Genomic DNA, 144,179 nt, shown 5'->3' with positions numbered 1-144,179 from the left:
AAAAATATCTAGGATGAGATAATTTTATTGGTAAATTCTATCAAATGTTAAAGGACATAATACCAATGTCAGAAAAAAGTCTTTCAGGAAATAAGAAGGAAAGTAAACACTTTTTCATAAGCAGTCAGATAATAACAATTGTACACTAGAAGTTGCCAGGATGTTTGACACAGTTCCATAGATATTCTGAGAATAAAATAATCATAAATCAAGTCAAATATACTATTATGTATAAAAATGCACAAGTAATACCACACTGAAATCCGTTTTCCACATATTCAGTCCCATAGAACGGAAATGAACTAGACAAGTTAGGTGATAAATAGCATGGGAAATAAATTTCTCTGTTGAGAAATAAATTCTAAATTTGTAAATGGATATAGAAGCATATAGTTATGCACTAAATAGAGGTAATGTAGAAAGTCCTGTTGTTCACTGAAAGTTGGCAGAAAGGTGAGAAATACCCTTATAAAATTTTCTCCACAAGATAGAGAAGTGAGATAAAAACTAACCAGGATTCTTTAAAAATAATTTTTTACTGGTTGAGATTCTGTGGTCTACAATATTTTTAAAACAATAGTTTTGCATGGACAAAATTCCAACATCATGCCCATCACCAGTGTACTCACATCCCTCTCCACAAAGACCGCAATTCTTTCCTTTTTAAAACACCCCGCCTCAGGATTCTTATATCCTTTCATCCTAGGAAGAATTACAGGCAGATCAGTTAAACCCCACTTTCCTGGCCTATGTAGATATGCAGGTTTGTCAGGATACAACAGAGAAAACATTCTGGCCTATGTAGATATGCATGTTTGTCAAGATACAACAGAGAAAACATTCCCCTATATTTTACAACTTTATTATTATGCTATTAACATTATGGCATCAGAACCAAAAGAAATTCCAACAGAAAAAATTACACATATAAGTTCCTTATAAAATACATGAAGAGAGAAATACTAAGACTTCTCTGAGGGAAACCAATAAATTTCCAATAGGCACATGAAAAATGCTCATTATTACATTTCATTGGGGAAATCCAAATCATGACGACAATGAGATAACATCTCACACCAGTGAAGATGGCACATATAAAAATAGTAGGAACAATCTGTGTTGGTATAGTTGTGGTGAAAATGGAACTCTCATCTACTGTTGGTGGAAGGTTGTATGGTCGTATGGTCTAAACCCTAAGGGTTCTTAGTAAACTCAGAATTGAGATGTTATATGACACAGCAATTCTACTTTTGGGTATTTGTCTCCAGGATAAAAAAAACATTCATTCAAAAGGACATGTACACATTCATTGCATTCATTGCAGTACTTAGTATAATATCATCTAAGATTTGGAATCAACCTAGATGTCTAACAACAGATGATTGGATCATGAAGATGTAAATTACCACATAGCTATACGGAATGATGCAATGATTCAATTTACTGTTACATGGATGGAACTGGAAAATACCATGTTACGGATTATACGACTAATATAGGTATTCAGAAGAAATGCATGCAGTAATACAATGGCTTAAAGGGGCATGCCTAAATTGCTCTTGGTCCTATAATATTGATGAAGGAAAGAAATTAATTTGAGGGGGCAGGGAGAAAGACAGATGTGAAGTAATAGGGGGCCAAGGTCAAGGGGACTCAGGCATATCAATTGTGTTCATGAATGACAAAACTAAATATCCAAACCACAGAGTCAACACTGAAATTATAAGACCCAGGCTGTGGCAACCAAGCTCAAAATGGTGCCTGTTGTTTGAGGTTTCAGAGATGATGGGGGAGGTATTGGAGGGAACCGGGGACACTGGTAGAGGGAAGTTGACACTGTGTTGCTGGAACATTGTATGTCTTAAACTCAACTAGGGATAACTTTGTAAATCACTGTGCTTTAATTTTATAAATACTTGGGAAAACCCTTAACATAGAGGAGCTAAGTGAATCCATCCAGGAAAAGAAAAGCTAATTTATCACTAACTATTGTGATAGTGATATTCTACTGGTAAAGGTCGAAGTGTAGGCATAGTGTAGGCAAGATTTATATATATATATATATATATATATATATATATATATATATATATATATATAATTTAAACACCTTGATTACATACATGATTATGTTTGGGTTTCAGCAATGTAAAGAACACCACCCATTACCAGTGCAACATTGCCATCTCCAGTGTCCAAATATCCCTCCTCCCCACACTATCCCCACCTGTACTTTAGACAGGCTTTCTATTTTCCTCATACATTCTCATTGTTTGGATAGTTTACAATGCAGTTATTTCTCTAACTAAACTCATCCCTGTTTGTGGTGAGCTTCATGAGGTGAGCTTTAACTTCCAGCCCTCCTCTCTTTTGTCTCTGAAAATTATTATTGCAAGAACGTCTTTCATTTTTCTTAAAAACCATAGATGAGTGAGACCATTCTGTGTCTCTCTCCCTCTGACTTATTTCACTCAGCATGATAGATTCCATGTACATCCATGTATAGGAAAATTTCATGACTTCATCTCCCCTGACAGCTACATAATATTCCATTGTGTATATGTACCACAGTTTCTTTAGCCATTCATCTGTTGAAGGGTATCTTGGTTGTTTCCAGAGTCTTGCTATGGTAAATAGTGCTGCAATGAATATAGGTGTAAGAAAGGGATTTTATATTGTATTTTTGTGTTCCTAGGGTATATCCCTAGGAGTGGTATAGCTGGATCGTATGGGAGCTTGATTTCCAGTTTTTGGAGGAATCTCCATATCACTTTCCATAAAGGTTGAACTAGACGGCATTTCCACCAGCAGTGGATAAGAGTTCCTTTCTCTCCACATCCCTGCCAACACTGCTTGTTCTCATTCTTTGTGATGTGAGGCAAGATTTTTAATAGTTCAGAAATGAAATTAAAATTTTTGGATTAGAGGGCCAGAGAGGTGGCGCGAGCTGTAGGGCATCTGCCTCGAACATACAAACCTCAAAGAGACTGCAGTTCGATTCCCTAGCGACCCATATGGTCCCCAAGCCAAGAGTGATTTCTGAGTGCATAGCCAAGAGTAACCCCTGAGTGTCACCGGGGTGGCCCAAAGATCAAAAACCAAAAGAACATTTTTTGAGGAATAGAGCTAAAGCAATACTTTTAATATATCTTAATGACTAAATACTCTTATTGAAATGTAAACATTTTCTATTAAAAAGTTTGAGATTTCTACATAAAAACCTAGGAAAAAAACCTAAACCAAAATTTACCACATGTTGCAATAAAGATTGTTACATTGATGAAAAGATAAATTAATGGGATCAAAGTTAATTAATAGAAGCATGGGGCCAGAGAGATAGCACAGTGTTAGGGCATTTGCCTTGCACATGGCTGACCCACGATGGACCAGAGTTCAATTCCCAGCACCCTATATGGTCCCCCGAGTCTGCCAGGACTGATTGCTGAGCACAGAGCCAGGAGTAACCCCTGAGCGCTGCTGGGAGTGGCCCCAAAACAATAATAAATAAATAAAAAATAAAGGACTAAATAATAAATGCATACTAGTATGGTCAATTAAATTTTGATCAAGTTGCAAAACCTTTGCTCTGCCTGTCTGTATTTCATGAATACCTAAAGCTCTCCTCAGAGGCCTAGGGAGTGCACCCCAAAAAAACTGCATTCTGAAGCTGCCCAGCGACTGAGTGAGTAAAGTCAGGCTGGGGGCTGCCAGGCAAAAGCTGAGCCCTCTGGCCTGCGGAGGCTCCGCCCTGCTGCCTTTGAGGACTCTGAGGACCTCAAGGGAAACTTTTGCTCTGCCAGTCTGTCTTTCATGAATACCTGACTCTACTCAGAAGCCTAAGGAAGGCACCCCCCAAAAAAACTGTCACCTAGAGGCCACAGAAGTGCTTCGCAGCCATGCACTCTTTGTAACCAATGAGCCTTACTAAAACACGCAGAAAAACTCACACTACAAGCGTGACAATGGGGAAACCTTGCAGGCAAACACCATGCACAGAGAATGAAGACAATAGTTCAGATGACCTAAAAAATTACAACTATCTGATTAACCTCACGGATAAGGAATTTAGAATAAAAATATGGAAGGTGTTTGTAGAACTCAAAGCATAGATCGATCTAAACAGAACACAAAGATAGAAATCAGAAAACTCCAAACTGAAATAACAGATCTGAAAAACACGGTAGGTGAACTGAAAACCACAGTGGATGGCCTCTCCAGCAGAATATCAGCAGCTGAGGACAGAATTAGCGTGCTGAAAGATGAGATGCAGAAAAACTCAACACAGCAGAAGAAATTGGAAAAGAACCTTAAGACAAACGATCAGGCAATGGAAAAAGTACTCAAGGAATGTGAACAGATGAAAATAGAAATCTTTGATAAACTCAACAGAAACAACATAAGAATGATTTGAGTTCCAGAGGCCCAGGTAGAAGATACCCAGGAAGAATCAACCGTCAAAGACATCATCAAAGAGATACTCCCAGAGTTAAAAACTACATGCAATCAAATCCTGCATGCCCAAAGAATACCAGCTAAAAGAGACCCGAAGAAAAACATCCCAAGACACATCCTCATTACGATGACAAATCCCACAGATAGAGATAGAATACTAAAAGCAGCAAGATCAAAAAGGGAAATTACATTCAAAGGAGTATCCTTAAGACATGTCACAAGAAACTCTCAAGGCCAGAAGACAGTGGTGGGATATTGTCACAAGACTGAATGAAATGAATGCCTCACCGAGAATACTGCACCCAGCCCGACTCACGTTCAGGTTTGAAGGAAGGATACATAGCTTCATGGATAAACAATAGCTCAGAAACTTCACAGATGAAAAACCAGCCTAAAAGGAAAAACTGAAAGGTCTACTTTAAGACAAGAGAGACCAAAAATCACAGCAAAATTATCTACAAAGATGACATTAAATCCTATGACAATCATCTCCCTCAATGTCAATGGACTAAATTCACCAATTAAAAGACACAGAGTGGCAAAATGGGTCAAAAAGATGAATCCAACCTTCTGTTGCCTACAAGAAACACATCTGAATAGTCAGAACAAACATAGACTCAAAATCAAAGGCTGGAGGAAAAACATCCAAGCAAACAACACCCTCAAAACAGCTGGGGTAGCCATACTAATATCTGATGACACCAACTTTATACACAGAAAAGTTGTAAGGGACAAAGATGGAAACTATCTACTAATCAAGAGATATGTGCAATAGGAAGAATCAACTATTAAACATATATGCACCCAATGAGAGACCATCAAATTATCTAATACAAGAACTGAAAAATATGAAAGAAGACATCAATAATAACACAATAATTGTGGGAGACCTCAACACGGCCCTGTCAACACTTTATGGTCAACCAGAATGAAACCCAACAAAAACATACTAGTCCTGAAAAGAGGAATGGACGAAAGAGGACTAGTAGATATATATAGGACACTACATCCTCCAAAACCTGGATACACATTCTTCTCCAATGTACATGGGTCATTCTCCAGGATAGACTACATGCTGACATATAAAACATACCTTCATAAAATCAAGAGGATAGAAAACTTGCAGGCTACCTTTGCTGACCACAAGGCTCTGAAATTAGATGTGAACTAAAAAGGCACACAGAAGAAAAACTTTAACAATTGGAAATTAAACAGCTTACTACTGAACAACCAGTGGGTCTGAGATGAAATCAAAGAGGAAATCAAGACATTCCTGGAAACAAATGATAATGAAGACACAAACTGCCAGAATCTATGGGATACAGCAAAAGTGGTCCTGAGAGGAAAATTTATAGATTTACAAGTAAACATCAGGAAGGAAGAAGGGGCACACCTGGATAACTTAATGAAGCAGCTCATAAAATTAGAAAATGACCAACAAAAGAAACCAAAAATAGGGAGACAGAAGGAAATAACAAAGCTGAAAGCAGAACTCAATGAAGTGGAAAACCAAAAAACAATCTGAAAGATCAACGAAAGCAGAAGTTGGTTCTTTGAAAAAATAAACAAGATTGATAGATCACTGGCAAAACTCACAAAGAAAGAGAGAGAAACCTGATAACCGTATTAGAAACGAAAAGGGGAGATCATGACAGATATCACAGAGATCCAAATGGTAATCAGAGACTACTTTGAGAAACTTTATGCTACTAAACATGAGAACCTAGAAGAAATAGAAAAATTCTTGGACACATAACCTTCCACAGTTAAGTAGGGAGGATGCAGCATATCTAAGCACCCCCGTTACTATTGAGGAAACTGAAACAAACTGTAATCAAACATCTGCCCAAAAAAGAAAAGCCCAGGGCCAGATGGATTTACTAATGAATTCTTTCAAACCTTTCAAGAGATGGGAACACTCCCAAACAGCGTTTATGAAGCCAACATCACCTTGATACCAAAACCAGACAGAGATGCTGCCAAAAAAAATTACAGACCAATATCCCTGATGAATGCAGATGCAAAAAACTTCAACAAAATCCTAGCAAATAGGATCCAATGCATCATCAAGAAGATCATATACCATGACCAGGTAGGTTTTATCCCAGGAATGCAAGGATGGTTTAACATCCATAAATCTATCAAGATCATACACAGCATCAACAAGAAAAATAAAAATCACATGATCATATAAATAGATGCAGAGAAAGCATTTGATATGGTCCAACACCCATTCTTGATAAAACCTCTCAGCAAGATGGGAATGAAATGAACCTTTCTCAATCTAGTTAAAGCCATCTACCACAAGCCAATGGCAAATATTATCCTCAATGGAGAAAAACTAAAAGCCTTTCCTCTAAATTCTGGTACAAGACAAGGCTGTCTGCTCTCACCACTCCTCTTCAACACAGTACTGGACATGCTTGCTATAGCGATCAGGCAAGAAAAAGATATCAAGGGAATCCAGATAGGAAAGGAAGAAGTCAAGCTCTCACTGTTTGCAGATGACATGATAGTCTACTTAGAAAACCCTAAAGACTCTAAAAAAGCTTCTAGAAAAAATAGACTCATATAGCAAGGTAGCAGACTACAAAATTAACACAGAAATCAATGGCCTTTTATACACAAATGATGATAGGGAAGAGATGGATGGCAAGAAGGCAATCCCATTCACATTAGTGCCACACAAACTCAAATATCTTGGAGTCAACTTGACCAAAGATGTGAAGGACATACAAAGAAAACTATAAAGCCCTGCTCCAAGAAATAAGAGAGGACACATGGAAATGGAAACACATACCCTGCTCATGCATTGGCAGGATTAACATCATTAAAATGGCAATACTCCCCAAAGCATTATACAGATTTAATGCAATCCCTCTAAAGATACCCGTGACATTCTTCAAATAAGTGGATCAAACACTTATGAAGTTCATCTGGAACAATAAACACCCTTGAATAGCTAAAGCACTCCTAGGGAAAAGAAAAATGGGAAGCATTACTTTCCCCAACTTTAAACTGTACTACAAAGCAATAGTTATCAAAATAGCGTGGTAGAATAAAGACAAACCCTCAGATCAGTGGAATAGGCTTGAGTTCTCAGACAATGTTCCCCAGACATACAATCACCTAATTTTTGACAAAGGATCAAGAAATCCTAAGTGGAGAAGGGAAAACCTCTTCAACATTGGTGCTGGCAGAACTGGTTAGCCACTTGCAAAAAAGCAAACATAGACGCCCAGTTAACATCATGTACCAAGGTAAAATACAAATGGATTGGGCCCGGAGAGATAGCGCAGCGGCGTTTGCCTTGCAAGCAGCCGATCCAGGACCAAAGGTGGTTGGTTCGAATCCCGGTGTCCCATATGGTCCCCTGTGCCTGCCAGGAGCTTTTTCTGAGCAGACAGCCAGGAGTAAGCCCTGAGCACCGCTGAGTGTGGCCCCAAAACCAAAAAAAAAAATACAAATGGATTAAAGACCTTGATATCAGACCTGATACCATAAGGTATATAGAACAACACGTAGGTAAAACACTCCATGACATTGCGACTAAAGGCTTCTTCAAGGAGGAAACTGCACTTTCCAAACAAGTGAAAGCAGAGATCAATAGATGGAACTATATTAAGCTGAGAAGCTTCTGCCCCTCAAAAGAAATAGTGCCCAGGATACAAGAGCCACCCACTGTGTGGGAGAAACTATTCACCCAATACTCATCAGATAAAGGCCTAATATCCAAAATATACAGGGCACTGACAGAACTTTACAAGAAAAAACATCTAATCCCATCAAAAAATGGGGAGAAGAAATGAACAGACACTTTGATAAAAATGAAATACAAATGGCCAAAAGGCACATAAAATATGCTTCTCACCACTAATAATCAGGGAGATGGAAATCAAAACTATGAGATACCATCTCACACCACAAAGATTGGCCACACATCACAAAGAATGAGAACAATCAGTGCTGGCGGGGATTTGGAGAGAAAGGAACTCTTATCTACTGCTGGTGGGAATGCTGTCTAGTCCAACCTCTATGAAAAGCGATATGGAGATTCCTCCAAAAACTGGAAATTGAGCTCCTATTCAACCCAGCTATTTCAATCCTTAGGGATATAGCCTAAGAACACAAGAATACAATACAAAAACCCCTTCTTCACACCTATATTTATTGCAGCACTATTCACAATATCTAGGCTCTGGAAACAACCAAGATACCCTTCAACAGACAAATGGCTAAAGAAACTGTGGTACATATACACAATGGAATATTATGCAGCCTCAGGAGAGATGAAGTCATGATATTTTCCTATACATGGATGTATATGGAATCTATCATGCTGAGTGGAATAAGTCAGAGGGAGAGAGAGACGCAGAATTGTCTCACTCATCTATGGGTTTTAAAAAAAATAAAAGTCATTTTTTCAACATCCTCAGAGACAATGAGAGGAGGGCTGGAACTTCAAGCTCACTTCATGATGCTCACCACAAAGAGTGGTTGAGTGCAGTTATAGATATAACTACACTGAGAACTTCCATAATCATGTGCATGAATGAGAGAACTGGAAAGCCTGTCTAGAGTACAGGTGGGGGTGGGGTGGGATTGAGGGAGATTTGGGACATTGGTGGTGGGAATGTTGCACTGGTGAAGGGGGGTGTTCTTTACATGACTGAAACCTAATCACAATCATATTTGTAATCAAGATGTTTAAATAAAGAAAAAATATTAAAAAATTTTGATCAATCGTGCACGGAGAGATAGCAAGGCGGCATTTGCCTTGAAAACAGCCGATCCAGGACCAAAGGTGGTTGATTCGAATCCCGGTGTCCCATATGGTCCCCGTGCCTGCCAGGAGCTATTTCTGAGCAGACAGCCATGAGTAACCACTGAGCAACGCCGGGCGTGGCCCAAAAATCAAAAATCAAAAAAAAATTTTTTGATCAAGTTGCAAGGATAACTCAACAAAAGAAAGCTAGGGGGGCCAGAGAGATAGCATGGAGGTAATGCATTTGCCTTGCACGCGGAAGGATGGTGGTTTGAATCCCGACATCCCATAGGGTCCCCAAGCCTGCCAGGAGCTATTTCAGAGCATAGAGCTAGGAGTAACCACTGAGTACGGCTGGGTGTGACTCAAACACCAAAAAAAAAAAAAAAGGAAGAAAAAGTAAACTAGAGTTTGTGAGAAATTGTGCTGTAGCAAGTAGATATTCATAGTTGAAAAAATTCATCACAAGGATCTCCCTGTTGGTCTTTTATACCACATTCACTCCACACAACTACATAACTCTGATAAGCACCAATATATTTTTCATTTCTACAATTTTGTTATTTCAAGAAAATTATATAAAGGGAATCATGTATATATGAACATATTCAATCATAAATGAGATTGGCAGCCTTCACTCAGCATAATTCTCTAAAGGTTAATTCAGGTTGACACATGCATTGATGATTATTATTTCTTTTGCTGAATATTATCTCATGCTATGGAAATATCAGTTTATTTAACCATTCATTTGTTAAAGGACATCTGGGCCATTTCAAGTTTTGTCTATTATGAAGAAAGCTCTTATAACATTCATGCACAAGGTTTGTGTGGGCAGAAGTTTTTATTTCCTGGAATAAATATCAAGAGCATAATTGTGTGGTAGTTGCAGATATGCTTTTAAAAAAACTACTAAATTAATTTGCAGAATGTCTGTAGTACTTTCCATTCTCACCAATGCATGAGTCATCTGCTATCTATGCATCCTCTCCAGCACTTGTGTTGTCACGATTTTTTATTTCAACTATTTTGACAGATATGTAACAATATCTTGTCTTATTTTTCATTTGCATTTCCCATGAGTCAACCAGTTTGAAGTGCAAAAACCTTCTTTCTCTTTATTCCCAGTAGTCATTTCTCCCATTTGTAAATTCTTGAATATTTCCTCTAGACTCATTTTGGACCATATTATTGCTTTATGATTTTTGGACCATTATGATTGCTTTAACCATCACAAATACTTTAGAGCTCTCAAGAATATAAATATATAATATATATTTTTCTTTCTTTACTTTGTATTTTAGGACCAAAGAGATTATACAGTATGTAGGGCACTTTCTGTCCAAGACTCAACTTTATTTTATTTGATTATTCATTCATTGTTTTGGGAAAACAGCAGCAATACTCAGGGGTTACTCTGGTTCTGCACTAAGAAATTATTCTTGGCAGTACTTGGGGGAACCATATTGACTACCAGGGATCAAATCAGGGTTAGGCATGTGCAAGACTAATGGTTAGGGACCCACTGTATTATTGCACTAATCCCAACATGACCCAATATAAATTGGAGCAAATGAGCCTAGGGAGATAAGTCAAGGGGTTGGAGTATGTATGAAACTTCTTGTTTGAATGCTAGCACTGCAAGATTCACCAACTACTGCCAGAGTCTGGCCTTGTAAATACAGAACCTCTAGCTTCAAGCACTGAAGGGTCAGGCCCATACAGCTGGGTTGAGTATCACTGGAAGTAGTTCTGGGTTCCTGAGTACTGCTAAGGTGGTCCCCTTCAAGTTAAAAACTTTTCGTAGGAAATGGTCAAATAATTTAGAAACACAGTTCAGAAAAAGAAATCATCAAGTGAATAGTAAGACCATAAAAATATGCTCAACATTATTTGTCATGAGAAAAATGGAAATTAAGACACAAATCTCTCAGTTTCCTTTTATTAACAATGTCCTAATTTTACCTTCATTAGTGAAGGTTAGCAGCTTTCCCCCAGAATGTGAAAAATGTGGTGCAACTTGTATGTGGCCTCCAATATTTCTTATGAGAAATCTACTGCCATTCAAATTGTTTTCTTCCTTTGGTTCAAGTATCATTTATCTCACTGCTTGCTGGATATTTTGTACACAGAGTTCAGAATTTTAATAATTCTCCACCTTACCACAAATTTCTTTGCATTTTTGTTGTTCATGATTTGTGCAGTTTCACGGCAAGTTTATGCCATTTTTTCACAAATGTTTTTATAAACCTTTTTGAATTTTATAACTTTTGCAGTTTTATAAAATTTGGGAAAGTTTTCAGTCATTATTATTTTCTAGAATCTTTTTAGCCCATCCATGCTCCTGCCCTATCACTTATCTGACACAAATGTCATCTCTCCTGTTCTCAGCACATTGCTGAGATTCTATTAATGTATTTTTCTCTCTACTGTTGTGTCTGTTGCTCAAGTTCACCTTGTCCTTTTACTCTTCTCTGATTGAACCCATTCATTGAGCTCTTTTATTTGATCATTTTATTTTTCAATTTTATCCATAAATATAGTTCTTAATATTTTATAGTTGGTATTTTGATTATCCTTTCCATTTGGTTCAAGACTTCCTGATGATTGGCATGAAGAATGGTTTTGTATTGAACCTTGAATATTGTCAGCAGTATGTTATGATGACTCTTCTATGTTCTATGACTTATCCTGACACTATTGGAGTAGAAGAGATAAAATGCTACTTTTACTACTACATGATGGCAAAAGTTCAGTTTCCTTTGCAGTATTCGTTGATATCAAAGGACTTAAGGGTCTCTTCAGTACTGAGCAGTGGGTTGGCTCCCAGTAATACTTCCATGTCAGGACAGTGCCTTACTACTGCATCTTCATGACCTCCATTGATACCATAGATGGGGTTATGACTTTGTTACTACTTAAAGATGAGCAGTGTCCTGAATTATTACTAAGCCCCCTACACCACATGAGAAAGAGCTTGTTACTTATGTATATGAAAGTTCAAAATTCCCAGATAGTCTCCACTTGCATCCCAGGAGAAAGAGGTGTGTTGTTACTGGAGAAAATGAATAAAAAATTGATCTGAATCTCATTACAATTTGGCAAGTGTGGCAATATAGGTTCCCATTCAGCCTTTGATATGATGGGCATGGGTATCACCACAGTTATTTTCTGTGATATTTAACTGAAATAGAACAGTCATTGCCTAAAATTCTTCTCACTTTGCTAGGATACCCCTAGACTCTATTGTTTGGAATATTGATGTACTAGTAATCACACGTATCTATTCTATGTTAAAATCTACAGAACAATATACTAACATTACAATTTACAAGTAAAGCTTGATCAAATTAAGAGCTATCAATGTAAAATAGCTATTTGCTAATTATCAACATCCAATAATTGGTTGATTGTGCTCTTAGTGTTAGCATAGATCAACATGTCAATGAAAGGGAATAGAGTCAAGAAATAGTCTCGCTAGTTGAGTCGCAGTTTGTCACTGTATATTTGCTTCTTGTTCACATGAAATGTTTTACCATTTCAAAATCTGAGGCCGAAAGCAAATGGACATGCACAATCATCCTCCACTTGGATGTCATTTTATAGATTAACACTGTGTGCTTTTGTATGAAAAAATATATATAATAATAGCATAAGAAAAGAGTATATATTTATTTGCACTCATACATAGCAAACTTTATGTTTTTCAGTGATTCAAAAATGCATGTATTGCATGTAAAAGAAAAACCTTTCAATTAATGTGTATCACATCTTTCTCTTGGCCTATAAACTGTTGATTTGGGTTTGTGGGACTTCTCTTGTTCTTGATTAGTAGACTTCTGTATATCTGAAATTACTGAACTGTTTTTGTTAATGATGATTCTCAAGAAGTGAATCTTTTTCTCCTTGTCCCTTTCAGGAAAGTGCAGGAGATTCTGCTGGTCATAGGTATATATACTGCATTATGAAACCAGTTTGGAACAAAGTTTAGGATTTATTAAGTTATATGTATTGCTATATTTTTGTAGATATTTGAAATTCAATAAACTGTTAATCATCCTGTTTAAAAAAAAAGAAATAGTCTCACACATACTCAGTATATTAGTTTTCCATAGGGCATGTCAACGTTATTCAATTTCAAGGTAAAATAGACTTCTTAAAATTGGTGTGATCCGGATTGGGGGAGCCAGAGAGATAGCATGGAAGTAGGGCATTTGCCTTGCATGCAGAAGGATGGTGGTTCGAATCCCATATGGTCCCCCGAGCCTGCCAGGAGTGATGTCTGAGTATAGAGCCAGAAGTAACCCCTGCGCGCTGCAGGGTGTGACCCAAAAACCAATATATATATAAATGGTGTGATCCCAACTGAATATCCATAAGGTAAAATGGGTCTCTATATTTGTCACATATATAAAATTAATATGGATCATATATCTAAACAGAGAAGCTAAAAGAAAAAGTCAGAAGAAATATACTTGCATATTTGAGATAGACATTTCTTCAATAGGAAATAAAAAGGAACCATAGAAGAAAAAGTGGTACATTCAATCTCATAAAGGTTTGCATTTTGAGAAAATCACTGGGAAATATGAAGTGATAATTTTACAAACCATGTATATGCAAATGGACTTGTATTCAGAAGATGATTGTTATATTTACAATTTAATAACAAGAATGGCAATTCAATTTAAAAAGAGACAAACAGGGGGTTAGGTTGGGCGGTTTAAAAAATAAAAAAAGAAAAGAAAAGGGACAAACAGGGCTGGGGAGATAGTTCATGGGCTGGAGCTTACTCCTGATATGTGTAAGGCACTTTGTTTGATCCTGGCACTGTATGATCCACCAGTTACTGCCAGAGTCTGACACTGGTAATTCCAACACCTCCAGAACCAAGTATACATCTGGGTTGAATGTCACTGGGATTAGTCCTGAGCTCCCAGGTACTGCTAGAGAGGTTCTCAAAATAAAAAACTTTTTGTCAATGAAAAGGGTCAAACAATTTAAATATAAACAGTTCACAAAGACATAAAATGAATGGTAAGAACATGAAAATTTACTTGACACTATTTGACAACAGGGAGATAAAAATTAAAACACCAAGAAATATTAGTTTACACTCACTTGAATGGTAAAATTTTAAGAGGTAGACAATAACAGTGACAATCTCACAACAGTAAATAACCCCAATGCAACGCATTGCTGAATGGATACACACACTGCAATATAGCCACTACACAATACAGTATTGTATGATTATATACAATACTGGACAGAAAACAAACTAATACATGCCAAAACAAGAGTGAACTAAAGACCAAGATGTGAGAAAAGACTGGGATTTTAAAAAGCGCAACTTCTCCAATAATATACAACTCTACAAAAGACAAGACAGAAATATAGTGACAGAAAATGTAGTGGCAGAAAGCAGATTAGTGCTTTCCTGGGGCTCCTGTGAGAAGAGTGTGAATACAAAAATGCACTGGGGAGCTTTCTGAAGTAATGGAAAGGTTCTATATCAACAAGATGGATCAATCTTGCAAACAATAGGAGGAAACCATGCACAAAAGAATACATATTGCATGATTTCATTTATATTAAGTTCAAAAATGTTGCAAAGCTATAGTGTTAAGGGGTCTGTAGTTAAGTGGTAAAAATAAGAAGATAAGCAAGGAAGTGATTACTGGAAAAACCAGGATAGGAATTTCCTACAGTAGGATGTGGGGGTGTGGTGATGTGGAAGAGGCATGTGGGTGCTTGTAATGTTATCTTAAATTTTTATTTAGTTATGGTGAAATTCCAATGTTATTCATGATTGGGTTTCATGAATACAATGTTTCAACAGCAATCCTTTCAACAATGTCTCCCCAATCCCTCCACCGATGGCTCCCACTCCCATTTTTTGTCTTCTACCTACCTATCTGTTTCTACAAGAGGAACTTTGAAAACCTGTTCTTGTTTTGTTTCGGGGACATTCCATTGATGTTCAGGGTTTATTCCTTTCTCTGTGCTCAGGGATCATTCCACATGGGCTTGTGGGACTATATGGGGTGCTGGGGAATCAAAACTGGTTATACTTACATCAGAGCATATTTGTCAGGGACCAATTTTTAGAAAAGCATCAGACATGTAGACAAAAGACTTAGTTTACAAAACATCACCAATGTGACCTCTAACTACATGACCTTATAAGGGTAATTTCACATATCAATATTTGTTTAATGAGCAGAAGTATCTAGAATTTAAATAAGTGTGGAGAAATAGAACGATATAGCCCATTCTTATATACATCACAAAACTACAGGATCTAATAGGTATTGCATCAACCACTAGAAATGAAAGAATCCTCCAGAAGTTGTTTAGGGTGTTCTTAGACTTGATTTCAGGAATTATCTTGATTATCTTTCTTTTTTTCTTTTAAAAATAATAATTTTAATTGAATCTTCATGAGATACACAATTACAAAGTTGTTGATGGTTTAGTTCTAGTTATCCAATGTTTCAACACTCATCCCTTAAACAAGTGTATACTTCCTGCCACCAATATAACCAGTTTGCCCCTAGCCCCCCACCCCTGCCTGTTTCTGTAGCAGACATGATCTTTCTTTCTCTCAACTTCTAAATTTAAGGTAGTTTCATTTGCTTATCTTTGCTTTCACTTGCAGGTCATGGCATTTCATCTTTAAATATGCTTCTAGCTTCGGTATTCTGAAAGTTCTGCCTATATTTCCCTCTATGTATCTTACAATTTCAAGTCTGATCGAAATGTTTTTTTTTAGTTTTTATTGAGGCTAAAGAGAATTACAAATATTTCACATTAATACTTAAGGTACATAGTAACAATAAATAAGGGGCATTCCCACCACCAGTGATATACTCCCTCCACCTCTGTTCCCAGTATACATCCCATATCTCCTTCCTTTACCCTCCAGAATACTAGTGTAATTGGTCCCCACTTGTACAGCTTGCTGTGGATTAGGTATAGTTTCTGTTGTCATTGACTTTGGGTTTGATGTTCAAGTCTGATTATTTTTTTATTTCCCCTAAATGTTCATGAGTGTCTGGACCTGATACCATTCATTTTCCACCCTCAGTTTATGAGGCTGAACAAGATGATTCAATCAATGTGGTTCTGTTGGAGAAAAAGAAAAAGGAAACAAAGAAAGAAAAGAAAAAAGAAAGAAAACTAGAAGGGGTCCTTCTAGGTGTCATAGATATCAATTTAGAAGAGGGAAGGGGAAAAAGAAGAAAAGGGAAACAAAAAATAACAAACAAAAACAACAAAGCAATAAGAAAAATACAAAACAAACAAAAAACAAAATCAATAAATGAAAAGAACAAACAAAAAAACCAAAGTCAGCAACTACGAAAAAAGACCAAAAAAAAAAAAAAAAACCCAACCAGCAACTTCATAAAAAGGTTTGTGTTACTTTTTTTTGTTTTGCAAAGGCATAGTAAGTATTGAGGAAGTTAGAAAGGGAATTCCCTTGGCCTAAGAGATTTAGGATTTCTCTGCTCTTGAAGCATACTGTCATGAGAACCACTACAGGCTTTGTACATGCTCCTTTTCTCTTTCCAAGATCTTTTTATGGTGCCAGGCATCTTTCCACTCAGTTGTGGATGATATAAACAGGCCTCTCTAACTTGATATCTTGGTATTTACACAGGTCATAGGAAGAAGCCTAGAAATAGTCTTTCTTTATGGTTCTAAAAGTTCTGTTCCATTACTGTTGTAATCAGACTTTTATAATTGGTGGTCTCATTTTTTTTTTGCAGAAATCATATGAGAAAACCTGGAATGGAGTTTTTAAATTATGATTCCAGAAGTTCTATTCCGTTGCAGTTGTCACAGTCAGACCTCTGGGATTGAAGATCATGATTTTGTTCTGTTCCTAGGCTGAAATCTAGGGTAGGTTCTTTTTTATTGGTCCCAGGGTAAATACTGCCCAGTCTTGGCTGTCAATGTCAGTCTTCTGTAGTTGGTAATCCATGTCTTTGCATAGGTCAAAGAGCGACAGGCCTTCCAGTTTCATTTTACCATTAGGACGTTCTGCTCTTGGATCAAGTTATTTCCTCTTTGTCAGAGTTTCATCTCAAAACTGCATAAATTGGTGCTAGAGAGGCATTAGGAATTTCCCAGGGGGAGTTTGGTTCCTGGTGCTGTTGCAGGGAATGGTGTCGGTCTAGGTCTCAGGATTGGATGGTTGCTGCCAGGTCACATGGAGTCTAAATTGTGTCCAAATGACACATGTTCAAGGTGTGAAGGTATTTATCCCATTTTCATTTGACTTTTGCTCATGGCATTAGAAAGAGGTCTGAGTTCTTTTTTGAATATGGCCAACCAGATTTCCCAACCCCAATTGTGGAAGAGGCTTTCCTTGATCCACAGGCAGACATAGGGTGTGGGTGGGAAGGAAACTAGGGACACTGGTGGAAGGAAGTTGGGGAATTGGTTTTGGAACATTATACATCTGAAACTCAATCATGAAGAACTTTGTAACTGTAATTCACAGTGATTCAATCAATTCAATTTTTTAACAAGAAGAGTAAGTGCAGCAGTGTTTGAGCAGGCACAGTGAAGGCCTCTGCTGAAAGCAGCTAACCGGTCCCTGTGCATCTGTTCACCTCTGTGTTTACCGACCTCTGCATGTAAATGATCACAACAATGTGAAGGGCAGTGTGCCAACTATTCCAAACTGAATATCTGAAAAGGTGCCAACTACAAAGAGGGTGCCAGAAATGGGGGATTAGAGAGATTGGAAAGTCAAATGCTTTGAACCTCTGTTAATTTGATGGTCCACAGTCTGAAGATGTGCTCAGCATATGTCAGGTTTTGAGGTGGATGTTGAATGGTACTAGGTGAATGTCAAGACACAGAGATCATCAACCTCAAGTGGGCTCAGCCTCCAATCACTGCTAGGTCCCACATACTCTGCTGATTCTGAGTAGGGGAGATACTGTCTTGTGGAGGATGTTGGAAGTTTCTCAGTCTACAGATGCCTTAATAAGATCAATCAATATTCAATATTAGAACTTGGGAAAAGCTTCCTTCTACTAGGGAACACTGCTCGCTTCCCTTTGTTCATCTGGGACCCAGGCTCTGGGTTCCCCGCATTCAGTGATAGACAGGAACCATTTGCAAATTAAGATTCAAGATGAGGACTGACTGGCAATATAGAATGGTAACAATGGACCAGATGCTTTAGTCTCATCCATTTCAAAGGTTCATGAATAGCCAGCTGTACCATGGAAGGATCCAGATTTCTTTTTAATAACATGTCATGGTCCTGAACAGGACTCAAATGGCACTAGCACCTGTTTTCTTCTTGTCCTTCTTGTTTCTGTCTCTCTCTCTCTCTACACACACACACACACACACACACACACACACATATATATATATACATAATACATACTATAATTTTCAAGTAGATGCCGGAATCCACATTACATAGAATAGACTAGCAGCAACTATGTGCTGCTTCCTTCAACAGACATACACATGCAGATTTACATATGCACACCCTCACGGTGCATATACTCTCACATTTGTGGAAATCATCAAGCCATCATCATGACTTTTAAAAAATATCAGTCAATTATCCTCACCCCACCAGGGAGTTTTCTCTGTGTGCCTCTGTTGCAAAGAAAGTTGCAGGAGCACCGTGAAGTCCAACACTATCTGCCTTTGCAAAGTCCCCTGTTGTTTGTATTATTCTGACTGCTGCAGGGTTCTAAATGAGTCTATTAAGGGGCCTCATAATAATGCAATGGAATAGATATGCCATCATTTAATCAACTCCCCCTTATTTGTGGGCAATTCATTTGTCTTCAGTGTTCTATTTCTACAGTCTCCTAGAGAACATCTTCATGCATGTCTCTGCTGAATTCGCTAGAAATGTTTCCTGAAGGATAGAAACCCAAGAGACTTAGATAACGAGTAGGAATCAGCCCCCTGGCTGTGCTTCAGTAAGCTGGGGTGAAAGGGGGGCTTTCTGAAATGCACCCACCCTTACTGCTTGCCAGTGTTCTCCTGCAGCTCCCTCAAGCTGCCTCATTCATTCTTGGAGTCTTGGTTACTGCCTGTTGTGTGCAGATCAACTTTTATTTGCACTCTGTATGCCCTGTGCCATGGTTTCCAAACAATGCTATCTTGTTTGGGGAAACAGACCACTCCGTTGTGGAATATGCTGAGCCCTGACAGCTGAGAGGCCCCAGCAAGCATCTTTGGGAGATGCCAGGCTTGGGAAGGAAGGAGAAAAAAACCTGCGTGGTCGAGAACTTTCTTCCACACCCTTGTCAAATGAAGCATAATGCTGAGATACAGGGTGTCTCTCTGACTACAGGATTCTCTCAGGACCCACTTTGTGCCAGCTATGTCCTGTGGTCCTTGTCTTCAAAGAACTCCCACTTTCTATATATAAAACCATGGAGCAACTATGAGGGATGCAAAGTAGTGTCATGGTCAAGAGCTAGTGCTCTGCACATCCAGTGACCTAGGCCTGGATAACAACTTTGCTGTGTAGTCTGGACCAATTCATTTCTAGCTCTCTCTTCATTTGCTCTTTTTCATGTTGCCCCTCTTCTGCCACCTCTTCCTTCCCCCTAATCCTTCTTCAATCTTTCATCAGTAAAGCAGGGAGAATTGTAGTTTAAGCTTATTAGGTTAGGAGTAGGAGTTAATAAGTCAGCATACAAAATAAGATTCAACATAGCGCCTGGTATGTAGCAAAATATTCAATATATTTCAGCTATGATTAGTGGTGTCATATGACTTAAAACATGGTAGAAAGTGAAATCATTTCTTAAGAGTGATTTTGAGAGTAAAGAAAATCTAGTCTTGGGGTAGTAGAAAATTCTTTTCACCCAGCTCCTATCCCTGCAGTGAGAGTGGCAAGGGGACACCAACAGGCAAGAAGCTCTGGTCTCTCCCAGCATGGGGGCACTGAACTTAAGAGAAAATCCTTTGGCAAGAAGCTGCCCGTCTCTGTTGAAGTTATTTCTACTCAGAGAGGAGAGTAACGTGGCTCAGCTGACTAGTGTTTCCCGAGCACTGAGTTGGCCTGTTTGATTAGAAAACCACAGTCCTGAGCTGTTTGTCTTGCCAGCAATCAGTGCTAATGCAAGGCCCAGCTGAGGACTCCAGCAGGCCAGGCCCCACACCCAATGCCACGATGTCCAGGATATTGTCAAGGAAAAGGAAAGGGGGGATTTAATAGTAGAATTTTTTTCAGTTGACATTTACAAGTGCCAACAAGTCCTTGTGTGCCATGAAAAGAACGAGAGTGGAGCAGCTTGTCTTCTTGCCACCCCAGAGGACACCAGGTAAACTTATCCAGAGGCAAATCAGTTGAGAGTGGCCTTGGATGGACATGGTTAGAAACATTGGCAACAGAAGAACCCATCACACAACCTTGCACCGTATTCTTTCTTTTTTAAACATTTCTGTGCTGTAGTCACATGTATGGAATGTGTTTTATCACTAACCCACACCCCCAGCCTCTCTATTCATTTTTTTGGAATTAATCTGCTTCCATTAAAGAGAGTCATGGGACTCTATTATCTGCACTCATCTCATGGCTCCTTGGATCCAATTTACCCAATGCTTGTTACTCCTCCTCTATTTAGCTCCTAATGTTTGAGCATCTACTTTGGTAGATGCAGCCCTGAGAGAGGTTGCAACTTAGTCTTCAAGTCATATCACAGAAACTATCAGGACAATGTGGGTTTGGGCTAAGCATCCATGCTAGCATTGCTGAAAGCAAATTCCACGGATGGTGGTTTGGTGAGATTCTATTTGGTGTTCATCTTCAAAAGGCTCATATGGGGACAGGATTTTGAATAAAGTGAATGAAGGGAAGTGGACAACTTTTTGGATTACCAGACGTATCAGAGGCTGTGGTATGCCAAGGAACTTCCTGAGTCTCTAATCGAAGCTGGCAAGGCACCAATAAATTTACTCATAAAACATTTCAAAAGACAAGTGGTCATACAACACCAATGGAGAAAAACACCTATTTTTATTGTTTATTTAAGTGATTTACAAAGTTACTCAGAGCTGAGTTGTATACATATGTTTCATCATCACAACTATTTTTTTCATTTCTCATTAATTTTTTAAATAATTTTATTGTGATCAATGTAAATTACAAGTCTTTCACAGTTATATTTAAGGTACACAATGCCACACACTAATTCACTGTGACAGTGAATTAGAGCCATTTCCACCACCAGTGTTGTCCTCCCTCCACCCCTGTTCCCAGCATGCATCATATACCATCCCTTTTGCCACCAGGACTGCTAGTGTAAGAGGTCACCTTTGTGTATAGCTTGTTGTAGATTGGGTTATCTTGATTCTGTTGTCATTGACTTTGGTTTTGGTGTCTAGGTCTGATCATTTTTTTATTTCCTCTCAATGTTCATGCAACTGTTTGCTCCTGGTACCATCCACCTTATTTTCCCTCGATTTATGAGGCAGAACAGGATGATTCAAGTTCTGTGGTTCTGTTGGAAAAATAAAGCAAAAATCTTGGAGGAACCCATCTAGAAGTTATAAATATAAATTTAAAAGAAGAAAGAAAAAGAGAAAACCAAATCAAAACAAGCAATGCAAAAAACCCAACAACACAACAACTAAAACAACCAAAAAAACAATACCACCAAGAAAGAGAAGAAAAGGAAGGGGAGCTGGTGTGACAAGGTTTAATTTTTTTGTTTGTTTTATTGTTGTTGTTTTTTGCATAGGCAATGTAAGTATTGGGTAAATTGGCCTAAGATATACAAGATCTTTTTTTTTTTTTGGTTTTTGGGCCACACCCAGTAACGCTCAGGGGTTACTCCTGGCTATGTGCTCAGAAGTTGCTCCTGGCTTGGGGGACCATATGGGACACCGGGGGATCGAACCGCGGTCCATCCAAGGCTAGCACAGGCAAGGCAGGCACCTTACCTTTAGCGCCACTGCCCGGCCCCATACAAGATCTTTTTATGGTGCCAGGAAACGTTCTGCTATATGGTTGTCAAAATGAGTCCTCTGTAATTAGAGATCCGGGTATTTGCACAGGTCATATGATGAAATCTAGATAGACTTTATGTCTTTCTAGAATAAACTTTATAATCTTTCTTTATGGATCCAGAAGTTCTGCTCCATCATGGTTGTTTTTATTGATTGTAATTAAGAGTGATTTCTTGGGCCCGGAGAGATAGCACAGTGGCGTTTGCCTTGTAAGCAGCCGATCCAGGACCAAAGGTGGTTGGTTCGAATCCCAGTGTCCCATATGGTCCCTCGTGCCTGCCAGGAGCTATTTCTGAGCAGACAGCCAGGAATAACCCCTGAGCACCGCCGGGTGTGGCCCCCCTAAATAAAACACCCCCCCAAAAAAAGAGTGATTTCTCATACAAAGAATTCCAATGCTTTCAATCCCACCAACTTAATTGTGTAGATCAAGTCTCCCACTTATGGTCCCTTGCTGTTTACCTTGATGTGTAATTCCCACATATGAGAGAGATCATTCAGTATGACTTCACTCAACATGATCTCCTCTATTTACATCTATGTTTATGCAAGGAACATAAGTGTGTTCTTTGTTAGAGATTTTTAGTAGTCTATTTTGTATATATGTTACATCTTCTTGATTAATTGATCAGTATGTGGGTATTTGCTATTGACTAAGTGCAAGGATGGAAATATATCCCTTCAAATTAATATTATTAGAAACAAAACTATTCTAGCTTCTCTATTTTTAAACAATAAACAGAATTACACAGAAGAAAATACACTTATCTGAGCTCATCTAAAATAGGGTCCCCTCGGGTCGCTTACTTTTTCATAAAAAGGTTGGTTCTAAAATCCTCATTTTGTAATATAGGAGAACAAATAGCATGGGGGAGTGATTACTGTGGTTGAATACCACATTAAGGTAAATAACTCTAGATGAGAGAGGCAGTGAGGGTCTACTGAGAGTAATCCAGGTAACAAATGATAATCCAGATGAAAGCCATGATGAAAAGTTTTTGAGGAGATACATTCCATAAAGTATTGGAAAGTATAGTGGCAGGATGTGGTAGTCTGTTGGTTGAGGCATAAGGTAGAGATTCTGAGAGCCTGATAGATTAGTGCAGGTGATAAGATGCTTTGTCTTGTGTGCAACTGACTTCAGTTGAATCTCCAGCACTGCATATGGGGGAGAGAGTGCCCATAGGAGTGATCTGAGGGTGTAAAAATCACCCCCCACGTGCCTTATTTTCAAGCCCAGGTGAAAGAGTCTGAATCAGGGTGCACATGAAATAATCCAAACCAGGTTGAGGGTGAAACACGTGTATTCTGGCAGTCTTCTCCCTAGTAAGGAGCATCCCCCTGCCTTCCAGAACTACCATTTTTATTGAGTAGAGGGACCACCCCTGGGTGGGTCAGTAAACCCACCCAGGTTTGCAAGTAAGACAATCTCTGTTTGGGGGTAAATCCAAGTTATAAACAAGCATACAAAGAAACCAGGGATTATCTTTGTTTTGGGTAAAATAAGATAACCAAACATGTGAGCACAGAGACTAATAAATCCTGAGTACAGCCAGGTGTGGTCCCCAAGCCATTCATTCCAATAACAAAACAGGTGATTCTGAGGGATTTGCATGACTTCTTGGATAGATCTTGAGCTGATCAGGCTGGGTTAGGAAAGTTTGGAAGCCTCCCATTTCAGTTGCAATAGAACACTCAGTGTAGATATGCAAATAGCTCTTGGTTTTATGTATGTGAAGAGTTTCATGCTAGACACCAGCTGGAAGTTAAATAAAAATCATGGAAGAAATGGTTTAAGGAGAAGCTTTAGAGGTAGTAAAAGAAATGGGAGGTTCCATTTTGGTCTCCAAAGAGTTTACCACCTAAACAGATAAATTATTCCTTTTTGAGGGTCTCTTCAAACACCTTTTCTAGGTAAGGAATGCAGGGAAATGACGAGTATAAGGTGCTTAGTGAATAATTTTGTTCGTTTTGGGGCCACACCCAATGATTCTCAGGGGTTACTCCTGGCTATGTGCTCAGAAATCGCTCCAGGCTCGAGGGACCATATGGGATGCCAGGGATCGAATCGAGGTCCATCCTGGATCAGCCATGTGCAAGGCAAAAGCCCTAACACTGCACTATCGATCTGGCCCTGCTTAGTGAATTTAGGGAAGAAATAATTCATGAGGCTAGAGAGAGTTGATCTCTGGCACTATAACTAGTCCCCAAGCACCCCCAGGTGTGGCTCATGAGCACAGTTGATTGTGATAAAACTCTCCTTCAAAAGCACAGGTAATTTATATCTAATGGTCAAAGTTCAATGTCTTGTCATAGGACACTTGATTCTGAGGAGGTGGAAACACAGGAAGGAGAGACTTTTCCTAGATGCATGTATTTTTCCTTTCTTTCAAGAAGTATAGGTATGTGCACATGTTTTGTTTTGTTTTGTTTTGGGTTATACTTGGTGGGGTTCAGTGGTTACTCTTGACTCTGCACTCAGAAATTACTTCTGGAAATTCTCTTGGGACAATATGGGGTGACGCCAAAGATTGAACCACTCTGGTCTGCTGCATGAAAGACAAACTCCCAACAGTTCCCTGTACCATTGACTCAGCTCCTGTTTTTTTTAACTTTATTTATTGATTAATTTATTGGTTTGGGAGCCACACTCAGAGGCACTCAGGGGTTACTCCTGGCTCTGCACTCAGAAATCGTCCCTGGCAGGCTGGAATACCATATGGGAAGCCTTGAATCGAACCTGATCCCCATCCCAGGTCAGCCGCACACAAGGCAAATGCCTGACCGCTGTGCTATCTCTCCAGCCCCACTTTTTATTTCCTTATCAGTGTCCTTTTCCCTGAAGGGCAGAGGATACTAACTCCTTAAAAGTTCCATGAGTACCAAAGAACATTTGTATAGTATGAGCTTACTGAATGTCTTAATGACAGTGGAAATAGAGAAGATTAAAGAAACATTCTGAGCAAGTGGTCCAGGAAAGAAACTGCTGGAAAGGAAGAATGGTTCAGTGTGACCTGTATATGGTGCATTGGTATTGAAGGGACAGAAAACCAGAAAGACTAGAGAGATAAAATGGCATCAGGTGCTGTGTTATGAATACCACATTGGAGGAGTTGGAGACTTTTAGAGCAAAGGAAAGTTAACCAGATACTAGAGCTATATGGGTGCAAGCAAAATTGAATATCCTTTTGGAAATTCTCTCCGATTTTTTGTTTTGTTTTGTTTTGTTTTTTTTGGGGGGGTCACACCTAGTTTATTGTTCAGGGCTTATGTCTTGGCTTTGTGCTCAGAGATAACTGTTATTGGGGCTTAGGAAATGTTATTGGGGCTTAGTTTCAGGAACTGAGTTCTGGTTGGCCATAGCAAATCAAGCTCCTTATGATCTCTATCTAACTATAAATTTCTGCTATATACTTTTAGCAGTGCCCAATGAAATCAGTGTAAGAAAAAGTATTAATGGTACTGGAATAAATACAGACCCTCAGATCAGTGGAAAAGGCTTGAGTTCTCAGACAATGTTCCCCAGACATACAATCACCTAATTTTTGACAAAGGAGCAAGAATCCTAAGTGGAGCAGGGAAACCTCTTCAACAAGTGGTGCTGGCAGAACTGGTTAGCCACTTGCAAAAAAAGTGAACATAGATGCCCAGTTAACATCATATACGAAGGTAAAATACAAATGGATTAAATACCTTGATATCAGACCTAATACCATAAGATACATAGAACAACATGTAGGTAAAACACTCCATGACATTGAGACTAAAGGCATCTTCAAGGAGGAAACTGCACTTTCCAAACAAGTGGAAACAGAGATCAACAGATGGGAATACATTAAGCTGAGAAGCTTCTGCCCCTCAAAAGAAATAGTGCCCAGGATACAAGATCCACCCACCGTGTGGGAGAAACTATTCACCCAACACCCTTCAGATAAGGGGCTAATATCCAAAATATACAGGGCACTGACAGAACTTTAGAAGAAAAAAACATCTAATCCCATAAAAAATGGCGAGAAGAATTGAATAGACACTTTGATAAAAAAGAAATACAAATGGCCAAAAGGCACATGAAAAAATGCTCCTCATCACTGATCATCAGGGAGATGCAAATCAAAACAATGATGAGATACCATCTCACACCACAGAGATTGGTGCACATCACAAAGAATGAGAACAATCAGTGCTGGCAGGGATTTGGAGAGAAAGGAACACTTATCCACTGTTGGTGGGAATGCCGCCTAGTCCAACCTCTATGGAAAGCAATATGGAGATTCCTCCAAAATCTGGAAATTTAGCTCCTACTCCACTCCTAGGGATATACCCTAAGAACACAAGAATACAACACAAAAACCCCTTCCTCACACCTATATTTATTGCAGCACTATTCACAATAGCCAGGTTCTGGAAACAACCAAGATGCCCTTCAACAGATGAATGGCTAAAAAAAACTGTGGTATATATACATAATGGAATGTTATGCAGCCGTCAGGAGAGATGAAGTCATGAAATTTTCCTATACATGGAATCTATCATGCTGAGTGAAATAAGTCAGAGGGAGAGAGAGAGATTCAGAATAGTCTCACTCATCTATGGGTTTTAAGAAAAATAAGTCATTTTTTCAACAATCCTCAGAGACAATGAGAGGAGGGCTGGAACTTCCAGCTCACTTCATGAAGCTCACCACAAAGAGTGATGAGTGCAATTATAGAAATAACTACACTGAGAACTACCACAATCATGTGAATGAATGAGGGAACTGGAAAGCTTGTCTGGAGTACAGGTGGGGGTGTGGTGTGATGGAGGGAGATTTGGGACATTGGTGGTGGGAATGTTGCACTGGTGAAGGGGGTGTTCTTTACATGACTGAAACCTAATCACAATCATATATGTAATCAAGATGTTTAAATAAAGAAAAAATGGAAAAAAAGAAAAAGTATTAAGATTTGTGGAAGTCAGCCCACTATTCCCATGGTATAACCCATACATGTTAGAGGAGAAAAGGCACATCAAAGGTCTGAGATAACATGAAACCCCAGCCTTCTATGAGAAGGAACCACTGAGTCCAGTTCTGTTAGGTCATATACAAAGGTATGAATTTGTTAGCTGACCTTTTCCTTAGAGCTTCTAAACACTTGGACATAACTTGGATTCGCTGTCCACATTCATTTCCCCGTAGATGAACCCTCCACTGTATGTATCCAAATACTCTACAACCTTCAAGACTCAGTGATGACTCTTAGCAAAAACCTGTCTTGCAGGATACATTCAACTCAATAACTGTTTCCATAGAATATATTTTAGCAGCAGCCATATAAAAACATTATTGTCTAAATAATATTTATTTATAATAATAAATATTTTCTATCCTGACCCTCATTACATGCACACAAAAATGATAAAGTCCTATGTAGGGGAAGGACTATGGTGATAAAGTGTTGATATAACATTTATAGTAGTATTTGGCATGGATTTGGCACTCAACTATCATTCCTTCCTTGTCCTTGTTCTCAAGATTACTCATGGGAATCTAGCAATGAGCTTTTATTCAGCAATTCATTCACTAATAAAAACATTTCTGGGAAAATACATTTTGTACATTGGTGTAAAATTAAATATTTAGAAACAAATATCAAAAAGGTCTATCAAAATGGAAATTTATACATGTTTGTGAATAGCCAGAGTCAATACTATGAAGATATCCATGGACCAGAGTGGATAGAGCTGTGTTTGGCATGCATTTGGCCAACCTTGATTTGACCCCTAGAACCACATATGGTTCCTTGAGTCCATATAGGAGTGAATCTTAAGCACAGAGCTAGGAGTGAGCCCTGAGCACTAACATGTGTGACCCCAGAACAAAAAGGGAGATATACATAGACTCCACATTGATTTAGCATATTTAATGGTATATTCCAACTTGTGTGTACAAGTTTATAAAATGCTTCTAGAAATATATTTAAAAGGTCAAGAAGAATCAAGATAGTCTTGAAGAAAATTTTAAAAACTTTTTATATCAGTTATTAATTAATAGTTACTCTTAATCTATAGAAATTAAGACTGCATCTTAAGGATAAACAAAGATATCAGTGAAACAGAATATAAAACATAGAAACAGATACATTGCAAGAAACATACATTCACATTTGATTCATGAATGTACATCAAGACTCTTTTATGTGAACATTTTTAATAAGCAGGGAGACCTAATATTTATAATAGAAAAATAAGACCTTTATTTTATAAAACAAATAGAAAACAATAAAACCAGTTCCATGAGATAAAACTTTAGACAAATTCAAAGTGATGTAAATGATATAAAAGTACATGATAAATACTTAAAAGCCATTAAGGTCATCAAAATTAGGGAAAAAATTAAAACAGAGGCAAGTCTGCACCATGTAGGATAGTTATAAATGATGGAAAACTTCAGTTTTTCTAAACAGAAGGACCTGATTATAGAGTTCAGAACAGCTACAAAAGCCAAATAATAAACAGAAAACTGCTCCTAACTGAGAGACTCAGAGTCAACCTCTTTATGTGAAAGCTACGCCCAACTCTACTAACTTCAAGTCTTGTATGTATAGGACAGATTCCAAGTTTTTGTTTTCTTCTGACATTGTGTCTTTCCTAAACAACAAGCAATTCTTCAATTCTCCAACATGGCTTTTGTGTCCTACAATTCAATTCTGACACTAGCTAGAGTCAGCACCAGACTTCCCAAGTCTAAGGGCTCAAAAACCTGGGTCGCTTGACAGATTAGTCACAAAATGGGCATTCAGTTTACTCACTTCTGCCCAACTGACTATAAATTTGAAGTTTCTCTGATTCTCCCTTACATTTACTAGAAGAGTTCACAGAACTAAGGGACGTGATTTAATTACTAGTTTAAAAGAAAGGATTCAGCTCAAGAGCAGTCAAATGGAAGCAATGTCAAGGGCAAAACCGTGAAAGCGATATAGGGGCTAGGGTTAGGATTAGATAACACACTTCCTTGCTTTCTTCAAACAATACACTTTCAGGTCACAGTGATGGGTACCAGTCCAGGAGCTCTCTAAGTCTCGTTGTTCAAAAGGGTTTTTTTGTTTGTTTGTTTGTTTTATTTTTAACCCTATCCTTCAATTACACAAGACTGATTGACTCATTGGCAACTGGTGATTGCATTCACTCTCCAGGCTCCTTCAGCCTCCTTGGAGAATTGAAAGAGTCCCAACCCAACGATGACAAGTCAGGTCTTTCTAGTGATCAACCCCTATCCCAAAGTGTTTTCAGGGCTCTAACCTGAGTAGTATCATAAGCATAAATTTGGACATGATTGGAAGGGGCTCATCATGAAAAACAAACATTTATATCACTTAGGGAATCCAAAGAGTGATTGTAGTTTTTTACCAGGAACCAGGGGCAAAGACCAAAGGCTTATTTCAATTATATTACAGCTAGTTAAGACTGAAAGAGTGAGACTGTGACCTTAATGATTGTCCACCACAAAAGACAAAGCTTAGTTTGGAATCCAATCAAGATAATTGCCTACAAACGAAAATACAAACTGTATTCTTCACTCAAACAGAACAAAAGAACCAGGAAATTTCTAGATAAGACTTAAAAGATTCAACTGTTGGAATTAGAAAAGGTTTATAAAAGCAATGATTATATCTGTGCTGAAGGACAGAAAATAAAATCTTCTTCCAAGTAACAAATATACTGCTGAGAAATCAAAGTAGTGGGATCAAAGAGATTTCTCTATTGGATAAGTGTATACTTTGCATGCTGGAGCCTCAGGCTGAATCATTGGCAATGCATTGTCTGTCCCCTGATTACCACCAGGAGTAGCCCCAAGAACAAAGCCAGGGATAGGCTATGAACACCACCAGGTATAGTTCCTTCCCAAACTACCTTTAAATAAAGAAATAGAATAGTAGGAATAGTAGTGATAGTGCAGTGATTAGAGTATTTGTATGGAACCCGGCAAAATCATGTTTGTTCCTGAACAGCACAAATGGTTCTCCGAATCCCACCAGAAGTAATCCTTGAGTATCACCAGGTTTATGAGAAAAAAAAAGAAAGGTTATAATAAAGTGTCAACTATAAATTTTAGAACTGAAGAGCAGACAGTACAGGCAAAAAAATCTGTCTAATAGGATGAACAGCAGACTAAGATGACAAAAGTTAGAAAATAGAAAGAAAAAAATGTAAAATAAAAACCTTAACTCTCTCTGCAGAGACATCAAGTTGACCAAAAGTCCAGGTATGCCAGTATTTGGGCTGACATCACAAGGACACTTTTGGTGTGAGTGTGGGCACCCTTTCCACAACTCCCACCCAAACTTCTTGTACTTCTGGAAAGCCTGGCAGCTGAAAACCAAAAAGCAGCAGTTTCAGCCACGGTGCTTGGAGTGCCAGGACCAGGCCACTACATATATATCGATGTGACAACTACAAATTTTTAATATTGCCATTCCATCAGGAACACACCTATTTAAATACAAGTATATTTGAAGACACTCAATGTTCAGGAACAAAAGAATAACAGAATCCTTCTGAATATAGTTTAATATTCTTGTTGTGAGATAGTAAACTTCCACAAATTTGTTATTCTACGAGTTTTCTTTCTTTCTTCCTTCTTTCTTTCTTTCTTTCTTTCTTTCTTTCTTTCTTTCTTTCTTTCTTTCTTTCTTTCTTTCTTTCTTTCTTTCTTTCTTTCTTTCTTTCTTTCTTCCTCTCTCTCTCTCTTTCTTTCTTTCTTTCTTTCTTTCTTTCTTTCTTTCTTTCTTTCTTTCTTTCTTTCTTTCTTTCTTTCTTTCTTTCTTTCTTTCTTTCTTTCTTTCTTTCTTTCTTTCTTTCTTCTTTTTTTCTGTTTATTTTTGGGGGGGCCACACCCAGTGACACTCACGGGTTACTCCTGGCAATGTGCTCAGAAATCGCTCCTGGCTTGGGGGACCATATGGGATGCCAGGGGATTGAACCTAGGTCAGTCCTAGGTCAGCCTCATGCAAGGCAAATGTCCTACCACTGCACCACCGCTCAGGTGGCCCTTCCTTCCTTCCTTCCTTCCTTCCTTCCTTCCTTCCTTCCTTCCTTCCTTCCTTCCCTTCCTTCCTTCCTTCCTTCCCTCCTCCCCCCTCCCCCCTCCCTCCCTCCCTCCCTCCCTCCCTCTCTCCCTCCCTCCCTCCCTTCCTTCCTTCCTTCCTTCCTTCCTTCCTTCCTTCCTTCCTTCCTTCCTTCCTTCCCTCCTCCCTCCCTCCCCCTCCCTCCCTCCCTCTCTCCCTCCCTCCCTTCCTTCCTTCCTTCCTTCCTTCCTTCCTTCCTTCCTTCCTTCCTTCCTTCCTTCCTTCCTTCCTTCCTTCCTTCCCTCCTCCCTCCCTCCCCCCTCCCTCCCTCCCTCCCTCTCTCCCTCCCTCCCTCCCTCCTTCCCTCCCTCCCTCCCTTCCTTCCTTCCTTCCTTCCTTCCTTCCTTCCTTCCCTCCCTCCCTCCCTCCCTCCTCCCTCCCTCCCTCCCTTCCTTCCTTCCTTCCTTCCTTCCTTCCTTCCTTCCTTCCTTCCTTCCTTCCTTCCTTCCTTCCTTCCTTCTTTCCACTCTTCTTTCTTTTTATTTATATTTATTTAAGCACCATGATTACAAACATGTTTGCAGTTGGGTTTTAGTTATAAAAAAGAACACCCTTATCACCAGTACAACAGTCCCAGCAATGCCTTCCATCTTCCTCCTCCCCAGCCCATTGTCTGTATTCAAGACAGGCACTCTATTTCTCTCACTCACTACCATTGTCATAATAGCTGTTTTTTTTTCTTTCTTTTTTTTTTTTTTGGTTTTTGGGCCACACCCGGTAACGCTCAGGGGTTACTCGGGGCTATGCGCTCAGAAGTTGCTCCTGGCTTGGGGGACCATATGGGACACCGGGGGATCGAACCGCGGTCCGTCCAAGGCTAGCGCAGGCAAAGCAGGCACCTTACCTTTAGCGCCACCGCCCGGCCCCTTCATAATAGCTGTTAATGTAGTTATTTCTCTAACTGAACTCCCATTATTTGTGGTTTTATGCCATGAGCCGATCTTTTCAGCCTTCATCTCTGTTGTCTCTGGGTATTATTAAAATACTGTCTTTTATTTATTTTTTGTATTTGGGTCACACCTGGCAGTGATCAGGGGCCACTCCTGGCTCTGCATTCAGAAATCACTCCTGGCAGGCTCGTGCAACCATATGGGATGCCGGGAATTGAACCCAGGTCCATTCTCGGTCTGCTGCATGCAAGGCAAATGCCCTACCACTGTGCTATCTCTCCAGCCCCCTGTCTTTTATTTTTATTAAAGTCCATAAATGAGTGAGGCTATTCTGTGTCTCTCTCTCCCTTTGACTATTTCACTCAGGATAATAGTTTCCATGTCCATCTATGTATAGGAGAATTTCAAAGACCTTGATATCAGACCCAGAACATATGGTATATAAAAGAACACATAGTTAAAACACTCCATGACATTCAGAATAAAGGTATCGTCAAGGACAAAACAGCACTCTCCAAACAAGTAAAAGTGGGGATTAACAGATGGGATTATATTAAGATGAGAAGTTTGTATGCCTCAAAGGAAATAGTCATAAAGATATAAAGGCCAGCCACAGAATGGGAAACACTTTTTACCCAATACCCTTCAGATAAGGGGCTCATATCTAAGATATACAAAGTACTGACAGAATTTAACAAGGAAAAAAAACCTAACCCCATCAAAAAATGAGAAGAAATGAACAGACAGTTCCTCAAAGAATAAATACAAATGGCCAAAAGACACATGAAAAATTGCTCCACATCACTAATCAGGGAGATGCAAATCAAAACAACAGAGAGGTACCATGTCAGGCCACAGAGTCTGGCACACATCACAAAGAACAAGAACAATCAGTGCTGACGAGGATGTAGGGACAAAGGAACTCTCATTCACTGCTGGTGGGAATGCCATCTAGTCCAGCCTTTATGGAAAACAGTATGTAGATTCCTCAAAGAACTGGAAATTGAGCTCCCAAATGATTCAGCTATACCACTCCTAGGGATATACGCTAGGAACACAAAAACCTATATTCATTGCAATGCTATTTACAATGGCCATTATCTGGAAACAACCAGGATGCCTGACAACAGATAAGTGGCTAAATAAACTGTAGTTTATTTATTATTCTTTATTATTCTGTATTATTCCATACTAAATGGAATAATATGCACCCCTCAGAAGAGATGAAGTCATGAAATATTCCTACACATGAATGGACATGAAACTATTATGCTGAGTAAAATAGTCAGAAGGAGAGAGAGAGAGACAGAGAATAGTCTCACTCATCTATGGAATTTAAGAAAAATAAATAAAAGACATTATTATATTAATACACAGAGACAATTAATATGAGGGTTGGAAGGACCAGCCCACAGTCTGAAGCTTACCACAAAGAGTGGTGAGTTTAGTTAGAAAATAACTACACTGAAACAATAGATGCATATAGCAATGTGCAGGCTATAAAATTAACACACAGAAATAAATGACCTTTTTATACACCAATAATGATAGGGAAGAAATGGACATTAAGAAAACAACCCCGGGGCTGGCAAGGTGGTGCTAGAGGTAAGGTGTCTGCCTTGCAAGTGCTAGCCAAGGAAGGACCGTGGTTCAATCCCCGGCATCCCATATGGTTTCCCCAAGCCAGGGGCAATTTCTGAGCGCTTAGTCAGGAGTAACCCCTGAGCATCAAAGGGGTGCCCCCCCCCAAAAAAAAACAACCCCATTCACATTAGTATCACACAAACTCAAATACCATGGAGTCAACTTGGATATGTGAAGGACCTATACAAAGAAAACTATAAAACCCTTCTACAATAAATAAGAGAAGACACGCAGAAATGGAAATACATACCCTGCTCTTTGATTGGCAGGAGTAACATCATTAAAATAGCAATACTCCCCAAAGCATTATACAGATTTAATGTGATCCCTCTAAAGTTATCCATGACATATTTCAAAGAAGTGGATCAAACACTTCTGAAATTCATTTGGAACAATAAACACCCACGAATAGCTAAAGTGATACTTGGGAAAAGGAATATGGGAGGTATTATTTTCCCCAATTTTAAACTGTATTACAAAGAAATAGTTATCAAAACAGCATGGTATTAGAATAAAGACAGACCCTCAGATCAGTGGAATAGGCTTGAGTACTCAGAGAATGTTCCCCAGACATAGAGTCACCTAATTTTTGATAAAGGAGCAAGAAATCCTAAATGGAACAGGGAAGGCCTCTTCAGTAACTGGTGTTGGCACAACTGGCTAGCCACTTGTAAAAAAGTGAACTTAGACCTCCAGCTAAAACCATGTACAAAGGTAAAATCCAAATGGATTAAAGACCTAGGTGTCAGACCTAAAACCATAAAATATATAGAACAATGTGTAGGTGAAATGCTCCATGACATTGAGACTAAAGGCAACTTTAATGAGGAAACAGCACTCTCCAAGCAAGTAAAAGCAGAAATAAACAGATGAGACTATATTAAGCTGAAAAGCTTCTGCACCTCAAAGGAAATAGTGCCCAGAATACAAAAGCCACCCATTGAGTGGGAGAAACTATTCACCCAATACGCATCAGATAAGGGGCTAATATACAAAATATAAAAGGCATTGACAGAACTTTACAAGAAAAAATCATCTAACCCATCAAAAAATGGGTAGAAAAAATGAACAGACACATTGACAATAAAGAAATACAAATTGCTAAAAGGCACATGAGAAAATGCTCCACATCACTAACCATCAGGGAAATGCAAATCAAAACAACTATGAGGTACCACCTCACACCACAGAGATTGGCACACATCACAAAGAATGAGAACAAGCAGTGCTGGTGGGAGGGTGGAGAGAAAGGAACTCTTATTCACTGCTGGTGGGAATGCTGTCTTGTCCAGCCTATATGGAAAACAATATGAAGATTCCTCAAAAAACTAAATTGAGCTCCCATATGATCCAGCTATACCATTCCTAGGGATATACCCTAGGAACACAAAAATCCAATACAAAAATCCCTTCCTTACACCTATATTCATTGCAGTGCTGTTTACAATAGCCAGACTCTGAAAACAGCCTAGATGCCCCCTCAATAGATGAATGGCTAAAGAAACTATGGTACATGTATACAATGGAATATTATGCAGCCATCATAAGAGATGAAGTCATGAAATTTTCTTATACATGGATGTATATGAAATCTATTATGCTGAGTGAAATAAGTCAGAGGGAGAGAGATAAACACAGAATGGTCTCACTCATCTATGGGTTTTAAGAAAAATAAAAGACATTAATGAAATAATCACCAGAGATGAGGGCTGAAAAAACCAGCTCCAGATGTGAAGCTCACCACAAAGAGTGGTGAGTAAAGATAGAGAAATAATTACATTGAGAACTATCATAATGTCAGTGAGTGAGGGAAGTAGAAAGCCTGGCTTGAATCCAGGCGGGGGGTGGGGAAGGAGGGAGGTGGGGGCGTTGGTGAATGGGAAGGTTGCACTGGTGAAGAGGGGGGTGTTCTTTTTATGACTGAAACCCAACTACAATCATATTTGTAATCACGGTGTTTAAATAAAGATATTATAAAAAACAAAAAATAAAGATATTAATTATAAAAAAAAGAAAATTTTATGACTTAATTTTTTCTAACAGCTGCATAGTATTCCATTGTGTATATGTACCACAGTTTACCCACTCATCTGTTGTCAGGTATTCTTGTTTCCTGATTCTGGCCATTGTAAATAGCGCTGAAATGAATAGAGGTGTGTAGTAGGCATTTTTGTGTTGTGTTTTTGTGTTCCTAGGGTATATCCTGAGGAGTGATATAGCTGGATTATCTGCGAGCTCAATTTCCAGTTCTTTAAGAAATCTACATATTGTTTTCCATAAAGGCTGGACTAGATGACATTCTACCCACATTCTCCCCAGCATTGATTGTTCTTGTTCTTTGTGATGTGTGTCAGACTCTGTGGCCTGAGATGGTACCTGATTTTTGTTTTGATTTGCATCTCCCTGATGATTAGTGATAATGGAGCAATTTTTCATGTGCCTTTTGGCCATTTGTATTTCTTCTTTGAAAAATTGTCTTTTCATTTCTTCTCCCCATTTTATTATGTGGTTAGATGTGATGGAGTCTTTTACCTACATGTTGTTCTATATACCTTATATTAGATGGAGGTCCAAGTTTGCTCTTTTGCATGTGGCTGAACAATTGTTCCAGCATCACTTGTTGAAGAAGCTTTTCTTCCTCTATTTTGCATTTCTTGCTCCTATATCAAAGATTAATTGATTGTATATCTGGGGAACATTCTCTGAAAACTGAAATCTTTTCATTTGATTTGAGTGTTTGTCTTTATTACAGTACCATGCTGGTTTGTTTGGTTTTTTGTTTGTTTTTGTTTTTTTGTGTCATACCTGGCAGAGCTCAGGGGTTACTCCTGGCTCTATGGTCAGAAATCGCTCCTGGCAGGCTCAGGGGACCATATGGGATGCCGGGATTCGAACCATCGTCCTTCTGCATGCAAGACAAACACATTACCTCCAAGCTATCTCTTCAGCCCCAGTACCATGCTGTTTTAATGACTATTGCTTTGTAGTACAATTTAAAGTTTGGGAAAGTTGTGCCTTCCGTCTTCTTTTTCTGAATGGTTGCTTTAGCTATTCATGGGTGTTTATTGTTCCAAATGACTTTCAGGAGTGTTTGATCTACTTCTTTGAAGAGTGTCATGGGTATTCTTAGAGGAATTGCTATTAAGTGGTTTAAAGCTTTGGGGGGAATTGTCAGTTTAATTATGTTAATCCTCCCAAACCATAAACAGGGTATGTGTCTCCATTTCCTTGTGTCCTCTTTTATTTCTTGAAGCAGTGTTTTGTAATTTTCTTTGTATAGGTCCTTCACCTCTTTAAGTTGGATCCAAGCTATTTGAGTTTGTATGGCACTAATATGAATGTGTTTGTGTTTTTTGGGGGGATTGTTTTTTAATGTCTATTTCTTCTCTATCATTATTTGTATATAAGAAGTCCATTGATTTTTGCATGTTACTTTTGTAGCCTGCCACTTTGCTATATGAATTTATTGTTTCTAGAAGCTTTGGGGGGTATAGTCTTAGGATTTTCTAAATATAGCATCATATCATCTGCAAACAGTGAGAGCTGGATTTCTTCCTTTCCAATCTGGATGCCCTTGATACATTTTTCTTGCCTAACTGCTAAGGCAAGTACTTCCAATACTGTGTTGAATAGGAGTGGTGAGATGGGGTAGCCTTGTCTTGTACCAGATATTAGATAAGTGGCTTTTAGTTTATCTCCATTGAGAATAATATTTGTCATTGGCTTGTGGTAGATGACCTTGCCCACTTACCTGGAAATAAATATATTATGGTGATATTACAAATGTGTAATACATAATATTTAAATAAAGTGATATATATATAAACTTCTAAGCCTTAGGAGCCTGTAGAATATTATAAACATATATAGTACATATATATGCAAACCTATACAAAGTGGGAATCACACAAAGAAACAGAGATAAAGTACTAGAATGAAAGAAAAGAGAATGAATCAGAGCCAAATATTTTTATTCACTTAAATAATTTCCTAAAGTTTGTAAAATACATAAAACCATATTCAATAACTTTAGTTCAAATTCCAAGTAACATGAAAAACAAAAAGCTACATCTATTACATCATAACCAAACTGCTAGTATTCAAAAACTAAAATAAAATCTTAGAGCACTAGGACACAAATAGAGAAACCACAAGAATGATTGCCCAGGACACATGTAATACTGTCAATTCTTGGGAAGGGGATCAATATCTATATTTTTTAATTTCAACTAATGGAGATTTGCTAATCCAATGATGCCTTTTTTAACAAGAATGTCTTTGCATCAACAAAAATACCGTCTATAAAGAGAATGCATCACACAGTTGACATAGTTAAGCAAAATACATTTGTTTCCAAATAAGTGAAAGCATAGTTATTGAAAAAATGGAAATAAAAATAAAATAAAAAAGAAATGAAAAAAGAAAGTAAAAAAGGAAAAGTACAATAGCAAGCTCATTTATGAAAATTATTGTATCACCAATGAAGTCATTATTACTATGCCAGAAGGTTTAGTAAGTTCTTGTTTATGTTCAGTCTGCTAAATTGGGGTGTTCCTTTAGGAATGGCAGCACCATACAAATTAAGTTTCCCATAAATTCAAAACTACAATACTATGAATTTTACAGGCATATACTCAACTGCAGGACGTCCAGAAGAAATCCCAGTTCAAACATTGTGACTGTGTTTGTGGGCGTGGTTACAGCTGCCAAGCTTTCCCAGAAGAAGGAAGATATGGGACCGTGCACACACTCACTCCAAAAAAGCCTTGGTTATATCAGCCCAACAACTGGCATACCTGAAGTGTGGTTAGATTGGCATCCCTACAGGGAATCTTAGAGTGTCAGTGATGAAGCAGGGCCATCAGGTGATTCTGGGTGACGGAAGTAACAAGCACGGCTTCAGCAGGGTGGGGGCTTGGCCCACCCTCAACTCCTGAGATGGCCAGCTTTGTGCTTGGCGGGATGATATAGCCATAATCTTTCATGGCTCTGTTTACATCTAGTATGAGAAAAGAGTGAGTCTATGGAACTGGCCTGGTTTTGAACATGGTGACTGCTTTTGTGGGCAACTTTATGTCAGGTCTTTGACGAATGAAGCAAAGGCAGATTCAGGAGAGACTCACAATTTTGGTCTCTGGGTCCCCCATTCTGCAATTTATATATGAACTTTTGAATTTTAAAGAATTTTGGAGGGGGTATTTTATTATTCCTGTTATTATTTTCTTCCCAACTTCTCTTCAGTCCCCACCTCATGTCCTCAGGTAAATATTTATATTTTCACAGTCTACTAGTTTGCTATTTTATTTGGTTTTGTATGTTTATCCCAAGTGATTTCTTATAATGCACACATAGGTGAAATAATCTAATAGCATCTTCCTTCTGACTTTTTACTTCACAGAATTCCTTCACCATTTTATCTTTCTATAGCTAAATAGAATTTTATCATGTAAATGTACCACTTCTTTAGCCAATCATTGACTGATAGACACTGTTTGCCTTCATACTTTTTTATTTTGGAATCATACCTAGCCTTGCTCAAGGCTTACTACTCAAGGCTCTGTGCTCAGGGGTCACTCCTGGCAGATGACCATATGGGCTTTGGGGGATCAGACCTGGTTGGCTGCATGCAAGGCAAACTTGTACATACTATCTGGTACATACTCTCTGTACATACTCTACTTTCATATTTTAACTACTGTAATGTTGCAATAAGATAAAATATTCAAAGTACTGAAAAATGCCAAGTACTTTTAACCAATCAAATATTAGGAAGGAGGGGAAATAAACCATTTTAAAGACAAAAGAAGTCTAGTGAAGTTAATTACATAGTTTACATTAATTAAAAGAAATGCTAAAGGAAACTATTTTGCAGGACATACCCAGTTGTTTTTAGAGCGTATACTGGGCTGTTTTCTTGGGGATTACTCCTGGGAGTGCACAGGGGACCATATATGATGCTGGAGATTGAACCTGGGTCAGCTACATGCAAGGCAAGAAACTTATCCCTCTATATCTCTCCAGTCTCATGAAAGAAATTCTATAGCAGATGGAAACTTGGATCTATGAAAGAAATGAAGAACATTAGAAATCTTAAATACATGACTAAATAAAAAAGGTTGTTTTTGTCTTGATGGATTAAAATACACATGATTGGTTTGATTGTTTAATGTAAAATTATAATGTTTGGTGGATTAAATGTCAGTAAGGTATAAAAATATGACAATTGAAGCATAAAATTTGGGAAATAAAGAACATATAAAGTTGTCAATTTTTATAAAGTTTCCACTTCATATGAAGTGGTACAATATTTTATCTAAGTAGAATGTTAACACTTACGAAGTTTAATCAAAATGACTAAAAATACAACTTAGAGAGATGTAAAGAAAAGTATCTGAAAATTTAATAAAATGAATATCTACAATGCATTCAAATAATCCAAGAAAAGTCATAAAGGAAGAACACTGAACTAGCAAAAGTAGGAAGAGAAAAATTTCAGTTTAAAAAAAAATCTAAGTTGGGGCCAGAGAGATAGCACAGTGGTATGGTGTTTGCCTTGCAAGCGACGACCCAGGACCAACTGTGGTTCAAATCCCAGCATCCCATGTGGTCCCCTGTGCCTGCCAGCAGCGATTTCTGAGGAGAAAGCCAGGAATAACCCCTGAGTGCCATCGGGTGTGGCCCAAACCCACCCCCCAAAAGACCCAAGTTGAGGGGCCAAAGTGATGGTGCAGAGGTAGGGAGTTTGCCTTGCACGCAGCTGACCCAGGACAGACCACAGTTCGATTCCCTGGCGTCCCATATGGTCCCCCGAACCAGGAGCGATTTCTAAGTGCAGACCCAGAAGTAACCCCTGGGCGTCACTGGGTATGACTCCCCAAATAAAAAACAACAATAAAAACAAATAAAAAAGACCTAAGTTGATACTTGTCACTATGTATGATAAAGAGTATTGTAACGAGCTTCATTGTGTAGTCTAAGTCTCCAAACTCATATGATTTTGAACCATATACCAAATCTCTGGAATCTCAGAATATGTTTGGAAAAGAGGTCTTTGAAGAAATGATTAAAAGAACAATTGAGGGTGGAGAGATAGCACAGCTGTAGACATTTGCTTTGCATTCAGCTGACCCAGGACAGACCTCTGTTTGATTCTGGGCATCCCATATGGTCCCCTGAGCCTGCCAGGAGTGATTTCTGACCACAGACCCAGGAGTAAGCTTTGAGTGCCCCGGTGTGGCCCAAAACACCAAAAAACAAACAAACAAACAATTGACAGTTAGCAACATCAATTTTGGTCTAAGTAGAAGAGGAAAATTGGACTCAGAGAGCTACAGCTTTGTGCATGCAGAGTGAAGGTCCTGTAAAGATTCAGGGAGAAGACATTTGCCTGCAAGGTAAGGAGTTAAGAGATACCAGCCCTGCTCACTCTTTGATCTGAGGTTTTCAGCTTCTAGAACTGGGAGAATATAAATATATGTTGTTTCACCAATTTTGTTGGATTCTGGGAGTCCAAGGAAACCAGTAACACATGTTAATGGATTAAATGCTTTCATTAAAAGGAAGACTATCCAGTAGAGTAAAAGTGCAAGATATCACTACATGCTTTCTGGGAAAGACATTTTAACTATATAGATAGTGACTGAAAGAAAAAATATAGGTAAAATTGCCACCACACAAACAGCAATATAAGAAGGCTGGAGTGGCTATATTATTTTCAGGTAATGCTGAGTTCAAGTGGAAGAGCCCAAAAGAAGTTTTCATAAAAAATTATCTAAGAGATATTGATATTATTAGCTAAGTATAAGTCTTAAAGGACAATTTTAAGATCAAGAGAATAAGTATATAATTAAAGCAAAAACATAGCTGTAGATTTTAGTAACTTGATTCAGCAAGAGATGAAATGACCAAACAAAAATTATAGACAACTATTTCTTGAACATTATCAATCACCTTGACATAATTAGTATTTATAAAACATTATGCCTCCAAACATAGGTACAACACATGTTTTTCAAGTATAAATGGAATATCTACCATTGTATGCTGGGTCATAAACCATGTCTAAGTGAATTTGACAAAAAATAAAATCATACAATGGTTGTTTCCAGATTACAATGGAACTAAACAAGAAGTTGGTGACAATAAGTAAGAAAAGAACAATTCTGAAGTACATAGAAATTTAACAATACACTTCTAATTAGCATATCTCTCAAAAAGTAATCAGATGGGGAATTCAAATTTATTTTGAAGCAATTGACAATAAAGCACAATATATTCTGGGAAGCAAATGAAACAATGCTTAGAGAAGAGGTTATAATTTTACATATATTAGAAAAGTCAAGTGTCTTAAAGTTAATGACTAAGGACTCACATTAAGAATGTAGATAAAAAGTGAACAAAGTCAAGCCTAAAGTTATAAGCTAAAAAACAACAAACAAGCCCTGGTGACTAGATTACAAACTCTGAACACCAGATTCGGGGGGAGCAGATAGATGGGATGTGACTCAGGGCCATGGAGACTGTCTTGGACACGGGTATTGAGGGTGAGATGAAGTAACTGCGTACACTCAAATCATAAATGCTAAGTGCATAACTGTAATGTTTTGGGGCCACACTCAGTGATGCTGATGGGTTACTTCTGTCAGTGAACTCAGGAATTACCCATGGCAGTACTGGGGAAAGCATAGGAAATTGAACGCAGGTCAACAGCATGCAAGGCAGACATCCTATCCACTGTACTATCATTCCAGCCCCAGTAAATTTTTAAAGGAAGTTGTCAAAGGGCCAAGAAGAGAGCTTAAGTAGTAGAGCAAATGTGTAGCCTGTGAAAAGGCCACTCTTGTGTGTTTTCCCTCCCCAACCCTGTGGCTGTGAGCACTTCTGGAGGTGGCTGCCATTAAAACAAGTTTTATAGAAAACAGAAGTCAGTAACATAGAAAAATGGAGAAAGTCAACAGAAAAAAATGATCAGTAAAAATCGATATTTCTCTAAGTAGGATAATCAGAAAAAGGATACCAATTAGCAATGTCAAAATAAAGGAGATAATTTTATTATTACAGATACTATAACATAGAAATTAAAATGGTATTAATATGCCAACAGATATCAGATAAAATGATCTAAACCAAAATTTTGTTTGACCCTGCTGAGTGATTACTCCTGATACTGTAATCAGGAATTACTTGTAGAGGCTCAGGAGATCATATGGGGTGGTGTGGCTCAAACTCAGGTTGTTTGCATGCAAGACAAGTGCCTTACCTATTCTACATGGCTCTGGTACTTCAAAAGATTAATTATTTTAAATAATTTCTTGCCAGGGTCTGTAGAGATAACACAGTAGGTAGGACATTTGCCTTGCATATTGTCCCTCAAGCACCACCAACAGTTATTCCCGAGTGCAGTCAGGAGTAACCCCTGAGCATCACAGGTTGTGGACCCAAACAACAACAAAAACCCCCAAATTTAAAAAGTTGTAAAAACCCTGCTTACTGAAATGGATGCCAAGTGAAATAGGAAATTTGCATTTCAAGTCTGTTAAATTTTATTATATACCCACAAGAAAACTCCAGAGCAAGATAATTTTGTTGATATGTTTTATTAGACATGTAGGAAGAAATAACAATTTCACAGAGTATTTTCAAAAACTACAGGAGGAAGGGGGAGAGTTTATTTAACATTGTTTGCTGTAGCTCATGTAACCTTATTAACTATATGTTCTTCTGAAACAAAAATCTCTCATTAAAGTTTTGTGTAAGTTGTAGAGATGGGCCAAGAATAGCCTCATGATTTGTGGGAAAGCAAAGGTTTTTTTATAGACAGGGCACAATACATTATATCTAGATCTATATACAATCTAATCAAGATGAAAGACCTTTATTCAACTAGTGACTGTTTAGATCTATGCACATAAATTCCAAAATAATTCATATAGATATTCATATCTCCCTGTGTTGACACAACTCCCTACTCCTTGAGCTCAGAGTGACATGCTTCCAAAGAGGCAAGTATGAAAAAGGGGCTAGAAAGTGACTTCACAGCATTTATCAAGTTTTATTAAACTTGGTATGTTTCTACATAAACATGGCCGTAATGTATGACTAAGCTACTATGTTCTTAAGTTTTACTTGCAAGAAATGGAAATGGAGAGTTCACAAATATATATATGTATATAAATATATATACATATATATACATATATACATATATATACATATATATGTATATAAATATATATACATATATATAATACTGTCTATCTGGGCTTTTTTCACAAAATCCAATTTTTAACATCCTGATGTATATTAATAGAGAATGAATAAACAAATGATGGCAAATTCATACAATAGAATAAAACTCAGCAATTACAAAAACACATTACCAATACATGCAACAACACGACTGAATTTCAAAATCATTATGTTGAATGGAAGAAGGCATAAAAATGAGTGCATATGGATGAATTAATTTATGTGACATTCTAGAACAGGTTAATCTAATCTGTGAGGGAAAACTCAGAGCACTGTGTTTCTGTGAACTGTGGGGGTAGAGACTCAGACAGAATATAAAGGTGTTTCTGGGATAATGGTAATGTTCTAATTCTTGGTGGGGGCTTGTTTACATAAGGCTGTGTGTGTTTTTTCAAAGTCACCAAATAGGTTACATCTGATTTGTACATTTCATGATACCCAAATTTTCATATTGTAATAAAAGAACTGCAATAAGTATTAGGAGAACTTATTCTGAACGTGATTTTTCTGTATGTCTGGCAATTTTCATAACTAAATACTTAAAAATAAAAGTCAAACCACAACCTGAGAAAAGATATTAAAAGATCAAAGGAATAGTGCCTTAAAGTAGAGACTCCTACAAATGACTGAGTCAAAGAACAAACAAGTTTGTCAGAAAAGAGCAAAACGACTCCATAGACATGTTACAAAGGAGAATATGAGAATGGACTGTAGGCCTAGGATATGAGGTGGGAGAATGTCTGTCTGAAAGGACTATGCCTGCAGGTGATGGCAGTGCTCTATGTTCAGTCCACTAGGAGCTTTCCTGATAGTGCTACTGAGGAGTCCAGAGCAAGACTTTCTGCTTTCTCTCATCTTGTCCTCAACTAGATATAAGAGTTTTGGACAAGTCACTTCACTTCTATACACTCTTAGAGGAATAGGATCAGTCTTGGCCTACCTGCCTCCTCGAACTGTTGTTAAGATCTAGAGTGTGTTGCCAGCCATTACTGACCTGGAAATTGATATTTATTTGGTTTATGTGCTGCCAGAGTAAGCACAGAGTGGTATATACTAGGAAATTACCTTCCTGGAAGTCCTTTCTTAGTTTCTCCATTAATGATTCCAGAATGTCACATCCAAGGGACTTGAGATACATACAGCTCACATTCATATGAAGAAATCTCTATCAGTTACCACATGGGAAGTGGACTCCCCCAACTATGAAATCTAGTTATTTCAACAGGGTGGGGAAGAGAAGGCAGTACAGAAAGCTACTTCCATGTGTTGGTGACCCTTATGAACTCCCCCTAGTAGCAACATTTGGTGTAGCCATAGCATGGGACTTGGTGATAGTTCTCATTGAAGAAATATTTCACATTGAAGCAATACTTCACCTCAGGCCTCATCCATGTCTCAGCTTACTTCTATATATCAAATATGTAGTAATCAAGCCTCAGAAGTAAAGAAATGGAGACTTGGCAGGTGAATGGGGTTTCCCAAAGTCACAGGCCTGGTTGTGCCTGCTATTGGCTATGTGGAGCTAATACTTCTTCAGATGGGGCAGACTTCATGAATATATTCTGTGGTAAACCAAGAAAGATGATCTTGGCCTCACTATAAGTGCTTTTAAAGGAGCCTTGTGCTCCCCAGGCAGAAACCGAGTTCACCTGTAGGTGAAACTTGGAAGCAGTATTCCCTGCCCTTCCCAGTGTTGGCATAGGAGTATGGAAATGAAAATGACAATTACCTTGGATCTGCCCTAGGTGCCAGTATGTATTAAATACTTGGGTGGAAAAGCTGGGCAGGTCACCTGCCTGGCATGAGGGCTTTGGAGATGGTGCCTAGTCATACCATGAAGGACCCAATGTAGCAGCACTACAGGGGAGTCTTCTCTCTAATAAAACTCATTCCATATTTACAGAAGCTGTAGCCATGAGGGAAGCCATATTGATCAGGGATTGGCTAATAGAGAGAACACAGAAGGAACCTCTATAGGAGATCAATCATCTCAATGAAGACAGAGGAATCAGTGGGTCAAGTTTCATCCTTTATGTTTCTTGCTCTCCCTCTGGGATTGTTTCAAGATTCAGAGGAAAGGCAAGTCCAGAATTGCTAGGTTCAGAGAAGTTCCCTGACCATTTTTTGAGCTGGTAAACTCCCATCCTTCTCCCACCCTAGTTATTGAATCTGTAAAATAAAATTTCATGTGGTGTGATCTCAAAACGTGTTTCCTTTTTTTTTTTTTGGTTTTGGGTTTTTGGGTCACACCCGGCTGTGCTCCAAGGTTACTCCTGGCTCTGTATTCAAAAACCCCTCCTGGCAGGCAAGGGAGACCTTATGGGATGCTGGGATTCAAACCACCTTCTGTCCTGCTGAATCAGCTGTGTGCAAGGCAAATGCCTTACCTCTGTGCTATCTCTCCGGTCCCACACAATGTGTTTCTTAGGTGGACGGGTCTGATTAAGCAAGGTAGTCGTGGAGAAATAATACCAAGCCAATCAGGAAAGAATAAAAATGGAATCTGTAGCCTTTGCCTCATGCTCTCTCTGTTCCAGCAAACAGCCAGAACTTCTTTCTTTATTCAAACCAATTCCCAATACCAGGAGAGAGAAGGTTGAGTAATCAAGGTTGGCTTTTACATATCAAAGGAAGAGGTTTAGGGAAGGAGAAAGTTGGGGGAACCTTTGTTTAGGGTTGTTGCTAGTCTTATCTCACATTTCCACCCTATGTTTTGAAAAAAAAAATGAGAAAAATTGTAAGTTTTACTCTCCTTTTCTCCACCAGAGGCGGGAACCCCAGATAGGAACTCAAAGCATCAAAGTTTAAATTGTATGCATCATTCTCAAAACAATCAGCTTTTTCCATGTCTTTTCATACCTTATACAGATCACAAATTTTTTTCAGACTTCTCTGAACATAAACAGATAGACTTAATATGAAAATTCTTAAACATTCTTTTTTTTTTTTGTTTTTGGGCCACACTCGGTGACGCTCAGGGGTTACTCCTGGCTATGCACTCATAAGTTGCTCCTGGCTTGGGGGACCATATGGGACGCCGGGGGATCAAACTGTCCAAAGCTAGCGCAGGCAAGGCAGGCACTTTACCTCTAGCGCCACCACCTGGCCCCAAACATTCTTTTTTTTCTTAAACATTCTTACACTGAACACTGTAGTACAAGTGTATAACATCTGATTCCTTTTCATAAACTTCCTTAAACAAACTCACAAGAACATTTCTTCAGATATATAGTTTGAAAATAAGTTTTCTAAAGCATTCTTATAATGAGCACTGCAATATGAATATCCAAGTTCTTTTTCCATCGGCTTCTGAGGACAAAGACATTAGAACATTTTTGCAGACATAATTTGAGAATAAGTTACTACATAATATATACAATAAAACATCATAGCAATTGGGAAACATTCACTAGGATAGCTGAAACCTTTTAAAACTATAACAATGTCGGGGCCGGAGAAATAGCATGAAGGTAAGGCATTTGCCTTTCATGCAGTAGGTCATTGGTTCAAATCCCGGCATCCCATATGGTCCCCCGAGCCTGTCAGGAGCGATTTCTGAGCATAGAGCCAGGAGTAACCCCTGAGCACTGCCGGGTGTGACACAAAAACAAAAAACAAAAAAACACAAAAACAAAAACAAAAAAACTCTAACAATGTTAAACATTTCCCTGGAATTGTGCAAACTAATATTAAAAGCACTAAAGTTGGATAAAACTTTCTGTTTCCAGTAACAGTAGTTATTAAGATTCATTCAGATAAAACAGTTTAACCACAAAATAGTGACCGATGGAAATAGGGTCAAGAGATTAGCCTAGAAAAAGTTAATTTTTGGAATTAACCCAGATGCAGGAGGTTCTAGAAAATAGCTTCTTCTCAGTTGGGCCTTGGCTGGGCTTGGATCTTTCATCTTCTCCTGTGTTAGGCTGCTGAAGTCGTCTAGGATAGAAAGGCTTTCTGTTCCTGAGCTGGAATCTGGGATGAGAAGATCCGTTCATCTTCCTGCCATTAGTCCCCCTCCAGTGGAGCTTTCTCTTTGGCTTCTGTCCCATTAGTGACCTCGATAAGCTACAGCAGATTGGGAGGCCAAGGTCCTCTCACAAAGCATCTTTGGTAGAAGAAAGGCCATGGACCTTGGCCCCTGGGATGCTGCTCAGAGTCTTCAGCTCTCTCCCCTTCACTGCTGCGTTCTGTCCCGCTGGAAGTGGCCTCTGCCACATTCAGAACAGGCACCTTGTGCACTGATGTTCTGATGATGGGCTCTGTATTCAGTCCAGTTCAAGGAGGCCGTGATAATATACAGCCACCAGAGGGTCAAGGCACTCACCATCATTGGGGGGTCTTCTCGAGTCCCTTGGTCTTAGGTCCCTGTATGTTGTAAAATAAAATCCACATGTTCTCATCTCACCCCACACAACTTGTTTTTTACCCCTTAGGCCAAATGGGTCTGATGAAGCAGGGTAGTGGCGGGGAAATAATACCAAGCCAGTCAGGAAAGGATGAAAATGGCATGCATGGCCTTTGCCTCATGCTCTCTCTGCCCCAGCAAACAGCCAGAACTCCTTTATTCAAACCAATTCCCAATACCAGTGGGGGAAGGTAGAATAATTCAGGTTGGTTTTTACATATCAAAGGAAGAGGTTTAAGGAAAGAGAAAGTTGGGGGAACACCTTTGTTTAGGGTTCTTAGCTAGTCTCATCTCACAAAATAAGCATTAACTATAAACTGATCATCTTACTGGTCACTGAAAACAGGAGCTGGGCACAAAAGACTTCATCCCTGATGGTGCAGACATTTTATCTGAGGAAGAGAAAATAATAAACCACCAAATATATCCAAACTCCATAGGAAATAAAGAATTGAAGAGAAAGTACAGCAGGTAATGCAAGTTGCTTTGCATGTGGATGATCCAGGTTCTATCATCTGATCATCACCAGGTGTTGCTTTCCTAACAAGTTGCAGAAGACAGAATCCAAGGTTATGGGGACTATGACCATTGCAATGGAGGTGGCAATCTTTGTCAGGATGCTCCAGTCAGATGAAATGATGTCAATATGAGTTCATGTGACCAGCACATTGCTGACTACTAACAAGTTTCAATGATCTCTCTTCCTCATACACATGTACAATATGCACCTACACACATGGGCAAGTAGCATAATTTTGAAAGATTGGGGATGGGTAGTCATAAATTTTCTAATCTCATTGCATTAATCCTGCCAAAAATTTTTTTCTTTGGAAAACTCCCATTCTTGGTCTCAACCTTGATCTCCTGAGTTCTTGCCCTAGGAGGGACAAAAAGCCTTGCTTAGAGGTTGCTACTAGAAGCTGTTTCTTCATTGACATTTTAAGACACTCTCTATGAGTTCCTCTCTAAGACAAGCAGCTAGTGACAGAAGAGGACAGAGACTAGGGACAACCTCATCATTTGAGACCTGCAGAACTTTTTCCTAGTCCTCACCTGTGGCTGCCTGGCAAATGCTGTAAATGTGCGGTGACAGCAGCTCCCTATGGAATGAGCTCTCCAGCCAGGACAGAAAGGAAAGAGCCAGCTAGAAAGCAGAACATACCCATTTCAAGTCAGCATACTCTGCCCTGGATTGGGTCCTATGGTTAAGAAGCATTTTAATTCCTGCCCATGGGAGAAGGCAGGGAGGAGGAGATGGTGTATGCCTGTGTACATATCTTTATGTCTCTCTCTGTATGTGTGTGTGGTCTGTGAGAGTCTCTGTGGTCTGTGAAGGTCTTGGTGCCTGTGTAATCTGCCTGTGTGCCCATATCTTTTGTGAGTTTGTATGTCTCTGATTATGCAAGTAACTATGTGCATCTGTGTATGTGTTCATCTGTGTGTATCTGTGTGCCTCTCTCATTGTGCTTTCATTTATACACACTTAGAGCAGTCCACCTACCCAGTAACATGACACCAAATCAAGATGGGCATAGTCCCAGTGCTTTTAGAAGCAAGGGCTGGAGGGATTAACCTCTATTGGGGTCTGTACTCTTTATTCAAACAGACTTTTGCAAATGAATGAAATGGAAAACTAAGTTGAATGAGAAATTATTTAAAATTTCTGAGCTTTCTGTGTATCTATCCCCAGGACAGAAAAACATTCATTCAAAAGGACACATGTACACCATGATTCATGTAACACTCAATACAAAATTTAATATTTGGAAGCAACCTAGAGTCCAACAATAGATAAGTGAATCGTGAAGATATGTATACTGCATATTCTAAAACTACACAACTCTAAGGAATGGTGTAGTTGTGAAGTTTGCTGCACCATGAGTGTAACCAGAAGATATGTTAAATGAAGTAAGCCAGAAAAAAGATAAAAAGAGGATGATATCACTTATATGTGGTATTTATAATAACATATTATTATTTATATATATTATTATATATTTATACATTATAAATATATACTATATTACTTATAATAATGAGGTAATGCAATGGTTTAAAGGGGGTGCCTAGATCACCATGGCTCCAGAGTCTAGGAAGAAGAATGAAAGAAAAAGAAGGGAGGAGAAAAGGAGAAAGACATATGAGAAATAAATGAGGGCAGAGTTTAAGGAGATTCAGGTATATCAGCACTATTAAGAATGGACAAAACTAAATATCCAGACCACATTGTCAACAGTACTGAAATCATGAAACCCAAATTTTGACAAGTGAATTTAAAAAGGTGCCTGTCAAGATGGCAGGCTTAAGGGTCAGGCATTGGAGGGGAGCCTGGGAACATTGGTGGACAGAAGTTGACATTGACAGTTGGGTCAGTGCTGGAACATCGCATTTAAGAAACTCAATTGTGAATAACTATAAATAATAATGTTTTAATAAAGTTTCAAAAGTAGGAAAACAATAAATTAATATCAAAACCAGTCAAAAGTAGAGTAGAGCCCAGTGGAAAGAGAAACAGTACATGGAGCTAGAAGCCAGTACTTCCTGGGAAGCAGGTTCAACCATCAAGCTCTTCTGTGATCTCAGACACTGCTCCGTAGAACTGCTGGGGCCACTGATTATGTGATCTCTGTCATGGAGATGCCATTTGTGGGAATGTGAAAAAATTCTCACTTCTGCTCCACAATTATCCTTCTAGTGCTGTTTCTTTGTCCTCCTGAGCCTGAATCTTCAGCAGGCTACCTTGTAGCCCATTCCGTGACTGGCTAGATGTCCTAGCCAGCTCTGTACAAGCTCACAGGTGCACTTTAGAGATGGTATCAAGAAGCCAGCGAAGGGCTGAAGCAATAGTACAGCAGGTATGGTGCTTGTCTTGCATGTGGCTGACCCGGGTTCAATCACTGGAGTCCAATATGGCCACCTAGGCAGTGCCAGAAGTGATTCCTGAATACAGAATCAGAAGTAAACCCTAAGCACTGTTTGATGTGGCCCAAAACAATAAAAAGTACCCAAAAGAATTGCTTTATATGCCATCTGTTCCTGCTAGATAAATGGTCAGCCCAATGCCTGGAACATTAAAGAGCTAATTGATTAGGTGACCTCTGACCACAAGAGTGGTTTAAACAAGTTAAACCACTTTCTTAGTGGTTTAAGCAAGTTAGAGAAATATCTGGCTGTGTAAGGAGGCAACAAGTGAGATATGAGCATAAAAATGCCTCAAAAGGGAGAAGACCATGGCCAAAGACTAGATAGAGGCCTGCTTCCCTATAACAAGAAGTGACAACCTGAAGTAGGAACCAGGCAGGGAACATCTATGAACCTCACTCCTATTGACCTGGGGTGATCATCCCTCTGTTACATCCTCAGATGGTTCACAGAGTGGTCCAGTACCTCTAACTTTAGCAAAGCCATAGTCCTGAGCTAGGAGCCAGGAATGGGATACAGCACCCTCAAGTTATGTGCTGGATGTTTGGGCTGGAAGGAAAGATAACAGTTCCCCATTGAGGTCCGATAGTTCACTGATCCCAAGCCCTTTAGCCTGTCCCTATAGGCACCCCAGGAAATCCCATTCTGGCCACTATCTGCTTCCTCCCAACATCCGGACCCCTCTCCTCTGCCAGACCTGCCCCCAGCCCAACCCCCAGATGCCTCAGGCCCAGAGTCCCCAGAATTCTGGCTAAGAACCAATAATTCTTCCCACATTCCTTCCTAGAGTTCAGAGCAGCTGGCTAGGGTCATCACAATGCTGTTGTAGCTAATTCCTCCTTTCCATGGCCTGTATCCAGCCAGTTTCTCAGCTCTAAAGAGAAGGCTGGGGCAAAATAGGGACCATGGTGACTGGGGCCAGGACACCAATGCCTAATAGTGGCCCATTGGCTGTATGCAGGGTTTGCTTCCCTTGAGAAGGATTTCAGAGTCAATATACTGCCAAAGGGGGGTGCTCTGGAAAGGCCAACTTGCATTCCATGTCAGGGGATGTCTTTGATTAATTGATTGCTTTTTAGCATTGGGGTCTTAGTCAGGGATCCCTGGTTGGATGCACTCAGGAGGCATAGGGACCTTTAGATTATTTACAGCTGTAATGTGTGCAGAGTGTCTTTCTGAAGAGATCCCTTCATTTTCTTTGGCACCTCAAAGAAGTTGCAGGACCTACATAAAATAAAGAATCTGATCTACAGGGATCATCCTCAGAGAGTGCATCTATGAGGAACTCAATAAAGAAGTGACTCAAAGGTGAGAAGAGGACTCTGGCGGGGCCCATATCTCAGTAGAGCTGTCCTGGGCAAGCCTAACAACCTATGGTAGGGCAACAAATTCATTCTCTCTGCAGAGTAGTTTTCCTGAGGTGAGGACTGAGGAGAAGAGACATTCAAAGTTGGGGTCCTGGTTGAGCTGAGCCAGGTTAGCCCAGTCTCATTCAAACAGGTAATGGGAGATCGATTGAAGGTTACCTCCTATCCCTCAAGTTACCTTCACCTCAGGGCTTCTCTGAGACCAAGGCATGTCTCATGGTCCTCTATCTCAGAAGGGTGGCCACAAGCAGCTTCAGTAAGAGCCACAGGTAGTGAACTGAGACTACTTGGCAGAGAGGGAGCCAATCCAGGGAGAATAAAGGACATTCTAGATTGGAGAAAACTGTACTAGATTGGATGGAACATGACCTATCTCTCTAAACAGCACAGAAAATGAGGCCATAGGAGACAGGAAGGTTTTGGGGGTGGTCAGCCCTTCCCCTCTATTTGTCAGAACCCCCAGTTTCTCCCAGAGGTTCTTTCTTTCTTCCAGGCCCTCCTCCCCAACTTGCCACCTGCCCTGATTTATCTCCCCAATGAAACCCCACCCTAAATACCAAGCAGATACTGGCTGAATTCAGAATGATCTATGCCTAACTTAAGGGGAATTTTCACCAAACTATGATCACCCAATTGTTTGCCCTTATCCTTTCCCTATCTGCTTTCCCTATCTCCTTTCCCTCTGCTATGGCTATCTTTCACCTAGAAAAGTGCTTCCAAAGCCCCTCCCTCATGAAGGGCAGTGTGAAGGAAGGACTAAAAAAACTAAAAAAACCAACTACCTGGCTCCCCTAAGTCAATGTGATATCAATGGTCTGCAGACTGGAAGATTTTTGTCTGTTCAGCCAGCACAATCACAAGCCCAGACAGGACATCTTGCTGGTGGCTGGCACATGAAAATCACTGAGAGCTCATGGAGAGTCCCTCTTAAGCAAACTCTCTGTCCAGCTCTGGGGATAAAGAATCAGGATTATCTGGAGCTTCTGGGCAAGTGGGAAGGACACTCACCTGCAGAGGAGGTCCTGAGGATCAGACACTAAGACTAGAAAATGTGGGGGTCCAGGGATAACCTATGAAATCAGGGTCAGCAAACCTGGGAAACTGAGTTAGAACATACCATGGTCATGGTTAAGCAGGTCTACCACTGTTTTGCCTCCCACGATGAGCCCCCAGGTCCTGCTCCACAGGCTGTCTAAAAAGGGAACCTACCCTGTACCTGCCCTGAGAATCCTTGGCTTGAGGCAATCCATACCCCCATGGACACCAGTTCCTCCACTCTGAGGCCACACTGTGGGCTCTGCCTAAGGAGCCTAGCCCAGGAGCCTTGATCCAATACAACTCTGGTCAACAGAGGCGCCAAGCCCATGGATCCCTGAAATTAGTGAGCTTGCCCTTGGTGGTGTTCCTGTCATTCACTGAACTATGTTTTTTTTTAGCTTAGTCGGATAATTTTAGCCACACAACACTAAAACAAAAAAAAAATAAAAGACAGGAGAGTGTAAATTCAAAAAAAGTGTAAGGAGGAAAAGAAGAACAGGAAATGATTTAAGAATCAAATAAAGGTGTCTATTGGGCTGGAGAGATAGCACAGCTGTAGGGCGTTTGCCTTGCATACGCATGCGCCAACCCACGATGAACGGTGTTCAAATTCCGGCATTCCATATTGTCCCCCATGCCTGCCAGGAGCACTGTCTGAGCACAGAGCCATGAGTAACCGCTGTGTGCCGCCGGGTGTGACCCAAACGCCAAAATAGATAAATAAATAATAAATAAATAAATAAAATACAAGTGTCTATAGTCACTCAAGAGGGAGCCCTGAGCACTGCTGAGTGTGGTTCCCAAAGAATCTGACAATTGGTTGATATATGACAATTGGACTTGCACACACCCCTTGAATATCTCCACTGAATGACAGTTGAACCTGAACACACTCCTGGACACACCCCTTGTCATGCTTTGACCTTTGGGGAGGGCCCACGATAGTGATCAGAGCAGCACCAGAGCACTACCTCCACAGACCAGAGCTGGTCCACGGGAGGCCAGAGATAAAGTATCAGAGAGATGCTGCCTGCTTTGTATCTCTTTTTCTTTCTTGTTTATACCACCTCTGACTGATGAATTTCCATCTATCTCTCCCACTCTCTCACAGAAATCCTTGGTTTGAGGTGTCAGGCCTCAGACTCCAAGAGGAATAAAAAGTATACTTGGTTTCTACATTCTCTCTCTCTCTCTCTCTCTCTCTCTCTCTCTCTCTCTCTCTCTCTCTCTCTCTCTCTCTCTCTCTCTCAGTCCTGGGCGTGCAGTCACTACAAGTTGGCATCCCTGGGTGGGCATGAGGCCCCACAGACCACTGTGAGCCTGAGGCACTGGGCCCTTTACAGCCTTGGACCTTTGCAAACTTATCTTAATTCTCATGTTTTTCAATATAAAAATGAGTCCACGATCTTTCCTCTTCATGCACAATTAAAAAATAGCTTTCCCACACATTTTTCTCTCCTTCCCTCATTAAATAACCTTCACCAAACTCCTAGGCCATGCCAGGCAGCTAGAATACAGATCCTGACCTTAAGCTTTGTGGATTAGCAAAGGGTACGGTGTAAGGACCTAACTCATCAAGTGTAATGTGGTCACAGTGTCCCAGAAACAGCAGTGCACTAGGCTGATGCTCCCAGAAGAGACAGAAGATTTGCAGCTGAAAAGGAATGTAAGAGCCCCACCCCACTCCTGGCTGAGCATGGTGGTTAGGAAAGAGAGTGCAGCCTGCCTTGCATGAAGGACAGAAAATGGCCTAATTCCCAGATCCATAAGCAAAATGTGAAGCCAGCCAGTGCCGTGTCTTTATCCCCTTGGGTTTCTTTTTCAGTCTAAGCAGAGCCCTGTGGATATAACCAGGCTAAAAGAATATATCCTGTCCCCCAATGCTTGCCCCTCAAATCTTGGGGTTCAGGGCTCTTGGCTACCCATATGCTATTTCCCATCATGCAGCAGTTTAGAAATTGGATTTGAAGCTTGGGGACTGTGGAAAGGTGGCTATCCTAATCCAAATTGTTTTTTGTCTTTGACTTAAGACCCTCCACTGAAGCTACTTACTCCCCCATATGCCCCACATACAAGAGCAAGGCCAATAACAATAATGTCAAAATGTTTACCAAACAAACAATGCTCCTTCTCTTTCATCCTCCCTCCCTCCCCAGTACCACTATTGGCTGAAAAATACATCTGCAGGGAGGAAATAGCTGCAGCCAGATGAGAGGTAAATTAACCATAATGCAGAAGTCTGCTCAAGGGCCATTACGGCTGGCCACTCTTGGGGTTTCCTGGATACCGCTGGGGACCAAGGGTCCTCTTAAGCAGACTCAGCAGGCAGATGGTTCTACCACTTACAATGGTCTCTTAGCACTGGGCTGGAAGCACTGGGAAGAGAGGGCTATGGAAAGCAGAGAAACTGACTGTGGCTATTATCACTCTCCCGGACATTTGCATAGGCCCAATATTATCCATGTTCATTCCATACCATTTTGATTCTCAATGCCATTGAGAAGCAAAGGAGTATCCAGACACCTAAAGAGAACATGCTTTCTGTGTTTGTTCTTAGAAACCTCAGTCCACTTGCCACAAAGTGAGTGGCTGAAAACTTTTGAAATCAGTTGTCTCATCCAAGTGGCTCATAGTCTTCAAAATATCCAAAAATTTGGGAATAGAATTTACCATTTGACTGTCTACTGAGTTCTTCTAATTGCCAAGTGAGTCTTGGACAACCATTGGTTTGTTAACTGCTTTGAATTTTTGCTTCCATGTTTATCTGGACTTTTCTGGGTATTTTCTATTCTGACTTTTTCAGGACACTTGTCATTAGATATGGCCACTGTAAGTACAAGTTATTTCATCTTTTTTGGGGGGGCCACACCCTGTGGTGCTCAGGGGTACTCCTGGCTCTGTGCTCATAAATCGCTCCTGGCAGGCATGGTGGGATGCCAGATTTGAATCACCATAAGTCCTGGATCAACTGCATGCAAGGCAAGCTCACTGCCACTGTGCTATCTTTTCAGCCCTCTTGAGATTCTTAATGACTTTGGCAAAGACCCTTTGCTGAAAGAATTCATGCACAATGTGGAAATGGAGTCTATCTTTAAGGAAGACACTAGTTAATGTTGTGCATTCTTCCCTGCTTTGAGTTGTTATTTCCAAGAGCCAACTGGCAGCCAGGAGAGAGTCAGACTGGGCCAGCAGTGAGCTCATCACTTCTGCTGGATAAGCATATTCTGGAGGATTTAACACATAAGACCCCTTCCAAAATAGCAACACATGAACTCTGGAGTCAATAGCCCTTCATTTGAATCCCAACTCTGCCACCTGATTTCAAGGAGACCTCAGGCAGGTCACGTTGTGTTTCTGTGCCTCAGTTCCCTCATTTGTAAAACAGGAACAATAGCAGTGTGGAACTCAGGGGGAAAGAAAAAGAAAAAGTTAAGAGTTTTGTTATTCCCAGCATCTTGCTGTGAGTGCTACTGACGTGAGATTATCTCACCTCATCCAGGTCCTCAGAAGGGGAGTCAGAATTGTAATACCTCAGAATCAGTGGCCACTTTTGAGGGCATCAACTCCCCCAACAGCCTCAGTTAAGAGAAAAATGGAGGCCGCTCTGTATAACTGATGAGGCATTTACATGGAGGCTCTTTCCCATGGGTTGGCAGAAAAACGAGAAGGTTCTAAGGCAACGGAGGCAGAATGTTCACCATTAAGGGGATAACTTCTTTTCCAAGCATCACCATCTGGGTCTCTATATGGTTCCTCTTGTATGTTGGTGTTTAGACTCCAGAAGCTGGGTAGTAGGTATTGGAGACAATTTCTAAACTGCACCAAGCCTTCCCTGGATTGACCATCCCCCTTTGGAAATATTTCGGGGTTATTGAAAACAAAGTTACCCTCCAAAGATAAGCACTCTTCTATGAATGGCTAGTAGATCTCCCACAAGTTCCCAAATATGCTTGGAGCACCCAGACAAAGCCCCATGTGAATGGTTTCAGGATTGAACCTGCTGCTATTTTTCTGTCTTGCCAGATCCTTTAGTTCATTTGGTCCTCAGCAAAATTGTGGTTCCATGGTTTCCCCACCCTTACTGACAAGGCAACAGAGACTCAAGGAAGGTAAGTAGCTCTACCAAGGCTGCACCACTAGCCCCTGGTCAAGGGCAAACTGAGCTGAAACTTTCTGTGTCCAGATGTATTGATTTCTCTGCTGCTATAAGATAAACAACATTCTGGTTGTGTTCTGGGCATTTCTTTCATGCTGAAAATCATTTTTTGATGTCTACTGGGTCCTTTTTCTCAGTCTGAACTCGGAGAAAAAAGGACTTAACCTACTCTGAGCCTGGTGGTTGGCTCTGTAATCAACATCCTGGAGACCCCTCCATTAACAATAGTGCAAAATAGTATATAAATTAAAGAGAGAGAGACACACAGACAGACAGACAGACAGACAGCAAGAGAAGGAAAATGTTGTCTGCCCAGAAGCACGCAGTGGGTAGGGAGGAATTTGGGGACATTGGTGGAAGGAAATGTGCACATAAAGGGCATTGTACATCATATGACTGAAACTCAATATGAACAACTTTGTAACCACATTGTTTAAATAAAGTAATTAATTAAAAACCTGTTCCAAATACTCAGACTCTGGTACAAGCTTGTTTGAAGGGTCCTACTCTTTCCCCTCTGAGGTTCCCTCTGCCCAGCCATAACATGGGCATAAAAATAAGAGAAAGAGGGTTGGCTTCAAAGAAGTTTTGCAAAGCCATTTTTTTTCTGAGAACCAACATTGAAAGTTTTGCCAGGTGGCGGGGGGACTCAGGGGTACCTTAGAGTGGCCTCAATTAACAACAGCACTGGTGCAAGAAGGAGGTGGCACTCAGGGTCCTACCAGCCACAGCAATGGACCTGCATGAGTTGCAAGCAGAAGAGCTGTAGGGTAGCTGGCCACAGAGATGACCATGTGACTTTGAAGAAACACTGCAGAAACTCTCAGGATGGTTTCAAGAGATAGGGACAGAATGAGTGAGGGTGGAGGACAGAGGGAGCAGATGTGCAGGTTATTTGGGTATGCAAGGAGGCCTGACAGTCCACAGCAAGCTCCCTCCTCTATCCCAAGACATAGGTTCTGTTATGTGCAGGAAAATTTTCTTCCTAATAAATACCTGCCCAATCATTTATAAAAGCAAACGCATTCATTCCTACTAGCAACTGCTCCTGTGGCCTTTGGTGATTTTCCGTGCCAAGTAGCCAACCTCTATGGAAGAGACTGTGGCCCTGTTACTAAGCCTGGATGTGACTCTGGGATCTGTGTTTCTCCCCTCCCCACCCATTTCAGAATCCATTTCTAGTGCCTAGATCCTTTGAAAGAAGTATTTGCTTCCACAAGTCTGAGGGCCTTTGCCCATCATCTCTGCAGAAAACTGTCCCATCCCAGAGCGAGAATCTTCCCAGGCTTTCCTCCATGAGCCTTAGCTGCCCCTACAAAAATGCTTGAGCACTAGTTGAAGCTGTTTCTGCTTCTTTTATGAAATCCTTAAGGCATTTTCCCATTCCTGCTAATTTTTGAACTGTGCCTAAACTTGTCCACAAAGATAGATGAAAAAATGAGTTTTTTCTTCTTTCTTTCTTCTTTCTTTCTTTCTTTCTTTCTTTCTTTCTTTCTTTCTTTTCTCTTCTTTCTTCTCTTTCTTTATCTTTCTTTCTTTCTTTCTTTCTTCTTCTTTCTTTCTTTCTTTCTTCTTTCTTCTTTCTTTCTTTCTTTTCTTTCTTCTCTTTCTTTCTTTCTTTCTTTCTTTCTTTCTTTCTTTCTTTCTTTCTTTCTTTCTTTCTTTCTTTCTTTCTTTCTTTCTTTCTTTCTTTCTTTCTTTCTTTCTTTCTTTCTTTCTTTCTTTCTTTTTCTTTCCTTCTTTCTTTCTCTCTCTTCCTTCCTTCTCTCCTTCCTTCTTCCTTCTTCTTCCTTCCTTCCTTCCTTCCTTCCTTCCTTCCTTCCTTCCTTCCTTCCCTTCCTTCCTTCCTTCCTTCCTTCCTTCCTTCCTTCCTTCCTTTCTTTCTTTCCTTTCTTTTTCTTCTTTCTCCAGCTTTATATATGTCTGTCTATATCTATCTTTCTATTCTATCTGTCTAGCTGTATGTCTGTATATCTGATTATCTGTGTGGAGGCCTCCCATGAAGTGCTCATGAGTTCAGGAGTTCATTACCATGGAAACTTGACAAACAGATCTGGTCAACTCAATGTCTGGGCCTAGTGCTGTTGTAGGTCATAGGACAATACCTGCAAGTTCCCCCAGGGGACCTTGCCATGCTGGTGATCTATATTTGCGGCCTTAATCATGCCAGGCATACACTCCAGTCCTTTGAGCTATCTGTATGATCCCAGATTTTGGTCTTGACATAAAACACACACAGTAGTTCCCTTTTGGTGAGATTCAGGGTCCATGTGTGGTACTGGGGTTCAAACCTGGGTTGGTCATGTGCAAAGCAAGCTCCTTACACTATTTTCTCTAGCCTGAGTCCCAGGTTTTGAAAATCATAACTACCTTAAACATAAAGCCATGGACATTGACAGTTAACTGGGGGTAGGAGGAAACAGAGGGGAATACAATGGGCAAAGGGGGCAAGGGTAGAGAGGAATATTTTTGCTTTAACGTAGAAGGAAATAAAGGCATCATCCTGATCTTTTTGTGTGGGGAGGCTTGCTTGCTGGTCCCAGTTGAGAGTGAGATCAAGTCACACTGGCAGGGTGTCTATAATCTCCTAAAATCTTTCTTGACATGACTCCCCCCTCCCTCCACATCAAGTTCTGTTTTTTAGGAAAGCACCTATAATATCCAGAAATAAAGAAGAGACAAACTGGAGCATTGCTTGACTACTCGAGTGTTGCATTAAGCCTTTTGGATGGGCTTGGATGGAGGTGAATGGTGATGGAGGCCTTTTTCCTCCAGCTCAGGACCATGTGGCTGCACCTCCTTCCAACCAGCAGGTATCTGGATTCAGGAGAGCGGCGGGTAGAAAACTCACATGCAGTCAGGCTTCCAGAGAGATAACATCTTTATTTGCCCTGGCTAAAGTGTGTGGCCTATATCATAAACCTATTTAAGCACATGCCATTCTTAGCTTGCCCTGCATTTTAACTTCTTTCAGCCATCTCTTCTCCTGCTTCTATCTCCAACCTCATCCAGGCAAAATCTCTCTTTGCCCCTCAGGCAAAACCTTTTATAACCTTCCAAGACCCTTCCCAGAAATGGGAGGATATATTAGCAGGTAAGATTACACTGGAGGAAATGGGGGCTGTGGTTACACTTGAGGACCAGGAGTGAGGTGGTGGCTGACCATCACGTTCTGTGCAACAGGCCCACAGTATATTGTGGGGCTGACTGCATCCTCACCTTAGCTGAGCCATGCCTGCTTGTCTGTTCCTTTGAAAAGACTAGTCCATAGACTCAAAGGAGAGAGAGCTAAACCAAGAGGCTTTGACTAGAAAAGGTGAAAAACTATCAACAATGACTGGTCAAATGGATGGTCAGCAACCTTTAATATTATGACCAAGTGAAGAAGAAGAAGAAGAAAGAACCATAGAGAATTGGGTCTGCCGGTCTATTCCTCACTGAAATAGCTGCCCTACCTACTGGGATTTAGGGTGTTTCCACACAGGCCTATCCCCAGCATATTCTCCTCCCCTTTTATTGTGTTAATCCAGAACTGGTGATCAGTGGGGCCAAGAAACCTTATCATTCCTCTGAGCCTCATACCTCACCTCAAACTTGCTGGATCTTGAGTTCTGTTCTGAGCCTCAGTGCATCAAGATTGTCCTTTCCCTTTCTCTGGCTCTGTCACGACTCTCCACCTGGGTTGATGGACAGTCTCCCACCCTCCAGCAGCTGCTGGTGGACTTCAGCTGGGAGTATTTCAATGCCTGGCAAGTAACCACCAAACCCATATTGCCATGTTGTTCAGGGCTATGCCAAGCTCCAATAAGAGCCTGGACTGAAGATTCATGTTATTTGAACAACTTTCTCTGTCTCTATAATCACAGCTGTCTCATTGTCCATACTCATCTAGTTTACTAACTGCACAGTCCTGCCCTTGGTTATTCAAATACAGCATACCCCAAAGGATTGAAAACTGGCTTTCCAGGCATATAAAGGCTAAATATTTCATGGAAGCTCTGCCCACATCTCTCTACTGTTTCTGTTGCATTTAATCACTTCAGTCACTTTGGTTGAAAGCAACACTTCCTGGAAGAGACAACTCTTTTCCTTAATGTGAGGAGATTTGAATGATAACTGTCACTGCAGCTCTAAATGAATAAAAATATCCCCATAGAATAATCTCTTTCCACTGTTTCCAGTGACCATGGTCCACTTGGAACAACTTTTATCAGACCCAGGTATTGGGGCCAGCCACTGCATGGAGAAAGGGAGTCCGTTAGGACCTTCAGTATATAAGTTCCCTTGAATGAAGTCTATAGAAGCATATCTGCACTGTAGTGTGCTCTGTGGTGACAAATGCCATCAGGAGAGCAGAGATCCTCTATTATTTATCTTCTCTATGCCACACATTGTGCCTGGTTGGCTCTTCTATTTGCTTCTCACAAATATACCACATAAAGATGAAGGGAGTTATCAAAAGCTTCACAGCTTGAGGAAGGGAGAGGGTTATGACCCCTCAAATTCTAGACTCATGCCACATGGATTGCCAAGCCCCCATCTTTTGTTTGATTCCACATGCCCAAGTCTGAAGCTACAAAGCCATCTAGGTAAATGGAGTCCTTGATTATCCAGGGTTCTGAAAGATGGACAGGAGGCACCTCTCTTAGCTGGGCTTGGGAGAACATATGGTGGACCAGGGATTGAACCAGGGTCTGCTATGTGCAAGGTAAACCCTCTTCCCACTGTACTATGGCTGTGCCCTCTCTATTTTCACTCTTATATCTACTCCTTTGATAATTTCTCTAGGTACAAAACAGGAACCTGGCATCTTGGTGTCCAGCAACAATTTGAGTACAAATCACCTAGAAATAGGACTGTTAGCTGAGTTCATCCCATAGACAACCTATAGACTTTCCACTCATCAATATATTTAATATCAATACATTTAATATGTTTAATATTCTATGCTTATTCTGATAAGAATTTCTAGATTAACTATTCTGTAAAGTGGTTATTTTAAGCTTTCCCTGACCCAGGAAAAGTTCAAGGTGCTAAGTTGCTAAGAAACTCATACAAGGTCAAGTAGTAGAACTCAAATTTTAACCAAGTAATTCTTTTCAGAACCCAGTGTTCTTTTTACACTCAAATTCTTGTCTGTGAGAGGTACCAGAGAAAAAGTTTTGTGCTAAATAAAATGTAGTAATGTATTAAGTCCTCTCAGTGAAAACAAAGTATTTATGTGTTACCATATATCCTCTGCTTCCTAGAGACCAAACTCACAGTCACATGGGCCTCAATAGAAGTACTCCACGTTTTAGTAATGCCTCAGTCTGTTCCAATATCATTTAGGGATTAGAACTGGCTCTCCCCTCCGACTTTGTGAAAGAAAAGATTCACATACAAATAAAGTGGGGCACTTGTATTTGCATTTGAAGAGATGCAGCCAAATCAAATATGATGACCACATTAGCTAAACATTACAGGCATTTCCTTTTCTTTTTTCTTGCCTGTCACCCACTCAATCTGGTAGAGAATAGCCATGCAGGAATGTGATAAATATTTTTCCTTCCTCAACTGAGATTTAGCAAGATTTGAGAAGGATAGGAGCGAGAGAGTTAACTATTAAAGGCTTGATTTTGGGGGGCAAGGAGTTGGAGTCACTGAGGATGGAGCTGGTGTTGAGTTCATCTGAAACTTCTGAGGAGGCTTAAGGTAGTTTTAGTAGTAAGTTTAGGCCTGGAACACATACTTTCTTTGATGAGTTTCAAGTCATTCAGAAGCTGGTAAGAAGAGAGAAATTATGTGTGCTGAAAAAAGTTTCATTTAAGTGGCTGCAGGGCTACTTTACAAGCATGTTGTGTTAAGCTGGAATTTGTTTTTGAAGGACAGTGAATGAATTTGCTCTGAACTGGGGGAGGTTATAGTAAGCACTAGGCAGGCATGGGTTGGACCCATAGAAAATCTTCAATTGAGTTGGCAGGAGAATAGATGTGGGGTGTGTGAGAGAGAAACAGTGAGAGAAGGGACACAGATACAGATACATACAGAAACAGAGACAGAGAAAGACAGAGAGACAGAGACAGAATGAATTAATGGGGTGGAAATAGCTCCTGACAACTAAAATGGGAGATTTAAGGCAGACCCTGACTAAGCTCTAAGAGCCAGGACTTCCAGGGATTTCAGTGGGAAAACCTAAGGTAAACTTGGGAAGCATTTTCTGATGTGCTTTTTCAGAGACCCTAAGTAAGTTTATTGGAGAGAAAATATTCTCACTCAGCAAAGGATAAACCAAGGTTCAGAGAGCTTAAATTAATTCCTCACAGCCACACTATAAGCATGTGGTAAGTCTGTGGTAAATCCAGGCCTGCTCTGGCCTTCCTCATCCCATTACTTTTTTACTAGTAAACACCTAGGAGAGAATATGGCCCAGTGGATGGGAGGGTCACTTTAGAATCAGAGAACTGGATTCAAAGCTTAGTTGTATTATTTTCTTGAGTACTTATTGAGTACTTCTTAAGTCCTTCTTGAGAACTAACTGGATGCTTGCTTATATATGAGACAGAGGAGATGGCAGCATTTATCTAACAGATGCTTCAAACCCCTTCTTGACTCACAAAGTTAAAGCAGGATCATTTATAATGCCCCCCCCCATTTTTTTTGCTTTTATGGCCACATCCAGTGGGACTCAATGGCTACTCCTGGCTCTGCACTCAAATCACTCCTGGCCTGCTCAGGGGAGCATACAGGATGCCAGCGATTAAATCCATGTTGACTGCATGCAAGGCAAATGCCCTACCACTGTGATATTGCTCCAGCCCCACTCTTCATCACCGTTAGACACCCAGCATGGACAAGTTGGACTTGAGGTGATTTTCTGAGCTGGGGCATGTGAAAGGGGAGCTAGCTAGAGACAACAACCTTCTCCCACACACCACCACTTGGCCTTTCTGGATCTTCCATTCACTTTCCTATTCCACAGCTTATTTTCTCATTTCTATCCCCTCCATAAGTGAAATAAACCCTTTGTTACCTCAGTCTGGTACATTAAAGGAACAAAAAGACCCTTCCTCTGAACTCATAGGTGCAGAGGACGAACAGCCACTGACTTCCTGATTTCATTAATTTTGTTACCTCTCATCAGGTAAGTTTGATTCTAGCTCCAAATTTATACTCTTCCAAAATACAGAGATTGATACTCTCAATTTGACTGGATCAGAAACTTCTTCCAAGTTATATTCATTTGTGTTCCACAATCACAGTGATAAAATTATAATTCAAGTTGCTGGAAAAAGGACCTGAGGCTTATATAGAGATGTGATGAAGCCCGTGTTCCTTTGACTTATCAGGCTATGCGAGAAACAAGAAAGATAGAAAGAGGTTTATGGAGAACATGTCTCCTCTCAAAAAAGACAAGGGTCAGATTAGAGGTAACAAGGGGCCTAGGCATCTGAGCTAGGAAAATCTTTGACTGAACTAATAAAATAAAAGACATTGAACCACATGGCTTAGGGTTTTATTCCATGTCTACCTCAACTTAGAGGCCTTGCTAAACTAAAATAAAGTTTTATTGGTGGTAGTTCAGCCTTACCATAAACCGTATGATCAAATGAGTGTGAGACAGGGAGAAATTCCTGCTATGTGTTCCAGTAGCATTCTGGGCAAAAAAATCAACTCTTTTCTGGCCATTTTTATCCCTTAATCATAGTTATATACAAAGCTATGTCTCCTACAAGTAAATATGTTAAAATCTACTACCTTAGACTGTGGAGTTAAAATGAAGTCATTAAGCTGACCCCTAATCCAGTATGACTAGGGCTTACATGGGTATAAGATAATCACCTGTCATCCCAGGTTGGACCAGAGCTCAGTCCTGACAACCATCTCAAGGAACCAAGACTACTGGCATCTTGGCTTTGGACTTAACCAATTCTAGACCTGGGAGATAATATATTTCTTTGGTCTCACCAGCCAGTCTAGATAATGCTTTGGCTAGACTAGCAAATGTATACCAATTAAATGCCTGATGCTTGGGGGTGGTCACCAAGTGTAGTGTCAGGTGAACTTGCCTGATATGGGCCTGAAAGGACATTAACCATGTAAACAGACATCTCTCTTCCTCTCAGGACAGGTCTCATGGCTGGTCTTCTGGCTCCTTGTTCCCTTGATTTTCTTGATTTAAAGAGGACATTCTGGGGCCGGGCGGTGGCGCTAGAGGTAAGGTGCCTGCCTTGCCTGCGCTAGCCTTGGATGGACCGCGGTTCGATCCCCCGGCGTCCCATATGGTCCCCCAAGCCAGGAGCAACTTCTGAGCATATAGCCAGGAGTAACTCCTGAGCGTCACCGGGTGTGGCCCAAAAACAAAAAAATAAAACAAACAAAAAAAAACAATAAAGAGGACATTCTTACTTGGGAAAGAGGATATGAGTAATTCTAGTCACCTACTGACCAAAGGCTAGCACAGAGAAGATAGCCTATGCTCCTGGGGACTTCAAGTCACTCTGGAAAATACCAAGCACTTCTTCTCTTCACCAAGATAATGGAGGAGAGCTTTGAGATGCAGGTCCTGGTCTCAGTCCTCCCTGATCTTAGAGGAAATTAATTTCCCAAAATTGGAGAAGGCTTCCCAAATCTGGGTGTATAAGAGCTGCAGCATGATAGGAATGGACAATGAGAAAGATAAAGAACTTTCCAGACAACATGAATCATACAAAGAAGATATAGCAATATGTAGTTAAGGAGTATGCTCAGAGAACAGAAGAGAGTCTTGGATGGCTGAGGCATAGGGATGTGGGGAAGGGATTTCACATCTTGGAAAGTTAAGTAGAAATCAAAATATTCGAATAAGAATGGCCATAAATATCTAGTATACTAGTATAACTCATTCTGAAAACAGGGGAGACTTGGGTATTCTCAATAGGAGGCCTAATTTTGCAGAAAGAGAGACCTTCCATGTCAAGAGCAATATACAGAATAGCCTGGATCAGTCAGACAGTAAGAGAAGGCTTATTTTAGCATCCATGTGAGACATGAACCCCAAAAGATGAATGGGGAGTAACATCTCAAAAGAGTGAAGAGTTTCTAACAGTACAGCTGGAGATATGGTGGGCCTCCTGCTTGATATCTTACCATGTCTAACCATGGCCATGGGGTTCCTGTGTCAGAGGAATTACATTCTTTTCACAAGCTCTACTGCTATGGTCAATGCAAGGGCTGAGTGTAGGGGATATGCATCACAGAAAAGGCTTGTGGATCAAAAATTTTCAGTAGGATATTAAACTTCAGTTATTACAACATCATAAAGAGATTTTGTGCCCAATCCAAGATATGAAGAATGAGACGTAGGGGAGACACCATTGTGAAAAGCAGCCAATATTCCCATACTAAACCTCAGAATCACTCCTGGATGTCAGATCCTGAGAGCAGAGTTCAACAAGAGTGCTAGCTCTCTGTGACTTACATAGCCATGTAGTAGGGAGGAGATTTTATCTACAGTGAACCAGCTCCATCTAGCAGCATTAATTATCCATGGCTTTGCATCTCTTTTGGTCTAGAAATTGAGGAAGAAATAACATCCAATTTTATAGGGTCAAAGAAAATTCCGCTTTCAGTATTACCCCTTTCTTCTCTCCAACGTGCCCCAGGATGAATATAAATAATGTGCTAAAAAGCCTTCAAAGCATAAGACCATATCCCCTGGTAAGATTCCCAAAGATAAAAAGGTTGTGTCTATGAGTTCTTCTTGCTTCCCTAGTGCACAAGTTCTGACATATAAATGTTCATTCCACAAATGAGAGATCTGACCAGTAAGAGACCTCAGGAATTTGCTTAGCAGAGTAGGCACAATCTTCCAAGACAAAGATCTACAGAGTGGTTAACTTGGACAGGTTGGTGGTAGACCTGTGAGTATAAATCAGACTACTTGACTCCTGAGCTAAGATCACTTGAACTGTTCTTCAGGTTAAACCTACAATCTAAGCAGTTTGACCATCTTGACAGAATTATCTTAGTCAAGTTAGTGACTCACTTATTTTCTTAGCCAAGCACACCCATTGCTCAACATTGGCCATGAAACTAGGCTAAATGGACTAGTTGTACCATTAGGTTTTTGACTATGGTTGGGAATTGAGATATTTTCATTTGGAATTGAGGGTTTTATGTCACAGTCAAATTTTCCATAAAATAACAACAATTTAATAATAAGTATAAGTGAGGTCCCGCTATGTATGTAGATCAGCAGTAGAATGCTTGTCCTGGGTTTGGCTCTTTGCACTGTAAAAATAAAAGAATAAGAGCCAGAGCAATAGTACAGTGGTTGGGCATTTGCCTTGCACTTGGCCATCACAGGATAGACCCTGATTCAATTCCTGGCATCCCATATGGGCACCTGAGCCAGCCAGGAACAATTTTTGAGCACAGAGTCAGGAGTAATCCCTGAGCACTGCCAGGTGTAAACCAATTTTTTTCAAGTGATATAAAATATTATTCCACCATGAACGGGAAGTAAAAAGAACTCCATTTTTTTTGGATTTTGGGCCACACCTGGTGATGCTCAGGTGGTTACTCCTGACTATGCACTGAGAAATCATTCCTGGCTTGGAGGACCATATGAAATGCTGGGGGATCAAACTGCAGCCTGTTCTGTATCAGCCATGTGCCAGGCAAATGCCTTACCACTGCACCATCACTCTGGCCCAAGAACTCTTATTTTATGCTTGATTTTTTTGTGAAATTAAAACAGTTCTAAAGTATACCTTAATTCATGAAAGTGAAGGTAGAATATATATATATATATATAAAGTCTATATATCCAGGTATGGAAAGAAGTGGTACAGTACTGTAATGCATCTGTTCCTTCTTCATATATAAATGGCCTGGTAGACACAAATGCTGACCAGAAGTTTGTACTGACCTATGTCAATGAATAGAATTTGGGCTGGAAATAAATGCTTCAGAACCTCTATAAAGAGGCATCCTGTAGTGATGGTCTTTTGTGATATGCTAAACATTATCTAAACCAGTGGTTTTCAGCTGTTATTCTGCATAAATTTCCTGCCACTTTGCAAATGTGTTATTATTGGTGCTTAACGGACAGTGGTTTGATGCCAGTCCATGAACGGGTGCTCTTCTGCAAGTGTAAAAGGTTGAAAACTACTGGTTTAAATAAACAGCCCTGGAACCATATAAATATGGAGAACAGAAAACAAACTAAAAACTCCCAGGAGAGTTGGTATATATTTTGCATTTTCAAAACAATTTAAAATGTTCCTTTAGGAAGACCAGAGAAGGCTCAGTGAGAAAAGTATCTGCCTTGTAAGAGTGACAACATGAATTTCATACTGGTACCAGCCTACATGCACTTAGCATGGTCATGGCATCACTGGTATTTGGAATAACCTAGTGGCACACTTACTGTAAGCTATGGTATACCACAACCAAGTCTTTGACCTTCCAGAGAGCACCACAATCAAAGTGTGAAAGCAATGCTATCAAGCATGTGAGACACTGAGCAATCATAGCAATATTAAGAGCAAAGGTAAGGAACCAGGAATTCACGTCAACACTGAGATTTGCAGTTATGTTAGTAGTAGTGTTTCAATAATACAAAGTTCCAACACCACACCCACTACCTGAATGCCAGCCTCCCTCTCCCCCATTGTCAGGAAGGAAAATTATTTTAAATATAAAAAATGTTCCTCTTCCATCTAAAACAAATGAATCAATCCCTGTGTCTTTTCCTACTAAAGACAGAAGATGTAGGTAGATACGAAGAATGGAAATTCTTGAGGCTCTCACTGTTCTTATCCAGCCTAGTTTTTGATATATAGTGCTTAAGAGTTTAGGATCTGGAGGGAAAAAAAACAAGATAAGGCAATTAGAACAAAAACGACACAGTAGGCAAACACTACTGGGTTCATCTTATGTGCTTAATTGACAGGTGACATCGCACTCAGACAATATTCTACACAGAGTTCCAGGTCCTTCAATAGAAGTATCACTAGTGTTGACCTTTGAAAAATTAGATCCCTAAAGATGAGAAAACTTTCAGATAGTCTAAATGATCCCTCAGAAAAGTATTCTTTTCATAAGAGCTAAGACTTGATATTACACACCTGCTAATACTTACCAAATTAATACATAAATCCATTTCTATTTCAACAAAACTCTAATAATGTATTCATGTATTAAATTTCTATTATCAATAGTATAGAATTTCAGGAATCTAACTTCACCACCTCTCTCTCTAAATCTAGAATGCTACCTGTAATCCCATGATACAGCCTTTTATTTCATACCAATATTTTAAATATCAAATAAAATGAGACTATAAAATATAGATACATTTATCTTCTTTTATGAAAATACATATTAAAAAGATCATGTGAATTTCAAAGATAGCCACAGGAGAAGGGTTTGTTTTGTTTTGTTTTGTTTTTGGGTCACACCCGGCAGCACTCAAGGGTTACTCCTGGCTCTCTGCTCAGAAATTGCTCCTGGTAGGCATGGGGAGACCATATGGGATGCCGGGATTTGAAGCACCGTCCTTCTGTATGTAAGGCAAATGCCTTACCTCCATGCTATCTCTCCGGTCCCAGGAGAAGATACTGTTAACAGATATAAGTTGAAAATATTCACATTAACAATATCTTAGTACGCCCTCAGACTACAACATCAGAGACAGGTAAAAAGTCAAAGGCAAGTGAAAAAAAAGGAAAAAAAATGGTCAAAACCTTGAAGAGGTACTACATGAGAGTGAGACCATTAAATGTTTTAAAAAGCCACTACATCCCTAGTTATTAGGGTAATAACGGCTCAATAAATTAATACCTATATCACACCATGTATATGGAAAATTATCAAAGTCCAATTTCAGGTATTGTGTTTGATTTTTGGTTTTGGGCCACACTTGGGGTGCTCAGGGCTTACTCCTCACTCTGTGCTCAGGAATTCACACCTGATGGTACTCAGGAGAGCATATGGGATTCTAGGAATTGAGCCCCAGTTGGCAGCATGCAATGCATGAACCTTACCTGCTGTACTATGGGTCTGGCCCTTGGGGTTTTATGTTAATGAACTCAATTCACACCACTTCTAGAAGTTTAAGTGCTGTAACACTTCCGAATTTCAACTAGCAGACAAGTGCTTAAATAACTGTTTAAAGTGAAATCTTGGTTCTCTGTAGACTTTATTCTTTTCTAAGTCAAGTACTAAATCCTAAACCAAGAGTCCTCAAACTTTTTAAACAGGAGACCAGCTCACTGTCCCTCAGACCTTTGGAGGGCCAGACTATAGTTTAAAAAAAACTATGTGCATAAAGAAAGACAATAAAAGGGAATAGACAATATCAAACAATGGCAAACACATGGCTTTGAATTGTAAAACTTATTAACAAATAAAGAGAGTGGAGAGAAAGAAAATCACATTGAAGTTGGCATAGGAGCACTGTGGAGAATAATGGTTACATTGGTGATGGTGGAATACAATATTTTGAACATCAGTACCATAAATTTTAATACTATTGTAACAACCTAAAATATAATAATAAAATATTTTAAAATAAAAAAAACTATGAACAAGTTCCTTCGCACACCATACATATCTTACTTTAAAGTAAAAAAAATGGGGACAAATACAGTATTTAAAATGAAGAACAACTATAGTTAAATCAACAAACTTAACATTTCAATGGAAACTATGAACCTGCTTTTGGCAGGCCCATAATTTGCTGACCCCCTGCTTGAGACTGAGAGGAGGAGTCAAGAGACAGAGAGGAGGGGAGTAAGAGAGTGTGGTGCACATCCCACACATGTGCACTGTGGGTCTGAGACAAGTCAGTGGGTAAGCAGGATAGGCAGTGGAGGCAAAAACACCCGGCATACCAGATAAACGTCCTCATTAGGCTCTGGGCCATAGTTTGAGGACTCCTGTCTTAAAAATTTTTCTATATGTATTGTATTAGCTGGGGCTCCTAAGTTTTCTCACATTGTGTGCTGTGTTTTCTTGGTCATTTAGTTCTAAAACACTTTTGTGATTCTTTCCCCATGTAATTTTTGACTCTGAGAAATCACCTGACTATGGGTTTATCTATGTGCCCTTCTCTATGGCTGCAACCCCTGTTGCTACTTGGATCTAAAGTTGAAACAATTTTCATCCTGAAGATTTTTAACTGTTTTCTACTGTCCCTTCTTCCTGACACTCAAGTTGGGTACCTGTAGGTGGATTGTTTAATGATATCCACAGGTTTCTGAGGCTTTACTTTTATTGTTCTTATTGTTTCCCAAGTCCTGTCTCTCTGTACTTCATTTCAAATACTTCTTACTGCTAAAATAATCCAGTTTTATATATGGTTTTCAAATCTATTTGGCACATCCTGTATTATCATTCAATAAATTTTCTCTCATAAATGTTTCCCTTTTACCTATTTTACTTTAGTCTTTTTATCCTGTCTTATCAGGCTGTTTACATCACTTGTAGAATTCTACAGGACTTTGTAAATAAAAACTAATTTCATCATTTCTAGAATTTCCTTCATGAATTGGTATTTCTCCTGATTCTAAACCAGATTTTTCTGCTTCTCTATGGAAACTGAACATTGTATGCTTTCTATTGTTTGGCGCTAGATTTTGTGGTAGTCCTTTCTTATTGTTGGATTTTGTGGATAAAGTTACCTGGAACCTAGCAAAATTCTTTTTTTCTTTTCTTTTTCTTTTTTTTTTGTTTTTTCGGGCCACACCTGTTTGATGCTCAGGGGTTACTCCTGGCTAAGTGCTCAGAAATTGTCCCTAGCTTGGGGGGACCATATGGGATGCCGGGGGATCGAACTGCGTTCCTTCCTTGGCTAGCGCTTGCAAGGCAGACACCTTACCTCTAGTGCCACCTCGCCGGCCCCAAAATTCTTTTGTTTTATCTTTGGAACCAGCTCAGGCTGGAGAAAGAATGGGATACTTATAAATTGATTGAAAGAATGGCAGAGTAGGAACTGAAATTCCTGCTTGTTCACTTAGGTGAGGGCTCATGCTTTATATTCCTCATAGACTCTCATTTCTACAACATCTGCAAACATACTCTCAGGTGGTATGGTACATACTTTAGTGGGCATCTAGCTTTTAGAGCAGGAGTCAACAAACAGTTTCAGTAAAGGACCACAAAACGAATATTTGACTTTTCATAAGATAGGCCAGTTCTGTGTCAAATACTTTTTTGTTGTAGGTCAGAAGCAGTCACAAGCACTATTTATTAAAGACAAGGACATGGATATATGCCAGCAACACTTTACATGGACAGGCAGTGGATTATATTTGGTATGTTAGCAATAGCTTGCCAATACATCTTTGAGTATCTTTGAGTTTAATTAAAATAACAATATTGTGGAAATTTTACTTTGTGAAAAAGAAATAGCATTTGTTAGTTCCATGATACCCAAGGTTTATATAATGTACTATAGTGAGTAAAATACAAGAATATTTCCCCTGGTAGGTGATAGAGTTGAAGTGGTGGTGTTGATGACAAGATTGTCTAAATGAAGACATGGCAGCAATAATAGTAAATTATTGGCTTTGGTCCACTTGTGTCCTTTGTGGGATCAAGTAGAGTATGATTATGTTGAACAAAGAAGGTATCAAGTCCATTTATGAGAAGATCAATAGCTTCCCACTGACAGTCATATGCCTTTTGGCAAGGTAGGGGCATTATAGGAACATCCAGAGATACGATGGAACTTTCAGATTTCAAAGATGAATTAAACAGACTTAAAATAGTTGGACTTTATGCTCAACCAAAGAGTAGGGGAGCCAAGTATTTTGATCTGAAGTGGTTAGAAAAATGATGGAATAAAAAGAATAATTCTGTTAAGAGAGCATGATTTATTCTAATGCTGCTTAGCATCAACATAAAGCAGACATGAGCAAGCAGCCTGAAAACAAGAAAAAAAGTATTTTTATAGAAGCAGTGATTAATAGTTATTTCCAAGGAAAATGTTTCCTAATGGGACTCTTTTCATACAAAATATTTTTCTCCACTTACAATGGCTATTACATATTTTAAATATGTCTTGTGAAGAAAATAATCTTTAGAGACAAGGAAAATCCTCAGTAGTATTTCTTCTTATTATTTTTCTTATTTATTCACAATCCTTACCAACAAAGTCAAACTAACAAGAAAAGTACAAAATACATTGAGTGTGTGCTTCAAGAATTTTGAATACAGTTTATCGATGTGGGTCTTCATTATTCTCAGAAAAGATGCAAAAAAGCTGCTTAAATTCAAGAATCTGCTGGTCTTGTGGCTGGTCTGGGGTGCCCTTGGGATGGGGGCAGGCTAAGTGCCCACATACATCCCACAGTCACCACCATGCCAACGTCTCAACTTCACTTATTCACAGCTAATATATCTAAAGACACAAAACAGAAACAACTTCAGGCATATAGCTTTTTGGGTTGAAACTCTTGTGTCTTCTCAAAGTGGGGGCAGTCTGCCCTCCAGCCCCCATACTTCAGAAAGTCCCAGCAGCCACAGCCACATACCTTAGCTGCCACCATGTAAATTCACTGCCAAGACCCACAGATCCTAGACTTTCTGGAGCATGAGGTCTTGTGTGTATACAAATTTCTCAATCCTGACACTCCAGTAGGAGTACACCAAATTAGATGGGAAAGTAGCATAGATGCCTCCTAAGTTCAACAAAACAAAAACAATACAGAAAGCTTAACTAGAACCAAAGATCTTAGTAATCCTTCAGAGAATGACTTCCTGTCCCCACTGTGAGATATAAAAATTTGCACACATTTTCTTTTATTGAAGTTTTTCAGAAATCCCATTACCACATAGTTATGACAAGCAATATAAAAGATATTATTTTGTGTCTGCCAAGGGGACAGGTTTAGGAATAGGTGTAGAACAGGTTACAATGGTGGAGGGACTGTTACAATGAGTCAAACTGGTGTTGGAACATTAAATACTAGAAACCACTGTATTATGAACAACTTTGTAAACTATGATGTTTAAATAAAGTAATTTTTAAAAGCTTCCATGGGTCTGAGTCACTTACTGCTTCTCAGGTTAAGGCTTTCCTGTGGCAAAAGCATTACCTTCTCTACATGGCCATCACCTTCCATGGCACAACATTTTCTTTTCTCATCAATCCTAAAAATCTGTGGCTCTGTTGTTGGAGCAAAGTAGACTATAAATATGATCTGTTCAGGGATCAGTCAGGAAACCAACTATACTTATGAGTCTCATGGGCCACTTTACCATTCACAAGACTAATAAAGTGTCAGGGTAAGAGGAGGTAGAAAGGATCAAAATCAGTTAACAAAGCATTCCAATCTGAGAGAATTTCCCTTCTAATGGTTAGCAGCATTGACTGGGCCCTAATTACATTCCTTCTCAGATTGTGGTTCTGGAGTTGTATTTATAGCAGCTACCACAAGTGGTACAGGGATTGTGAGTTAGGTAGGGTTACACCTAGTGATTTAGCCTTGATGGCTTAATGTTTGATTTTGATGATGTACAGAGGCCAGTAGGATGATGCCCAGGGGGTATTGATAAGGGTCAGGAGCCTGTAGGAAAGCGAAGTACCAGAGGTCAAACCCACGGCTCTACATGTACTTAGGATGTGCTCTAATTCTTGAACCATCTCTCTGGCCCCCAAAGTCTAGCATTTTGATTTCCTGGCAAGGTAAGTTTAGATCCATTTAGAAGAAATAGGACAAAGAGTGCACAAGTCTTCTAGAATCTTGGTCTTTTTCTACTCTATCTGTTGTTCTTGATCTCGCCTGATGACTTCTATTGTGAAATGAGTGACAGTGACATCTCAAAAATAAAAGAAAGATCACCAGAAAGTAGAGTCATGAGAAAGAGTAGTCAGGTCAAGGCAGGGAAGAGAAGCACCTGTCAGTGAGTCTCTGAACTTTCAGTTCTTTGTCTATCACATGTATCTCTAATCACAGACCACGCCACCTAGATTGGAAAGTAACATCCTAGAATGTGTGGGAAGAGCCTGGAAATCTCTGTCAGAGAGTCTTTAGGAGTTTTCTCTGAGGTGTATGTGAAAAGGAATTCTGAATAATAGTTCCCAAACAGGACATCATCGCAGAGCTCTCTGGAATGAAAACTGTTAGAGATGCCTCAGAAAAATGTTATCACACTGCCACAGGACCATTAGGTTGGAGAAAAGGCTCTATGGGTTGAAGGTCAGTTTCCCCTGCTTAAAAGTGAGCCTCTTTGGGGTGAATGCCATGTGATTATTTGCTGGGGACTGTGGGAGAGGCAGCCACAGAGCCAACCAATTCTCAAGTGAGCTTTCTCAAATTTTCAGTTCACCCTGCAACAGATGTGGAGCTGCAGACCATTGCAGTCTCTGAATTCACCAAGGCGACTCGTTACCTCCCATTCTTTCCCCTTTCATCCACTCTCCTTTCGTCAAAAGAGTGTACTCGGGCAGCAGCTGCTGCTCCCCTGGCTGCCAGGGCTGGAACATTGAGGCTGCCTGACAATTTCCAAATCCTGATCCTAAACTGAGGACAGCACCATGGCAACCCTGGAGTAGCAGGGCTGAGTATCTGGGGTAAACACCTTCTCCCAAATTGGTTTCTGGGGCTTGTTCACCCATGTTGGATTTATTACCCTCTCTAGCAGCTGTGACCTAGGGGAATGAAGAGCCCTTTTATTTGTAGTGTAAAGCAAGTTAATTTAAGAAGGGAAATCTATTTCCCATCTATCAAATTATGCATTTCAAAATGAAATGTTTTGCAATGACTCCCCCCGTGCCTTGGCTTATCTCTGCAAATCATCCATATTTCTTTTCTTTCTGCCTTTAACGCAGCTTAAAGCTGGCGTCTGCATCACACCTTCATTCTGAGAAGTAGAGCAGAGATGATAAGAAAAGATAGGTTTATTAATAATTGTGAGTGAGAACTCTGAAAAACAAAGGATCATTTTTACTTCGATTCACTGCATCGAGCCAGAAAGATATGACAATGGGTAGCATGCCTGCCCAATATTGCTATGTGTGGCACAAAATAAAACAACAAAATTCCACTGTATTGAGACCAAGCTTCCTGTGAAGACTGGCACATGCTGGCATCATCTGTTTGATGGCATCTATACTCAGTGTCACTTGATGAAGTATGCACTAAGTACGTAGCAAAGATGAAAACAAAACACTATATTTCTATAAACCTAGAAGCCTGAGTAGTCATAGAAGATGCCAGTTTGCCATTTGAGTAATCAGAAAATAGGAAGCAGGGAATGTGAATTCTGAGTAGTTACTGTTTGCCAACCTCTATGCTAGATTCACGCTGATTTCTATCTATCCAATCTTATCTGTTACTATTTCTGTTTGCATGTGTTGGTCTTTCTGGCTATTATTTCTCCTCATAGTTCTAGAAATAAGATGTTATTAGCTTGCTTTAAAAGTAATTTAAATCTCAGAAGATGGTTCAATGGCTTAGGGTGCATCCAAGAACATGGTAGATGAATTCAACCTCCAGTACTGCTACATACACCAGGTAATCACGATAGTCCCGCAATTTGTAATAATCAACTAGAAGGAACTGAAAGACAGCTTTGTAAATTAACACAAGGCCCCAAGTTTAAACCCTGCATGATCACAACTTCAAATACTCACAGTCTGACATCTCTGCTATTCAGTGGTCTCTAGGGTGAATGGACTCAGAAGATGGTTCAGTGACTTAGAAAGCACCCAGCACAATCCTGAGATTCTGAGCTTAAACTATGCTGGTGATGTGCATGTCCTATCCCCAAGGTCCCTCATAAGAGAAGGATAATAAATATAATTGAACAAAAATAAGGAATAGTGAAGTGAGTATAGAGATGACATGTTTTTGTGGTCATACAGGCAATATGAGTTTGATTAGCATTCAATCCTTTTCTCTAATTCCAAGACTGAAATTTTCACCATATTGCATTAATATCTAATACCAGAATTTCCTATATTTGCATTGCCAATGATAAATCTCAGTATTTCATCCATAGAAGGTATGGAATCTATCAGTGAGCCACCTTCTCAGTACCCCAAATATGGTTCTTTAGAGCTGGGTCAAGAAAATACATGATGATTCTGGGCTATCCTATACCTAACACAATTATTTCAAAGACTGTTATAGTCACGTAAAAATGACTCAGTCACCAAGGTAAATAGCCTCCCACTGACTAAAGCCAGCCTAAAATGAACAAAAAGCAACGTATCTGGCACATCAAGTGTTTAAAGTCATGCATTCATTATTATGTACTTTGAAATATAATTAGTCATTGATCTCATTAACTGAAACTAGTGAACTTGCTCATTATTTTAAATAAGGTATTCATCTTGCCTTTTTGTAAAAGCTACCATTGCAGGTAACCATACACTAAATATGCAAAATATTACAACTAACACATAAACAAGAAATAAGAGACTATCATTTTTTAACCAGTTAATGAATGAATTAATCTATACTTGATAATCATGACTGCGAACAAAAAGATAAAAACCATCTGAAATCCTGTAACTCCTTTTTTTCCTTACCAGTTTTTATTTAGGTACCACAATTTAGAATACTGTTAATAATAGTTTCAGGCAGGCATGCAACATTTCAATTCAACACCCAGCACCACTATCAGTATAGCGATTTACATTACTGTTAATGGCAGGACATTATTCACAAAGAGTTCCAGCACCACAACCTCCACCAAAATATTTGTTACCCCTATTATGACTAACTTCAATCAGCTTGATCTTTTTCAGATCCATCCACTTAGCAGAAAATTGGCTAATTTAATTTTTGTTTATAGCCAGGTAGTGATCCATTGTGTGTAGGTGCCATAGTTTCATTATCTAGTCATCTGCTCTTGAGCATGGATTGTTTATAGATTTTAGCTATTGCAAATCAAGTTGCAATGAACATAGGAGCACAAAGTCTTTTCTGAATAAAGTTTTTAGGGAGTTGGGGTTAGATGCTCAGAAGTAGAATTGCTCGGTTATGTAGAATTTCAAATTCTCTGAGTTATTTGTAAGAAGCATTCATGTTGTTTTCCAAAATGGTAGGACAAGTTTACATTCCTACCAGAAATGAATTATTCCTTTCTCCTCCCACCCCCCATTTCACAATAACACTGACAACTGGTGACTTTTTCTTCCAGCAATGCTCAGGGCACTGCATTCAGGATATATCCCTGGGGGAGGGGGTTTGGGGAGACCATATGGGATGCCAGGGATTGAACCCCAGGTGGCCATGTGTGAGGCAAACATCCTTCACACTGTACTATCTTTCTGACTTTCAACTGGTGGCTCTTAATAAGAACGAGCTCAAAATTATGGATGAAATTGTCCGACCAATATCAAAACAAGAAGCAAAAACGATTAAACTGGAAATTTAATCCTGTAAAACCAACTACTAATTTAGAGCAAACACAGGTCCAAGGTAATTAGTGCATATACACATTAAACTTAACTGTGATACTATAATAATCAAAATCTTGAGTATGGAAAGTCTACAGGTAAATCAATCCATTTTCTTCTAGAAACAAATTGCAAGAATAAAAATAAGTGAGGTGGGACCTGTAGATTGAAGTAAACAAAGGTTGTAGCAATTACAGTGACAAGCCCTTATTTACAGCTTTATTGGAACAAACAAAATTACATTTATCTTCAGCATAAGATCATTGAAAATTGAACCACTACCTGGCCATTTGTTTATTTTACTGGTTTTGTCTATTTTGAGATGCTATTTGGATGGCATTTTTCTAGATTTTTAAAAATTACTTTATTTAAACATCATGGTTTACAAAATTGTTCATAATACAGATGTTTTTAGTTCAAAATTACAAAGTTGTTCAGATTGAGTTTTAGACATACGATGTCCAACATCATACACAAGTGCATATTTTCCATCACCAATGTCCCCAGTTTCCCTTTTGCCCTTTCCCCAGTCTGCCTCTGAGACAGACATTTTCTTCTCTCTCTTATTCTTTCTCTCTCTTTCTTTTTTCTTTTTAGATGCTGTGGTTTGCCAAATTGTTACTGAAGGAGTTTTATGTGTATCACTTTATCTCCTTTCAGCACCCAGTTATTGCCCAGACTATCATTTCCAACTAATGTCGTCATAGTGGTCCCTTCTCTAATCAAACTTTACTCCAGCACTATTTAAGTAAACCCAAATTCTTTATAAATTTATACAGTAGTTTACAGATGAAATTGTTCAATACTTGCAATTTGTCTCAAGATATTACATAATGCATATATAATGTAGATAAGACAACAGTGCTCATTTTAGTGATCACTTTTCATACTAAACAGATAAGCCCAAACCCAGTAAAGATGATTGCTGCAGAGAAGTAGGATACAAAGACTAGGAGAAAAATGAAATATCTCTAGAATATCTCTTGATATGTGATTTTGATTTTGCAACTATGTCCAGTTTTACATAAGTGAAAAGTAATTTTATAACTTTAAAAGGGGAAAATAAAAATAATTCCTAAAGCTGAGAAAAATAAAGCAAATGATTCACAGTGGGTATCATCTTGTTAACATGATCATAACTCAGAAAGAAAATACTTTAAGTGATTTTCAAATTCAATACTTTTACTGCCTCCCTGGTAGTACTCATTTTAAGGGCAAAAGAAAGCAGCAAAGAACTCTTATATCTGCATTGTGTAATCTTAGTGGTAGCTTTGAAATTGTTCCTTTGAAGCTGATATAGATAGAATATAGGGTCATGCAAGTAATTATGTTAATGCCATTAGAAAGCAAGGTGTTCAGAGTGAGAGAAATGAGATAAAGTTACAAAATCAAAAATGGTAAATAAAAAAGCCTGCTACTCTTCAATCCAACTTTGAAATATCAATAGGAAAGTCATAATTTTCTCTTTCTTAAAAACATGTGCTTTCTAGCTCTTTCACTGAAGAGAAACAACTGACAAGCAAGCGGCAGTGAGGAAGCTGAATAACATTTCCCATCAAGAAGATCTAGAGCTCCTTGGAAAATGCTTAAGTCCAGGTCCAGATTTGGAATTCTACAATATGAGCTTGAAACATCTCATCAAGCCAAAAATCAAGAAATCTATCATGACAAAAAGAAAAAGAAGCCAACTTCAAAGGACCCCCACTGGCCTAAGATGAGACAATTTTAGCAACAAAATGAATAATGACTACAATGGATCAAAACACATTAAATATATAAAAATCTATGTGTGCATAACAATACTTAAAAGATTTGATTGGTCACCATCAGAAGTTGCTAGGATACCAACTCATTCTGAAAATTGATGTTTTTAAAGGGAAGGTACCAAAGATTTATCGTGCCATTTTTGGTCTACACTGTGATTCAACGTAACTACACAATAAAATTATCCTTTAGAGAAAAGCCCTTATAATGAATGTAAAGAGAATAACATCATTAGAAAAGTACCATATTTACAATTATAAATGAGAGAGTGGAACTAAGCTGTAATTATCAATATATCATTGATTAAGAGAAAGGGTGATGGGGACTTTTATAATGAAGGGCTCAAAGTGACACTATCTGAACCCAGTCATCATCCTTAATAGCACTAAAAGTGGAGAAACCAGACATCATTTCCCCCATGTAGCAAAGTATTATAAAGTATAAACTAATGACTATAAAGTACTCTGACCACCCAATTTCAACATGAATCTAAGCATAGTTCTAGACATAACTATCAGTTTATAGGAAGTGCCTGAGATAGAGAAATAAATTAAAGAACAGCATGAAAGAAATTATCCAATAAATTGAGAATGTTCAACAAATAACATAGTTTATCCAACAACTCAATCATCTCAATAGTGATGAAATACTTTTGAGAAAAAATCAAATGTAATGTGCAAACCTTGCTGGGATTCTTTGTTAAAATAAATCAGCTAAAATGGCATCTTTGAAAAAATTAAGGAAATTGAAATCTGGATTGTGTATTAAGAGATATTAATTATTTTTTATCTCATTAGCAATAACAATTACTGAATAAAATATAAATATATATGTAATATAGTGACATATTTATGTATGTTTGTTTATACATGTGTTTATGAGTTCCAAAGTTTGAAAGCCCTTAACTGCTAATAAAAAGAAATATAAAGACTAGAGTTTCACTTTGGGGGGGAAATGTAACAATTTTTTTATTAAATATATTTTTATTTAAGTAACATGATCATATTTGGGTTACAGGCATAACCAGAACACCCCTCTTCACCAGTGCAACATTACCCCCTCCCCCGTTCCCATCCCCTGCCTGTATTCGAGACAGGCATTCTACTACAGTAATTTGTTTTTAAGTTCAGTAAGTTGTATTTTTTCCTTAAAGGATAAGAGTAAAAAAATATAGTAAAGGTGTGATAGTGGCAATCGCCAATGTTTGCATAGGTCCAGAAAAATGGAGAAAATGGAAAAAAAAATCCTTGACCTGATTACAAAAAGGCCTCACCCCAGAAGTTTATTGGCATAAGACAGACTCTGGGTTCCAGGCATACCAGTCTATCCAACTCCAGTCATTCTCAAGGTCCCAGTGAAATTTTTTCACTTTAGCTATAGTTGGTATCAGACTTTTATATTTAAAGACTCTGGATTCTGTGCATTTCTTTCATCGATGTCAGGCTGATGTGGAGCATCCTCTAGTTTCAGCATATCATTAAATGCAGAGCGATCTGCTCTGCATGCAGACTGTTGCTGAGTCACCTGGGTGTTGGGAGTACTCTTTGGAGTAAGTCAATGCCAAAGCAGTGGTAGGTCTTCTCTGGTAGAGGCTTGGATCCTGGGAATGTTAAAGACAATTGTGGTTGTTTCCATACTTCAGGTGTGTGTGGGCGATGCCCATTTTTCTGAGGCCTGAGCCAAATCATTATGCCAATGTTCAGGGTAAAAGGCCTAATTACATTACCAAATTTGTGTTCCCATCTCTATTAGATAGGGAAATGTAATAATTTTAATTTTTAACTATTTTAAATGCTTTGGTTCTGGACCATACTGGCTATGCTCAGGGCTTATTCCTGGCCCTGTGCTCAGGAATTACTCAGAGATCTATGCTCAGGGTAGCATATGAGATGCCAGGAATTGAATTTTGATCAGCCACATGCAAGGCTTTCTTTCTATATGATCAATCCAGGACAGATGAAAATTTTTAGACATGAAACTCAAATATAGGTCGTAGCAGGAGGGTGAAGAATCAGATGTGAGGTTTAAGAGCTGTAGTGATATTTGGATGTTGTTAAAATAGATCCATTTAACAGAAAAGCCAAGGGGCAGGGTGCAAACTGGAGAAAAGAAACAGTTATATGTTAGAGAAAATAGGACTTTGAATGGTGAACTTAATATACTATAGATAAATAATTGATTTTTTCACTGTTTAAGGAATTTTTATTAAAGCAAGAATTTTATAATCCAAATTACGTTTCCTTGCTCAGTATTCAAGTTTGTTTATAACAAAATTGACATTCTGAGCTATTCCACAGTAAAGAATTACAAAATTAAAGAAAGGAATGCTTTAAATTTTTGTACTTTGCTGAAAATTATTTTCTCCAGGGTCTATAAAACATTAATTTGTTTTTATATTTTACTATATTTGTGGGATTTTGGTTGTTTTTAAATCAGAAGTAATCTAGGCCTGGCGTTTGCAAGACTGGCATTTGCTCAATACATAAGGTTCAAAGTTTCCTTTTTTGTTTATTTTCTATTTTGCAATGTTTTTTTCATAATATTTAAGTTTTTCGATGTTTAGATATTTTTCTTCGGTGAAGCACGAGTTTCTGTTTGTGGTCCCTGATCAATTTAGACAGTTGGAACACCAGTGGCACTGTTCACTACTTTCTGGGCAGCCTCTTTCGCTTGGTGGGCTAGTAGTACAGCTACAGCTTCATCAACTTTAGAACGGAGAGACTCTGGAGACTCAAGCATATGAAGAAGTTCTGAATTGTCAATCTCCAATAACATGCCAGTGATTTTACCAGCAAGAGTAGGGTGCATGGCCTGAATGAGAGGAAAGAGCCTTTCACCCAACATTTGCTTTTGCTCTTGAGGAGGGCAGATGCCAACATGAAAGCAGTCAAAGGCTCCTGACCTTGTACACGGACAGCAGGCTGCTGCATGGTGACCTGCGGCTGCGCGTTGAGATGCTGCTGAGGGTTGTGCATGCCTGCAGCATGCTTATACTGAGGGACAGTGTTAACAGCAGGAGTGGCAGCGCGGCTGCGGCAGCAGGACATGGGCCCATGGTCTGTGTTGATGTGTTAGCAACACGTTGCGAGGACATGACTTGCGGAAACTGGGAAGAAGCTGGTTTCATTGTACTAAATGGTGGTCTAGGAGTGGCTGCGCGGATAGCACCGGGCATGTTCTGGAATGGATGAGGTCTGGCACCCTGAGCAGTCCAGCGTGGAATTGGTCTTAGTTGAGCAATTTGGCTAGGAGGATAGTACGCAGCTCGGCTCTAGGTCTGTGGGATAGCTGCCATGAAGTAACCTGAAGGAGGAGCTGGCTGGTACGGGTTCATGACGGGGTTGGGCACTGCTCGCACAGTTGCCATTCTCTGCATATACTGGTTAGTAAGGTGGGCCTGGCGCTCTTCTTTGCGCTGAGCTAAAGCTACATACAATGGCTTGGTGGCCACAATCCTACCATTCATTTCTGTGACTGCTTTAGTGGCTTCTTCTGGGGATGAGAAACATACAAAACCAAACCCTTTACTGTGACTACCCTCCATCATCACCTTTGCACTAGTGATTGTACCAAATGGAGAAAACTCTTTTCGAAGACGTTCATCATCAATGCCATCATCAAGATTTTTCACATAAAGGTATCTGGTACCTGGTATCTGGTGATCTGATCTTGCTTCATCTGTTCAAATTTGCACTTAAGTTCTGTCTGGCGCTCCACTTTTTTCTGAGCCCGACCAACATAAATCTGTTTGCCACTGAGCTCCTTTCCATTCATCTCATCCACAGCCTTCTGGGCATCTTCATGCCTTTCGAAGCTTACAAATCCAAAACCTTTGGATTTTCCATTTTCATCCGTCATTACTTTCACACTTAAGGCAGGTCCAAACTTGCCAAAGAGTTCCTTAAGGCGCTCATAATCCGTCTTCTCCAAAATTCTTGATGTAAACATTGGTGAATTCTTTTGCCCTTGCTCCAAGTTCTGCTTCTCGTTCCTTCTGAGACTTAAATCGTCCAACAAATACTTTGCGATCATTCAGCAGCATCCCATTCATTTTCTCAATAGCTCATTCTGCTGCTTCCTGTGTCTCGAAATGTACAAATCCATAACCCTTGGAGCCATTCTCATCACAAACCACCTTACATGAAAGGATGTTGCTGAAAGCAGAAAATGTGTCATACTGTGCTTTGTTATTAATGGATTTATTCAAATGTTTAATGAATATGTTGCCCACTCCACTTTTGCGAAGGGATGGATCCTGCTGCGACCACATGATGCGGACAGGCTTGCCCTTAATAACATCAAAATTCATGGTGTCCAAAGCACGCTCCGCGTTGGCTGGCTGCTGGAAGTTGACATAGGTGTAGCCAAGCGAGCAGCAGGTGATCATGTCCCTGCAGACGCGGATGGAGAGGATGGGCCCAGCCGGGCTGAGCTTCTCGTACAGCATGGCCTCCGTCACGTCGGGGTGCAGGTTGCCCACGTACAGCGAGGCCATCGGGTAGCTGGGCGCACTGGGGTTCATCAGCAGGCCGGGACCTTCCTTCCTTGGTATCGGGCGGGCCTGGGCAAGGGCAGGCGTGGGGCGAGCGCGAGACACAACACACCCGGCGCTGGGTGGGCTGCAGACAGCGGAGGGTCGGAGCGCGGCGGAATGGCGGTGCTGGGCTGGGCCGGGCGCGGGGCAGGCCTCGGCTCGGGCTTCCTGGCGTGGAGCGGGCTCCAGCTTCTGGGCGCTGCTGCATGCGGGCCAGCGGGTCGTTTGGTCTCGGCGGCTTCACCGGGCAGTTTGTAGAAAACAGAAAAAATGAAAATAAAAAAGGAATAAAAAGTCTCCGGCGGGGAGGAGACGCGGATTTTCTGTAAAAAGTTTTTTTAGGGTTTTTCGAAGCTTTTGAGATTTTTTTTTAAATAAGAAATGTGTGTACTGGGCCCGGAGCACACACTCCGCACTCTCCGCACAAACCACCGGGGAGAAGGGGAATAATTGATTTTTTAAGACTGCGTATCCAAAACTTATGTAATGCTAAAGTGGAATATGGCTTCAAGCACATTTTAAAATTTGCCCCAAATAATAAAAACTCATGATTCAACCTATTTCACTGGGAAAAGAAAAGACAAGGCCACGTCTAAACATCATATAGTATTTACATCATGATGTATGTTCATAGTGGAAATCAAAGAGGGGAAAGTGAGGAGACAAGAGGGCAAAAGACTAAACAATAAAATAAGGAACTAAGGAGTACAGTTTGTTCTCACGAAGGCAAAAAGGACAGAATTTTTACGAAAGGAGAGGTAGCAACATTCAATACTGGATCAAGACTGAGGAGGAAGAAGACTTAGCAAATAGAACTACCCCAGTCCTAGCATGGATGTGAATGAACTTCAAGTTGGCAATAGTCTTACGAGTAATAATATATCTAAGAAACACATTCATTTGTCTCCATATGTTGCTTTATTCATCCCTTCTCTCTCTCACCCACTCATTTAACCAACATTCACTGACACCCTTCTTCAAGGCACTTCTCCTGTCATGTTCTGCAGATTTTGAGATAAATACAATATTTGCCCTCAGAAGCTCACAGCATAATGAGGAACACAGACCAGGAACAATACAGCAAAGTGTTAACATTTCATTGGCAACTTTTTAAATGTACATTCTTAGGTACATTCTTAGGCACTACAGGAGGCAGCAGAAATACCAATATAAATAAAAAATAAATAGTCCCCATCCCTCTCTTTTTTTCTGTATCTCCCTCACACACAGAGACAGGCTAAGAATATAGTTTGGAAGGCTGACAAAACTGTAATACATTTCAACAGGTACTGGTGATGAAAACCATGCACAAATTATGTGAGATCACATGGGACTATCCATGTATCAATTTTTCAGATGGAAAAACTGAGGTACATGGAGAGGACCTAATTGCCCAAGGCCAGGCAAACATGAATAGCAGAACAAGAGCTCAAAAGCAAGTTGGTGCTACTCAAACTTAGATGCTTCTTCCAGGACTCTTTCTCTCCACTTCTTTCCCTCCAGAGTTGTACCTAGATGTCCAGAGCAGTTTTCATTGAGCATTTTTAATGCATGAATATAAAAGCCCTGCAAGTTCCCTCTAAAGTTAGAGAAAATGTTTGCTAGGTCCTCTAATGGTCACTCCATTAAGCCATCTAGCAGAGTGGCAGTGAGAACACAAAGACCCCCACATCCAGGTAAGGACCATTGCTACATGTACCACAGTCACCAACGATAAAGGGCAGAGCCAAGAAGCATGTGGGCATAACTAAAGATTTGCTGTCTTGGGGGAGCTCTGACAGCAGGGGTCAGGGGCTTAGTCCAGGGGTTGAAATGAAAAGTGACAGTGCCCTGGCAAAGTCTTAAACTGGAGGACTTGGGCCCAAAGGCAGGGACTTAGAAACCCAAATCTCATTGGCTCGAAGCTCTTGAGAGTCCTCTGAATATAGGGTGCTGTTGTGTATGTAAACATTTTTTTTTTGGTTTTTGGGTCACACCCGGCCGTGCTCAGGGATTATTCCTGGCTGTATGCTCAGAAATAGCTCCTGGCAGGCACGGGGTACCATATGGGACACCAGGATTTGAACCAACCACCTTTGGTCCTGGATGGCTGCTTGCAAGGCAAACACGGCTGTGCTATCTCTCCGGGCCCGTATGTAAACATTTTAATGGGATTATTATGTTACTGACCTACCCTGATGGTGATTGTGCCCTACCCTAGGGTGTGACCTGGCATTCTGCTCCCACCCTAGGGTGGTACCTGATTCTGCTCCCACCCTAGGGTGGTACCTGATTCTGCTCCCACCATTGGGTGGTACCTGATTCTGCTCCCACCATTGGGTGGTACCTGATTCTGGGGCATAAAAACAAGGGTCTGTGGAAGGCAAGAGGCTTTTTGTCCTGGACCTATTCTTAGGCCTTGTGGCTTCGGCCTCTTCATGGAATAAAGAGCTGTTTTCTTCGGAAGCCTGACTGCCAGTTGGCTTTCTTCCCGCCGCATTCACCTCAGAACCGCCAACTGAACAGGGTAACAGACGTGTGGTCCGAGCTGGAGGGTAAAGGCCTCATCCTCCATCCCTCCATCAGTCAACCTCTTCAGGGGCTGACTTGCAACAGGGTGCTAGATAGAGGGATAAAAAGTTGGGAGACAGAGGAAAGGAGAAGGAAAAATGGAAAAGGAGATGAACAGTGGAGATGTATTGGGCTGTGCATCCCTGATTGCTAGTTTTTGAAGTGGGCATTAGGTCGGATCTCTCCCCATTTGAAATAAATCACCCATGGCATGAAGTCACATCCTTAAAGTCTTAAAGGACTCAAATTGGAGCAGTCTGGTCTTCCATGTAAGCTCTAACCATTTTTTGCATCTCTAATCTTGCTGAGATGAGATAGGAGAGTTGGGGAAGGGGTTTTGTGCTCCTCTCCTGACCCTAGGGGAGGCCCGAGATCAAGGGCTAAGATCCTGACTGAGGGACTATAAGACACCAAGGGGCACAGCAGAGACCTGAGACTCTACTTCCAATTTTGATTTCTGGATAATAAGGTAGGTGCTGGGACAAAGAGAAACCATAACCTCCTGTGAACTCCTGTTGGTGCTGACCCCTCATCTGCAGCTTATGGGTCCCTCTCTACAGCTCAGATGCCTTTCATACAGGTTATGTGATTAACATGTCACTTTGGGGGAAAACAATAATAATAAAAGAGTTCTTTATCAGAGAAATTTCCCAGAGAACACTATTTTTCTCCACTGGTATTTCCCCAGATGTCCTCTTGGTCTTCCTGGAACTCCTATAAAGAATCTCAGCTATATCAACAATAATGCTCAAATAACACATTAAGAACAAACATATGGAGATCTCCTGGATCCAAATTCATTTCCCTTTCTACTCATGTGGGGTCAGTGCTTCCAAAGTAACAGGAGAAGACTAGACTCTACAGGAGATGAGTCATTTAGGGGAGTCTGCTCCAATAGGCCCCAGTTTAATTGTCCTATATTATTCAGATCCTCATAGTGAGAACCAGTGATCTTTCAACCTAGAAGTTCTGCCCAACGTGGTCTCTAGATTAGCCCATCCGTGTTACAGGGTTGATGTATGGTTCAACTTTGGAATTGGTTGTTCTCCCAGGAACATCTTACAAGGATTACAGCAGTACAAAATCAGAAGTTACCCAAGGCAAACCATTTCCTTGACCCAGTCTTAATAGATGACTTTTGGTGTATGAGCCTACTAACGGCTACTATATGAACACATCCTGAAATCATGAATAGGGCTTCAGTGGGCATTGGGGTGGGAATAGAGGAACACTAATGAGAGAGAAGGCATGAGAAAAAGCTGGCTAATGGCTCATGAACTCATTTGCTTAAACAGTTGGAATCTCTGGGTTGTAAATGGCTATGGCTGTTTTCTCAACATGAATGAGTATATTCATGGAACACACTTGTTATTAAAATGATGCAATGCCTTTTGCAAAAGACTCTGGAGTAGAGAGCAATGGACTCCCACAACTATGTTAGCACTCATTTATAAGATTTCAGAAGCTTGTAATAAACAGGAATCTGGTCTGTGTCAAGTTGCATTTTAATAGCTTGGAAAAAATTAAGAACCAGAGGAATTTCATATGCCTCTTTATTTCAATCAGCTTTTCTATCATTCTAATCTCCTTAGAAGCTATAAATTATAACTTACCCATACAAGACTGTAAGTAAAAGCCCATGAGCAAATGAAAAAGGTATTAATCAGATATTGTTGGTTTTATTAGATAACAAATGTTGCAACACTAGCCCTATGTCTGGTCAATAAAGCCACAGGAAAAGCAATTATTTTACAGACTATTGATGAGATACTATATGAAAATAAGAATTGTTTACTAGACTGTTAAGGCATATATATGCAAAAGTGTGTTTACATCTGTACTCTAAATGATGATGTTATATCTATGTCATTAACTGCTGAAGCACCCAAAGCTGACGACCAATTCAATTGTTTGAAATTCTCAAGGTTCATATAGGGTTCAAAAGAAATATTTTGGTGAGTTTCAATGTCCTGAAATATGGATAAGTTTTGGTATTTTCAGTTTTTATAAAAAGGTATCATTGACTAACTCTTATTAAAAATATATAAACTGGGGGCCAGAGAGATAGCATGGAGGAAAAGCATTTGCCTTGCATGCAGAAGGACGGTGGTTCGAATCCCAACATTCCATATGGTCCCTTGACCCTGCCAGGAGCGATTTCTGAGCATAGAGCCAGGAGTAAACCCTGAGCGCTGCCAGGTGTGAGCCCAAAACCAATACATATATATAAATATAAGAAATAAACATGTAAATTTAATCTCTCTCCAGAACCTAATTCTGGACAATGTCACAGAAAAAGCTTTTTTTCTCTCTTAAGAGGAATTTTATGTATCTTATGAGGCCTTATCAATAGTACCATTAAGGCACTTTATTCCTGACACCACATATGGTCCTCTGAGCTGTCCAGAAGTGATCCCTGAGCACAGTCAGGATTAATCCCTGAACACAGCCAAATATGGCCTCCGAACTGAAAAAAAATTATTTCACTTTTTGATTGAGTTTTTGTTATTTAAAATACTATTATTGGTGGTCTCTCATGCACATTATTCTAACACCACACCCATAACCATTGTACCCACCTCAAAAAAGTGTTCCCTTAACATGTGTTGCTTCTTATTTCTTATTGTCCCCAAAAGACGACTTTCTGCCCCTTTGCCACTGGGAGGCATATAAATGGAAACAAATGCCCAACAACTTGGGTGGAACTTAGGGCTGACTGATATGACCCCATGCATGTGGGTTGGTGGGCCTATGTGTCTGTTTTCCTGCCTGCACCCTTACACCAGCATCTTGTAAGTTAGGGGACTAAAACTGGGAAAGTCTTCTCTTGAAAGAAATTGGTGCCAAGGCTGAATTAGCATCTGTTAAATGCAGAGGTTTACCTCCCTGAAGGCACATCTTCCACATCAGAGCTGCTATAGAGCATCAGTCCAGGCTTGAAGGCTTGGTTTTTTTTCATAGTTACATACCCAAGGTAGTCAATAACCTGAGGAGGAAAGGAACTGACAAGAAAAGATAGCCAATGGGTATTTACCAGGAAGCACATGGGATTATTGAGAAAGCAGCAGAAACTGGGAGAGGGTTGACTTTCCAAAACCAAGTGAGTGCAAGAAGAAGGAAGAAGTGGGAGTAGTGGCCTTGTGAACTCTCAAAACATGTCAGTCAAGACTTCTACCTGGGACAGAACCACATGGGATTGACAAACTGGCGAAAATTAAATTGTAACTGATTAGGATTATTTCTTCTGTTTCTGTTATGACCACATAGACAGTTGACCCTAATATTCTTGTAAACAGGAACTATAAATTTTGGTAAAATAAAAAGAAACAATGATATGAAGAGACAGGAAAATGAATAGGAGTAGAAATATTGTAAACGGGAGTTGGCATGTTCCCCATGTCTAATGCTTTTAGACTGAGGACAAGTAAATCTGCCAAATGTCTAAGACACTAAGAGTGAAACATCCAATCCATCAAATCCTTTTGGTATTAAGAACCATAGGACAGAGCCCAGGAGAATTATAGCCACTGGTATATAATCAAGGCATTCTTGAAAGAAGAGAAAGATGGGGATCCTGTCTAGTCCAGCTTTTTTGGAAAACAATATGGAGATTCCTCAAAAGACTGGAAATTGAGCTTTCATATGATTCAGCTATACACCCCTAGGAATATATCTCAGGAAAAAAACAACACAAAAATGCCTTTCTCGCACCAATATTTATTGCAGTGCTATTTACAATGGCCAGACTCTGGAAACAACCAAGATGCCCTTAAACAGATGAATGGCTAAAGAAACTGTGGTACATATACACAATGGAATATTATGCAGCCATCAGGAGATAAAGTCATGAAATTTTCCTATACATGAATGGACATGAAACCTATTATGCTAAGTTAAATAAGTCAGAGGGAGAGAGATATATACAGAGTAGTTTCACTCATCTATGGGTTTTAAGAAAAACAAAAGACATTATTGTAATAATGCCCAGAGACAACAAAGATGAGGGCTGGAAGGACTGGCTCACTCCCATAAAGTGGTGAGTTTATTTAGAGAGATGACTACACTAACTATCATGACAATGTTAATGAGTGAGAGAAGTAGAATGCCTGTCTCACATATAGACAGGGAGGGGGGTCGGGAAGGAGGGATATGGGGACATTGGTATTGGGAAGGTTGTAATGGTGAAGGGGGGTGTTCTTTTTATGACTGAAACCCAACTACAATCATGTATGTAATCATGGTGCATAAATAAAGAAAAAAAGAAAGATGGGGCTCCAGTTTCTTCTGTAGACTCTCCAGATCTCTGAGGACTCCTGATCCACACATACATGTGACATACACACATATATTTCAGCTAAATATCAAGCCCTGAATTAAGATTTCAACTGCTACCCTAGAGTTTAAATATAACCTATGGATAACATTCAAAATAGCCAAGTTAGACTACAAATGTATTCAACTGAGCAAGAATTAAGAAATATTAATCCATTGGTAAGATGTAAACAATCAACAAAACAATTCTGAGATGCCCCGATGTTACATTTAACAAACAATTTTATTAAGAGAAGAATTTAACGACGCTCACAGAAGTAAAGGAAAATATAAATAAATGGATAAAAATCACAGGGGAGAAATGGGCATAATTTTTAAAAGAAATCAAATAAAATAAGCAGAATAAAATCTATAGTATCTGGATATTTCTTTTTAAAAACACATAGCAGTACTTCCTGATCCCCAGTGACAATCAAAGAACACAGCAAAATCAGCTCTCAAGCACCTAACTTCAGGTAGGAGTGCCTCCGCACAGAACAGTGGGGGTTAATTCCTGCCTGGCTTTGGACTACAGCAGACTTTTAAAAGCGACACCTGGGGTTACTTTCTGATCCCTGGTGACAATCAAAGAAGAACACAGCAAATAATAAATAAATAAATAAATAAATAAGACACTTTGCTTCACACTTCACAGCCACACTTCTTAGAGAACACAAACCACATCACATCACCGAGTAAGAATCACATGTTAAGTGTGGCAATGGGGAAACGACACAGGACAACTGCATGCACAGAGAATGAAGATGGCAGGTTTTGTTTTAATTATTTTTATTTTTATCACTTATCTTTTATTTTTTAAACGATATCTTTATTTAAGCACCTTGATTACAGACATAATTGTAGTTGGATTTCAGTCATATAAGGAACACCCCCCCCCTTCACCAGTGCAACAGTCCCATCACCGATGTCTCCCATATTCCCCCCCCCCTGAATTCGAGACAGGCATTCTACTTCTCTCACTCATTAACATTTTTTAAATTAATATCTTTATTTAAACACCTTGATTACAAATATGATTGTAGTTGGATCTCCCTTCACCAGTGCAACATTCCCACCACCAGTGTCCCAATTCTCCCTCCTCCCCACCCCACCCCCGCCTGTACTCTAGACACACTTTCCACTTCCCACACTCATTCACATTGTTATGATAGTTATAGTTGTCAGTATAGTTATTTCTCTAACTGCACTCACCACTCTTTGTGGTGAGCTTCATATTGTGAGCTGGATCTTCCAGCCCTCCTCTCTTTGTTTCTGAGGATTACTGCAAAAATGTCTTTCATTTTTCTTAAAACCCACAGATGAGTGTGACCATTTTATGTCTATCTCTCTCCCTCTGACATTTCACTCAGCATAATCGATTCCATGTACATCCACATATAGGAAAATTTCATGACTTCATCTCTCCTGATGGCTGCCTATTATTCCATTGTGTATATGTACCACAGTTTCTTTAGCCATTCATCTGTTTGAAGGGCATATTGGTTGTTTCCGGAGTCTGGCTATTGTAAATAGCATGGCAATAAATATAGATGTGAGGAAGGGATTTTTGTATTGTATTTTTGTATTCCTAGGTATATCCCAAGGTGTGGTAGAGCTGGATCATCTGGGAGCTCAATTTCCAGGCTTTGGAGGAATCTCCATATCGATTTCCATAGAGGATGGACTAGATAGCATTCCCACCAGCAATGAATAAGAGTTCCTTTCTCTCCACATCCCTGCCATCACTGCTTGTTCTCATTCTTTGTGATGTGCGCCAATCTCTCTTGCATGAGATGGTAAGTTCATAGTTGTTTTTATTTGCATCTCCCTGATTAGTGATGTGGAGCATTTTTTCCTGTGCTTTAGATCATTTGTATTTCTTCTTTATCAAAGTGTCTGTTCATTTCTTCTACCCATTTTTGATTTTTTTCTTGTGAAGTTCTGTCACTGCCTTGTATATTTTGGATATTAGCCCCTTATAGGATGGGTATTGGTTGAATAGTTTCTCCCACTTATAGGGTGACTCTTGTATCCTGGGCACTGTTACCTTTGAGGTGCAGAAGCTTCTCAGCTTAATATATTCCCTTCTGTTTATCTCTGCTTCCACTTGTTTTTCTCCCCATTTTTGTTGGTATTAGATTTTTTGTAAAGTTCTGTCAGTGCATTGTATATTTGGATATTAGGCCCTTATCAGATGGGTATTGGGTGAATAGTTTCTCCCACTCAGTGGGTGGTTCTTGTATCCTGAGCACTGTTTCCTTTGAGTTGCAGAAGCTTCTCAGCTTAATATATTCCTATCTGTTTATCTCTGCTTCCACTTGTTTGGAGAGTGCAGTTTCCTCCTTGAAGATGCCTTTAGTCTCAATGTCATGGAGTGTTTTACCTACGTGTTCTTCTATATACCTTATGGTTTCAGGTCTGATACAAGGTCTTTAATCCATTTGGAGTTTACCTTTGTACATGATGTTAGCTGGGAGTCTAAGTTCGCTTTTTTGCAAGTGACTAACCAGTGTGCCAACATCACTTGTTGAAGAGGCTTTCCCTGCTCCATTTAGGACTTCTTGCTCCTTTATCAAAAATTATGTGATTGTTTGTCAGGGGAACATTCTCTGAGTATTCAAGCCTATTTGACTGATCTGAGGATCTGTATTTATTCCAATACCATGCTGTTTTGATAACTATTGCTTTGTAATACAGTTTAAAGTTGGGGAAAGTAATGGAAGATGGCAGCTTTGATGACCAAAAAAATGCCAACCACCTAACTGACTTCTCAGATAAGGGATTTAGAATAGAAATATGAAGGATGTTCGTGGAACTCAAAGAAAGCATAGATTGATCTGAACAGACCACAAATATAGAAATCAGAAAACCCCAAACTGAAATAACAGGACTGAAAAATGCACTAGAGGAAATGAAAAACTCTACGGAAAGCCTCTCCAATAGAGTAACAGCAGCTGAGGACAGAATTAGTGAGCTGAAAATTGAGATGCATAATAACTCCATATGGCAGAAGAGATTGGAAAAAACCTTAAAGCAAATGATCAGACAATGGAAAAAATACTCAAAGAATTTGAACAGATGAAAATAGAAGTGTTCGGTAAATTCAACAGAAACAACATAAGAGTCATTGGAGTCCCAGAAACCCAGGAAGAAAATCTCCAGTAAGAATCAACAGTCAAGGGGGCCGGTGAGGTGGCACTAGAGGTAAGGTGTCTGCCTTGCAAGCACTAGCCAAGGAAGGACTGCAGTTTGATCCTCCAGCATCCCATATAGTCCCCCCAAGCCAGGGACAATTTCTGAGCACTTAGCCAGGAGTAAACCCTGAGCATCAAATGGGTGTGGCCTGAAAAACCAAATAAAAAAGAATCAACAGTCAAGAACATCATCATTACAGAGAAACTCCTAGAGATAAAGACTACATGCAATCAAATCCTGCATGCCAGAAGATTACCAGCTAAAAGAGACCCAAAGGAAAGCACCCAAGACACATCCTAGTCACAATGATGAATATCACAGATAGGGACAGAATACTGAAAGCAGCAAGATCAAAAAGGGAAATTACATTCAAAGGAGCATCCTTAAGATTTACAGAAGACATGTCACAAGAAACCCTCAAGATCAGAAGACAGTGGTGGGGTATAGTGACAAAAATCAATGAAATAAATGCTTCACCTAGAATACTATACCCAGCCTGATTCACTTTAATGTTTGAAAGAAGGATACATGGCTTCACAAATAAACAGCAACTCAAAAAATTTAGTCTCAAAACCAGCCCTCAAAGAAAAGCTGAAAGGTCTACCTTAAGGAAATAAAGATCAAGAGATACACCAAACGTCTACAGAAAGATGACACTAAATCCCATGACAATTATCTCTCTCAATGTCAATGCACTAAATGCACCTGTTAAGAGACACAGAGTAGCAAAAGGGATCAGAAAGCTGAATCCATTGTTTTGCTGCCTACAAGAAACACATCTGAATAATCAAAACAAATATAGACTCAAAATCAAAGGCTGGAGTAAAATCATCCAAGCAAAGAACAACCTTAAAAAAAACCAGAGTGGCCATATTAGTATTAGATGAAACAAACTTTTGACTCACAAATGTTATAAAGGACAAAGATGGTCATTTCGTAATAATCAAAAGACATATAAAACAAGAAGAAATCACACTCCTAAACATATATGCACTCAATGATGGACCTGCAAAATATTTAATACAACTCTTGACAAAATTGAAACAAAATATCAATACCAGCACAATAATACTGGGAGATCTCAACACTGCCCTGACATCCCTTGATAGATCAACAACGTTGAAACCCAAAAAGAATATATTAGTTCTGAAAAGAACTATATATATATATAAGAACTATATATAAAGAACTATATATGGCACTCCATCCCCAGAAACCTGGATACACATTCTTCTCCAATGCACATGGGTCATTCTCCAGGATAGACCATATGCTGGCCCATAAAACATATCTCCATAAAGTCAAGAGGATAGAAATTGTACAAACTAACTTCACTGACCACAGGGCACTGAAATTAGATGTGAACTACAAAGAAACACAGAAGAAAAACTTTAACAACTGGAAACTAAACAGTTCACTACTGAACAACCAGTGAATCGGAGATGAAATAAAAAAGGAAATCAAAACATTCCTGGAAACAAATGACAATGAAGACACAAATTGTCAGAATTTATGGGACACAACAGAAGAGGAAAATTTATAGTCTTGCAAGCACACATCAGAAAGGAAGAAGAGGCCTATGTAAAAAGCTTAATGACACAGCTTTTAGAACTAGAAAATGTCTAACAAAAAGAACCAAAAAAAGGTAGGTAGAAGAATAATAAAACTTAGAGCAGAAATCAATGAAATGGAAATCCAAAAAACAATTCAAAAGATCAAGGAAAGCAAAAGTTGGTTCTTTGAAGAAAATAAACAAGAACAATAAACCACTAGCAAAACTCACAAAGAAACACAGAGAGAGAAATCTAATACACCAAAATAGAAATGAAAAGGGGGAGATCACCACAGATACTGCAGAGATTCAAAGGGTAATCAGAGACTACTTTGAAAAACTCTATGCCACAAAATATGAAAACCTAAAGGAAATGGAAAAATTCTTGGACTCTTATAATCTTCATGGTTAAACTAGGATGACCGTGCATACCTAAACATACATATCACTACTGAAGAAATTAAAGTGGTCATCTAGACTCTTCCCAAAAACAAAATCCCAGGCTCAGATGGATTCACTAATAAATTCTTTTAAACCTTTCAAGAGGAACTTCTACCAATTCTCTTTAGGCTCTTTCATAACATTGAAGAATCAGGAACACTTCCAAATAGTTTCTATGAAGCTAACATCACCTTGATACCAAAATCAAACAGATGCTGCAAAAAAGAAAACTACAGACCAATATCCCTGATGAACACAGATGCAAAGATCAACAAAATTCTGGCAAACAGGATCCAATGACTCATCATGAAGGTCATTCACCATGACCAAGTCGATTTCATCCCAAGAATGCAAGGATGGTTAACATCCATAAATCAACCAGCATAATACACCATATCAACGAAAAGAAAAATAAAAACCATATGATCATATCAATAGATGCAGATAATTTATAAGCTCCAACACCCATTCTTGATTAAAAAAAACTCTCATCAAAATGGAAATAGAAGGAACTTTTCTCAATATAGTAGTGTCAATCTACAACAAGCCAATGGCAAATATTATTCTCAATGGAGATAAACTAAAAGCCTTTCCTCTAAAATCTGGTACAAGGATGCCCTCTCTCACCACTCCTATTCAACATAGTGCTGGAAGTTCTTGCCATAGCAATTAGGCAAGAAATATATATATATAAATATATATATAAATATAAATATATATATCTCAAGGGCATCCAGAGAGGAAAGAAGACAAGCTCTCATTGTTTGCAGATGAAATGATACTATATTCAGAAAATGCTAAGTTCTTTACCAAAAACCTTCTAGAAACAATAGACTCATATAGTAAAGTGGCAGGCTACAAAATTAACATGCAAAAATCAATTACCTTCTTATACACCAATAATGATATAGAAGAAATAGATATAAAAATCCCATTTACGTTAGTGCCATACAAACTCAAATAAATATATTGGAGTCAACTTAACTAAAGATGTGAAGGACTTATACAAAGAAAACTACAAAACCCTGCTTCAAAAAATAAAAGAGGATATGCGGAAATGGAGGCATATACCCTGCTCATGGATTGGGAGGATTAATACCATTAAAATGGCAACACTCCTCAAGGCATCATACAGATTTAATGCAATCCCTCTAAGGATACCCATAACGTTCTTCAAAGAAGTGGATCAAACACTCCTGATATTTATCTGGAATAATAAACATTGAAGAATAGCTAGAGAAACTCTTGGGAAAAGGAATATTGGAGGTGTCACTTTTCCCAACTTTAAATTGTATTACAAAGCAATATTCATTAAAATAGCATGGTATTGGATTAAAGACAGACCCTCGGATCAGTGGAACAGATGGGAGTATTCAGGGACTGCTCCCTAGATATACAATCAATTAATCTTTGATAAAGGGGCAAGAAATGGATCAAAGAAAGTCTCTTTAACAAATGGTGTTGGCACAATTGCTCAGCCACTTGCAAAAAAACGAATTCAGACCTCCAGCTAATACCATGCACCACGGTCAAATGTAAATGGATTAAAGACCTTGATATCAGACCTGAAACAATAAGGTATATAGAACAACATGTAGATAAAACACACCAAGACATTGAAACTAAAGGCATCTTCAAGGAAGAAACAGCACTCTCCTAACATGTCAAAGCAGAGATACACAAATGGGACTATATTAAGCTGAGAAGCTTCAGCACCTCAGAGAAAATAATGCCTAGGATACAAAGCCATCCACAGAATGGAAGAAGATATTCACCCAATACCCGTCAGATAAGGAGCTAATATCTAAGATATACAAGGTACTGACAGAACTTAACAAGAAATAATATATAACCCCATCAAAAATGGGGAGAAGAAATGAACAGATACTTTCTCAAAGAAGAAATACAAATGGCCAAAAGGCACATGAAAAATGCTCCACATCACAAAGCATCAGAGAGATTCAAATCAAAAGAACAATGAGGTACCATCTCACACCACAGAGACTGGCACACATCACAAAGAACCAGAACAACCAGTGCTGGTGGCGATGTGGGGAGAAAGGAATTCTCATTCATTGCTGTGGGAATGCCATCTAGTCTAGCCCTTATGGAAAACAATATGGAGATTCCTCAAAAAACTGGAAATTGAGCTCCCATTTGATCTGTCTATACCACTCCTAGAGATATGCCCTAGGAATACAAAAATCCAATGCAAAAATTCCTTCCTCACACCTATATTCATTGCAGCACTATTTGCAATAGCCAGACTCTAGAAACAACCAAGATGCCCTTCAACAGATGAATGGCTAAAGAAACAGTGGTACATATACACAATGGAATATTATGCAGCTGTCAGGAGAGATGAATTCATGAAACTTCCCTATACATGGATGTTCATAAAATCTATTATGCTGAGTGGAATTAGTCAGAGGGAAAGAAAGACACAGAATAGTCTCACTCATCTATGCGTTTTAAGAAAAATTAAAGACATTGAAATAATTCCTAGAGATGAGGGCCGGAAGGACCGGTTGAAGATATGAAGCTCACCACAAATAGTGGTGAGTGCAGTTAGAAAATTAACTATGCCGAGAAATATCATAACAATGTCAGTGAATGAGGGATGTAGAAAGCCTCTCTAGAATACAGGCGGGGGCTGGGTAGGGAAGAGATAGGGGCATTGGTGATGGGAAGGTTGCTCGGTGAAGGGGGGGTTTTCTTGTTATGACTGAAACCCAACTACAATTATGTTTATAATCATGGTGTTTAAATAAAGAAATCATAAAAAAAATAAAAACACATAACGTGCTTAACTAAAGAATGAGAGGAAAAACTTCAGTAGACTTAAGGAAAAATAAAAATATTCAGTGTGAAGACCAGAGAGAAATACTCAGCCAGATGTTTTCAGGACTTACTCCTGAGCTCAGGAATTACTCATGGTGGAGTTTATAAGACCATTTGTGTTGTGGAAGTCAAATCTATATCCACTGCATACAAGACAAGCTCCTTACCTACTGTACTATATCTATAGCCCCAATAAAGAATCATTTGTTAGGAATCAAAAACACAGAGACACAGAGACCTATAGTTCATCATTTATCAGTTGAACATAAACAAAATTGTGCTTCCAAAGAGAGAATTTGCAATGAAGTAGAAAAATCTTGTCTTAAAATTCCACACATTTAGATAAAAATCAAAATTCCAGAAGCACAGTAAATTCCCAGGAGCTAGAAGACAAATCTGTAAGTAGTTGAAACTTCTAAAAGCCAAATATAGTTAGAAGATTATGAAAACATCCACAGAAACACAATTCTTTCTATACAGAGGGTCAACAAAATTTCCAATATAGCTCATATGAGAGTCAATGAAGATCAAAAGAGAGAGAGACCAACCTTTTTTTAAATGATCAGGAAAATGTCAAAACTTAATTCTGTCTATCCTCAGAAAATTCATAGTTCAACAATGAAGGCAAATTAAAGATTATTTCAGATGAAATAAAAATTAAGTCATTCTTGACACTTAGACCTAAATGACAATTTTTCATTTATTTCCTGAATATCAGGTGGTCACAGAACTTTCCATCAACACCTAGAAGTCAGGGTAGAGTTGACTTCTTCTGGCAAAGCAATCTATGGTTTGTTCATGCCACCTGTCATCTGCCCCCTCTAGTTTAGTGTCATCCTGTCATCCTCTTGAAACTAGAGACCAGGGTCAGTAATTTAATGCTGACCTTGCTGTTGCTTAGTAATAAAGTGAGTGTATTTGTGCTTGTAGTCTCCTCACCCGCAGAACCTAAGTAAATGTGACAACACCCCAAGCTACTATAGTAGTGATTCTATGGGCCCCATTCACCACAGCACTGCTGCCTAGATACTCTTTAATCTCTTGATAAAAGAAGATTCCTTCTTTGGATTGAAGGAAAATAAATCCAGATGGAAATCAAATGTTCATTTAGAAAATAGAAGCAGAAGTGGTAACTAGCGACATATTATAAAAGATTTAAAGCTATAGCTATAACTAGTCAATATAAATATTTTCTTCTTATTAAAATGTATACTGTTTAAGGCAAAATGAGTATGCTATCTAGACTTTATATATCCAGGTAATACATCTGACAACTATGGCAAATGATTTCATTTTATATATGCTATAATATTAGCCTGTGAAAGTTATGGCATGTGTAGTAATCTGGTGGTCAGATGCTAAATTGAGAAATATCTCAAGATCCGGCAACATTTAAGACATCCAGAGAATGAAGAAAAATGCTTGCCCCAAGCCTCAAATAGGCTATTAAATCCATTAACCTATTCTTGTTAATAAGAGACCTACACATTTTTTAATTTGGGGGGGAGTCACACCTAGCTTTGCTCAAGAGTTACTCCTGTCTGTGTGTTCAGAAATTATTCCTGGCTAGATCGGGGACCAAATGGGATGATGGGGATTACATCTCGATTGGCTGCATGCAAGGCAAATGCCCTACTTGCTGTGCCCCAAGTCTTACACATTTTAAAGATAATAAGTTAATAAGATAAATAATAAAACTTACATGAACTCTTAATACTATAATGGTGTCAGCAATACCTTAATATAATATATAAATAAAAATAATTCAATAAAAATCCTAGATCTGTTGTTTTAAAGTTTTGTTTAAAATAAACTATAGACAAGTAGAATATCGAAGCATTTCATAGAGTACATTGGCTGCTTCCATAGTTTTCATCCAAAGTGGTAACATTTTAAAATATATGATTATAAGAAATTATAATTTCAGAATTCATTCACTTTTTAACAGAGATTCTAAGTGCTTACATGTGTGGGAGAGGCACATAATTTAATTACATATGCAATTTTATCACATATGATCAAAATTCAAGCATACCTAATCACAAACCAATTGTAGGAGCACTACATAGGCAATCCCTTCAATGCCTTTAGACACAGAACTTCTTATCCTATTTAAATACCTTGAAAACTATCAGCATGTTATTTATATATCTATAACTTGGCATTTCAAGAATGCTATAAAATTAAAATCATACCTAATGTCTTTTGACATTGGCTTTTTTATTTCCAGGAAGCATGAAGTAGTTTTTGTTTTGGGATTATATCTGGTGATACTCAGAGGTTATTCCTGGCTCTGCACTAAGGAATTTTGTGTGTTGTTGTTTAAGGAACTATATGGGATGCCAAGGATTAAACCCGGGGTTGGTGGTGCAAAACAAACACCTTTCCACCTGTTGCTCTGGCCTCAGCAACAAAATATTAACATTCATGCACTTTATCCTTTTTGCTGAGTAGTATTTCCTGGGATGAATAAGCCAGAGTTTATTACCAACTGAAAGTTGTATGTTTACAGTATGAGGGTTTTAGACATAAGGTACTTGGAACATTTGTCTATACATTTGTTAATGACCAAGATTTTTGATTTATCTGGAATAAATTTATACAAGTGCAATTAGTAGGATATCTGGAACCCGCAGATTTGGCTTTTTAAGAAATGGTCACAAGTTCTTCCATAGTGATTGACAGTACTATTTTCCAGTCTCATAATAAATGGGATATAGTTCTGGATTATTCACATCCTACCCAGCAATTGATATTATCACTGTTTTGGAATATTTTTCCATTTGAATAGGAATGTAGTGATATCTCCTTATGGATTTAATCTGCATTTATTAACATTAAAGGTGTTTAATTAATTTTACTGTACTTTATTTGTTATATATCTCCTCCAGATAAATGGCTCTTTATTAGTTTTGACTATTTTATATTCTTTTTAAATTAAATTTTAATATTTTCATATCATCTAGATACTAGTACATTGATATGCATGTTTTTTGAAATTATTGTCTCCTAGTCTACAGTTTGTCCATTGTTCTTTTAACATGGCCTTTCACGGGGTCGGAGCAATAGCATGGAGGTAGGGTGTTTGCTTTGCATGCAGAAGGACGTTGGTTCGAATCCCGGCATCCCATATGGTCCCCCGAGCCTGCCAGGAGCGATTTCTGAGCGTAGAGCTAGGAGTAACTCCTGAGCGCTCCTGGGTGTGACCCCAAAACCAAAAACCAAAAAAAAAGGCCTTTCACAACACAAATACAATTAGTCTTTTAAGTTTCATTTTGATGGATTTTAATTTCCACATACTTTCCTCCTACTATCATAATTTTGGTATAAAATCATGGACTTATTAGTAAGCTACAGGTTGTATATTTACTTATATTGTTCCTAACAGTTTTATATTAAATATTACATATTGGAACCCATGAACCATTTGATCAAGTTGCTATAAAATAAATTCTAAATAGAATGTTAAAAAGGAAGAATACACAAACCACTTCTTCATGTGAAGAAGCACAATGACTAAAAGAACTTCTGACCACCACATGGTAACCAACTGAAGTCATTAGCTGCTTGCTCTAAATTGAGAGTTAATTTTACTAATAATCTAGGAATGAAAATTGCAATAATAAATAAAATTATATTTAGCTCATTAAATTAGTAAAAATTTAAGCAAGGTAGAAGCCACCGTACTTAGATTTAGTAAAGACATGTGAGCACTGCAATTTGAAATATGACACACCCCTGAAATGAACAATCCAACTAAAATGTGGATGAGCATTAGAATGGTAACAACTTTCACAAAGGAAAGGATAAGAGAGGAGAAAGAAAAAATGTGTGCTTTATTATTATTCATTTATAATGATGCCAATAAATCAGGAGAAATTTTCTATTCAAAAGATAGATTGTTACTCATAACTTTCTTTCCCAGGAAAGGACATACCATGCCATGTAGGATCACACTAGGAAACATCGGGGTCAGTTGGGAAGCAAAGAGTGTGAGAGCCAAGCCTGGGCAAAAAAACCTTTATTGTGGTTTTCCAAGATTAGAAAGAAATGGGACAAGAAAGGTGAGCATGACTATGATCAACTCTTTTGAGATTTTAGGGCTAGTTCTGTGCTACAGGAATAGTCATTACTATCCAGTTTCTGGCCCTGGGTAGTAGAGAACTGTGTGATAGTGTGTTGGATCACAGAAACTTGATTAAAAAAAAAGGGTACAACTTGGGTTCCACGGGTCTCAAACTCGGGACCTGCAGGCCGCAAAGAGCCCTACAACATTTTGCGGCCCTGCCCTAGGGGAATCTTTTTTTGTTTTGTTTTGTTTTAGTTGTTTGGGTCACACCCCCCAATGTTCAAGGCTTAGTACTGACTTTGTACTCAAGGATTACCCCGACTTTGCCTCCTGCGGCCCGCAGGTAAATTGAGTTTGAGACCCCTGGTACTGACAACTTGTCTGTAGAATTCACTAATTCTGGAAAAGGCAATGCTTTCCTAAGGTCCCAGATGTCAGAGCATGAAAATATAAAATTAAAATAAAAATCAATATGAACTGATTGATACAAAAGGTAGTTTAGAGTTTTTATCGGAATGTTTAGTGTATGTCTTTGCAATTACTGGAACCTGAGGTTTTCCAAATGAAATAAATATAAAACTGAACCTCTCCCTATACCCATATCATAGTGGGAGTTCATTTGCACGATCAGCTGGTACCCAAATACTAAAAGATAATGTTTTATATGGAAAAGATCAATAAGAATAGTCAGGAGAGCTACAGTAGTACAACTGCAAGCAAACCAAAAGTGAGCATTCCTCAGTTTCCACAATGGGTCAATAGTTTTGCCTGTTGCTGGCCTAGCATGAATAGTTCAATCTCTGACTGGAGATTTGAAACTAATCTATTGTACAGCATAAGACACACTGTGATACTAGACACTAACGATCCTTTCCCACATTCTGGGTTTTGTGTTCTTGCCCATTGTTCTTCTTGTGGAAATTCGTAATTGCAAGGAACTTGTTACTTGCTACACAACAAAAGGGACTGGGTATAAATATTATCTAGTTAAGGAATACAGCACTGAATAGATGGAAATTTGTTATAAAAGCAGCATCTCAATTTATTTCATGTTTTTCTTTCTATTAATTACAGTAGTTTCTGAGTTTGACAAAGTGAGAAGAAATAAGTCAGAAATAAAAATGTAACAGAAAGTTTACCAAAAAATACAGTCACCAGAAGAGAGGGCAAAAAAAAATCTTTACCTAGAAGAATAAAAACTTTAAGAGTCACTTCAGAGCAATGATATAGGGACAATTGGAAAACAATAAAGATTAATGACTCACAATAAATTAAATTAAACTTCAAAAAGTGGGTGTAGATTTTTTAGAAACAACCATAAAGCACTAGAAAAAACTATAAATTTCCTCTTTATGTGTGGTACAGGGGAGAAGTTTTGTAACTGCCACTCCAAGTCCAGGAAAAATAAAAGGGGGACTAAATCTAAAGAACAACATAAAAGACTTAACTATACCCCATCAAAAATGGGGAGAAGAAATATAAATGGCCAAAAGGCACATGAAAAAATGCTCCTCATCACTAATCATCAGGGAGATGCAAATCAAAACAACAATGAGGTACCATCTCACGCCACACGGCACACATCACAAAGAACAAGAACAATCAGTGCTGGCGAGGACAAAGGAACTCTCATTCATGCTGGTGGGAATGTCATCTAGTCCAGCCCTTATGGAAAACAACATGGAGATTCCTCAAGAAACTGGAAATTGAGTTCCTATATGATCCAGCTATACTACTTCTTGTATATACTCCAGGAACTCAAAAACGCAATATAAAAATCCCTTCCTCACACCTATATTCATTGCAGCGCTATTTACAATAGCCAGACTCTGGAAACAACCAAGATGCCCTTCAACAGATAAATGGCTAAAGAAATGGTGGTACATATGCACAATGGAATATTATGCAGCCGTCAGGAGAGATAAAGTCATGAAATTTTCCTATACATGGAATCTATTATGATGGGTAAAATAAGTCAGAGTGCGAAAGAGACACAGAATAGTCTCATCATCTATGGATTTTAAGAAAAATAAAAGACATTAATGAAATAATCCCCAGAGATGAGGGCTGGAGGAACCAGCTCCAGATATAAAACTCATCACAAAGATTTGTGAGTGCAGTTAGAGAAATAACTACACTGAGAACTATCATAACAATGTCAATGAGTGAGAGAAATAGAAAGCCTGTCTCGAATACAGGCAGGGGGTGGGATGAGGGAGATGGGGCACTGGTGATGTAAAAGTTGCACTGGTGAAGGGGGATAATATTTTTATGACTGAAGCCAAACTACAATCATGTTTGTAATCATGGCATTTAAAGACATTATTTTTAAAGAAAAAGAAAAGGTATCTTGAGACATTGGTGTAAGGACAATGACACTGATGATAAGTTTAGAATTGGAACACTGTGTGCCTACAATTAATAGTACTGTAAATCATAGTCCAAAGAAAAAATAAAATAATGAAAATGAAAGAATGGAAAATCAATTATTTATTGACCAATAAATTTGATTTAAAGTAAAAAATATACTTAACTATAAAGAATTGTATTGAAGCAAATAATCTATACACAGTAATAAACCAATACAAAGTGACAAATGATAATATTTGTACATATAAAAGATTAAAAATTAAGAAACAAAGTGCTAAAACATACCAGCAAAAGGAAAAATACTGAGCTTAATATACATATAAACACAGATGTACGACAGACAAGTGTCTGTTTGAAACAAATAATTATGTTTTGCCAGATATTGCTATTAATATACATATGTATTCTGTTCTATATGAAGACATTACAATTCACTCAAAAATAGAGAAATTTGATGACTATCCTAATTAGCTATTATATAGATTCAATGCAATTCCCAACCAAATTCAGACAACATACTTTAGTGACCTAGAAAAATTAAAAAAAAGTTTGTTTGAAAATAAAAGAGACTGTAAATAGCCAAACCTATACAAAAGTTAAAAAACTGGGAGGTATCTCAATGCCTAATTTGGAAGTATACTATAAAGTGATAAAAACTGCAAGAGACAGGCTCTCTTGTCAATGGGTTAGCATCAAATACCCAAGGACAAACTCCATATTTATGAAGTCAGTTTTTGACAAAGGAGTGAGAACAGAAAATGAAGTATTGCCTCTTCAACAAATGGTGTTTGGAAAACTGGATAACCACTTGTAAAAAATTAAAGCTCTATCCATATCTCATGCCTCACACAAAACTCAATTCAAAGTGTATCAAAGACCTTGAAATTTGACCAGAAACTATAAATTGAGGAAAATACAGTTTGAATGCTCCACAATTTGAACCTCAAAGGCATCTTCAATGATATATCACTGACAAAAGCAACAGGATAAAAATAAACAAATAGGACTACATCAAATTAAGAGTTTCTACATGGGAAAGAAACATAGGCTAAAACTAAAGGACAGTTAAAAATGAAAAATTAGTTCATATTCAACACATCAGATAAAGGGTAAGTGTGCATTGGTGAAGGCGGTGTACTTTCTATGAATGAAACCCAACTTCAAAAATGTTTTAATCATGGTCCTTAAATAAAGATATATTAAAAAAGATTAACCCCCCAAATCCATACCAAAAGTGGGGTTCAGAAATAAATAGACACTTCTCAGAAGAAGACAGGCAGATGGTCAATAGGCACACTAAAAATGTTTATCACCACTTATCATTAAGGAAATTCAAATAAAGTTGACAATGAAGTATCAAATTACACAGTGAATATAGATCATATCAAAAATAGTGTGAACAATATGTTAGTAGGGATGTAGTTGAAAGGAATTCTCATCCACTGTTGGTTCAACCTCTGTGAAAATCAGTAAACTTAGAGTTGCGCTTCCATATGGCCTAATAATTCCAGTTTTGAGTGTCTACCCCAGGGTACAAAAAAATTCATTCAAAAAAAACATATGCACACCATTGTTATTTGAAGCACTTAGTATAATACTAGGTATGGAATCAATGTAGGTGTCTAATGAATGAATATATAGTATATATACAAAATGGAATACTATACAACTGCAAGGAATGAATGATAAAACATGCAATTTTTTGAAAGCTTGTTGAAACTGGAAGATATGTTCAGTGAAGGAAGTCAGAAGAAGAAAGACAAATACAGCGTGATCTCACAACTCTGTAGTATATAGAACAACTGTACAAGAAAATACAATATAGTATAGGGGTGATTTTAGGTCATCACTGACCCCACAATATAGAAAGGAAGAAACATAAGAAATCAAGTGAGGAGAAAGCTGAAAAGGGGGAAGTAATGGGAGAAGAGGGGTTAGGGCCCTGTGTATGCTATTGTGTGGGAGAGTCGTATAGCTATATACACAAAGCATAGATGGCAACACTGAAAGGCTAAAAATCTGTAGCACAAACACTAAGATTTATAATGAGCCTGTCAAGATGGCAGGCTGGGGCCCGGAGAGATAGCACAGCAGAGTTTGCCTTGCAAGCAGCCGATCCAGGACCAAAGGTGATTGGTTCGAATCCCGGTGTCCCATATGGTTCCCCATGCCTGCCAGGAGCTATTTCTGAGCAGACAGCCAGGAGTAAACCCTGAGCATCGCCGGGTGTGGCCCAAAAACCAAAAAAAAAAAAAAAAAAAAAGATGGCAGGCTGGGCAGGGATGCAGGAAGGAACTTGAAAACACTGGTGGATTGAAGTCTACACTGGTGATGAGATTGGTACTAAAAGCCTAAAACTCAACTGTCAAGAACCTTGGCAATTACTGTTCTTTATTAAATTAAAATTCCTTAAATAAAAAAAATAGAGAAATCCATATTGGAACTGCATTAAAGCAGCATTTCTCACTTATAAAACTGATGCAAATTTAAGGAAGTGAGAAAACATTTTGTGAGACTGTGGAGAAGTAAGCACTCTCAAATATGTTTATGGGAATGTACATTGTTAAAGTTCTCATGGAAGAAAATTTGCCAACAGTTAAACAACATTAGCATACTTTTGGGGGGGTCACACCCACAGCACTCAGGGGTTACTCCTGGCAGGCTTGGGGGACCATATGGGATGTCGGGATTCAAAAACCACCAACCTTCTGTGTCTAAGGCAAACACTCTACCGCTATGCTATCTCTTCATCCCCAACATCAACATATTTTTAAACCAACAATTTGACTTATAAAATTAACTATGAAGATACATTCTCAGGAATACTAAATAAAGGGTTTGCCTACATTTTTTGAATCATGTTTGTCATTTAAAATTTTGGAAAGATGATATGTAATTTATATCAGAAGACAGCAAGTAATGTATTTGAAAGATGAATATAAGTGCATGCATGTGAAAATCTATAATGTTCACATATAAGAGAATATTTAAATACATATTGATAAAATAAAATAATGTAATTATAATGCAACTGTAAGAAAAGAACCATGAAAACCTCAATGAACAGATATGGAGTGATTTCCAGGATATAACAAAGTGAGAAAAAGCAAACTGCAAGAGTTTCTATATTAGGCTATTCTTCACATGGGGAAGAACTCAATTTAAGAAAATTGACATACATTTGATAATTTGTGATAAAATAAATGCAAAAGTAATAAACCAGAAATAAACAAATTTGCTTATCTTCAGGGGGTTGTCAGGAACAGAACAAAAGGAAGGTAAAAAAGATGAACATAAAGGTTTATCAAATATGTGTATATGTTTTAGAAAATGGCTGTTTCTCACTATTGGAAAGAGAAGCTAAAAATAAAGAAAGGAAAACTATTAGAATGAACTTGGTGCTGTGAGGTTAGAATTAGAGGTACTAATTTGTTTTAGCAGATGGATGAAGAGATGCAGAAATTAGTTGCAATCGTGTAATTATAAGTTGAATAATTCAGTAGTATTTGCATAGTCTCAAAGTATTCCCCCACAAGATTCTTATTAAAGTAAAAGAGAAAATAGAATTTTATAGTTGATATGTCTGGCAGATACACTCTTAACAGGATGTTAAGGTTAACTTTAACCTGTTAATTAGTACTAATGAGACCCATAACTATGAGTTCTCAGGTATGATATACAGAGAAGTGAACACACACATGCTTTAGTGGTAGTCTTGACAGAAAAGCATAAATTTAACAGGATCATGAAGAAACATGACTAGTCAAATCCAAGTGGAAAGATAGTCAAAAAAATAACAGAGGTATGGTCCTCAAAATGTCAAGGACTTTTAAACCAAAACAAAAACTGAGACACTGTCCTCAATTGGATTGGAGTCAAGTATTCTACTGCCAAATAAAGGACATTAGTACTTCAACTGGTAAACTGTCAGTGAAATTTGGAAATTACTTAACACTATTAAAACATTGGGATTATGCAAGGTGTTAACATGGTGAAGCTGGCTAAACTAAACTGTCTAAGTGCTATTTTGGCAACTTTTGAGGAAATCTAAAGATATTTCAAAGTAAAATCTTTTAAAGTTTCTGTGAGAACACCAAAGTAATTGTGGACCACTCATAAACTGGGGTTCCGGTTGGAGAATGTAAAGACACCAAGACCTTGTTCTTTTAGGATCTCAAACCAAGGTTGGTAAAGGGTTATTTAAATAGCAAATGGGAAAAAATGGACTTTCTGGATTATATCGATCATAAAAGAATTGGTTCAGTGGCAAAAGTGCTTAACTTCTCTGGGACATTCTTTTTTTTTTTTTTTTTTTTTTTTGGTTTTTTGGTTTTTTGGGCCACACCCGGTAACGCTCAGGAGGGGTTACTCCTGGCTATGCACTCAGAAGTTGCTCCTGGCTTGGGAGACCACATGGGTCGCTGGGGAATCGAACCGCTGTCCGTCCAAGGCTAGTGCAGGCAAGGCAGGCACCTTACCTCTAGCGCCACTGCCCGGCCCCTCTGGGACATTCTTAATACTGCTCTAACAACAGTAAGTGCCAGTTTTGATATGACATCCTGACAATGAGGAAATGGCAACAACTTGGTCTAAGAGCAGGTTGTCTTACCTCACCACCTAATGAGAAGAAAACATGCCACCCTTTGATCTGTGCAAAAGCCAAGATAACTATCTACAAAAGACTGACTGTGACAACCATGACTGAGCAGAATTTATCCTGGGACCAATAAAAAAGCCCCTAGTCTAGGCTTTGGCCTACGATCTGTACAGAAACCAAGATCTCTAATTCCAGAAGTCTGAGACAACTGCAACTTAGCAGAACTTCTGGAAACATAATGAAAGACTCTATCCGAGGCTTCACCCTAGGATCGATGCAAAAACCAAGTCCTCCAACTATAGAAGACTGATTAAACCAACAGTGATGGAACAGAACTTCTAGAACCAGAAAGAAAGACTCCATCCTAGGCTCCATCCTATGACCTGTACAAACACCAAGATCTCTAATTACAGAGTCCTGATTTTATCATCCACAACTGAGCAGAAAGTTTCCAGACATCACAATAGGACCTAGAGGAGAGAATAAGAGTAAGGAGTCTGTAGCTATTCCCATGACAGTATACTTCAAGGACAGAGAAACCCTGTATCTCTTAGGCTAAGGGAATTCCCTTTCTAATCTCCCCAATATTTACTGTGTCTATGCAAAAAAAAAAAACCACAAATTAATTTTTTGTTATTGTTGTTGCTTTTTTTGTGCATTGTTTTGTTTTTATCTCAAGAGTATGGTTATTGTTTGTTTGTTGTCTTTATTGCTGTGGTGCTTATTGCTGTGGTGCTTTTTGCGGTTCTTTTTGTTTGACTTTTTTTGTATTCTTGTTATGTTTTTCTTCCTTTTTCCCTTCCTTTTCTTAAATTGATATTTATAGCCTCTAGAAGGACTCCTCCAGGGTTTTTTTTGCTTGTTTGATTTTTGCGCCCCCTATTTTCTTTCCTTCTAACAGAACCACATAACTTGAACCATCTTGTTCTGCCTCACAAATTGAGGGAGAAAGAATAGAGGGTACCAAGACTAAAAAGTCATATGAACATAGAGTAGAAATAAAAAATGATCAGACTTAGGTACCAAAGCCAACTACAACAGAATTGATACCCAATTGACAACAAGCTAGACACAGAGGGGACCACTTATACTAGCAACCCGGGGGGCAAAGGAGGGGTGATATGGGATGCCTGCTGGGAACAGGGGTGGAGGGAGGACAACATTGGTGGTGGGAATGCCCCTGATTCAATATCACTATGTACCTAAAATATTACTGTGAAAGATTTGTAATCCACTGTGATCAAAATAAAAATTATTTTTTAAAAAGTGCTTAACTTGCAAGCATGAGGCTATGAGTTGGATTTCTGCTGTTTCCCACAGGTATGTAGCATGGCTCCTTTAGTTATTCTCTTTAGGGCTTCTCATTGAATCAAAGATAGGTTTATGTGTACAACACAATAAAGTATGCAACTTCAGATGGTGACACTGGAGCCAAGAATATTGCCCTGGCTGAGCACTTGTGCAAGCACAACTAAAGGTGTAACACCCTAGGCTACCATCACAACCAAGTGTGCAAGTACCACTTGCCATCACAACAATAAAGCAACAAAGGGAAGGGAATAAAGGGGGGGAAATAGAAAAGGAATGTTTTATCTAAGAGCCATTAATAAACTGGTTTCTTATGACTTAGAAGTTACATAAATGACCCACACTTATCTGAAAAATCAACTAAAATAATAAAGACTTTAGTTATCCTCAGCAATAGAGCAGGAACAGAAATTTAAGTGATCCAAATTTCCAATGAGACAAAGTTTAGATTCTGACCTTTCTCAAAGTGGAAATTTAACAAAGAACTCTAAGTAGGTTTCTTTGCTACTCATATCACAGTGATATTAGGCAGAGACAGACCAAATGAAAAATAACAGAATTTTGGTAAAACCAGAGACTTCTACCTGGCAAAGTTGCTTGACAGCTCATCTGGGTAAAGGCTAAAATTTGGGCAGCAGATGATCCTGGCCATCCCTTGAAGGGTGCTTGTATGCCACATGCAGGTGCTTCTTGGGAACAGTTAGTTGACTGGCAGCCTGCTATGGCCTCTTGGGGTCTAGTCACCAGCACTTGTTGAGTCCTAATTTGTGCTCAGTGCTATGAAGGATAGCTTGAAGGCTACAGAACCAATAAATGTTCTATCCTTGTCCTTGATGAACATATCATCTCCATCCAGAGAGCAATAACGTTTGCCGCAAGGCTGTCCAGAGTGTCGCATCTCAATAAAGAGGATATTAATTATGCCAAAAGTGATGTAAGCTTCCTAGGCAAAGGGAAATCTTTAACTGAGTCTTGAAATTTTGTTTTGATATGGACAGAAAAATGCAGGTATAATACCTGACTTTCAGAAAAAGGATGGGTGAGAGAGAACATGGGGTAAGAAAGCCCATGTATTCCTGGAACAGTAAAGAAGTTAATATTCCCAGAGCAAGAGTCAAAATTAAAGCAATGATGGGAGAGGATGGCTTGGATCAAATATTATTAATTGAGCAGAGAAGTTCAAATTTAGTGCTTAGGAACTGTGATAGCACAATGGGTACTGTGCTTGCCTTGTACATGGCTGACCCAGGTTCCATACCCAGTACTCCATGTAATTTCTCACTACATCAGTAGTGATCCCTAAGTGCACAACCAGCAGTAAAGACAGTTGAGTGTGACCCCACCAAAAAAATTTAGTGCCTATAAATCTTTAAATAAAACATTCTATATAAAGCATACTTTGTGAAAGATTCCTTAGTTCCAAGTTGAAATCAATATTGACATAACATATTCATATTTAGTGAACATACTACCTTCTCAAAGGTCAGAGAATCTGGAAATCCTGTTTTATAAGTTATAGGAAATGCAAATAGTTCAACACTTTGTTTTTATGAGAATCGATATGCACATATGTATTACACATTTATAAAAATATTTGTATCATTTCTTTGAAAACAAAGAAATAATCTTATATTTATGAGCTATTTCCTCATATACTTTAAATTGTCTGAAATTTTCAAATGGCCTTCTTTCAATTAAGTGGTACACTAATATATATAATTTTATATTTTATTGAATGCTTATTGCCTTTCCATTCTGTATTGCAATTTTTGAAATGTATTATTCATATGTTCCCTGAATAATTAAAGAAATTAAATAAGACATGATAAAAAAAATTGGCAGTTAGTTACTGTTGGTGTCAGCAGTTACAGTCAGTTAGAAATTCCAATTAGTGGCTTGCCCTTTCAAGCTCTTGTTCTCTCTTAAGGTGGTATTTCTCTATTCTACTTCTCTTCATAACCTCTCCTCGAAAATAGATATATTTAAGAAAAACTATCTTGCTTCATAAGAAGATAAAGAATACAAAAAAGAGCAATAAACAGGTAGCAGATGACAGAAAATTAAAAAGGAATAAAGGAATAGAAGAAATAAGGGAGAAGGTGAAGAAAGAAAAAAAGAAAAAAGAATTTTTCATAGTATTTATAGAATTTTTTTGCAATAACATAATTCTTTTTTAATGATAATTTTTATTTTAACCAAAGTGGATTACAAATCATTCACAGTACAGATACTACTCGCTTAACGACCTACCTGTTTTGTGACCGCTTGCGCTTACGACCATTTCTTCACCATTATTTTATTTTAAATATTCTTTTTCAATCCTGTACACTCTACAGTACAGTACTGTGGTTTTTGGTGCTTTAATTTACCTACTTTACTAACTTTATGTTCCGTAATACATTGCAGTACTGTGTGTAAATTACACAACCTATGCAAATTAAAACAAGTGGAACTTTTCAGTTTGATCTTTCTCATTATTTTACTTATTCAGAATACTGAATTGTCAAGTACTATGCATATACTGTACTACTGTATACAGTACATGCAGTTCCTCACTTAACAACCAATTCGCTTAACGACAAAGTGGTTGAAACAGAATTTGGTGGTTAAACGAGGAGTATGTGTAGTATTTTAGGTACGTAGTGACATTGAATCAGGGGCATTCCCACCACCAATGTTGTCCTCCCTCCACCCCTGTTCCGAGCATGCATGCCATATCGCCCCTCCTCCCCCCCCAGCTTGCTAGTATAAGTGGTCCCTTCTGTGTCTAGCTTGTTGTCGATTGGGTATCGATTCTGTTGTAGTTGGCTTAGCATTTGGTGTTTAAGTGATCATTTTTTATTTCTACTCAATATTCAAACGCCTGTTTGGTCTTGGTGCCCTCCATTATTTCCCCCTAAATTTGTGAGGCAGAACAAGATGGTTCAAGTTATGTGGTTCTGTTTGAAGGTAAGAAGAAAAAGGAAAAAGAAAAAAAGGGGGGTCAAAAATTATAACAAGCAAAAAATGCGAGGAGTTCTTTTGGTCTCTATTAACATGCCGATTCCTTAGTTACTATGATTTATCTCTAACAAGAAAATATTTTTTTTTGGTTTTTGGGTCACACCCGGCAATGCTCAGGGATTACTCCTGGCTCTACACTCAGAAATCGCTCCTGGTAGGCTCAGAGGACCATATGGGATGCTGAGATTCGAACCACCGTCCTTCTGCATGCAAGGCAAACACATTACCTCCATGCCATCTCTCCGGTCCCATGAGCAAATATTTTTAAGCTTACAATCTGCTGCTTTAAATTAAAAATCTTTTAAGTGAAGTCACTCAGAGGACAGGGATAGATACAGAACAATCTCTCTTGTATGTAGAACATACAAGATACATAGAAAAGTAGCAACATATGTACAAAGGCAACACAATGGGAAAACTGAGTGAACAAACTGAGAAAGAGAGGTGGGTACACAAGCGAAAGTGTGATATTGGAATTATATACATGAGCAATCAATGTTAGTAGTATTATTATCCATAAAATCACAATTGATAAAAATATTTTAGTTAATAAAAAAGTAAAATAATTAGAATACTTATCTATGGGCTGGAGCAATATTATAGCAGGTTAGATGTTTCCTGTGCTCAGTCTAGCCCACAAAAATGATCCCTAAGCACAGAACTAGGAATAAGCCCTGAGCACTATGGGTGTGGCTCAAAAACTAAAATATTTGAATATATATGAATCATTCATTTAATATATCAATCATGATCTTAAACTTTCTAGTAAGATCTTTGTTTCTGAGACTTAGAACTTAGTGGTGAGGTGATGTAGCTAACTAAACTGATGTGCTACTAATTTCCCATGGTGTTCATATTATATCAAACCACTCAGCTGTGCTCCTTAAACTTATGCAATGCTCTATGTAATCACTTCTCTATAAAAATGGGAACAGTGGATGGTAAAAAGGGAATAGACCTTAGAGTCCAAATGACCTGGTTTGAATATCTGCCAAGTATTACTTAGTAGGTGATCAAATTACTTAATTGTTGTGAGCTTTAGTCTCCTTATTTGTAGAGTAGTGATTATGTTACCTATAACTCATGAGATTTTTTGTGGGTAGTGATTCAACAAGAGAATTGTGCAAAGCATTTAACACTATGCATAGTAGAAATAATGAATGGAAATACTACTTGACTTAACTAGATCCTTGAATATCGTACTTTGTTACTTGGGCTCAACCTGTTCTTGGTTCCCGGACTATCAATATCTAAAGAAATTCTATCTGTCCTTTAAGGTCAGTCCCCAAGGCCACCTTCTCAAAATGTTTCTTTTTAATTTCACCAAGATATATAGTAAAGTTTCACCCTAACATCATTGATGGATTATTGGAAACTGATACACTCACAAAAGCTGTAGTTGTATATATTGCATTGATAATGATAATAAAACTATATTGAATTAAAAGACATTATTCAAGGATCCACTGTATTTTGAAATCAAATTTTGCTAGCCATTGAATTATAATTAAAGAAGTGTAATAATTTATTATTGAGAGACTGTAGCTTCATGCATTTACCTGTGTATTTCTCATGCCACACCCACCAAAAATACCAGTGCCATTCACCATCAAAAACTTCTTCCTCCCACCTAGCATTCCCTTTCCTTCACTTAACAACCATTGTTGTGACCCAGTCTAGGAATTAGTTTTGCTGCTTTTGTCACTCGCTTTAGTTATTTATATTCTGTATGTTGTTGAAACCATTGGCAATTATGTTTCACTTCCTTAGTTCAATTAGCATAACAACATCAATTTCCACATATTGTGCACCTAAAGGCATGGTCTATTATTTAATAGCTGAGTAATTCTATATTATAGATGTATATATAGCATAGCTTATTTACCTTTTCATGTGTAGATGGCCCATTTGGACGGATTCATGTTTTGGCTTTTGTGAATAACACTATGAACCTAGAGGGGGTAAGTATATTTTCAAATTAGTGTTTTCATATATTTTGGCTAAATGTATAGAAGTGATGATATGGTATTCCTAATTTTCAGTTTCTTGAGGAATATCTATACTGCTTTCCAGAGAAGCTCACCAATTTCCATTTCCATCAGCAGTGTACTGTGACAGTACTGTACCATTTTATCTGTACCCCAGCCAATACTTATTTTCAGACTTTTGGTATAAGCCAAGCCACTCTTAGGGCTATAAAGTAACATCTCATTGTAGTTTTAATTTTTTCATTTTCTTAGTAACAAATGAGTTTGAGCATTTTTAAAATGCCACGAGTCATACAAAATAAATATTTTCATATGTATAGATGACTCATCTATTCAATTCCTGCTCCAAACCTCCAGTTCACTGGCACTATTCCCCTGGCACTTTCTTCACCATGATTAGTTGTGCTGGACACAATCCAGGGCTGAGCTTTCACTGATCTGTTGCTTTGTGACTACTGAACTCAGTGCACAGTGTCCAAATGTTACACAATTTCTTAGAATTTTTAGTAAGAATTCTAAGTACCTGTGCAATAACTCTGTTCACTCTGGATTCCAGAGATTTTGCTAACAATTCAATCTCAATGTTAAAAATACATGACCAAGAACTGAGTCATGAGTGAGAAAGCAGAGAGCAAGGATGGTCGTTGGTAACTCTGTTGGCATTTGACTCTAATGGTTAGTAATATTGGCCTCTGATATATATGTGTGTTTTCAGGACTAGCTGTCATTTTTTGTCCAGCTACTTTGCTTTGAAATTTTCAACAAATCATTAACATGTAAAGTCTGAAAGATGGTTTAAAGGTAAACATGATAAACATACAACAATATTTGTCAAGTGGCAGCCTACAGAAAGAATATAAAAGAGATTAGATCATGTCCCTTTCGATCCTGATATTTCTTGCACTGCATGCCTCCAAACATACACACCAACCACCCACTCAACCCTTCCCTGAAAAACAATAGTGTCTGATTAAAAACCAAGTTCTCAAGGTTTGGATGGCAACAGGTGTATAATCGTCATACTGCCTTAGCAGGCTGGTTATACAGTCACAGATGAACAGACCACATGTTCCAATAACATTTTTCAGGCTAATGCTAGTGATTCTTGTTTCATTTTGATAACTTTAAGTTTTATATTCACCTTTCCAGAGGTTTTTTTATCTGTCAAAATGACAAATTTGCAATTAAAATAAGGTGTCAAAAAGTGGTAGAAACTCTTATGGCTGCAGTTTGAAGTACAAATTTTTATTCTGCACATGGTTGCTTGAAAAAGACAATCTACCTAGGACTTACTAGATGTAACTGACTAATATAGAGTTTTACAAATATCAACAATGTAACATCTTCATATATTCTTGTCCTACATTACTGTATTACCCTAGCAGCAGTCCAGCACCAGCCCTAAAAGGATCTACTACTTTAAGAAAGACCTTAATCAACTATTGTTGGCTGCTGGGGCTATAAAAACCACTCCCCCGTGAGGCTCAGGTGGAGAGTCAGTGTAGTCTGTGGCAGTTTGAAGAGAAAGAGCAGCAATTTGACTGAATTGTTTCTAATCGTGGCTATGGCTTTTCTCTCTGATTTCGATAGACCTTCAGCTGTATATTTTTGGATTATTTGTCCTTTACCTTATATACCTGTTTCTTTTACCTGGGTCTCAACCTGACCTTACCCTGGTCCCAAACCCAGCTCTCTCTCCTCTCTCCTCCTCTCCCCTCCCGTCCACTTTCTTCCCTTCCCATCCCTTCCCCTTCCCTCCCCTTCTCTTCTTTCTCACTCTCTCTCCCTCCCTCTTTGGGCCTAGGCATTTGTTATGGGCCCTTGGGCTTCTCTATTAAAAAGGCTTGAAATAGCTTGTCAGAGTCCTGCCTGCTTGCCTCTGACAAACCGAAGGCCCTCCGCAGACCCTGGCAGTGCAGGCCCTTCTCTGGCAGTTGGCTCTGGCAATATATGATGACTATCATATGATACCTCAGGGCATTATCATAGCTTCCATTGTTAAACCTATAGTTTCCTAGTGGTACTCAGTAAATAGGCTCTTCTTCACGTTTGCAGTATATAAGTGAGTTCTTATCTCTCAGTTTAATCATCTCCAGTAGCCAAACTTCGAATAGCTCCTAAGACTCAGTCCTTTCTTTAATTCCTATTGTTTTTCTCTGTCTTGATGGAATTAGGCATGTGATGTCATTGTAGCTACCCCCAGCTGATCTTCATTTTTCTCAGATTGCTTCTCTGAAGGACTCTCAGCAGGCCAAAGAAAGAGCCCTCCTTTCTCGGGTGCAGATGAAAAGCTGGGGTGGAGGGGGAAAGGGCAGTTCACCAACCCATAATGACTAATCCTAACAAAATAAATGGCAGGGCCCTTTTAATAAACAGAGCACTCCAGGAAGAGGATGGAGCCAACTGAATAGGCTCCAGGCTCTGATGAGACAAGTGTGCTCTTGCAAGCTGTCATAGCAACAGGAGTTGGCTCTCCAAGATGTGGACTGTCTCTACCTAAGGCAATGCTCGAAGACCAGAGCATCACCCTCTAAGTTTATCCTTGCTGTTCTGAAGTGCCTGGCTCTAACTACTCACAATGCCAGCCTCTTGCTTCCAATAAAGCTCTGATCGACTCTGTTTTAAAAGATGGTTTGGGTAGATAATGGAGAACTTTAGACAAACTGATGGATTATAGGGGAACTCTAGGTACACTGAAGTATCTCCTCAACAGATACCTAATGTCTTGTAATGTTGCAGAAAAATGCCCTGATATACCAGTTCACATGACTCATACTGGGTTTTCATTTAATTCATAGTCCAGCATTTATAAGTACTGCTCGAAAGATGATGGTTCCGTGACGATTTACATAAAGGAAAGAATATCTAAGATGGATATGGCATCTGTGAAGAGCTGGTAGAATAGTGCCCATGTTTTAGTAATTCTTGGCATGAATGGATGATTCAAAACTAAAGTATGCAATTATAAGGCAGAATAAATGGATGAGCTAGCAGAGGTTCTCAGCCCTGGCTACACATAAGTTCTCAGCTCTGGCTCACTCAGGGGGTGATACTTTTAAAGTTTATTTTCAAATAAATTTTAAATTACAGAAAAGGAGCAAAACAGCACATACTTCATCCAGAAATTTCCCATTGTCAACATCTTACATAATCACAGTACAGCTATCAAAGTGAATTTACTTTGTTTGGTACAATACTATTTACTAAAAAAACAGATTTATTGATTTCACCACTATTCACTCACTAATGTCTATTTATGTTCTTGGAACCAGTCTTCGATACCATGTTACATTTAGTTTCTTATCTCTTTAGTCTTCTCTAATTCATCCTTCCATATTAAAATTGCCATAGTAATTATAAATATTTCATAAAAATATCTTGAATCTATAAAAATAGCTTGTCCTCTAAAAGCATTATTATACCCAGTTATTTTTATTTGAGAATGGTTTTTACATAGGTAGTTATAAGTGAAGTAAATTCTTAAATGTTGCTGCTTCTAGTTTCTGTCAGGAGATAGTAATAAATATATGAATGTAAATTTAAAGCACTCCATGAATAAACATATATCAATATTTATTTCTACGTCTATATTTACATATAATTTATATATCTATGTTTCTTTAAATATTATATATTTATGTATTTTTCCATCACCTGAATATTCCTGACTCAACATGTTTTATTCTAGGTTTTCCTTCTTGCTTATTTGTAATTTCTTTCTCTGACGTATTCTCTGAGTTACTATTATAAAATAGATATCAGGAGCCCTAGCCAATATCAATTAACTTGTATGCATCAATATGTTGTGAGTATAAACCAGGCAAAAAGAGGTATGTAATTTGTGGAGTTGAATGCAAAATGAAAATGCTAGATATATTTTCAAATAGCAAATACATCTTTGAATGATTCTTAAAATATATTCATTGCAGAACTATTCATAATTTTCAGAAACTAGAAACAACCCAAGTGTCTGAGAACAGAAAAGTGGATATAAAATGTGGTGCATCTCCACAATTGAATATTATGCAGCTTTTAGAAAAAAATAAGTCATAAAATTTGCTAATATATTTATAGATATGAAGAGTGTTGTGTTGAATAAAATAAGTCAGAGGGAGAGGGATAGATATAGAATGATCACATTTATTTGTGGTATATAAAGAAGATAGTATGGTATTAATATTCAGAGACAATAGAGACAGGGCCAGGAGGACTAGTCCATGTAGGAAACTTGCCAAAATTAGCAGGGGAATAAAGGTTAGGGCAAAGAAGGAATCACTATGGCAATGATAGTCTGGACAAGAACTGGATGCTGAAAGGAGGTAAAGTGAAATGCATGATACTCCTTCAGTAATAATATTGCAAACCACAGTTTAAAAGAAAAAGGAGTGAGAGAGATAAAGAGAGAGAGAATGTCTGCTATAGGCAGGTAGGGGAGAGGGCACGGGGAGTATGAGAGTGAAGGACATGTACACTGGTAAAGGGTGTTGTGTGTTTTATGATTGAGACTCAATCATGAAAAATTATGAAACTGTGTATCTCATGGTGATTCAATTAAAGTATTTATTTATAAAAATAAAATAAAACATCATAGGAAAAACAACTTGTAGTTTTTCTGTTTGCTACTTAATGACATATCAAAAATAAACATTTAAATTAATATTTTTAAATTTCATTATAGTTTAGGTAATAAGAGCTGAAATTTGGAGTATTAGTAGAGAGTTACCTCACATCTTCACCACTGAAGTGCCCAAGAAACTCCCTCCCCATGGCACTGTGTCACCTCCTGTCAACCTCCCCCCCCAATCTGGTTCTCTCAGTTTGTATTCATGACTCAGAATTTTTAATCAATTGATATTTTCTATACTCTTGGTTTATTTCCCTATATACCATAGATCAATAGAGCATTCATAAGTAGCCTTCTTCTACTCATCATTTCATTAAATGCAGAAAACTATGGTTTAATTTTTTTCTTATTGTTACATAGTATTCTATTATGTATATAAGCCAAAATGCATCAATCCAATGTTTTATTAGACAGTTGGGCTAATTTTACATCCTTGCTATTGCACTTTTAAGCATTTCAATGAACACATGTATTCACATATTGTTTTGAGTTCATGTTTATTCCACTCCTTGCCAGAAGGTCCAACAGCCCCCATCCATACCCAACATCACTGTGGAAATAGGTATAGAAACAACCCAGCTCTACAACTAATCTGGAAAGAATACAGGGCATTTAAATCATCCCAGGAAGAAGTTTTTGGGCTGAGAACCCTGAGACCTTCTTGAAATAGGGTGGGAAGATTACACTCCCTGCTAAAAGGTCCACCACCCATACTCTGTCATAGAAATGGCACAGCTCCACAACTAAATATGACCAAGCCAACAATCCACCAAAGTATACCAGCTCCATAGTTCCTGAAGAATGTGGTCAAATATATGGTCACACAATAACTCCAAATTTTAAAGTACTCATAGCCCAGTAAGAACACAGCAATTTTGGTGGGAACATTATGTAGAAGGTAATTAAACTCAGTGAGTTAAAATAACATGGAAGGCTCAAATATACCAACCATCTCAGTAATTCTTCAATATTATAGTAACACCATTGTGAGATATAATTACTACAAATTGGCTTTTATTGATATATTTTTGATCACTCTATTTTCTACTTTTTTGTAATAAGCACTACAAAGTATATTTTGTGTCTGTCAAGGCAGCAGGCTTGGGAGGAGTTGGGAAATTTGGAATATTGGTGAAGGGAATATTACATTTGTGGTGAGATTGATGTTGAATCATTGAATGGATAAATGTCTGAAACAGCTCTATATGGACATCTTTGTAAATCACTGTTATAATAAAATAATAATAAACAATTTTAGTGAGGTGATAGGATTTAAAATACTGTTAATCATACTTCTCATATATATATATCATTTCAAAATCCATGTATCACCAGAGAGCATGCTTCCATCTACCAGTGTCCCAAGGACCACTCCAAACTCCATGCCATATATATGCTACATTCTGTAGTCAAAATCTTCAGTTCTGATGACATTGACCATTTTTTCATTAATAAGTTTCATTTCTAAATTTTTTGGGCCACACTGGTGGTATCCAAGGATGACTTCTGGCTCTGGCTGGCTCAGGGATGATAGAAATCGAACCTGGGTCAGCCATGTGCAAAGCAAATACCCTCTCCACTGTACTATCATTCCTGCCAATATTTTTTAATCTCACATCTAGGGGAGGAGGGAATTGGACCGCAGCCTTCAGTACTAAAGGACTGTTTATGGGTATATGCTTAGGGATAACTCCAAGTAAGGATTAGGGAAACAGAATGAGATGCCAGGGATAGAATCAAGTGAGTCACATGCAAGGCAAGCACCTTATCTGCTGTACTTTCTTGCCAGCTCCCCCTTCTTTTTTTGTCTGGAGCCACACCTGGCAGTGCTCAGGACTTGGCAATTGTTGCATTTCCTCTTCTACCACGTGCTGAACTAAAATGCTGTCTTATCATAGGACAGGAAAACTGAGTTAGGCATCTCATTCCTCACGAATCCACCATTTCCAACTATCATAGGCAACCCTCAAAAACGCTAACTTCTCAGGGATGCAGAAAATACAAGGATGAAGGAAAGACAAAGATTCTGTAGAGCATATTGCTGAGTGAAATTAGAAGAAGAGGGAGAGATACAGAATGATCTCCCTCATATGTGGCATATAAAGAAATATAATAATAAAATTACAAAATGACCCAAAGCAACAGAACCTGAGAATTGATCTTTAGTAGGAAGGTTACCTTGTCAGTATCTAAGAAGAGGAATCCAGCCCCAGGCTGTGCCATTGTAGAATTCACATTGTAGAGATTAGAGTAAGGAAATAAGAAGAGGATGCCCTTAGTTTTGAAGAAACGCTTCTTCCTCTTGGAATCTATTTAGTCTCTGCTAATTTGCTACACATTGACCTGCTTTGTTCTAGTCATACAAATCTGGGGGAACAATTGATCCAGCTAGATTAGACTCTACCTCTCTCAGATACTTCCATTCCACTCACCTCACTCACTTCCTTCCATGCTTATCTATTTTGCACACAAAAAGGATTAAGTCCTTAGGATCACCTCAGAAGCTGCTCTAATCATCGGTCCTGAATGTATTGCTTATTAGCTCAGTTACAAAGTCAGAATCTACAAATTTGACCTCTAGCCCCCAGAATAAGTCAAGTTCCACAAGGGGCTTCTTTTCTTACTAATAAACTTTGGTTTTCTTAGAACCTTTTACTCTCTGTACTTGGCATATAGCAATCACTCACTATTTGTTGCTTAATTTGCTCTTTTCATGAGAAAGTAACTTTTTTGAAAGTAACTCTTATTCACTACTGTTGGGAATGCCACTTAGTCCAAACTTTATGGAAAACAATATGGAGATTCCTCAAAAAAACTGGAAATTGAGCTCCCATGTGATCCAGCTATACAACTCCTAAAGATATACCCTAGGAACGCAAAAATACAATTCAAAAATCCCTTCCTCACACCTATATTCATTGCAGCACTATTTACAATAGCCAGACTCTGGAAACAACCAAGATGCCCTTCAACAGATGAGTGAAACCTAACTACAATCATGCTTGTAATCATGGTGCTTAAATAAAGATTTTATTTTAAAAAAGAACTGGGGGGGGGGGCGGTGAAGTGGCACTGAAGGTAAGGTGTCTGCCTTGCAAGTACTAGCCAAGGAAGGACCGTGGTTAGATCCCCCGGTGTCCCATATGATCCCACCAAGCCAGAGGCAATTTCTGAGCGTCTAGCCAGGAGTAACCGTGAGCATCAAATGGGTGTGGCCCAAAAAACCAAAAAAAAAAAAAAAGAACTAGGGCCAAGAGATAGCATGTAGGTAAGGCCTTTGCATTGCATGCAGAAGAATGGTGGTTCGTATACCGGCATCCCATATGGTCTCCCGAGCCTGCCAGGAGTGATTTCCGAGCGTCGAGCCAGAAATAACCCTTGAGCACTGCCGGGTATGACCCCTTCCCCTCCCCCCCAAAAAAGAACTAAAAGGACTACTTTAAGACAAAATGAATCCCACAAACACTCTAAACTACTGCAAAAATATGTCACAAACCTCCATTACAATAATCGTTCTCGATGTCAACAGGCTAAAAACACTAATTAGGAGACACAGAGTGACAGAATGGATCTTTTTATGTTAAAACTTCAGTTTCTTTTTTCTGTGCAGGATCTTTTTTATTTGATATAGTCCCATTTCTCTATTTATTTATTCTCTTTTTGATCTGTCTTTAAGGTCATCTTATTGAAGGTTCTTCTGCAGTCAATTCCTTGGAGAGTTCTGCCAATGTATTCTTCAATGCATTTTTAAGTAAAGCTAACATGTGAGTTACTGTTAGTCATGATTTCAATAGTGTAACATAGATGCTCTTTTTTTTAAATAATATATTTCTTTAAGTACCATAATTACAAACATGTTTGTAGATGGGCTTCAGTTATAAAAGAAAAGAACGTCACCTTCACCGGTTCAATACATTTTATAGTTTCTCATTAATCTCAAGATCCTTAAACCACTCTGAGTTTTTATCTGTGAAGGTTGTGAGGTACAGTTCTAATTTTTTTACCTGTAGCTTCCCAGTTCCCCTTTATCATGTGTTGAAGAAATTGTCTTTGCTCCACTACATATTTAGCTCCTTTATCAGATATCAGCTGGCCATAAATCGTGGGGCTTAACTTAGGACTTCCAATTCTACCCCATTCATCTGTAGGTTTATCTTTATTACAAGGTAAAACTACATTACTGTGCAGTTTTGATTATTATAGCTTTGTAGCATAGTTCAACATTGGAAAATGAAATGCCTCCCCTCTTTTTTCTTAGAATTGGTTTGGCTATTCAGAGTCTCTTATAATTGTACTAGGAATTGCTTTGATCAATGAGTTAAGAGGCTCTGCTATTCCTATTTCACAGATTTAAGACTGAAAAAGCAAAATAATCTATTAAATGTTACAAAATGTTACAAAAATGTTACAAAAACTTACCAGAACAAACACAACATTAAAGAGATAAACATAATGATTATATATAGTCATTTAAGAAATTAAATTTGTGGAAAACCGGCTAAGCTTTGCAAAAGCCGGCTCCCTGTGTGTGACACCAGGCGGGGAAAATCCGCGAAAGTACACCGGCCCAGTGGGGCCCAACTGTGAATAACTGTGAGTGTGACCTGTCTATGTCTGTCTACTGTCCTCTTGCGTGAAACTCTTGCGAGTGGGGCAAAAAGAGGCTCCAGAAACCTCGCTCGCCCAGACGCCATTTTCAGGGAGGGACTACAGAGCATGAAAACCGGCTAAGCTTTGCAAAAGCCGGCTCCCTGTGTGTGACACCAGGCGGGGAAAATCCGCGAAAGTACACCGGCCCAGTGGGGCCCAACTGTGAAAAACTGTGAGTGTGACCTGTACGCGGCCGTGCACTCTTTCTAAGGAAAGAACTCCATGGCAACAAGAAGGAAAAATCACACTAAGAACGGCTCTATATCACAGAAGCAAACATTTCTCTCCGGATTGTCTTCTCTGTTGCATGCTCAGGCCTAAGATTTGACCCAGTGTGAGGCTTCATCCACAGAGGACTCCCCTCCCTTAGAGGCAAGTCAGCCCATCCAGAAAGGGAGGAGCCAGAGGAGTGTGCTGCCTGCATCATATAGACAATGAATACCACAAAACGTAGAAAAACCCACAATACAAGTGTGACAATGGGGAAACAACGCAGGCCAGCATCAGACATAGAGAATGAAGATGACAATTCTGAGGACCACATAATGACCAACCAACTAATCAACCTCTCAGATAAGGACTTTAGACTAGCAATATGGAAGATGCTCAACGGACTCCAAGAAACCATGGATCGAGTTGAACAGAACAATAATAAGAACCAAGAAAATATGAAGACAGAAATCACAAAACTCCAAACTGAAATAACATGTCAACTAACAGGACTGAAAAAGTCAGTAAACGAAGTGAATGACAAAATGGGTAGGCTCTGGGACAGGGTATCAGAAGCTGAGAATAGACTTGGTGCTGTGGAAGATGAGATACATAACAATTCCATACAGCAGGAGAGATTGGACAAAAAGCTTAAAGCAAATGAGCAGACAATGGAAAAATTAGTCAAAGAATGGGAACAGATGAAAATAGAAGTCTATGATAAGATCAACAGAAACAACTTAAGAATCATTGGAGTCCCAGAGACCCAGGAAGAAAATTTCCAGAAAGAATCAACGGTCAAGAACATCATTAAAGAGAAACTTCCAGAGCTAAAGAATATATGTGATCAAATCCTGCATGCCCGAAGAGTACCAACCAAAAGAGACCCCAGAAAAACCACCCCAAGACACATCCTAGTCACAATGACAAATCCCACAGATAGAGACAGAATTCTGAAAACAGCAAGATCAAAAGGGGAAATCACGTTCAAGCAAGCTTCCCTGAGATTTACAGCAGACCTGTCACCAGAAACACTCAATGCCAGAAAGCAGTGGTGGGATATTGTGACAAAACTGAATGAAATGAATGCTTCACCCAGAATACTATACCCAGCAAAACTCACTTTCCGGTTTGACGGAAGAATACATGGCTTCACAGACAAAAAACAGCTCAGAAACTTCACAGACACAAAACCAGTCTTAAGAGAAAAACTGAAAGACCTAATCTAAGACAAGACTACCCAAGAGACACACCAAATTTTGAAATAAAGATGGCGTTAAATCCCAGGACAATTCTTTCTCTCAACGTCAATGGACTAAATGCACCAGTTAAGAGACACAGAGTGGCTAAATGGATCAAAAAACTCAATCCAACCTTCTGCTGCCTACAAGAAACGCACCTGAATAGTCAGAACAAACATAGACTCAAAATAAAAGGCTGGAGAAAAATTATCCAAGCAAACAACACCCATAAAAAAGCTGGAGTGGCCATACTAATATCAGATAATGCAAACTTTATACTCAGGAAGGTTGTAAGGGACAAAGATGGACATTTTATATTAATCAAGGGGTACGTAGAGCAGGAAGAATTCACTCTCCTAAACATATATGCACCGAATGAGGGGCCAGCAAAATATTTAATACAACTGTTGACAAATCTGAAAAATAATATCAACAACAACACAATAATTGTGGGGGACCTAAACACAGCTTTGTCAACACTGGATAGGTCAACCAGACTGAAAACCAACAAGAATATACTAGACCTGAGGAGAGAAATGGAAGAAAGAGGCCTAGTGGATATATATAGGACACTCCATCCCCAGAAACCTGGATACACATTCTTCTCCAATGTACATGGGACATTCTCCAGGATAGACTACATGCTGGCACGTAAAACATACCTCCATGAGATCAAGAGGATAGAAATTTTGCAGACTACCTTCGCTGACCACAAGGCTCTGAAATTATTTGTGAACTCCAAAGGGACTCAGAAGAAACACTTTAACACCTGGAAGTTAAACAGCCTCATGCTCAATAACCAGTGGGTCCGAGATGAAATCAAGGAGGAAATAAAAAGGTTCCTGGAAACAAATGACAATAAAGACACAAACTATCAGAACTTATGGGACACAGCAAAAGCAGTACTGAGAGGAAAATTCATAGCTTTGCAAGCACACATCAGGAAGGAAGAAGGAGCTTACCTGAGTAGCCTAATGACACAGCTAATAGAACTAGAAAATGCTCAACAAAAGGACCCAAGAATAGGAAGACAGAAGGAAATAACAAAGCTGAGAGCAGAAATCAATGAAGTGGAAACCCAAAAAACAATCCGAAAGATCAACGAAAGCAGAAGTTGGTTCTTCGAAAAAATAAACAAGATTGATAGACCACTGGCAAACCTAACAAAGAAAGAGAGAGAGAGAAACTTGATAACTCGTATCAGGAATGAAAAAGGAGAGATCACTACTGATATGACAGAGATTCAAAGGGTAATCAGAAACTCTTTGAAAAACTCTACGCCACTAAAAATGAGAACCTGGAAGAAATGGATAAATTCTTGGACTCTTATAATCTTCCACGGTTGAAGGAAGAAGATGTAGCATATCTAAACACCCCCATCACCATTGATGAAATTAAAACAGTAATCAAATGTCTGCCGAAAAACAAAAGCCCAGGTCCAGATGGATTCACTAATGAATTCTATCAAACATTCCAAGAGGAACTACTGCCAATCTTGGCAAGACTCTTTCATGAAATTGAACAAACAGAAACACTTCCAAATAGCTTTTATGAAGCCAACATCACCTTGATAGCTAAACCAGACAGAGACACTACCAAAAAAGAAAATTACAGACCAATATCACTGATGAATGCAGATGCAAAGATCCTCAACAAAATCCTGGCAAATAGGATTCAATGCCTCGTTAAAAAGATCATCCACTACGATCAAGTAGGTTTCATCCCAGGAATGCAAGGCTGGTTTAACATCCGTAAATCTATCAACATAATACACAACATCAATAACAAGAAAAATAAAAACCACATGATCATATCAATAGATGCAGAGAAAGCATTTGATAAGGTCCAACACCCATTCTTGATCAAAACTCTCAGCAAGATGGGAATGGAGGGAACCTTTCTCAATATAGTGAAGGCCATCTACTACAAGCCAGTGGCAAATATTATCCTCAATGGAGAAAAACTGAAAGCCTTCCCTCTAAATTCTGGCACAAGACAAGGCTGTCCTCTCTCACCACTCCTATTCAACATAGCACTGGAAGTACTTGCTATAGCGATTAGGCAAGAAAAGGATATCAAGGGAATCCAGATAGGAAAGGAAGAAGTCAAGCTCTCACTGTTTGCAGATGACATGATACTCTACTTAGAAAACCCTAAAGACTCTATCAAAAAGCTTCTAGAAACAATAGACTCATATAGCAAGGTGGCAGGCTACAAAATTAACACACAAAAATCAATGGCCTTTCTATACACCAATAGCAATAAGGATGAAATGGACATTAAGAAAACAACCCCATTCACAATAGTGCCACACAAACTCAAATATCTTGGAATCAACTTGACTAAATATGTGAAGGACCTATACAAAGAAAACTATAAAACTCTGCTCCAAGAAATAAGAGAAGACACACGGAAATGGAAACGCATACCCTGCTCATGGATTGGCAGGATTAACATCATCAAAATGGCAATACTCCCCAAGGCATTATACAGATTTAATGCCATCCCTCTAAAGATACCCATGACATTCTTCATAGACGTGGATCAGACACTTTTGAAATTCATTTGGAACAATAAACACCCTCGAATAGCTAAAGCAATCATTGGGAAAAAGAATATAGGAGGAATTACTTTCCCCAACTTTAAACTGTACTACAAAGCAACAGTTATCAAAACAGCACGGTATTGGAATAAGGATAGGTCCTCAGATCAGTGGAATAGGCTTGAATACTCAGAAAATGTTCCCCAGACATACAACCACCTAATTTTTGATAAAGGAGCAGGAAATCCTAAATGGAGCAGGGAAAGCCTCTTCAACAAGTGGTGTTGGCACAATTGAATAGCCACTTGCAAAAAATTGAACTTAGACCCCCAGCTAACATCATGTACGAAGGTAAAATCCAAATGGATTAAAGACCTCGATATCAGCCCCCAAACCATAAGATATATAGAACAGCACATAGGCAAAACACTCCAGGACATTACAGGCATCTTCAAGGAGGAAACTGCACTCTCCAAGCAAGTGAAAGCAGAGATTAACAGATGGGAATATATTAAGCTGAGAAGCTTCTGCACCTCAAAGGAAATAGTGCCCAGGATACAAGAGCCCCCCACTGAGTGGGAGAAACTATTCACCCAATACCCATCAGATAAGGGGCTAATCTCCAAAATATACAAGGCACTGACAGAACTTTACAAGAAAAAAACATCTAACCCCATCAAAAAATGGGTAGAAGAAATGAACAGACACTTTGACAAAGAAGAAATACACATGGCCAAAAGACACATGAAAAAATGTTCCACATCACTAATCATCAGGGAGATGCAAATCAAAACAACGATGAGATACCACCTCACACCCCAGAGAATGGCACACATCACAAAGAATGAGAATAAACAGTGTTGGCGGGGATGTGGAGAGAAAGGAACTCTTATCCACTGCTGGTGGGAATGCCGTCTAGTTCAACATTTATGGAAAGCGATATGGAGATTCCTCCAAAAACTGGAAATCGAGCTCCCATACGATCCAGCTATACCACTCCTAGGAATATACCCTAGGAACACAAAAATACAATACAAAAATCCCTTCCTTACACCTATATTCATTGCAGCACTATTTACCATAGCAAGACTCTGGAAACAACCAAGATGCCCTTCAACAGACGAATGGCTAAAGAAACTGTGGTACATATACACAATGGAATATTATGCAGCTTTCAGGAGAGATGAAGTCATGAAATTTTCCTATACATGGATGTACACGGAATCTATTATGCTGAGTGAAATAAGTCAGAGAGAGAGAAAAACGCAGAATGGTCTCACTCATCTATGGGTTTTAAGAAAAATGAAAGACATTCTTGCAATAATAAATTTCAGACACAAAAGAGAAAAGAGCTGGAAGTTCCAGCTCACCTCAGGAAGCTCACCACAAAGAGTGATGAGTTTAGTTTGAGAAATAACTACATTTTGAACTGTCCTAATATTGAGAATGTATGAGGGAAATGCAGAGCCTGTTTAGAGTACAGGCAGGGGTCGGGTGGGGAGGAGGGAGATTTGGGACATGGGTGATGGGAATGCTGCACTGGTGATGGGTGGTGTTCCTTTTATGACTGAAACCCAAACACAATCATGTATGTAATCAAGGTGTTTAAATAAAAAAAAGAAATTAAATTTGTAATTTAAATCTGAAATAAATCTTCAAGACCCTATAACTTCACAACAAACACTGTACAATTTTTAAAGAAGAAATAATATTACCTCTACAAATCTCATTCAAAAACTAAAAAAGAAGGAAATGCTTCTCAATTTAAACTATGAGGTGAGTCTAATATTGATATATATATATATATATATATATATAAATCAGATTAGAAGTTCAAAAAATCAAATTACAGGCCAATATCTCTTATGAATACAGTCACATAAATCTTCAAAACAGTATCACATAAAATCTAGCAATATGTAAATATAGGAAACACCAAAATCATGCGGAGTTTAATGATATCCAAAGTCCTGTTTAATAATACAAAAATATAGTAATTTAATTCACTATATGAATATAAAGAAAAAAGAGATTATATTATTGTTATAAAATGCATTTAAAAAGGCCAACATCAATTTACAGTAAAATAAGCAAACTAGGATTAGAAAAAAATTGTCAATAAGCTGAAGCATGTCTTCTAAAAACCTACTGATAACCATAATAAATATGGCAAAAGACTAAATGATTTTTCCTATGATCAGAAGCAATATAATATACCCTCTATCATCACCATTTCAAAATCAAACTATAATCAGTAAGCAAAAAGGTTGCCTAGGTGCTTAAAGGCATAAATATTGGACAGAAAGTATTAAAGATGCTATTGGCCGAAATATAATGGTTTACAAGAACCCCAAGTAATGCACAAAAATAATTTCCTAGCCATAGTGAGTTTAACAAGATAAAAGGACACAAGAGTCAAAATCAACATAAAAAAGTTATATATATATATATATATATAATATATACACTATATGCATTGGAAAACAATTTTTTTCATTTTTTATTTTTAAATAAAAAATTTTTAAGTAATTTTTATAATGAAACACTGTGAGATAGTGACCAAGTTGCTTATGACACTCATCCTTTCACCAGTGCCCATTTCCCTTCACCAATGTCCCCAGTTTCCCTCTTGCTGTCCCCCCCCCTGCACTCCCTCTTATGTGCCTCTATGGCAGACATTTTTGTCTCTATTTCTCTCTCTCTTTCTTTTTTTAGACACTAGGATTTGCAATACTGTTATTTCAGGGGTATCATGATTAAAATAATATCATTTATATAAATACAAACAGAATGAAAAACTTTAGAGGTAAACCTAACACAGTTTGTTGAGGATCCATGTTCTTGAAACTATAAATTATTGAAGAAAGAAATTTAAAAAAATTAAATATGTTGGGAGATATACTGTGTTCATGGATTGAATGAAACAACATGATAAATGACAATTCTCCCTAAATTGATCTCCAGTTTTAGTGTGATTTCAACCAATATCACATAAAAATTGTTTTTTATTTTTAGTAAGTGGGTTGTCAAATTTAATTGAAAGCAAAGGAGCTAAATCAATTTTGTAGAGGAGGAACAAAGTTTGTGAAATAAAATTATCTGATTTTAGGACATAATGTAAATCTACAGTAATCAAGATAACGTGGTCTTGGCAAATGGAAGGAAACATAGATCAATGAAATATAACAGGGCTCAGAAATAAGTTTATGTAAGTATGGCTAATTGATTTTTTTACAAGGGTGCAAAAGAAAATCAATAGACAAAAAAGTCTTTTCAACAAATGATGTTGAAAATACATGCAAAAATACATAAGCTTGACAAAATTTCATTTCACACAAAAATTAACTCAAGGTGAATAATACACCTATATGTGAATTAAAAAACATATAAAACTTTTAGAAAAAAATGGAGGAAAATCTTTTTGATCTTTGATTAGGTAAAGAGTTCTTAGACATCATACTCAAAATGTGATCTGTAAAGAATATTTACAAGTTAGACTCAAAATGTTTTTTCTCCCTATAAAAACTATAAAGAAAATAAAAAGACATGCTACAGAGTGGGAAATATTTTAATATTTGGAATATTCAAATAAAATATTTAAAATATTTGTAAATATTTCAAACCATATCAATGACCAAAGACATATATTTTACATATAAAGAACTGACATGTTATCACCAAGAAATATCCAATTTGAAAATGGGGGAAGCACAAATTCAAACTATTGAGTAGCATTACATAGCTGAATAGCTGTTATATGAACTTATGTCCCTCAAAACCTTAAATATATACTCTCTGACCCTTTACAGAAAGTGTTTAAACAGTTCAGAACACTTCCATTTAAAAGGCTGGTTGTACAATCTCATGTCTACTTATCACATCTGACCAGTGCACACTTGCTAGTATTACACAGCACAGAATTGCAGAGGATAAGGCAGGCAATCCCCTAAATTGGAGCTTCCTTTCCTCTACTTAAATCACCTTTGTAAACTGGTGCTGAAGAGATAGCACAGAGGCAGGTAATTGCCTTATAAGCAAATGACCAGGATTAGACCTGTGGTGTCACATATGGTCTCCTGTACACTCCCAGAAATTTGCCCTGACCACAAAGCCAGGAATGGCCCCAAAGCCAAAATTAAAATAAAAGACAGTATAATAATGATGATGATGATGATGATGATGATGATGATGATGATACCCAGAGATAATAGAGATGAGGGCCTGATGGACCAGCCCATGATAAGAAGTTTACCACAAAGAGTGATAAGTACAGTTAGAGAAATAACTACACTAACAACTACCATGACAATGATAGAGAAATACAATCCAGTCTAAAAGACAGGCAGGGAATGGGGAAGAGGGATATGGGGGACATTGGTAACAGGAAAGTTGCACTGGTGAAGGGGGTATGCATTTTATGGCTGAAACCGAACTATAAACATGTTTGTAACCATGGTGCTTAAATAAATAATAATAATAATTATTATTATTATAGGTTTTTGGGTCACACCTGGCAGCGCTCAGGGGATACTCCTGTATCTATGCTCAGAAATTTCTCCTGGCAGGCTCAGGGGACCATATGGGATGCCGGGATTCAAACCAGCAACCTTCTGCAGTAAGGCAAACGCCTTACCTCCATGCTATCTCTCCGGCCCCTAAATAAATTATTAATTAAAAAAACTTGTGCAGGTCGTAGCTCAAACCCTAGACTAGGGCTTTTTTATTGGTCCCAGGAAAAATACAGTCCGGTCATGGTTCTATCAGCCAGTCATCTGTAAATCGCGATCGTGGCATTTGGACAGACCAAAGGATGACAAGTGTTCTGATTTTGTCTTACTGTTAGTTGGTGAGGTAGTATAACCCGCTTTTAGGTCAAGTTGTTCCCAGTTTCCTCATTGTCAGGATATCACATTAGAGCTGGCACTTGCTGGTGTCCGGACAATATTAAGGATGTCCTGGATTGGATCTGTTTCTTGTGGCTGTTGTGAAGAACTGTGTCATTTCTATGCCTGGGATCCAGGGTTCAAGGCTGAACGGTTGTTGTCTAATCACCTGGGGTCTAAGTTGGGACCACATGACATATTTTCAAGGTGGGAGATGCCCCTGTATTGTAAACAAGTATGAGTTCTTATCTCTAGTAGATAAGAGCTTGTTTTTATATGTAAGATTTCCCCCTTTTTTAGTGTGCCTTTGCAGGGGGAAATGGTGCTACATTATATTGCCAGTGCATTTGAGGGTGGAAAGAGAAGAAAACAGAAATAGGTCACACCCCCAAAAAGATAAAAATAGAAATAAAAATGTATGTGCTCACATATATATAAAAAGAAAAAAGATTTAAAAAATGAAACAAAAAGTAATTAAAGGAACAAAGTGATGCAAGAGACTAGCATACATTTGGGGAAAAGCAGGTAAAGAGGTAGTGTAATACAGGTCTTATACTTATGATGGAAGTAGAGATTTCCCCATTGTTTTTTGATATTTTCTTGTGGTGTGTGGGTAACTTTCAAATGTTTAACCCTTTAAGACTCAGTTAAGAGAGCATATATTCCAGAGTGTTCCTTGGCCATTAACACTCACTCCATGTTAGGGAAGAACCTTCTTATTGTTGCAGGATTCCTGTTTGCAATTTACCACTTTTGACTGCAGAAAGTTGAAACTAGATGCTTGATTGTCCATGTCTACCACTAGACTATTAGCTCCTAAAGTCAGAGAATATCATAAACATCTCTATTATCAGTACACAAAAAATGAAGTATATTTTTCAAAACACTGAATGAAGAGATGAATATTTGGATGAATGAATATGTGATCAAGAGATATTTAGATAATAGGTGATAGATAAAAAGGTGATAGATGTCATATAGATAAAACCAATCAATGATAAAATACAAAATTGAGGTACAAGGGGCATTTATGCAAAAGTAGTACAACATATTGTATAGTCCAAATCAAACATCCTGTAATAGCAATTGCATAATTTTCCACTGGCATGATCCTCTGATAGACTTTTCGTATGCCTCACATTTTTGTATATTAGTGTATAAATCTACTCCTGTCTCATGGTCACAATGAAAGAAATTTTGTCACCTATGACTGGTAACATCTAAATTAGAACTGTTATTTTCAATTAACTCAAACCCTCACTTTTTACCCTGGAAGCTCCAGTGTGAGTGCTGCACAATAATGTTGGATTATGACCATTTGTCCACTTATCCATAAATTCATTCTGATTCAACTTTCACTCCCTGAACACTTATTCTAGATCAGATCTACTACTGAATACTTTCATATACTGAATCCTTCAATCAACTCTCAGAGTTAGTAAATTGTTATTCACAATTTGAGGTGAGAAAGCTGACAGAAAACCAGACAGGAAAACACTTTCATCTCAATCTTAGTTAAGAGTAAGACACCATATTTATTTCCCACAGGCCATGTTGTGATTCATGGAGTTACTAAGGGTTCCTGGATTAAAAACATTTCACTGAAATGAGTAGCTCTTATTCAATGTAGTAGAAATATGGTCATTTGAATGGAACCCAAATTTGAGTAATCTTATTCCAAGTTGTTGGCCCGCATGTCTAGAAAACAGAGCAGGATAAACAACAGCAGATTAAAGGAAAGACTTTCTGACTGACCAGAGGACTGCATGTTCCAGTTATGAGTGGAGCACCTCATATAGTCTTTACTGCCAGAGAAGGGATAAGAGTAAATGGGGAGAGGAAAACAGAGTGGAGAGGAAAGATACCCAAGATACCCAAAATACCAATTTAGTCTTATCAACGTCTGCACAATGTGTCATCATGCATGTCCCTCACTTCCTTTTTAATTTCACTCTTTAGATCTCAGATCTAAAGTATTTAGCCTCATTACTTAATTACACATGATCATTAGTGTGAATCACAGGGTCAAAAAGCCCATGTGCCTTTTGAAAAATACAACGTGACTGGGTTTTTATGTTCTTCCTCGGCCTCAAAATATGATAGATAATCTGTATCTTCCGTTTCTCCATACTCCTCCCCTCACTGTTTCTTTTAAACAACCTACCAAATCTAGTACTGATCAATGGAAATACTTGCTTTAATGGTATGGTGAAAATGACCCAATATCAAATAGTCACAAGGAACCATGTGAAAATGGGCTACACGAGTGAAAAGGAGACCCAGATGTATGTTAGAGCCAGCGTGAACCTTATCTCCTTTAGTGTAAAGAATTTCCTTTTGACAGAAATATTTTTAATAATACATTTCAAAACTGTGATTTATTGGAGACTTCAAACAGAAGGACTGAAACATTAAACAGGTACACTTTATTCCAAAATCCCTTTGTTAGACACCTGTATACATATAAAGGCATCAATTGGTAGCAAGAAGAAAGCTTCCATCTCATTTCCACTGTTCATTTTTCCTTACTATAACTCCAATCAACAGTGTTCTACCCCTGGAATTCCAAGTTCAAATTGTATCTAAGCACTGTCAAATGAAAAGAAGATAATAAAATAAGTAGTGGGTTGCAAGTGAATAAATTTACATAATGACTATGAATTTGATTAAATGACAGATCTCCCTCCCCTCCCCCAAATTACCTGTAGAAAACATGAAATCTTCCGGCTCCACACACTTCACTGCATTTATGCTTCATTCACAGAAGCTCCAGTTTATCTTAGCCAATATTACTGCCATCTCTCCACAGGAGCACAGCATGCAGGTAATGCCTGGTAGCCTATTCAGGAGAGTGGCAGAGTTTCGTATAACCAATTGGAAGAACATAAGGGGAAAAAAAGGTAAGAAAGACAGTCACTGTGTTCATCCAGAGAAAATGCCATACCGAGAAGCCGAAAAGCAGTTCTTTCTATTCGACTGAAAATGTCAGCCGAATACAAAGTTCCGCCACCACTAACAAACTCTGAGGAGTTTTCCATGGGCTTTCTTTTGGGGGGAGCACACTGATGAGGAGTGGGCCATGAGATGCCAAATATAGCTCCTTCAAGTTGGTAGATTACTGATCCATGTACTATGACTTTAATATTAAGTTTTATCCCAGACTGGTATGTAGAGTGGGTGATGTTCTCATTAATATTAAATTTTATCCCAGACTGATATTGTAGAGCAGGGTATGCTGTTATTATAAAGTTTTATCCCAGACTGGTAGTATAGAGTGGGGTATTCTCGGGGCCGGGTAGGTGGCGCTGGAGGTAAGGTGTCTGCCTTGCAAGCGCTAGCCAAGGAAGGACCGCGGTTCGATCCCCCGGCGTCCCATATGGTCCCCCCAAGCCAGGGGCGATTTCTGAGCACATAGCCAGGAGTAACCCCTGAGCATCAAACGGGTGTGGCCCAAAAACCAAAAAAAAAAAAAAAAAAAAAGAGTGGGGTATTCTCATTAATATGAAGTTTTATCCCAGACTGTTATTGTAGAGTCATTGCTCAGCATTTGAAAAGAAAGCACTCATACAAACAAATTGTAAAAGATGTGTTATCATCAGTATAGGCATCAAAGGCAAAGGCAAAGTGACTACTTCTGAAATCTCTGTCATAGCTGCTGAAAAGTATAATACATACATGCTCTAAAACATTATTTGCCTTTAGAACAAACCACTGTAAATAGGGTGGTATGTGGTTCATAAAGACAAGAAGAATGAGACAGTGATATTAGTGTGTTGCTTATTGCCTAGGTTCAAGCTGCTTCATTTAAGGGAAAATACTATGACTATGTGAAAAATACTACCTACTCTGACTAATATAAGAGAGTTTTGCATATATTACTAACTTTAGTATTTGACAGGGTATTGAAGTATAGCAATGAAAACCTAAACAATTTGAAGCTTTTGGTCTCTCATGAACTATGTTTCCATCCCTTTCAATGTATCCTTTGGTTAGATTGAAGTATCCATTTTCCACCTGTAGTCTACCTAAAAATAATTGCCCTGCAACTGGGGAAGAAAGACTGAAATCTTGGGTCAACATATAATCATTATGATGTAAATATTCACCCAATTTTGGCAGGCAAATTGTTTCAGCAACTAAAACTTAATAGCTCATAGATATATGATTTACATGATAACTCCTTACTATTTTCACAATAACTTTTGTAAAACTATCATTATTGGACTATTTTTCCCATGGTTCAGCAATTTCAATATTTTAAAAAAGCCAAATTTCTAGTTACCACCACAAAGTGAGAACTAAAAACCAGTAGATTAGCATTTTCTAAGCATTGGTAATGAACATAGAGTGTCTTAGTATCTACAAAGTCTGATGATTTGTTAATTTTATAATAATTTGGCACCAACTTAATTTTGTTATCCAGCCAAAAATTTTTCCTATATCATTCTGGTTTATTATAGAAGAGTTACTGTGAGTCATGAAACTGCCTTTTCCATTTTTCTTTGGAAAAAAATCCCCAGGGAACTCAGGGAATTAAACTCATAAATTTAATTTCAATATCTGGTAAGCTGTGAGGACAATTATTAAGGCAGTCATTTATGAGTACCTAGAGGAAAATCAAGTGATAAACAGTAGTCAATATGAATTCTTTAAATATAAATCACGCCAAACAAAGCTAATTCCTGCTCATGACAGGATGACAAACCAAAGAGAGAAATACTATAGAGAAAAGTGAAGCTACCTTAGAAGGATCTTTATTGTATAATTTCATCTGGAAGTCTTGTAGGAATACCAGAAAAGGACAATAGAGTTGGTAGAAGAAAATGTAATGGGACTTCCAGAAATGGTTTGGTAAAGCTTGAAGTGAATAAAACTAATGACAATACCATAAATTCTAGTGCAATACCATCAGATCATAAGTTGACATGTGAATCACATCAATGTGGACTGTAATCTTATACAATACAATCAAAGTACATCCACAATTGGGGAGAGAAATAAATTCCATTCATTATTTATATATTTAAGTTGTTTAACTCTCTGTGGCATGTCTTCTAAAGGCAAATACTTCTTAAATAAATGAATAAAAATTTAACTGTTCAGCATTTGTGTATTTGGAGAGGCAAAACTCCTATTAAACTACAGAATCTGTCAAATTTCTTTAGCCTACAAAGGTTTTTTTCTAACAGCCACCTCTACAGTTGTAGTTAATACTGCTCTCCACCCTGCCAGACCAACCCCCACTCCCTGGGCTTTCACACATATAGCATGGGGTTATTCAGGCTTAAATCTCTTCATCACAATGTCTTCCTATAATAATCTCCCTAGCCTTTTTCTTTCATCAATTTTCTATAACATGGTCAGAAATTTCAACTTTCAAATATAGTCTAAGTATATGTGTTGATGTCCCTGTAAACATTTGAATTCAAAGAATGAATTGTATCTTTTCATTCATTAACTTTTACTTTATAGCAAGAATGAAAAAATATCTATTGAAATGAATTGTATTGGAACTGGAAGAAACCCCATGTTTATGTATTTATTATTGAAAATCCCTGGCTAACTCCTAGGGATATACCCTAGGAACACAAAAATAGAATTCAAAAATCCCTTCCTCACACCTATATTCATTGCAGCCCTATTTACAATACCAGACTATGGAAACAACCAAGATGCCCTTCAACAGATGAATGGCTAAAGAAACTGTGGTATATATATACTATGGAATATTATGCAGCTGTCAGGAGAGATGAAGTCATGAAATTTTCCTATACATGGATGTACATGGAATCTATTGTGCTGAGTGAAATAAGTCAGAGATAGACACCGAATAGTCTCACTCATCTATGATTTTTTTAAAAATAAAGACATTATAGTAATAATCCCAGAGACAATAGAGTTAAGGGCTGGAAGGACCTGTTCACAATATGCAGCTCACCACAAAGAGTGGTGAATGCTGATAGGGAAAAAACTACACTAACAACTAGCATGACAATGTTAATGAATGAGAGAAGTAGAATGTCTGTATTGAATACAGGCAGAGGAGGGGGAGGAGGAAGATTGGGGGAATGCTGCACTCGTGAAGGGGAGTGTTCTGTTTATGACTGAAACCCAACTACAATCAGGCTTGTAATTATGGTGCTTAAATAAAGATTTCAATAAAAATTGTATAATAGGGGCCAGAGAGATAGCACAGTGGTAGGTCATTTGCCTTGCATGCAGCCAACCCAGGATGGGCGGTGGTTTGAATTCCGGCATTCCATATAGTCTCTCAAGCATGCCAGGAGCAATTTCTGAGTGCAGAGCCAGGAGTAACCCCTGAGCAGAGCTGATGTGACCCCAAAACCAAAACCAAAAAAAATGTTTAATATACCACATGCAATTGACGAAGAGAAATTTTCTAAATTTTTTGTTTCTGATGTTCTATAAGTATCAGTTGGGCAAAATTGATTAATTGAATTAAACACACTTAATTAACTTTTTCCTATTTACCAAAAAAAAAAAAGAAAAAGAAAAGGAAAATGTCTGGCTAGAGATAGTACAATGGGTAATCTTGCATGCATCTGACTCGGTCTGAATCCTGGTATCTGATATGGTCCCCCAACTGCCACCAGAAAAATTCCTGAGTGTAGAGCCAGGACTATTCCTGAGCATCATAGGGTGTGGCCCCCAAATAAAATAAATAAATAAATAAATAAATGCTCCACAATTCCCAGGTGATGCTTGTTTTTGCTTTCCCATTCTAGATTTATAGTTTGTTTTTCAGTGTGAGGAATTAAATAAAACAGAATAAAAGTTTTTTTTAAAAAGAAACGATAGAAGGAAAATTACTGATACATAAGAAACTGATACTAGTTATACCTAAGTAGTAAGGTTTTTTCAAGATCTTTTTAGTTTGTGTATTTTATGCTGTTTGCATTTTTCATCATAAATATATATTACATTTATACTTTTTCAAAAAAGAGAGCTGGGATGTCCTCAAGTAGAACAGATTCCTAGCATGAGTAGAACAGATTCCTAGAACAGATTCAAACTCTGACACTGTGTGGCCCCTAAGTTTGTGGGTTTGGTGACCTAAAAGCACGGCCCATAGCTTTTTGCCCCGCCAAACCATTGAAAAAATGACACCACTACCAGAAGAGAGTAACTGGAACACTCGAGCAGAATTTGTAAATGACTGATTGAACAGATGAAAACCTCACATAATTCAAGGCTCCCCATAATCCTTCAATAGTCTCATCAGTTGGTATAAGACAAGAGAAAAAAGTCTATAAAAAGAAGAGAACTAAATATGGATTCGATAGAGACCCTTAGAAAGCCAGAGTAGTTTTCACTACTTCAAAAGAGAACATGTAAAAGGAAAACAACTAAAGGAACAAAAATTTAAAACCTGGTTACTACTTTTCCCCAACCCAGTGGTGCCTTTGTCCTGGATTCTCATGTGTTTTGCCAGTGTTGTTTGCTGATCTATGAGAAGTGGAAACAGAAGGTTCTGTAAGGAATTGAACAAAGCTGTGTTCTTCCCTAAACAGAGAAGCTGTAGATCAGAGGTTAAAGTCCTCCTCCTGGCCATGAAAAATGCTTTGCCTTGAAGATGCAGCTCAGTGAGGTGCACAGGGACTACATGGAAAATGCAGTAAAAATAAAATCCTATATTGGAAATAGCATGCTATTTGCAGAACTCTGCTTTTTCAAACATGACAGCTTATTATGAAATGTTTTCTTTTTACAGAAAGAACAGCAGCAATTAAAGGTAGAAAATTGTTACCCACTAGCTCCTAGAGGGCCTAATGCCAACTATGTTCTGCCACATAAATACTTATGTATTCAGGATGCCCTAAATAAATAAAATTTTAATATATATTTTATTTACACAACTTGATTACATACATGATTGTGTTTAGGTTTCAGCAATGTAAAGAACACCACCCATCACCAGTGCAACACTGCCATCTCCAATGTCCCAAATCTCCCTCTTCCCTACCCTACCCCCATTTGTACTCTAGACAGGCTTTCTATTTTCCTCATACATTCTCATTGTTAGGATAGTTCACAATGTAGTTATTTCTCTAACTATACTCATCCCTCTTTGTGGTGAGTTTCATGAGGTTGGCTGTAACTTCCAGCC

At 38.6% G+C, this 144,179-nt stretch overlaps 1 long non-coding RNA gene and 1 pseudogene across 1 annotated transcript; both read right to left on the bottom strand.

Moving 5' to 3' along the window:
- Nucleotides 1–47,846: 47,846 nt before the first annotated feature.
- Nucleotides 47,847–138,905, bottom strand: LOC125999491 (uncharacterized). The gene is made up of 3 exons (XR_007492106.1): nt 138,754–138,905; nt 67,439–67,528; nt 47,847–48,476 (listed from the first exon to the last, which is right to left on the bottom strand). It is a non-coding gene; the product is annotated as an uncharacterized LOC125999491 (long non-coding RNA).
- Nucleotides 83,649–85,664, bottom strand: LOC125999434 (polyadenylate-binding protein 1-like; annotated as a pseudogene).
- Nucleotides 138,906–144,179: the final 5,274 nt, after the last annotated feature.

Source organism: Suncus etruscus, chromosome X (genome assembly GCF_024139225.1).
Source record: "Suncus etruscus isolate mSunEtr1 chromosome X, mSunEtr1.pri.cur, whole genome shotgun sequence".
Classification (NCBI taxonomy): Eukaryota; Metazoa; Chordata; class Mammalia; order Eulipotyphla; family Soricidae; genus Suncus; species Suncus etruscus.
The sequence above is the reverse complement of the archived record's forward strand: the minus strand, read 5'-3'. Positions and strand labels throughout refer to the sequence as shown.